Source organism: Sturnira hondurensis, unplaced genomic scaffold, assembly GCF_014824575.4.
Source record: "Sturnira hondurensis isolate 20B ecotype Veracruz unplaced genomic scaffold, ASM1482457v3 Scaffold0016462, whole genome shotgun sequence".
In the NCBI taxonomy this organism is placed as follows: Eukaryota; Metazoa; Chordata; class Mammalia; order Chiroptera; family Phyllostomidae; genus Sturnira; species Sturnira hondurensis.
The window spans coordinates 11,562,452-11,706,630 of record NW_028089093.1 but is presented as its reverse complement, the minus strand read 5'-3'; the positions used below and the strand labels follow the sequence as shown (position 1 = coordinate 11,706,630).

Below are 144,179 nucleotides of genomic sequence, written 5' to 3'. Positions count from 1 at the left end.
ACATAAATTTGAGAAAACAAGTCATTTTGTATATAAGCTTCAGCCAACAACATAATCCTTACTACAGAATAGTCTTTACCCTAACTGGTAAACAGGGCTCTCTATAAATAACACTTAAAAGCTAACTCTTTTTTCTCTCTCCTATGTCTAAAGGGAAACATATTTATTCACTTGCCCTTGTTAATAGATAATTTTCAAAAAGGATAAAATCATGACTCATACAAATATAAAAATGAACAGATGTTAAGGATATTATTTAACTTGTAATCAGTGAAAGAACCAAGCAGATGTTATAGCTCATTCAGATGAGAATTTCAAGCTTAGACACATTTATAGATCAGAAATATTGAAATAGATATGCAGGTGGTTGCGAAACTGGTTTTTCAACAAGGAGAGAAAAAGAGAGTGGAGTCAATTGAACTTCTACCCAGACAGAAAAAACGTGTACATCTACGGACAACAATTATTTTGCAAGCCCTGACTGGTGTGGCTCAGTGGATTGAGCACCAGCCTGCGAACTAAAAGAATTAGTTTGCATCGTTATCAGTTCTATATAAGTTGCACAGTTGCAATATAGCTTCTATGGAATCAGAATGAAATATACCAAAGAGGTATTTTCTAGGATCTAGACCAGCTATTTTCAACCTCTTTCATTTCATGGTACACACAAACTAATTACCACAAGTCTGTGGCACACCAAAAAAACATATTATATTTTTTGCCGATATAACAAAAAATAGATACAATTTTAATTCATTCACATTGGATAGTTATCATTGTGTTTTTTAATTTGACAATCTAAGAGAAAAGAGGTCAGTTGCCTCTGACTAAATAGTCAGGTATTGCATATTTTAAAAATTATTGTAGCACATCAAGTTTTCCACTAAAATATACATTTTTATTTACATAGAAAAATGTAAACTTAGCCTGGTTCCTACAGCTGATGATGAACAGAAAAATTGGCATTTAAATATGCTTGGGTTATATTAGCACATACCAACCAAAAATCTCATAGCACTACAGAGGAACCCCTCATCCAAGGTATCACCCCTCCATCTTGGCCAGAGGCAAGCAGCAACTCAAGGACCCAGATTACGTCTCAAAAAAATAATAATAAAGTGCAAATGCTTATCCTGTGAGGCTGGACTCAGAGGACAAGGCAAGGGTAGTTGATTAGAGCTGGTCAAGAGAAAGCAAGAGAAGGAAGATATTCATGTTTTCTCTCACTTCCCTATTCCTCATTAACCAACTCAGTATTTAAAATAAATATAGGCTCCATTATTTAGCACAATCATATTAATATAAGAATCTGTTACTTCTATACCTAGTAATCCATTTTTTAAACTGTATTAATATGCATAAAATAAAATTTTCCAATCCAACCTTTCCTGAGAATCCAATTCAGTAGCATTAAGCTCATTAACATTAGTCTGCAACCACTAACCAGCCATCCATTTTTATCCTGGATGTTGTGGACGAAAGAGAGGCCACATGTACTCCTGACAAGTTCAGGGAAGGCCTGCATAGTGGCCTTACAACGCAGACACCAAAGTAACCCCACAGGATGGTCTGAAATTAAAACTTCTTAACGAAAGGTGAGTCATGACAGGTAGTTATGTCCTGGGCCCATATCTCCCTTGCCAAAGGCCAATCTTTACCTCAACTGAGCTTGTCTTTTTGTTTTATGATCATATATTTTTGGAATGCCATAGTATGGCAAAAAGTCCCTTTTGCCATATTCTTCAAGGCATAATCTCCCACCAGAGCACGGGACCACAAACCCCTCATTGTTACCTTGTTCTCCTACATCCATTTCTATGTGCTATAAATGTTCGTTGTTAACTAGCCTGCAACCACCAATGTGGATAAAGTGTCTATTCTATTTTACTTTTCATCTAATCTCAGAAGAGTTCCCCACTTTGCTTTGTCCTGCCTCCCTAATCTACCACCAGTGGATTTTATGTAACCCCCTTATATCTTCCTCTTTAACCCTGATGTATAAAATAAGTGGTAAAAGTGCTATTTTCTGGAGCATTTTTTCAGTTGAGATTTTGCTTCCTGGCAACTGTTGTCAGTTTGGCTCAAATAAACTCATAAAAATTCTCTACAGGTTTGAAGGTATGGTACATTTCTAGGAAGAAACTGGATTGAGGTAGAAAAAAGAAGGAAGTTACATTTGACATAGAGAAATCTTGTCGACATGTGTTTTTAAAAGCATCTATCACAAATATATTATCATCAATGAAATTTCACATGTACACTAAAATTGGCCAGAAAAATAATTAGTCTGAAAGCTGAAAAATTATGATGACCTGGGATTGGAGGCTTATTTGCACGTAAATTTTTTTCTACAAGTTCACTTTTAAAAGATTCCCCAACATGTCTTTTGTCTACTAATATAAAAAGGTGAGCTTATTATTATAAAATAATAAAAAATAGTTAAGGCTGCATAACAAAAAGCAAGTATGTAAATATTATTGGGCACAATGATGTTTCCAACGAACTTCAGTGGAGTCTCATTCACTGAGGGCCTACCGTTTTGTCTGTAGGGTGTCCTGCCTATAGTTTCTTCAGTATGAGTAAGTTATTTTGCATATTTCCTCAATGCTTTTCCCAGCCTGATTATCTGCTGCCTGAATAGAGCCCACTACTTACAAATGTATCTCTAATCAGATTCATAACATTTATTTAAAACAACGATAGTGATAACAATAAGTCTCATACAACAACTTATCAAGCAGGTGGTATTGTATTGAAAATGTATAGATAACCCCCTGGCTGGTGTAGCTCAGTGGATTGAGCATGGGCCTGCAAACCACACGATCTCGGTTCCATTTCCAGTCAGGGCACATACCTGGGTTGCAGGCCAGTTCCCAGGAGGGGACGCATGAGAGGCAACCATACATTGATATTTCTCCCCCTCTCTCCTTCCCTTCCCCTCTAAAGATAAATAAATAAAAATCTTTAAGAAAAAGAAAATGTACAGATAACAAAATCAAGCCTTTGACTTGTTAAATAGTTAACCCTTGTTGTAAAGCTATTAAGTGGTTGGATTTTAACTAGTGAAGAAGTCATTCATTTCTTTGCTCAGGCTTTTATAAAATATTTCAGCTAGGTACCGACTAGGTGCTAGAACATAAATATAATAATATAAGAATTCAGGCTTTACATAGCTCACTTTTGTGTAGAGTCAAACATGATTTATCAGTTATTTAATAGATCTGGCCTGGAAAAATTGTGATTTGTAGAATTTATAAGCAGTTTTGCCCTTTAGAATACATATTAAAATATCTTGAGGAAAATTCTTTACTAGTTTCTTTAAAATGACCTTTGATGCTCTCTGTAGACAAGGAAGGATTGATTGGTCTAAAACTGTAATAGGATAGATATGCAGGAGAGATCTTTTCTATCCAATAGCAGAGTAAATATTGCAACAAGGAATTGGACCAGATTTGGAGAAGATCTAGTGGGAGTGAATGGATTTTGTCCTAAGAATAGTTTAGTGGTTGTGTGTGTGTTGGTCAATTCACAATGGAGAGAATACACTACCCAGAAGGAACAGCCCAGGTAAAATGTGGAAATGTCTCTGCTTCACACTGGTAGACACTGATCCTCGCTTTGTCGGTAGGGACTCTGCATAGCTTTTGTCCCATGGATTCTAAGAAACACCACTCACTGCAGCAGGCTGCTCATTCCAGGTGATGTACTCAGGCTATTCCTAAGCCTACTATAAAAAGGTGACATTTCAGAGCCTAGTTTAAGTTGTACTACGGTGAATAAGCAACATCACCACTTCCAGGAATACATACCTGCAGAGATCTCCATCAAACTTTAGCTGTCCCTACGGAGAGATCAACTAATGCATTTTTCATGTTTCTTTCATTTGTGTATTTCATGACAATTATTTATTACTTTATATTTGTGTGTTTAATTCTTTACTGTCTCCTCCTGGCCAGACTATAAGACTGTAAGCTCCTTGAAAGTAGGGACCATTTGAGTCTGGTTTGCCTAGCATAGTGATTGGCACAAGGGAGATGCCCTCCACGATTCCTTGAGTGAGTGGAGCAGTGTTATTTCCGGAAGAGTCTGGAGGAAGATGACAGAAAATCAGCGAGAGGAAAAGACATTTCAACTTAAAATCAAGTTTGCTAAATTTTGGAATTAAAATGAGAAAATGACAACAGGATTTTAATTATGAAACAAACAGAAGTCACATCGTAGTTCCACACAACTTTGCATCCATGTGCAAGGGAGGCCTGGTGCTACTGAATAAGTTTAAAGGGGCGGTGAGAGTCCAGATAACAAAGTTGCTTTGTGATTTCATTGCAGGAAGTAGGGATAATTCACTGTGTTTGTGTTAAATACACATATATTCGTAGCTAAAAATAAATCTTAGTCCTCATATTTGATACTTATTTTTAAATCATGGGTTATTTTAATCATTATAATTAGTAAATAGCATGAACTAGGTGCTTTAAAAGAATACAGCTGATCATTGAACAACGCAGATTAGGGGTGTCAATCTACCCCTCTGCGTGTTGTCAAGAAAAAAAGGAGGAGGATTGGAAAAGTAAAAGGAATCAGGGAAATTTTAAATCGTCACAATATTTACAACCCAGTGAAGAGCCAGACTTCATTAACAAAAATGTATTATTTGAGGCCAATGCAAAGGTACTTCACATACCAGCAAGTTGTTCCCAACTCTAAAACTATAATTATAAACTCTAATGTGATTGCTTAGCCATTACAATTACTAACTAAAATATATATGTTAATCTAAGGTGAAGGCTTTTGCTTTGTTACTGTACTTCTTTCACAATCTACTATTTTGAATATTATCATTTTGAATTTAGTTGTCAGTGTCTGAAAAGCAGCAGAGAGAAATTCATTCTAGAGTTACAAAAACATGAATATAAAAATTAGTTACAAAAAATGAATATAAAACTTCTTATCCATCCTATCTCCAAGGAGTTTCTGAGGGAAAGATAACTGTAAAGTAATTAATACTAAAGACACTGTTTCCTGAGTCTAATTCACTTTCATTGCTGGAGGCTGCCTTGCAAACTAAATGAAATGCATAGGTTCCTGCTTCTTCAAATTCTGGCATGTGGTGCTTTTCTGAAAGTAACACCTTTATTATCTTCATTTTACCTGTCTTTTCTTTTGTTTCTTTTTCTTGTGTCTGTTTGTTATCTCCCCAGTAATTGATAATACCGTCCACGCTGTATAAGCTGAATCAAGAAAAAGAATTTGGTAGATTATACAAATGCATTGTTTTGTAAGAGACAGAAGTAGACATTTGCCACCCCACCCTCAATAGATTTTTCTTTCCGGAAAATTCATCCCCAGAAAAGCATTTCTTTTCTGGGCTTAATTTTCTGAAGTGTACCATTGACATTCTCAATAATTACCATATTCTAGTTCGCTTGTTTGGTTACCTTTTGTCCTCTGAGAAAGAACAATACAGCCTGTCTTCTCTCAATGTTTTCCAAAAGCAATTTTGTATCTTCAGAAGAGACTTCCAAATACCTGCTTGAACATAAAGAGCTCTATTTTTCCATTCAATGTGAAAGAATTGTACAAATAACCACACCACTAGATTGTGAAGAATAAATAGCACCCATAAAATATCAAACACATCATTTAAAATTATAGCAATCATTTAAAATCTATTGCCACACTTCAAAAATTTGAATTGAAAAATTTAAGCATTAACATTGTAAAATATTAATAAAATACCCAGTATGAATAACTTCCCACCTTATAAATTTTAATTTTGAAGTCCACGTATTTTCAGAAAACTTTACTTTTTTCTGAAAGTTTTTGTTATGGATGAATTTATACTTTTAAAATTAAGCTTGACAATGGAAGATTCAACAGAACCTGATCTCATTTGTTAATTCATAATGCTCTTCCAAAAAAGAAATGAATTGGACCTTAAAAAGGTGTTTAGTAAGACATAATTCTGTACATTTCTAAAGCTCCTTCCTAGATCAACAATATATTGATGACATTATTACACATTATGTATTTATATTCCATATTTTCTATTTCTGTCAATATGTAATCCAGTATTTATATTTATAAGACACCAAATAAGATAAAAATATTTTTATATTTAACTGCTCAATGAGCCTTCCTAGGTTTTATTTGTGTTAGTAGAAAGCATATGTTTGAATTATACAGCAAATACTAGACTAAATAATGATTGTGTTTGGTTTTTAATTATAAGGAGTCATTTATAACCATTCAAGGTTGTTGAATTTTTCTTATTATTTTATTTGTGACTGTTCAAAAGTTTATTTTAAAAAAGCATTTTTGTCTATTTATGTATGTGCTGAAAGCCCAATAGAATTTGCTGACTGAACTTCACTTGTTATTTCTTTTGAAAATGTAGGACGGAACTGACTTTTACAAATAAGAGATGTCCAAAAAGAGTGTCTGCTCAGAGGGAAAGCCGTGCAACACCTGTGGTCCACACTCTTCCAGGTGATCAGACTCCAACCCTGTTCACTGCCTCCCAGCTGTGTTGCAATTCTTATAAATTGCACATTCTGTCTCCTTCAGAGGTGATTTAATTGATTTCCTCCACCCTGTGGAAAAGCTAGTTTTGTCTCCACTTGCAGTTCATATTGACAAGTCTTTATTCCACATTAAGTTGTGCTGTTTGGACTCTTACTTTGAATCAGTTGCAGCCCCTGCCCCACCATGGCTAAAATCTGTTCTTTACCATGTGTTTACCATTATTTCTATCAGTCATGATTTTACCATTTTGCCTCTGTCAGCCTATTGTTTAACCCTTTAAGGAATCCTGCATTGGCCACTGACCTCCTCCTGCCTCAATCGCTGGATGCAGGCTGTGCTGAGGAAGGCGTCTGCGGAGGGGCTCTCTACCACCGGGGCAGACCCTGCATGGATCCTTCTTCTTCTTCCACACACACAGACTTGACCAAAAGGCACTGGCATAACAACGTGTACCTTCTGATACGCACTTCTGGGGTATTTCACAAGGTTGGGTGAGCCTGCACAGGAAGAAGCTGGAAGCTCTTTTCTACACAGAACTGCTTGGAAAGGACTGCGAAGCTCATAAATATAGCCTACTAATTCCAGGCTTAACATATCTCCTTAGCCAGATCCTAGAAATTGAGTGAAAAGAGATGTGATTTATCCAGTTGCAGTTTTCCAAAAATCTAATATTTGCCAATATCACAAAAACATATAAGCACATAAATATATGAGAGGGTCCTCCCTATGGCTTGGAAAGGGCTCGTCTTGAAATTTGAGCATCATTCTCTTCAGTCAATCTGTTTTTTTTTCTTTCTTTTTTTAAAGGCTGTTTTTTTTAACATTTATTTATCTATTTGTTTATAGAGAGAGGAGGAAGAGAGGGAGAGAAACATCAATGTGTGGTTGCCTCTCACACACCCCCTATCAGAGACCTGGCCTGCAACCCAGGCAAGTGTCAATCTGTTTGTAAGTATATGTATGACTGCAGTGTCATAAGGGAGCACAGAAGACAGAGTGACTCATCCTGCCGAAGGAATAAGGGAAAAACTCTACCAGGGAGATATCTGATCTTGCAAGCAAAAAAGAGGCAGCAGGTAGAGTGAAAACACTGGTCCTAAAAAAACAACAAGAAACACTTACAATGGGTAGATTTAATCGCTTTAAATACAGAGTCCAGCAGAAGTAATAGCTGCTTGAGTGTGGTTGGTAGGGTCATAATATGGGTGTAATATTTATAGTTTCAATTTGCACATTTCACCTAAAATGTCATCTTGTATGATTCAGTGTGATGTTGTTATGTTACAGAATTACATGCTTATGATTTTGTAATAAAAGATTCTGTAATAAAAAGGGACATTATTTGTGCTGTACCCTGTATTTGGTATGGATAAATATTCTGAATTTAAATGTTTATGTCAACTCTAGCTGTTTTCTGAAAAACAACCACATTTAGTGAATATGAATGTAAATATTCTGAGAATAGACTCTTGTTAGATTATTACTGCCTCTATGAAATTTTGCCTGAAGAATACTTGTCTTGCTTTACAGTAAAGATGGGCCTAAGTATTTAGGCTAGATTTTTTTAAAAGAAGATATGAGTTATCAGTGTCATTTATAATATAAATCAAAGAATTAGTGTATCTTTAATTTCCTGCTCAGGCTCTTATTGCTTTACTGTTCTTGTGACTTTACTTTCTGTCCTCCATCTATTTCCTTCCTTTTCAATACTCCATTTGTTAATGGACTGGATGCCTGTATCCTCCCCAAAATTCATACATACGTGGAAATTGTATCCCCGGTGTGACTGTGCTTAGAGGTAAGGCCTTGAGAGGTAATTAGGTCGTGAGGGTGGCACCCTCAGAAATGAAATTAGTGCCCTGGCAAGAAGAGACCCCAGAAGTAGCTCCAAAACTCTTCCCCAGGTGAAGTCACAGTGAGAAGTCAGCAGTTTGCAACCCAAAAGATGTCTCTCACTAGAACCTGACTATGCTGTCACTCTGATCTTGGGCTTCCAGCCTCTAGAACTGTGAGAAATCAATATCTGCTGTTTATAAGCCACTCACTCTGTGGTGCTTGTTATAGCAGCCCAAACTAAGACATCTTTAAGAATTCCCCTTCTCTTCCTTCCCAACCCTTTCTAATATGTCCTCCAGAAAACCTCCTCCGAAAATGAAACTTCTTTGTATCGTTCTGCCATCGTTTTACCCTGACATCCCATTCTTTTTTCTGTTGAGGGAGGTCACTGTTTTAGCTACTAAATGTAGGATAGCCATACAGTTTACTGCCCTAACTGAAACAATTCAGAGAGAGGGGGAAAAAGGGGCAGGGATGGGGAGGACTGGGGCTTTGTTTATTACAACAGCATAATGGACATAAACTTTAACTGTCTGGGTGGTCAAGAACATATGCCACTCTGCCTCAACCTCAAATGACATGGGACTAGAGCCCTATAAGGACAAATTGTAGCTCTTAAATTTCCATTGTCACTTCCAAAATATTTTTTCACTGTTCATTAACAATTTATCATCCAGGGAATGGCATTTCCAGTCTAGAACTGCAGTCGACAACTATAATTATCAGGTGAAATCCAGCCTACTGCCTGATTCTGTAAATAAATTTGTATCAGAACACAGCCAAGTTCTTCATTTATGTACTGTTTGGTTGATTTCAGCTACAATAACAAAATTGAGTACTTGCAACAGACAGAGTGGCTTGTATATTGTAAAATATTTACTGTCTAACTACTATGGAAAAGTTTTGCTGATCCCTTTACTTCATGAGCTTCATGAGGGCTGGGGATGCCCTACCTATACTCCTCATACACCATGATTATTTAAACAACAGATTGAGCACATAGTAGATGCTTAATATTTGGTTTATAAATAAATGTTGGCATGCAAAATTAAACAAAACCACAGTAATGAGTAGAGTGTGATCTTGTACATGAAAAGACACATCATAGATTAATCAAATGATTTCTGTTTCCAGAATAGACAATGCAGAATCTCTGTAAGATTTGTCAGTATTTAGTATATAGAAATAGAGTTTATAAAAAAGGAAAAAAGATGTATTATTAAACAGATGTATTATTAAATAGAAAAAAGTATACTTTTGAAAAATTGTATATTTACATTAAACCTTTTATGTGCAAAAGAACTTTTTTTCTAGTTAGAGAGGAACCCCAACTTGACAACTGTCTGCCACTGAACGATGCCCCGCCCCTCAACTGCAGAAGTGACCCTTTTTCCACACACTGAGGGGTTTCACTCCATCTATTTTTACTTTTCCCTCTAGGACTTTTCTGACTTTTTGTCAAGAGGAAGTTGTTAGGTATGAAGGTTTGAATCCTGGCTTGCTTTCTAGCTAGTTAATTCAAGCAAGTGTCTTAAACTTTCTGTATTTTCCTTAGCTTCTCTTAAAAAATAAGCACAGCGTGGCAGTTAGTAGCCAGTGAGGCAGCGACGCAGTTTCCCATTGAGGGCCTTGCTTGGAAGCTGGACCCCGAGGAGATGAAAGGAAAGATGCAGGAGGATGTGATTTCCTCCACAACTTTCTCATTTATGTGGCCCTGCTGCGAGTCATTCCTTTTATCTTAAAGAAATTGGACAGCATATAAGGATTGGGCATCACATGTGAATGCACGATACGAACAACCCCGTGACAGTTTCTACTCTGCAAAAGAATCTGCAAATTAAAGGCCCAGAGAGATGTAAGAAACCCTTTCATTGAATGGATATAAAACTTCTGCTTGTTAAGAGTAAGTTTGGTTGTGGTAACTGACCTTCATAGCTAAAATAGAAAACTCTCTGGGAAGTATGAAAAGACATTTCTTATGCTTGTGATATTCAGCCTCCATGAAAGTGGCTGTAATTGTAAATAATGTCAAATTCCATTTTCTAGGAAGTGTTATGTAAGAGAATTATGTCTGCAGTAGCGCTGTCTTGTCAGTCATTTCTGTTGGCCTTTTTTCTTCTGTCTGGAATGTATTCATTGAAGAGCTCCTTATGACTAGTTATGTTTTATGGAAGCCCGCACACAACTACAACAACATTTAAGCATAGGTCCAATTTTAGTTTTCTGAGAAAATTCCATACTGTTTTCCATAATGGTTATACCAGTCTGGAATCCCACCAACAGTGGACCAGAGTCCCCTTTTTCCCCACACCCTCTCCAACATTTGTTGTTCATTGCTTTGTTTATGATAGCCATTCTCACCAGTATAAAGTGTATCTCATTGTAGTTTTAATTTGCATCTCTCTGATAGCTAGCGATATTGAGCATCTCTTCACGTGTCTCTGGATCCTCTGTATATCCTCCTCTGTTGAAGTCCTTTCCCCATTTGCTAATTGGGTTGGTTGTCTTCTTAGAGTGATATCCTGTGAGTTCTTTGTATATTTTGGAGATTAAACCTTTGTCTGAGGTATCATTGGCAAATATGTTTTCCCATACAGTTGGTTGTCTTTTTATTTTAATACTGTTTTCTTTAGCCACGCAGAAGCCTTGCCTTTTAACCCAGCAATTCCACTGCTGGGATTGTATCCTAAGAACCCTAAAACACCAATCCCAAAGAACATATGCACCCCAATGTTCACAGCAGCACAATTTACAATAGCCAAGAGTTGGAAGCAACCTAGGTACCCATCAGTAAATTAATGGATAAAAAAACTATGGTACATATACACAATGGAATTCTATGCAGCAGAAAGAAAGAAGGAGCTCCTACCTTTTGCAACAGCATGGAACAGGAGAGCATTATGCTGAGTGAAATAAGCCAAGTGTTGAAGGACAAATACCATAGGATCTCACCTTTAACAGGAAGCTAAACAACAAAACAAACAAACAAGCAAATTATGACCAAAGACACTGAAATAGAGAACAGGCTGACAGTGACCAGAGGGGAGAGGGGAGGGAATTTCAGGGGAAATGGGGAGGGATTTAGAGGAACAAATATAAAGGATACGTGGAAAACAACTAAGAAGGGTGGAAATGGGAGGGAGGGGGGAGCATGGGAGGGTAGGGTGTGATGGTAGTAATAGACAGAAAACTGTACTTGAAAAATAATTAAATAAATTTAAAGAAAAAGAGTTAAAGGAAAAAACATTTAAGCACAGGGACCATTAGTCTATATTTTTAATAAATGTACCAATTAAGAAAAAAATAAAACTAAGAATAGTCATCTCCTAGATGCTTCATAAGTTTAAAGTGCTAGCACATTGTCTGATTAGTAGTAAGCCCTTGATAAAAGTTAACTGTAAGTAAAGTAATATGTAAGTTCCCTATCTGAATATTAATGTATGAAATGTCCCATGTCTCTATATTTACTTCTGTATGACTTTCCCTTTATAATCAATCTTCCCCCCCCAGAGATAATTACTACTAATTTGGGAGTCTACATTTTCATTCTATGTATTTAAATGGGATAAGTCTCTGCATGCTGATTTGTAACCTTTTTACGCTTGTTAATATTTTATGAATGTTTGAATGTCTAAATATTTTTGAGCATTCTACATAATATATAATGTAAAGAACACTTTAATGGCTGCATATTGTTTTATCTCATGGATATACCATAAATTATTTAATCAAATTGTTAAACGTTAAAGGTTGTTCCTGTTGTTAAGATTGGTACAATGAATCACCCATGACTCAAATTTTAACAATTATCCACTGATGGTCAGTCTTACTTCATCTGTACACTCACCCATTTCTGAATCTACCTTTAAAATATAGGCACCTTTTTAACATAGCCACAATACTATTATCACACCTCAAAAATTAAAAATAATTATTTCTGATCATCAAATATCAAATATCTAAGGAGCACTTAAAAGTCTTATGCCTTCTCCCTCTCTTTCCCTTTTTCCCTCTCTTTTTCTCCGAATTGTTCAATTCAACATCCATATAAGATCCATACAAGCAAATGGTCAAAAAGTTTTCAATCAATAGGTTCTTCTTCATCTCTTTTCTATACCCTTGCAAGTTATTTTTTGGAAAAACAAAATGAATAAATAAGTCAATGAATCTATAGAATTTCTCATGTTCTGTATTTTGCTGATTGCATTATCATGGGTGCCATTTAACATGTTCTTTTATCAGCTGTGTTTCCTAGAAATAGGTTTCTAGAGCTCGAATTTTGTTCAGGTTCAGGTCCCATGTTTTGGCCACAATATTTCATAGGTGGTATGGTTGTGCTGGTGTAAGGTACTACAACATATTGGATTGTCTGATTTTTCTGATGGTAGCAGCCATTGATGATCAATGTCTAGATCCATTCATGTATTAGCACTATAAAATCAGCATTAGTTTATCAGCATTAATAATTAATGGTCTTAGCATATAAAAGTCATATTCTAATTATAATAGTTTTGCTAATATAAATAGCATACAATCGCTAAAATTTCATAGCTAAATATTTGTTAACAACTATGTACACATGTTTATATTTTTTAAAAATTTGTAAAAGTTAAATGTCTGGATCAATGTAAATTTACGTTTGGAAATTTACATTACCATACATATTGCCCAACTTCTCTTCAGAAAAGTTATACAAACTAGCACACCAATGTTGAGTTATTTTTGTTTGCCAACAATGAGAAACTTACAGACTACTTGCAATATTTTTCTTGCTAATAAGATTAAGCATGATTTCCTTACATTTCAATTTGCATTTCTTCTTTTATGAATTGTCTCCTGCTCTTTTACCATTTTTCTGTTGGGTATCTATCCATTTTTTCCTGTTTTTTTTTTAACATATGTAGTTAATTATTATGGAAATGTCATCTCTGAAGTGTGGTCCTGCTATGACGTACAAAGACACCACATATCTACCATATTTTTCAGACTATAAGACACATTTGCCACAAATTTGGGAGGAATCATGGTTGTTAACGCTACTGTTGAGGTCTGTTTACATTTACATTGGTGAAATATTATGTTATTTATGTTATTAAATCTTTTACCGCATTTTTTGCTTCAAATTTTTTTCCTATTTTCCTCTAAAACCTAGGTGCATCTTATGGTCTCAATATGATATATATCATCCAATTGTTCTTTGAGCTGTGCTTATTCTCTTTGAAAGAGTAGTACTACTAAATTACAATACTCCTTTTTGCCTCTACCGTTCCAATGAGCTGCTCCTCACCAGGGCCTCTATGACCTAATTTCCAATGCAAAGGAAAGTGTAACAATCTTAACAGTTTTTGAACATAGTGCTTCCTTTTCCCCTGCCAACTACTAAATCCTCCTGAAACTCTATGATCTATCACTAATTGTGAAAATCATTTATCTTGTCCTTCTGCCTATTTAATTAGTCTTGATCTCCTTTATGGGTCATTTTGCCTCTGTCAGCAATCTTCCAAATTTCTCCAAGTGTCATTCTCCAAATTTCTGTCTAGGTCTTTTTCTCTTATCGTTTCATTCCCCAGTGAAACCCAAAATGAATGACTCTTACTATAGATCTACATGTAGAGTATGTATCTTTTGATACTTGGAGTGACACATACTAGTACATATCTAATTAGATAAGTCACAGATACCCCAATATTGTTGTATGCAAAACTGCATACATCATTTCTTACCTCCACCCAGCATTGCATACTTTAATTAATGGTCTTACCATTTATCTCACTGGCCAAACCAGAAATCTTATAGTCCTGCTATTACTCCTGTAATATTGGAGGAATTACAATATGGAAAAGCATGTGTTTTGAATCCAAACCTACCAAGCATTAACTCTAGCTCATCCACTATTTAAATGGTTATCTTTGGTATAGAAAAAAGTATTTTTTGATCTCCAAGTCTCTCTTCTGTCAAAATGGGGTAGCACTAAGTTCTCAGATTTGTGGAAGTAAATATTAATGTATATAAAAGTACCTACTATGAAATATACAGTAGACTTTCAAAACATAGTAATTTGCCCTGCCTCTCTCTTCATTGATCACACATCCAGCTAACCAAGACCTTAATCTCCTTCCTACGTGTTTTCAAATCCATTTCTTCTTTTTCATCTCTTTTACTATTAGTCCTTCATTATTGCTTGCTTGGACTGGCAATTTCTTCAACTAGCCCTCCAATCACCAGTCATTCTCCAACTCATTCTTTAGGACTAGAATATACTTTTAAAAATTTATGCCTGACTATATCATGCCATTGCTTTAAAATTATCAATAATTTCTGATACCTTAAGAAAATAAATATAAACCTTCTTGCTAAGACAATTTAAGTCATTATATTTAGTTTCTGCCTATTTCTCCCATCTTACCTCTTGCCATAGCTCCCTCCCAATCCGTGTACTGCCCTCATCTTTTCCTATTTTTCCCAAACCATACCCCCAAATGCAATTCTCCAATTCTAACTAAAACTCCTTATCCTACAATGAAGTACTCTAACAGGGTGAGACAAAACTGTCTCCAGAAGAGACTAATCATCTGAGAGATGGAAGCTTTTCCAATGATTTATGCCCCTCCCCATTTGGATAACCTGAATCATTGCCTACAGGATGACACAACCATCCCACATACACTTTCCTGAGAACCGTTGTAATAAAAAGCTAATGCCATACGAAGAGAACATGATGCATCCTTCAGAGGAGTTGGAGCAGAAAATAGTGTGATAACCATTGTTATAGATTTACATAAAGCATCTCATACTGAGTTACCACTCTTATTTCTCTGCCCTCATAGACTCTTGTACATTTCTCCATTGTATCATAGGGGAAATTATATTGTCTTTTAAAGTAGAATCTCTCTTATCAGACTGTGAGTTCCTTGAGTATATCCCAGATTGTGGTCCAGTGACTAGTATACAATGTGTACTAATACCAATCTCACAAGTGAAAATTGAATCCATATTTATTAAAGGTTCATTCAAAACTCATTGAAATTGTAATAAATCCTATTCTAATAAATTCTATAAGATAATCTAAATTTTCACTACATCATAATTTCATTGTAGTACACTGTCCTATAACCACAATGAAGATCTCCAAGGAATGAGAACAAAAGAAAGCTGCTGGCCAACGTTCTAGGCTTTTGCATATGAAAACAATAACTGCATGAAACAGAGAAAAGGGAAAGCTTGTTAATCCATAAAACAAACAAGTTTCTGGCTCTTTGGTGAGGGTTGTGTCCTTTGCATGGGCCAGTGCAAAGGACAAAGCAAGAACTAGCCTGTGTGCTTGAAGGAAGACCTCTCCTCTGTAGTTTGCAATTGACAGTGGTCGAAGGATGGTGGATGCCCTGTGCCTAAAGCAGGACTGCTTCAATGCCAGACTGGAGGCCTTCTTCTGCACAAGTCAGAAGGGATATGTTGTACTTGGAGCAAGACTCGAATCTGCAGAAATCCATGCTGCCATGGCAGAGGAAAAGTGGGATCCCAGAACTAGTCATATTACCCATAAGATCTCCCTCCTATCCCATTCCTCCTACTCACAGTCTGGCCACCATTCTCAGCCTTAATATTAAGACCAAACTCATTAATCCTCTTATACCTGTTGATATCAACCATCTGGAGAAACCATCTCAAATGATGGCTAATTTCTTTTCCATTCTCTTCTTCAAATAGGCCTAGAGAAGAGGTAGGTTTGTTCCTTGCTCTTCTTTGTCACTTTCACCCCATTTTCCTTTTTCTGAAAGCACTCTGCTTTCAGATCTGAGACCTAAGTTTATGTCTTTTGTGCAGTTACCTATAGCCCCCAATATCAGGTCATCCCCCCCCCCTCAATTAGAATGAGAATCATTCACTTTTTTCATCACTGTCAGGCTCTCCATCATCACTCCTGTCAAACTTTTTGTTGGCTGCAATATCTATGTAAATGGTCCTTTCATTTCCCTGGCCTTTTAATTTCTGGGACATATGGTAGTTCTATTTTTTAATTTTTTGAGGAAACACACTGTTTTCCACAGTGGCTGCACCAATTTAAATTCCCACCAATAGCCTAAAAGGATTTCCTTTTATCCACATCCTCACAGACACTTGTTATTTGTTTACTTTTTTGATAGTAGCCAATTTGATAGGTGTGAGGTGATATCTCATTGTTGTTTTGATTTGCATTTCTTTGATGATTAGCAATGTTGAGCATCTTTTTATATGACTTTTTAATATGTAATCATAAAGTAATAATAATTTTTTCTCATAGTTTTCACTTTGAACTCCTGAAGTAAGGATTCTCTTCATTTTGGTTTCTACTATTTTTGGTACCAAATGAACAGAAGAATAGTTTTATGTAAATGAGTTTTAACACCTACACAGATTTACAAATAAAATATCACTGTTAGAAACATATTAGGCTGCATACATTCTTTCAAATCAGTATTTTGGGTTTCTTGGGATAAATTTCCAAAAGTGAAATGTATGCACCCCTTTGTTCATTGCCACATTATTTACAATAGCCAAAATTCGGAAGCAGCCCAAGTGTCCATCAGTAGATGAGTGGATAAAATAGCTATGGTACATTTACACAATAGAACACTACTCAGCTACACAAAAAAAATTTACCCTTTGTGATAGCCTGGATGAGCCCGGAGAACATTATACTGATTTAAATAAGCCAGTCAGAGAAAAACAAGTACCAAGTGATTTCATTCATATATGGACTTTAATGAACAAACTGAACTAACATGCAAAATAGAGACAGACTCACATATAGCTGAATGACAGCTCTAAGGCAGAGTTGGCCAGTGGAGGGATCAAGCAAAAAAATTAAAAAAAAATTATGGAAGATGGAGATGTAGATAAACATGGCTTGCCTCTTTGCACAACCTCAGCAAAAAATTACAATTAAACTACAAAATAACTATCACCCAGAATAATCAGAAAATTGAACTGTATGGAAGTCCCACAGCCAAGAAATTTAAAAAATCACTTTTATACAGAAGGGTAGGAGGGGCAGAGATGTGGAACAGGCAGTCCCACACCCACATGTGATAGATAAAAATTGGGAAGGATACCTAGGGAGTGAGGGATCTCAGTCCCACACCAGACCACCCAGCCTAGGGTTCCACTGCAAGGAAGATAAGTCCCCATAACTTCTGGCTGTGAAAACCATTGGGGGTTGGGTGGGTGGAAGAAACTGTGGGGTTCTCAGAAGTGTCCTCTTAAAGAGCCTGAAACAGACTTAGGACTAATGCAGACTCACTCCTTCTGAGCTCCAACACTCAGGTAGCAGCTGGAAGGGCACCAGTGGCATGTGGGGAGAAAATGAAATGTTTGGCATCAGGGTGACAGCTTCCTCCCAGTCAAAATTTCAGAGGTCAAGCAGTGGCATTGTCCCCATTTTAAGCCCTCCCCCACACTGTCACAGAGCAGCTGCATCATATCAGAGACTCCATCAATCTGGTTCACATGAGTTGGCTCACTCTGGTGATTAGTTAAGGTTCCACCCCATCTAGCTTACTGGTGTGCTTTTCTACAATAGGCCAAGCTACGAAGACAAGGAGTTGAGGCAGCTCTACCTAATATATAGAAACAAACACAGGGAGACTGCCAAAATGAGGAGATAAAAAAATATAGCCCAAATAAAGGAATAGAACAAAACTCCAGAAAAAGAACTAAACAAAATGAAGATAAACAATCTGCTAGATGCAGAATTCAAAACACTGGTTATTAGAATGCTCAAGGAACTCATTGGATATTTCAACAGCACAAAGACATACTCAGGCAGAAATGAAGTTTACAGTAAATGAAATAAAGAAAAATTTATAGGGAATAAACAGTGGAATGAATGAAGCCAAGAATCAAGTCAATGATTTGGAACATGAGGAAGAAAAAGCACATCCAATCAAAAGAGCAAGAAGAAAAAAAGAAAAGAATTAAAAAATAAGGATAGGTAAGGAACCTCTGGGACAACTTCAAACATACCAACATGTGACTCATAGGGGTGTCAGAATAAGAGAAAGAGCAAGAAGTTGAAAGCTGATTTGAAAAAAAATAATGAAAGAAAACTTCTCTAATTTGGTAAAAGAAATAGATATACAAGTCCAGGAGGCACAGAGAGTCCCAAACAAGATGGACATGAAGAGGACCACACCAAGACACATTATAATTAAAATGCCAAAGTTTAAAGATAAAGAGAAAATCTTAAAAGTAGCAAGAGAAAAGCAGCTACCTACAAAGAAGTTCCCATAAGACTGTCAGCTGATTTCTCAAAAGAAACTTTGTAGGCAAGAAGGGGCTAGAAAGAAGTATTCAAGTGATAAAAAGCAAGGACCTACAACCTAGATTACTTTATCTGCCAAAGCTATTATTTAGTATTGAAGAGCAGATAAAGTGCTTCCCACACAAGGTAAAGCTAAAGGAGTTCATCATCACCAAGTCATTACTATAGGAAATGTTAAAGGGACTTATTTAATAAAAAGAAGAAAATCAAAACTATGAACATTAAAATGGCAATAAATTCATAGCTACCAACAGTTGAATCTAAAAAATAAACTGAGCAGACCAGTAGAACAGAAACAGAATCATAGATATGGAGATCTTTGGGAGGGCTATCAGTTGAGAGGAGGAAAGGGGAGAATGGGGGAAAAGTTTCAGGAATTAAGAAGTACAAATTGTTTAGCTTCCTGCTGAAGGTGAGATCATATGGTATTTAAACAACAAAACAAACAAGCAAGCAAAATATAACCAAAGACACTGAAATAGAGAACAGGCTGACCGTGACCGGAGGGGAGAGGGGAGGGAATTTCAGGGGAAATAGGGGAGGGATTTAGAGGAACATATATAAAGGATACATGGACAACAACTGAGAAGGGTGGAAATGGGAGGGACGGGGGGAGCACAAGGGGTGGGATGGGATGGGAGTAATAGACAGAAAACTGTACTTGAAAAATAATTAAATAAATTTTAAAAAAAGAAGTTCAAATTGGTAGGTTCAGAATAAACAGGGGGATATTGAGGACAGTATAGGAAATAGAGCAGCCAAAGAACTTCTCTATGCATGACCCATGGACATGAACTAAAGAGGGGGGATTGCCAGAGGAATTAAGGGGTACTGGATGAAGGGTGGCAAAGGGGAAAAAATTGGGACAACTCTAATAGCATAGTTGATAAAATATATTTTAAAAGAGGAACTTATGGACACAGACAACAGTGTGGTGATTGTGAGGGTAGGGAGAAGAAGAGGGTGGGTGGAGGTAAAAGAGAGTATAAGGGAGATAAATGGTGGTGGGAAAAATACAACGCAATATAAACTATAAAAAAGAAAAAAATCAGCAAAAAACTTATTTTGACATTTAATTTTATCGTAGTTACTACTGAATGGTAATGTTACTTACCTTAAAGTAACTTCAAGAATAAATGCACTTACCTAACTAAGTCAAAACCTCAAACTTTGGTTACAAGCTGGTGTTAACTGAGTACTGTAATTTTAAATTCTAGGGATGGATTAATGTTAAATGACCTACAAATTACTTTCCATATAAATAACTGAGTTATTACCTATAAGGAAAGTATAAAAATAAATAATATATATGTTTAACTTATACTGATAGAGAAAATTTGATATTAATTTTTCAATGAGATTGCAATAATTCTTTTAATTAAAAATATTTTATTAGGCTTGCAAGTTTTAAATAATGCTTATAATGTCAAGATAACTAAGCCACAGGGATGTAATGCACAGCATGGGAATTGTAGTTAATAACATCATAATAACTTTGTACAATGCCAGTTACTAGACTTATTATGGTGACCACCTCATAAAGTATATAAATGTGGAATCACTGTGTTATACACCTGAAACTTGTATACTATTTTATTACAGCTATACTGTACTTTACTAATAAATATATAAGTAAAATTTTAAAAATTCGAATTAGTTTTGCTTCCCTTAGTTTTTTAATATCAATCTTATCTATTTATAATATGAATGTTATTATCATAGGCATATACAAACCATAAGTATAGATCTCAACTAACTTATACCAAGTGTAACCTACCTTCATATCAAGAAAGAATACTAGTGAGTATCTCCTTTTTTTGTACAGTAATGTGGACCTAGATGTGAATATAAGTTTGTTTAAATTAATAATTGCTATCAACATGTGTCTGACTTTACTTCCAGTCAAAATTATCTAAAATTATTTCCTGAGTTAGAGCCCAGTGATAGTGAAATTATCTATGTGCTAAACTAGATAAACTATGCGACAGTTTCAATGTAAAGTTAATACGAATAAACAACATATTCTCAAACAAAAATGAAATTCTTGTATTTGAAAGCAGTTTCACATTGTATTTTGTTGGCTATATCATACAGACAAATATGCATGTATAAAAAGTATCACATTGATAGAAACCCATTTGATTAATTTATTTATATATAAAAGAAGTATTTTATTTGCCTTTCCTAGACCAAGTTGGTGAAGTAAAAGATATTGTCAGCTTCTTTCTTCTAATGAGCAGTAAGTATTTTAGAAAGTTCAATACACAGATATGTTGATGTTGTGGTCAGATTTACACACTACTAGGCAATAGATAAAAGAACATGCATATACTATTAGTACAAATTAGAAATAAAACACCTTTCATTATACTTCCCTGCTTGAGAAATAAAAAAATTATTACTATAATAATAGTAATAATTATTACTATTACACTTTTGGTGTATCTCTTTTTATAGATACACCTTTGGTGTATCTCTTTTTATGGCCCTTTGTTCTAAGGTAGTCTTTTGTTTAATTCTTCAAAAGTAATTTATCTATTTTAATAGCAGTACCTTATCAGCACCATCTACATATGAAGATCTATGTGAGAATAACTTCTTTAGTAACAAGAACAGCACTGTGCACATCATGCTGAGTACACAACTGCTAAATAAAAGATCAATGTAATATTGCAAAAGTTCGAATCTGTATAGCAGCAGACCTAGTAAACCAAACTAACAACTAAATCAGCTGTAGGCAACTAATTTCAGATTCAAACTAAGAGCAGATAGCTTAGAAATAGCTAAGAGGAGAATTAGCATAGACCACTAGGTGCCACTGTTTTGTGAAAAAGTTCATTAAATGATATAGTTGATCTGTATATTTCTTTCTTTTCTTTAAAAAAAAGTGTCATATTGAATTGGGGTATGGTATTGACATATTATAGTTCTACAATAAGCACATTTTTTGCCTGTGATTAGTCAAACCCTCGACAAAATCAAAGCAATATAATATTTGAAAGAAGTAATAAAAATACTATTATCAATACAAATCTTTGGTTATAAGAGCTAAATCATCATTGTGCAATTATCTAGGGATTAGTGAAGTGAAAACTCAAGTGATTGCAATGTACATAATAAGTTGGCTGCATAAGTATCTTTATACTCTGGCAAATCGGTTGGTTCCAAAATATTTTCTTTTCCTACATGATTGCTTAGAGAAAGTTAGAAATGAAATCACATATAAGTTAATGTAAGAAAATCTTTTTATTTATTTTATTTTATTTTAAATTGTTATTCAAGTATAGTTTTCTGTCTTTTACTCCTACCCCAGCCCACCCCCCTAGCCAGAAAATTTCTTTAAAGCAACTGCTTTAATCCATCAATTGGCATTGACCCAAAATTGGCTATAAATGGACCAGCACCAAAACTAAGGAGGATAAGATTATCTTCAGAAGTAACCAACCAGCCCACTGATGGCCAAACACAGAAGACTCTTTTCTTATTTATATACTGAGTTTTAAGGGCTATTTGCTCCCAAGGTTTATAACATGGTATTTTAATACCTATGAAAATTTGGTGGAAAGTTGTAAATAGATGAGTTTTTGAATTTTCCAAATAACCCTGAAATCCAAGATATTTTTAGAGTATCCCTTTAAATAGACTAAGGGTTTTTTTCTACCTAACAAGGTAATTACAGCTATTAATGTTATGAATAAGATATAAATTATTAAACAACTGTCTAATAAGCTGTCATCTATTTAATTTTTAAATATTCAAGATAATATTGTCAATGCACTTTTTTAGTTATCTATTGCTAATGACATATTACCCCAGAGTCAACAAATTGAAAATAACAAAAGTTGATTGTTATCTCAGTTTCTGAGGAATCCAGTAGTTGAGCTGGGTGGTTCTGGTACAGGTTCTCTCACAGGAGTTAGAGTTCACCTGTCAGCCAGGGCTGCGGTCAAACAGGACTCAACTGGGGATGAAAGGTCCACTTGCAGGTTCATTTACATGCTGTTTCCAAGCCCCAGTTTCTCTCAGCCTTTTGGCCAGACTCCAGTTTCTCACTATGTGGGCCTCTCCTGAGTATTGCTCATAATATTGTAGCTTGCTTTCCTGAGAATGAGTAATAGATAGGAAAGAGATTCAGCACCCAAGAAAGAAGCCACAGTCTATTTATAATCAAGTCCCAGAAGTGACATACCATTCTTTCTTTCATATCTTAATTATTAGATGTGTGTCATTAAGTCCAACCCACGGACAAGGGGACGCAGTTGCACAATGGCACAAATATCAGGAGTCAGAGATCAGCACCTTGCAAGCTGCCTACCACATCAACCAACACCCCAATCTAAGATACCTATCAAGTATCTCTTAAAGTGACTAAAAGGTTTTCCAGAACTGATACTGACTATTAAGCTCGCATAACTAATTTAATGTTCTATATATTCAATATTGTTATAGAACAAAGATACTAATTTCATGGAGTCTATAAAAGAGAAACAGTGAGTTGATTCTGTCCCTGGCTCTTCATACCACCTACACAGTTCCCTTGACAAACAGAAGTAAATAACTAATTAGGATATAATAGTTTGATGGCGTTGTTTCCCGAAATTACTGAATACTCTTCACCATAACTCTATATATCATGTACATACACAAGCAATATAATCTTGGCAGAGTGATGGTTTATTGCAATGCTGTCTAAATATTTATCTATTTTTATGAAGAACATGAAAATTCCTGATGAGTCCTCTTTTAAATGATTGTTAAACAGCTTTATTTCTTAATAATCTAGAATGTGAGGGAGATCTGGCTTTGTTATCTCTTGTCCCATAATTAATTCCACCGATTGGCTTGTTTCTCACCCTTCCGGGGTTACTTAACTCTCCAAGCTGTGGCCTGGGTTGAAGAAAACATCTTCAGAAAGGGAAATTGAAAACTTTTACATTTTATTTTATTTATCTTTGGTGATTCATATGAAATAATTTCCCAAGATCCTAGTAATCTCTGAATAACTTGTACAATTATGACTTTGTTGTAGAATAGATACACAGTAACTCCGTGGAATGACTAACCTTGCAAACCTGAGAACTGATTGGACCATGCATACATACCCTTACTTCCCCTTCTTTTAAAGGAACTTTAGCACTCTTTTAAAAACATCCTCTTCTATGACTTTTATTTGTTTGATAATTGCTGTACTTTTAATACTTTAAAATATTTTTATTTCTTTTCTTTTCTTTCTTTTTTTTTTAGAGAGAGGGGAAGGGAAGGAGAAAGAGAGAGACACATCAATGTGTAGTTGCCTCTCACATGCCCCCTACTGGAGACTCAGTACAAAACCCAGGCATGTGCCCTTAGTGGAAATCGAACTGCAACCCTTTGGTTCACAGCCCTCCTTCAATCCACTGAGCTGCACCAGCCAGGACTGCTGTAGTTTTAGAGTGTATCTTATGATAAACACCTGGTTATCCCAGCAGCTCCTCCACCAGTTAGAATGAACTTGGAGGATTTTAGAGAACAGGCTGATAGCTGTCAGAGTGGAGGGAGTTGGGGGCTTGGTGAGAAGGGTGAAGGGATTAAGCAAAGAAAAAAAAGAAAGACAGATGATGTGTCATAGAACTGTATACCTGAAATCTATACAATTTTATTAACCAATGCCACCACAATAAATACAAAATTTAACGGTAAACAAAAAATATCAGCTTCAAAAAAATAAGAAGCCACAGAAGAACCTAATATCATTATTTCTTGAAATCGTTTAAAACAATCACACCTAGCAATAGCAAGGGCTATTCCTGAAAACACACACATACACAAAATTTACAGTCATATCATGTCCCTTTAGAATCTGTGAATGGCCTTATTTGGAAACACAGCCTTTTTGATGTGATCAATTTAAAATGAGGTCATTATTGCATTAGGGTGGGCTCTAAATCCAATATGGCTGGTGTCCATATGAGAAGAAATTTTCTTTCAGGGACAAACACAAAGAAAGAAGGGATGTACAGACAAAAGCAAAAACTGGAGCATTGCATGCAGGAGCCAGGGACCACCAAGGATGGCTGGCAACCACCAGGCTATATAAGAGGTGAGGCAGGATTCTTCCCGAGAGCCTTCAGAGGGGGCATGACCCTGCTGACCGCTGGATTTAAACTTCTAGCCTCCAGAACTGTGAAAGAGTAAATGTATTCTTATAACTTCCCAATTTGTGGCAATTTCTTACAGCGGCCCCAGGGAATCAATAGATCTTTCTCCACTAAAATGAGTGAGAATTTAGCAGAAGAAAGTTGAAGTTATATTTTAAAGACTTGTTTCAGATTAGTATCATTTAAACCTTCTTTTTAGAGAAACAGAAACCCCATACAGTGCAGAATCTAATACCTACTGCCTAAAATCACGCACTACTAGAGAAGGCAGTGTTGTCCCTTTCTCCTTATTGTCCCAGAGATAATAAGTGCAGAGAACAGAATATGCTGGTAACTGAATTGCAATCACAGTTTTAGGCATTTAGCTAATTAAAACTCTAGAGAATATCTCCTTTTCAGATATGATTTTAGGGTCTGGGCAATTTGATGCCTTTTTCTATATAATCAGATTGGCATTCATTTTTCTCTTATACCTAATAATTTCTTCAGCTATGCATGTAATTTTGTTTAAATATTTTTGGGTCAAGACTAGGGAAGATAAAAGGAAATGTAGAAACAAAAAAGATAAGTTAAGGAAGGAAGGTCTTCAACAAAAGAAGAGTCAACTCCATCAAATGCCACAGACTCCAAGTAAAATACTGGCAGGGAGCTGTTTCTTTTAATTAATTAATTAATTTATTTATTTATTTATTTATTTATTTTTATTTAATTCTTATTCAAATACAGTTTTCTGTTTTATATTCCCTGCCCTGCCCCCCCAGTGCTCCCCACCTTCCTCCCATTTCCACCCCCAACCTTAATTATTGTCCATGTGTCCTTTATATTTATTCATGTGAGTCCCTCCCCTTTTCCCCTATGATTCTCTCCCCTCTCCTCTCTGGACCCTGTCAGTCTGTTCCGTATTTGAGTGTCATTGGTCATATTTTGCTTGCTTGTTTGTTTTGTTGTTTAGATTCCTGTTAAAGGTGAGATCATATGGTATTTGTCTTTCCCCACCTGGCTTATTTCGCTCAGCATAATGCTTTCCAGCTCCATCCATGATGTTGCAAAGAGTAGGAGCTCCTTCTTCCTTTCTGCAGCATAGAATTCCATTGTGTAAATGTACCATAGCTTTTCGATCCAGTCATTTACTGATGGGCATCTAGGTTGCCTCCAACTCTTAGCTATCGTGAATTGTGCTGCTATGAACATCGGGGTGCATAGGTTCTTTTGGATTGGTGTTTCAGGGTTCTTAGGATATATTCCTAAGAGTGGAATTGCTGGGTCAAAAGGCACGTTCAAGCTGTTTCTTGACATCGTTGGTGCCTGAATAAGTTCTTTGGGCAGAAACCGAACTGTGGCAGGTTCATGACTGAATGAGAGGTGAGCAAATAAAGTGGGGAGTACTCTGCTCTACCAAGTTTGGTTTTGAAAGGCAGGAAAGACAGGGGGCAGTTATGAGATGCTATTTTTAGATCAAGGGACTAGGAGTATTTGATTCAAAAAGGAGAGTCTGCAAGGAAAGAGGGGGTAAGACAGAGGTAGGGATAGTCAAAGAAAAGCAGAGAGATAGGTAGGTAGGTGATAGGTAGATGATAGATTAGATGATAGAGAGATAGATAGAAATAAAATAACTAATGAAGATATTTTCTTGAGCAGGAGGGAGCACTAATATCCAGAAAACAATATAAATTAGCAGTAGCTATGAATGTAAACACTGCCCTTAGACAAAAAAAAAAAAAAAATGACATGAATGCAGCTTTGTTTTCTGGAAGGTAAGTGGAAGGGACAGGAAATTGAGAACTCTTGATTTCCTTTGAAGTTACAAAGCAAAATCTTGTGCTGAGTGTACTTATAGAAATAAACTAAATGTAATATGCTAAAATTATTTTGCTTCAAAGTCAAGATAAGGGGGAAAAAGTCTAAATAAACAAATTCTCTAAAACAACGTGGAGAAACAATCATTGAATAATGTCAAGTGTCCTAAACAGGGGCTTCTTAGTGATCCATTAACAGAAATTATGGACTTCACACAGTCCATCAATCTTTTATTTTTAGTTCTTTACAAAACAATAAATGACAGGTACAGACTGTGGTTTCAAATGCTGAGACTGGTAAGTTCTGCTATTTTATCTCTGAAGGCTCTAAGTATCCTGTTTCGATTTAAAATATAGAAAGTGCTTCCTCTAAAAGACATCCACTGAGGATGTGGCTTTGTGAGGCACACTTTTACTTTAGTTGCCTAAATGCTTGTTTTTCAGGGTGTAAGAAAAAGCCACATGGAAATTGTATTTGATTTCATCTGGTAACACTGCCTTAGTTTAGGAGGGGAAACCACTGGTGAATATAACTATGTAGCCAGTGTATACACACTAAAAGTTTCTCACACAAATTTTAAAATCAGTTCAATATAGATAAGTAACTTAATGAAGCACTTTATGTCAATCATAAAATGGAAAAAAATGACATGAATGCAGCTTTGTTTTCTGGAAGGTAAGTGGAAGGTAAAAGAAAGTGCTCTTTACATGGAAAAGAAAGTGCTCTTTCCTCAGCTAAATATATAATTTGTTCAATCCTCTCAATTAAACTGACATATTCATAATCAAACATGACACAAATGTTTGCTAGAATGTTAAGAGACACAGAATAAACTCCTGTTTGAAAAAAAATAACAGATATTGTGAAGTACACAAATTCAAGGGAAAATTTTAAATGTATGTTAGCATTGTTAATATTTGCAACATTTCTCTTTGCTTTTATCATTATGTTTAAAGGAGTATTCTAGTCAAACAGGGAGAGTGATGGCACAGGTACAATTGCCACAGTCAGCTCAGGTTCATAGATACTGTAGCTGGATCCACTTCCAGTGAAATCACACAGTACTCAGTATGAGCCAATCTAAACGTGGATGCAAATGACGTCTATTTCTAGCAAATTAATCAATCCTGCCCTTATGGTGAACTACTTTGTGAGGCTTTTCTCCCTGCCCATTGAGTTAATGATGAAAGAGCAAGCAGCATTAAATGTGGTGCCTTTTTGGCTTTTACATTTTTTACCAAGGATTTTCATTTTTGAATGGATTTTCATTTTGCAAATTATAGCACGACGTCAGGTTCAAGAAGACTAAAGAAGATAAAAAATATAGGATAATGGAAATACTTCTAACAGTACTTAAAAATATTTATTATGTTCATGTAAATAAGATTTCTGTAACTCAAAGCTCAGATAGAAATTGAGGTTTCTGATTACCATAGAAATAGAATAACTGCTTTTCTTAAATGCCCCTTTTCTTAGTACAACGTAGCAATAACAAGGCATTTCCAGGTTTACTGAGAGTTAGAAAAAGAAGTATGTGGTATGAGAGACCTTATATACTTCACTCAACATAATTAATTGATAATAAAACATTATATTCATGATATTTTATATTTTGTACTTTATTAGATTTATTTCTCATTAAAAAGAGGAAACATTTTAAAACATTTATGTTGAACAATAGAAATTTTCTTTTAAATATATATTAGTTAAACCAAGCAGAAAAGTAACAAGTATTAATAGTAATGTGTCACGTCATTTGTAACAGAACAAGAGCACACACAAAAGAGATTAATAATACTATTGTTCTAGAATTTTGATTATTTTCCATGCTTAAGAAAATTTTCACAAGCATGGTAGACAAACTGAGTTTTGTGTTTGCAGCTAAGAAACCTAGATAAGCTATAAATTTATCACACTGATTAACATAGTTGTACATATCTAATTTCTGATAACAGATAGCATGATTGACATACCAGTTTGCAGTAATTTAGGTAAACTCTCAGTTTTCAAAACAAAAAAATTATTTCTGTGGTCTGCCTCCTGGGCAATGTTTGGCCCAATGCTTAGACCCTAAGAACCCATCAGTATATATTACCAAGATTATTTATCATGATTTGCATATGCTTTTATTTGTAAGAATTCTCTTTATAAAACATCACAAGTTATTAGTATCTTGGTTTGTCTTCTAGAGTCTTATTACTCAAATGTGATCCTTGGGTCAGCAGTGTTCATGTCTCCAGGAAGTTTGTCAGAAGTGGAGAATCTCAGACTCCACCCCAGACTTGCAGAATCATAATTTCATTTAACAAAATCATCAGGTAATTTGCATGCACATAGAATTTGAGCTGAACTATTCAGGGATTAAAAATCTAGTATACTGGAAGCTTTAAAAACCCTAGATGGTATGGAAAGAACCATAGATCAATTACACTCAACTTTACTTTTTCATATCTTGGGTTTTCTTTTAGAATCAGTATTTTACAAATGGCAATTCAATGAGTCAGTTTAGGCATAGTCCAGGATTGGGTAGAAATAAAAGATTTTATTTGCATAATATTCTAGGTTGGAAAGTAAAAGAAAATAGAAAATATATCATGTGATTATCAGTGATATATTTTTTCTGATTAATTTCATTATCATTTTTAAATCATAATTTCAATGATTTCAATATGTCGCTGAACCAAATGTAAAAATCTTTAAGTATTCAAGTGATTGAGCAAGCTATTCACTTTCATTGCATGACTCAAAAAGATTTCAAAATTTAAAGAGTTCATAATAGAGTGAAAAGTACACAGGACTTGGTTCTATTTCAGTATGACTAACTGTATTACTAAGTTTCCTCCCTTCATGTAATGAGCCCTCTACAAAGATTTGTTGAATAAATGAATTGGTGTTAAATTAGAGACAAAGACTACCCTTCCTAGAATAGACTATAACAAAAATATATAGAGAAATACACAAAAGGAAGATACGTTCAAAATGTTTTTGTTTGACAGTTCGTAGAACCAGAAAAGCAATTTGTTATTTCAAAATAAGAATTACATTATCAAAAAAAAGGATTCTCATGTTTGCTGATCAGCACATTCTCTTCCAGGGGCAAATATGTGTGGGAAGCAATACTGTAATCAGAAAGTTATTGTGAGCTACAGACATTAGGTGGATGATTATAATGGCTGCTGCTATGAAGCCTGAAAACTAATGCATAGCTCTCTACCATAAGAACATAGTAAACCCACATAATAGATGTGTGATTTTCTGGGTTCAGAGAAAATTTTTATCTGATCAGTACAAGGGAAATTTTATTTCTATTTGTCTTTCTGATTCTTCCTTTTCTTCTCTCTTTCTTTTGGAGAAATGCTTGGAATGAAAGGAAGAGTGGGTGGAAGGAGGTTCAGTTCAATTAGGAGCCAATTGCTCCAAAATGTGTCTGTGTGTGTGTGTGTGTGTACGTGTCCCAGTTTGGTTAGAAAAGGTCTCATTTATTTCTCCTTAGCATTTGCCTAAATTTTTCATTTTTATTAAAGTACTAATATTTAAATTAAAATAATCAGGGATGTATTTGTAACATCTGCTCTTTATATTTCTAGCTTCTGTCATCATCTAATGGTGGGAAAGTAGCAACAAGTTAATACGCAAGAAAGAAAAATACTATTGTTACATATTAATTTTATGTGAGACTTAGGCAAATCAATTAAGATTCCAGTGAAACAATATATAGGTAATTCCACAATTTTATTTACCCAGTAAACATAGGCATAATTCAACTAAACAATAAACCCATTGAAATTTGGTATACTAAGAAAATTAAAAATTATTATATTTGTACTCTATTGATTTGTTTTATTACATACTCATGAAAAAATAACTGTTCTGTTGTCTACAAACACATACACATACATATACTGAAATCATAGCCCATGTAATATCCCAGTTGAAAATGTACAAATACAGCCCTGGTTGGTGTGGTTCAGTGGACTGAACACCAGCCTGCAAACCACAGGGTTGCCAGTTGGATTCCCAGTCAGGACGCATGCCTAGGTTGCAGGCCAGGTTCCCCAGTAGGGGATGCTTGAGAGGCAACATTGATGTTTCTCTTGCTCTCTTCCCCTCTCAAAAAAGAAATAAATAAAATTTTTTTAAAAAATTAAAAAAAGAAAATGTACAAATACAACATATAAAGCAAGGACAATCTGACATTTTAAAGTGTTAAAAAAGACTTTTATATTTTAACCTGGTTTATTTTATTCATTGCACATGTTTAGTAAGACACTAGATACTGTGTTAGCACATACTAGGTTCTTTATGTAATCTTATTATGGTTCCTAAAATCTCTTTTTGTGATTTCTATCCTTTAAGATCTTGAATTATTCTATAGTTTAATTTATCTTATGCATCTGAATATTTGTAAATAAATTTTTACATGTGTGCCTGTGTAGATTTTGGAAAATCCTATGGAAAATATGATGTAGAAATTTTCAACAATATAATGTCTGATTTCATAGGAGAGTACATGGTAATTCTAATACTCCTCAACATATGTGAGGGACTGTATTTAAACATTATTATTTATTGAAGATAGATATTTAGTCTGGATAGGTGTCAGTAACTGTAAATAATCAAGTGCTTCCCAGATCACTAAAAATGAACTAAATGGAAACAAAGTCAGCTAACTTTTGAATTATTTTTCAAAAGTTAATTCTAAAATTTACATGGGACTTTATTTTCCCAAACCTTTAAAAGTGACTACAGTTGGGAATTCCCTCGCATTCCCAGCAGCGAATTTGTTCATTTTCTCTGCACTCCTGCTTATACAAAGGAACTACCTGTCCCATCGAATCTATTTTGCATGCACTGTGTGCATCCCCTCTTGCTTTTTCAAGGACTTCACTCCCTCGGTCCTGCCTCCTCTCTCCTACCTCCTCAGTGTCTTCTTCTCTTCATTATCAGACTCTTCCCTTCTGCTGGAATAATTCCATCAACATAAAGATTTCTCTACTAGAGTATTTCCATTTTTAAATCCCTCCCCTAACCTGTCATCTCCTCTAGCTACTGCTACCGCCTTACTTTCCTGCTCCTCTTTCTAGCAAATGTTCATTTTTAATTTTTTTTATTGATTTTTGAGACAAACACACAGATAGACATTGATTTGTTGTTCCACTTCTGTATTCATTGCTTGATTCTTCTTTGTGCCCTGACTACGGATCAAACCTGCAACTTTGGTGTATGCAGACAACACTCTAACCAACTGAGCATCTGGCCAGGATGCAAACATTCTTTTGTTTACTTGCTTTACTTACTCTCTCCAACATCTTTTCTCCAATTCATCCATCGGACTACACCTATTTGACTTTATCTCGCTTTCCACTACCTCTGTCCTTTTCAAGTTCATCAACCACTTCAGAGTTGCCAATTCCAAAAGGAGTTTTTCTGTTTAAACTGCTTGGCCTCTTGACAGTATTCAACACATTGACAATGCTGATCTGAAAACCTTCCCTCCTAGATTCTTTGGCTTAATAGTTTTGAACTTTCGATCCTACCTGTCTCCTCTAACTTATCTTTAATTTAGTTCCTCTTGCTACTTCTGCCCAAAGGTTTGTTTGCCTCCTCTTCTTTAATATCCACATCTTCCTAGGTTATCTTTTCTTTCTGATAGCTTTAGATAGCATTCCTTTGCACTTAACACTCAAAATCTGTTTCTCTGTGTCAGCCCTTTTTCCTAGGCCTGAATTTTAGCTCATGAATTCTAACTCTTTTTTAAAATATTTTTATTTATTTATCTTTAGAGGGGAAGGGAGGGAGAGAAGGAGAGAAGCATCAATGTATGGTTGCCTCTCCTGTGTCCCCTGCTGGGAACCGGCCTGCAACCCAGGCATGTGCCCTGACTGGGAATCGAACCGCGATCGTGTGATTTGCGGGCCCGGGCTCAATCCACTGAGCCATGCCAGCCAGGGCATGAATTCTAACTCTTATATTCACCTGACTATCTGAGCAGAAATGTTCAAAAGGTAGCTGATTATTCTTTCCACTAACCTAATTCTCTCCCTCTTTTCCTGTCTTAAGCAATGACTCTACCTGTTTCTCAAGGAAAAAAAAGACTAAAAACCACACTTTATTCCTCTGTGTTCCACACTATCATTCCTGACATCCAATTGATTATCAAGTCTTGGTCTAATTTAAAAAATATTTCTTGAATTTATCTAAAAGATGTTGATTCTAATTTTGAACTGCATCTGCTCTGTTCTAAATTATTTTTCTGTTTTCTAAAATATTGCGAGAACTTTTAAATTATGATCCCTGCTCTCATGAACAGTTCTCCCATTCTGCAAATTGTGTGGCAAGGGATCTTTTAAAATATCACATCACTCCTCTGTTTATTCTCCTCTAATTTTTCCCCCTTTGTGTCTTTCCACGATCAAACTCCTATTTACCCTGGTACATGCGGGTCCTCCACATCACATGCAGCAGCAACCTGATTTTCATTCTGCTCTTCCAATATCTGTTACCTTTTTTGCTTAAAACTATCTTCCTTCCACTCCTACCCTTCACCTGGCACATGCTCATCATTTATAGTTCAGTTCAAAGGTCTCCTTTTTGAAGAAATCTCCTCTTCATCGTATCATTTAAAGTGGTCTCTGCTTACTACTCTTTATCATTTCACACTGTCTCCACCTGAATTATCCTGTTCAGTTTCCTGTTCTCGGTCTATTCATTTGAATGTCCATTTGAATGAAGATCCTGGAGAATATGGACATTGTGTCTGCAAATCAGTTTTGATTTTTTTCTAGGCCTAGGCTTGTATGTGCTCTGTATAGCGCTTAGTTAAAAGGTAATTGTTGAATAAATGTATGACTAAATGAATATAATATTTACAAAGCATATTTTTATATGAAAAAGGTCAAGGGTTATGGAATTGGATAGCATTGCAATCTAACCAAGCTAAGTGATCCAATCCCCTTAACTGTCTAAAAAACTCAGAAAATACGGCTGACCTTTGAACAATGCAGGGGTGGGGAGTGCTGACGTCCCACTCAGTTGAAAGTTCACATATAACTTTTAACTCTCCCAACATTAATCACCTGCTGTTGACCAGAAGCCTTACTGACAACAGCTGATCAGCACATATTTTGTATGTTATATGTACTATATACTGTATTCTTACAACAAAGTAAGATTAAAACAAAATGCTAAGAGAAGCATAAGGAGAAGAAAATACATTTACAGTATTTGTTGAAAACAAAGTCTGCTTATTAGTGGACCCATGCAATTCATACCCACATTGTTCAAAGTCAGCCGTGTAAACATTCCACTCAGACATGGAACAGCAACACAGCCGAGAGAATAATAATAAAACAAGTAAGTTACAGGGGCACTTTTTCCTTTTTATAAAAGTTACAACAAAAGTGTATATAATTGCATAAATCTTAGCAAATACATATAAAAATAATCTAAGACTACCTGCTATCCAATCAACTGAATAAACCTCAATTAATATTTTGTCACACAATTTTCGATTTTTTTCCAGTGAGATTACATATGGTTATGGAGCTTGTGACTAGTACAAATAAGGAATTGAATTTTTAGTTACTTATTTACTTACCAATTTTTAATAAAGTTAAAACTAAAGTGGTATAAAATATATTTTTTTCAGTCCTGCCTGGAGTAGCTCAGTGGATTGAGCACAGGCCTGTGAACCAAAGGGTCGTCAGTTCATTTCCCAGTCAGGGCACATGCCTGAACAGGGGACGCACAAGAGGCAACCACACATTGGTGTTTCTCTCCTGATCTTTCTCTCTTCATCCCCCTTGCTCTAAAAATAAATAAATAAAATCTTAAAAAGAAAACACTATTTTTTAAACAATACTTTATTGTTTTGTATGACCATATTTTGCTTTACTGAAAATACAATGTCTGAATTGAGATGTGCTATAAATGTAAAATATACACTAGATTTTAAAGACATAGTACAAAATGTGAAAGCCAGTAATAACTTTTTTATGCATGACATGTTGAAATGATAATATTTTGGATGTAATGGATTAAGTAAAATATATTTTAAATTTTAATCTATTTTTAAATTTTTTAAAGTGGCTATCAGAAAATTTAAATCACATAAGTGGCTTATATTATATTTCTATTTCTATTTTTGTTGAAATATCTCTATATTAAAAATACAATAAAATATTTTTAATATTTCCATTTCTATACTTATACATACATACATACTTACATATATATTATACATACATGTACATACTCATAATCTTATAAATCATAATATTTTATAAACTACTTCCTGAATTAGTAATATGATACAAACATCCTTTGAATTTAGTAATTACAGATCTATATGTAGCATTTTTCATTATTTATGCTGTTATAGTTGTCCCAATTTCTCTCCCTTCACCTCCCTCGACCCAGTGTGTCCCCCACTTCCATAGTCAATCCCCACCCCATTGTCCACGTCCATGGGTCCTTCATCCATGTTTCCTGGCTAATCTCTTCACCCTCTTCTAAAGAGTCCCCATCCCCCTCCTCCCCTCTTACAGCTGTGAGACTATTCCATGATTCTGTGCTTCTGGTTTTATTTTATTCATTAGTGTATTTTGTTCCATAGATTCCTCTTATAAGTGGGGTCATATGGTATCTGTCTTTCACCTACTGGCTTATTTCACTTAGCATAATAGTCTCCAGTTCTAGCCTTGCTGTTTCAAAAGGTAAGCATTCTTCCTGTTGTATAATATTCCATTGTGTAAACGTACCACAGTTTTTTAATCCACTCATTTACTGATGGGCACTTGGGCTGTTTCCAACACTTGGCTGTTATAAATAGTGCTACTATTAATAGCACTATTTATAGCACTATTTAGCAATATTGGGGTGCATAAGTACTTTTGAATATGTGTTTCAGGATTCTCAGGGTATATTCTGAGCCTTAGAATTGCTGGGTCAAAAGGCAGTAACATTTTTATTTTTTTGAGGAAATTCCATACTGTTTTCCACAGTGGATGCACCAGTCTGCATTTCCACCTACAGTGCACTAGGGTTTCCTTTCCTCCTCATCCTCACCAGCACTGGATGTTTGTTGATTTATTAATAATAGCCATTTTGGTATAGTCAGCATTTTTGAATGATTGTTCAAAGGCTCACTGTGAAGAACATTCATATACTGTATTATTTACTACTGAACATTTAGATGGTCTCTAAAATTTCACTTTTGTATGAAATGCTAGGGGGAACACATTAAGGTATATGTTTTGTGTAAGGGATGGTTATAAAGGCTGATTGTAAGCTAAATTTTAAAATTAAAGAAGGACTAAGAAAATGTTTATAAAATCATTAAAGTAATAAGAATAATGAAAAGCAAAACAATAACGGATTGTTGTGTGTAAAGGTAACAGAACTGGATGGAGAATCAGTCACAGCAGGGCTCTAAGGGGGCACAGCAGGGGATCGAGAGTTTTCGGTGAGGAACAGAAGACAAGAGTGGCTCAAATCAGGGACGTCAGAGCTGTCTACAGACATTTGGTCCAAATGATCCAAACCAACTCCTGCACATATTGTTGTAAAAGAAGGATGTTTCGCCCTGGTGTAGCTCAGTGGACGGAGCACAGGCCTGTGAAGCAAAGGGTCACTGGTTGGATTCCCAGTCAGGGCACATGCTGGGTTGCAGGCCGATGTCCAGTAGGGGGCACATGAGAGGCAACTACACACTGATGTTTCTCTCCCTCTCTTTCTCCTTCCCTTCCCCTCTCTCTAAAAATAAATACATAAAATATTTTTTAAAAAAGGAATTCTCCTTCTATTAAAAAAGAAGGATGTTTTTAGAATAATACACAAGATATCCAATGTGTTTATACCTTCTTTTATTAAGAAAGTAAAGAACATATAAAGATTTCTATCAACAACTAAATTTTTTAAAATTATATTTAAGTTAGTTCTAATTTTCTGGAAAAAATATGTTATACGATGATTTTACTTTTCTGAGAGTAATTTATAATTTAAAAAAGAAATGCTTCTATTTATCAATATAGAATACAAGGTCATGGGTATAAGGGCTGAAAGCTCTGGCCCATGTCTCTGAGAAGATACCCTGAGTACAGACAGCCTTTGAAGACAAAGAGCCTATGCAGATAGGTAGCCAGGACCAGCCCTCCTGAGAAAGTGGGTGTTATCTCTGTTCTGAGGTTCACCCATCTAGGCCAGCTGCAGGGGTTTGCAAAGAAATGCAAAATGGAATTATTCTTAGAACAGTTCATGGAGGCCTTTATCTTCTGTGCTGTACCCTGTTAGCACCACTCCAGGTGTTCAGAATCTATAATAATGTTGTCTCCAGAGAATTTACAGTCCTCCAGATTAGGGTGAATGAACACAGCAGGACTCTTGCTTTTCCAAGCATTTTGAGTACAGTGTGTGCTCAGTGTTTCAGCATTGTGTGAATTACATATTCCAGTGTTCTCAGGCCACTGTAGGTTCCTAGACAGCAACAACTTCAAATTCAATATAGAGAAAATTATAAGTACAGAAGAGGAAATATTTTATGGTATTATATGGACAAAAAAGATAAATACCATTAGAATTTCTAGGGGAGAAAAAGCCTTTGAAAATTTATACCAGTTGTGCTACTTCCCAAATAAAATCATATAACTTTCTTAGTTGAGCACAGTACAGTTGGGTCTTTTTCCTTTGTTCATTTCCTCAACAAAGGTTTTGCCTTCTATGTTCCACATTAAAATTTTACAGTTTCAGGCCTTGATGGTGTAGTTCAGTGGATTGAGCGTGGGCCTGCGAACCACACGATCGCGGTTCGATTCCCAGTCAGGCCACATGCCTGGGTTGCAGGCCAGTTCCCAGCAGGGGACACAGGAGAGGCAACCATATGTTGATAGTTCTCTCCTTCTCTCCTTCCCTTCCTCTCTAAAGAAAAATAAATAAAATATTTAAATTTTTTTCAATTTCAAACAATTTAAGTGGATAGTAAGTGGATCTAAGCATTGTTAAATTTCTAACAGTTACATTATTTATATAAACAGTTTGGAAATTCACTCCTCTCTACATTGTTTCTGTAGCATCATAGACTCAGCACTTAGATGCTCTGTCCTCTCTGGCTCTTCCAGTTATTAAATATTTACCAAGGCTACATTAATTAATCTCTCTGAAAGTCAACTTTCTCACATATAATACAGGGATGATAAATCTTACAATACCTACGTCACAGGGCTGTCATGAGAATCAAATTAGCTAAACCATAAATACATTTTGAAAACAAAAATGATATTTCTAAAAAGTTTAGAAAACTTTTAATAGTAATAACAATAACAAGCCCTCATTTTGTAAATATTTCTTTTATTAGGAATCCTATTATTGCAAGCAATAGAAATTAACTCAAAGTAGCTTGAAGGGACAAAATGTGAGAAAGAATTGCATTATAAGAATATAAAAGTACCTCCTGGGACCAGAAGCACATCAAGGGCTCAGGAAAGGCTGGAACCAGTGGCTTTTCCTTTCCTTTCTCTTATACTTGTTCTTTCTTTGTCTGAAGCATTTAAAAATATATATCTGAAAATCAGTGAATGAAATCTCCTAGATTTGCATCTCCTAGAAGGAAAATGTGGCTACCCCATGAATCCAGAGAACATATTTTACAGATCCAGCCACATAAAGCTATTGATATCTCTTTCATTTCCAACGGCCAATTCACAAGGAATCGGGTTATGCCTAAATTATGTGCTTACCCATAGTCCTGTATTGTGATGAATTATCAGGGGCAGGATAAACAAAAAGGCTCTCTGGTGAATACTGCTATTCTCAGTAGTTTGGAAAAAGAGACCATTGTTTTTCTCACTAGATAAGGGATTGTTGAGTATAAAATTCCTTAAGTATCCACTACTCTCCTTAATTTACAAAGCACTTTCACATGTGAATAATTAAAAAAAAATAAAGTATTAACAGATACAAAGAATTTCTCTGAATGATAAAACTATTGTAATTGAGGGGGGAAACACCTCGACAAGCTCTTTTATAAAAATTTTATTTATTTATTTTTAGAGAGAAGGGGGGGGAGGAGAAAGAGAAGGAGAGAAACATCAATGTGTGATTGCCTCTCAGGTGCCCCCAACTGGGGACCTGGCCTGCAACCCAGGCATGTGCCCTGACTAGGAATCAAACCAGTGACCCTTTGTTTCACAGGCCGGTGCTCAATCCACTGAACCACATCAGCCAGGAAGCTTTTTTAAAGAGAAGTAAGATCTTGAGGATGTGAGTGCCACAGACAAAAGAGTGCTTAAGGGTACTCTGCTTGAAAAAATAAAAGGGATTTCATTTTTGCTGCTAAGAAGATCGGATGGGGGGGAAAAAAGCAAGGAGACTGGGAGGCAGAGCCCAAGAAATGCTGGCCAACAGAGCTGCATGAAGTAAAGAACTTGTAAAACGGGGGCCTTCTTTACCCCATTCTGCAAAAAGAAAAAAAAATCTTTAAGAAGAAAATAACTAATGTGTGATTTTCAGTTATTTCTTAGTAATTTGGGTTATATGTCCACTCTGTGGACATTATGTGAATGAGATGCAACAGAGAGAAAGAGAGAGAATGGAATTTGTCTGGATTGATTCAGTACAGAACAAAGGAAAACTGTATGAAAGCAGTAGTAGAGGCAGAGTAGAGATTCACCCCCCCCCCCCAGGGTCTCAAGGGCAGGGGGCAGTAGCTGACTCAGTTATAAATGCATTATTGCCTATGATCCACACCACAACATGTCATGTAAGCAAAACAGATTTCATTACCGTTAGACAGGTGAAGAAAGTAAAGACAATCACTTACCCAGGGTCTTACAGAAAATTAGTTTCAGAATGGAACTAACGTCTATATGTCTCCTCACTCCTGGGCTCATATTACTGCATTGAATTTATTTTCTTCAACTGTTATGACAATAATAGAATGGTAGTAGCATACCTTGTGGCAAGAATTGAGACATTTCTTTTAATGAAATGCATTTACTGAAACCACTAAGATTATCTTTTATTCATTCATCCATTCATTTAACATATACAGGTATGAGCAAAAGTAGGTTTACAGTAGTGCGTATGAAAGATAATAAATAACACAAGAATAAACTGTGTTTTGTGTACTCACAACTGTATACTTACTTTTGTCTACCCCTGTATTTGTTAAATTCCTACTCTTCGACCAACAGTATGAAAGTCGGTAGTGCTTTGCTTATGAGTAAGAATAGTGTGATCAAAGTAACTCTTAAAATTGTGAGAGAAAAACACTAAATTATAATGAAGGACCGTGCAGTTCACAGTGTTCTTGATTTTTTTTTTGTACTCTTTGAAGTTGCAGTGTCACACAAAGTCTGATCTGGTTTCAGCTGTAAGACTGAATAGTTAAGAATCTAGAACAGACCGCATCTACCTTCATACACTGGGTGGGAAGGTAATGGTACAGCCTCTTTTGAAAACAGCTTGGCAGTACCTAAAAAAGAGTTACATGTAGGTTTACCACATGCCCCAGCAATTCCACTCCTAAGTATATGCCCACCCAAGATAAATGAAAACAGGTATTCAGACAAATACTTGCACATGAATGTTCATATCGGCACTATTTACAATCACCCCAAAGTGGAAACAACACAGATGTCCACCAACTATCGAATGGGAAGATGAAATTTGGCATACCCATAAAATGAAATAATATTATTCAGCAATTAAAAAAGCACCGATACAGGCTACAACATGAATGAAATGTGAAAACATAATGCTAAATTACAGAAACCAGACACAAAGGCCATATATTGGATTATTCCATCTATATGAAATGTCTAAAATGGGCACGTCCATAAAGACAGTAGATTAGTAGTTGCCAAAGGCTGGGATGAATGGAGAATTTGGCTGCTGAAGTAAATGGGATTTCTTTTTCTGGAGTGAAAAAATGTCTTGGAATTAGTGGTAATGGGTATACAATCTTGTGAATATATTAAAAACCATTGAATTATACATTTTAATAAAATTCAAACATGAATTACATCCCAATTTATAAAAACATAACACATTACATTTATGCTTGTGTATAAATTCTGGACAATAAAATCACTATCAAAATGAACATTAACCATACCACAATCACAGTACCTCCATTGCTACATTTTCCTTTTTAGTGTTTTCCTGTGTTATCCAAAATGTCCTTCAGTTAGCCACTTATGTTACAAAAGAGTCTCAAGAATTTTTTAGGAGCCTCAATAATCTTACAGAAGCTGACTGTTCAGCTACTTTTCTTAGAATGAAGTTATTGTTTTTGGAAAGCAGTTGCTACTTGTTCAACTTAGTATAGATCAATTGTCCATCTCTGCTTTGAGAAATGTTAGAGGAGAAGGGTAAAGCTTTGGTAATTGTTTTACATTTTACTTTATAGGACCAAGAAATGCTTGGAAATTGCCCTGACCATCGAGCACTCCTTCTCAACCAGGAGTTCCCAAAGACCTGTTTGGAAAAGGGACAGGAGGACCTTGGGAATCGAGGCACCACTCTGTCAGTAGCTGTGCATCCTGACATCTGAAGTAGAGCTTCACAAAGGAATGAGGATGCACTTGGGGCTGAAGCATCAGGGTTAAGCAGCACCTCTCAGGGAATACATATTAAAATTTTGTGGGCCAACGTGCTCAGGCTTACTGGTGAAAACAGTGTGCCCTAGGTGGGACTTGCATTTACCCAACTTGGTGCATCAAATGGTAGAGAGAAACTCCGTAGAGGTCCTGCCCGCATTTGCCTACCCCATGAAGATTAGACTCAGGGTATGGGAGGAGCACATGGACTCCAGGAACATGCCTTAAAGAGGTAATCAATGTGCCAGAACCCATGCCTGTTCATGCCTCTGGACTACTGAATTAGTATGGGGAGAGGACCAATAAACTTGGAATAAGGGGCAAGGATGAGCCAGGCACAAGGAAAGGTGACCAGAGATTTCCTGCCGTGCATACATTTTACTCTAGTCACTTTTCTCACAGGAGATTTAGGATCTGATCTTCAGCATTTGACTGATTCCTCCATACTGCATGCTGCTCTGGTCCAGTATATTGAAAACTCAAATAATTTCATATCTCCTCATATGTTATTTTCCCCCATTTGATGATGTTGAACTCTTACAGAGGGTTCTTAAGAAATTAATAAAAAACACACATTGCCCCTTTTAGCCCTTAATCCATATCGCTTAATAAAGTCTTGATAGTCAGTACTTGCTGAACTCATTACTACTACTGTTATTTAGAATAATATTGTCAACAACTGCAACTAACATAGGGAAGCATTCAGTGCTTCCCTGAATCCCTCTGGCCTGGCTCCTACCCCAGTGCTGGATCAATCGATCCTGCTGGTGCAGTTCCTGCTGAGCTGAGCAAGTGACACAAATGTCAGTTTCTCAGCTTAAACAGAGGGCTACAGGGAGAGACAAACAGCTGAGCCAGCAGGAAGCGCAAACTGAGGGGGGAGGTGTCCATGGAGCTGTCTTTTAATCCCATGTACTAAAACAACACACAGACTTTCATAAAAGCCAGGTAGCTGTGTCCTTGAGAAGCTGGCCTACGCTTCAGGCTTGGGCCAAAGCTTGCTTGATCCTTTATCAGAACAGCATTCTTTAGTCTATTCTCAAAACGAAAAATAGGAAGCTTGAGAATCATTAAAAAAAGGCAGATAGAAGTCACAAAAGTGTATTGTGAGCACATGATATGCCAGGAACTGTGTTATGCATAATGTTATCTAGTTATCACAGCATATCTACTGACTGATCCAGTTTTTAGGGAGCAAAGGAGCTTACAAATTCCAGTTCTGACCACCGTAGCATGGTGTGCACAGCTCTATGGGAGCTGGCCCCTACCAGCCTTGCAGCCCTCAGGTCCTACTTCTCTCTCATCCTCACTCTTAGGCTTCAGTCAAAATGAACTTTGGGTTCCCTGATTAGGCCAGCCTCAGTTCTATCCTAGGGACTTTGCTCTTGCACTTTGCCAGTGCGAGAGATAGGAATCCTCTTCCCCCAAATCTGGCTTTTTCTTATCTTCCAGTTCTCAGCTCAAAAGCTTCTCCTCCACAAAATGATCTCCTTGAACACTCAGTTGAAAGTCCCTAATTCTTTCCTCAGAGAAACTCCTTGTTGTGGCAAGGTATAAGATGCAGATTGAGGCTATGAAGAATAGTTGGCCAATTGCCTCCAACTGTCCCACCTTTATATCCACTGAGTGTTCACACATAGTCCTGAGGCCTTACTCTTCCAAGGCTGCTCAGCCTGTAGCTGAGCAAGGGGTGGGGGTGGAAGTGGGGTAGGGACTTTAGACCCAGGCCATTTCTGCCCAAGGTGGGAGTCCTCTACTGGGCAAATTCCTAACGGCCAGGTCCCTATCTGCCTGGCCAAGATTTTCTTAGAGTTGCATCACAGTCTGAGGCTCTTTGAACCCAATTTTTCCTCTTCCTTTCTCTCCTCCCCCAGGTGTCTGAGCTGCATCCAATTTGAAGGTTTTCCCCATCTTCTCCCACTCCCCTCTCTCCTTTATCATTCACAAGCACTTCCCCCAATAAATCTCTTGCACGTCTAATTATGTCTTGGTACCTATCGGCTTTTCAGAAGCCCTGACCTACTGCCCTTCCTTGCAATAGTGTTCCATTATCTTCAGGACACTTACAACTATTTTCAAATGTATCCTATTTAATTTATCCACTTACCTTTTTATTTAACATCTCTCTCCTGCCACTGCTCACACCCCTAACCCAATGAAATAGATCTTATTCCCGGTTGTCTCATGACAGGCCTTTGGTTACAGAAAACTAGATTTATACTCTAAATCCAGCTCCTCTCCTTTGTTCATTGATTATGGGTATTTACTGTTGTAGTGATTGGAGATAGAGCAGTAAATAAAAGAGGCACAGCCTCTGCTATTTTGAATTTATATTCAAGTGAGGGAAGACAGGTAAAACAACAACAAAAATATGTATTGTGTCAAGAGCTATAAAGAAATGGTAGTGCGTAGTAAGGGAATGAACAGTGACAAGCATGGGTGTAGGGAATAAAATCTTCCCTTATAAGGTAGTATTTAAACAGAGATTTGAGATAAATAAGTGAGGGAAGCAAGAAGGTATCTGGTGGAAGGGTGTCCCAGGTAGGGAGAACATAAGTGCGAAGGCCCAGTGACAGAGTGAGTTTGGCAGGTCAGTGAGGCCGAACAACAGAGAGTGAGACAGATGGTAGGAAATAATAGAAGAGATGAAAGATGTGGACTTGGTAAATCAGTTAAGTCCTTGTGTGTCATCGTAAGAACTTTAGATGGAAATTTTCTCTGGGTAAAATAGAAAGTGAATGGACAGTTCTGAGTAGAGGGGTGACAATATCTGATTCACATTTTAAAATGATGACTCGGGTGCCTAGGAAGAAAATAGAAAGGGTAAATGATAGAAGCAGAGGGACTGGAAAGCAAGCTATTGTGATCTAGGGCATATCAGTGGATGGTGATATTTGTTCAAATTCTGGATATATTTGAAGGCAGTGTTAACAGGATTTCTTGACAAATTGGATATGTAGGGTTTGAGGGAAGGGGTGGAATCAAAAATGACCCTAGGTTTTTGGCCTGAGCAAATGGAAGGATAGAGTTGCTAGTTACTGGGTTTCCCTCCAGTCAAGTTTCTTGTACATGTTCAGGCACAGATAGGCCAAGAGCTGATTTAACCAAATTTAAGATTTTTTTCCTGTCAAATACAATCATGGTCGTGTTTTGATGGTATAAGCAAGGGAATGATTATCTTGGTGGAAGACAGAACATTAGTTGCAGAAGATGAGAAATTAGCAAATGACAGGGAAAAGACATATAGTCAGTGGATGGAAGGCCTTTGTGGGATTGAAGAATTAATGCTGATGAGGTATCAGAGGGCAGGAGGTGGGAAAATCAGAGATGGAGGTTAGAAAGTGGGGCAGCCCTGCTCTTCCCTTTGTCTCATAATGATTTCCTGTTTTACCCCTGCATAATGCTTAAGAAGAAGAGCCACAGCAAAAAGGAAACTATAAAACAGTCCCAAACTCACCTCTCCATCCACCAGCTCATACAGCTACCATTCTCCATGGTCATAATTCTTGAAAGTTTCCTCCTTAAGCTCTGCATTCTGAGCATTTATGTGGCATGATTTCCATTCACAGCAGTACGTCAAAGTGCTTTGGTGTACTTGCCACCCATTTCTCATTGAAATGATAGTCTCACAGGAATTCAGAATTATTGGTATGTGGCAGGTGATGTACTGCAACACACTCACTTCTATAGATAAAGATATTACAGTATAGAGACATTAAAGAACTTTCGACGACAAATATGCAGATGAAAACAGAGTTTTGAATTGCTCTAAGGTTATCTGATTACCAGAATTTATTTATAAAAATTTGTGTATTTATTCTTACATATTTAAACTCCAGTCACCTTTAAAGTACTCTCCATTTGATGAAATACACTTATAGAGACATTTTTTCCACTGTTCAAACCCATTTTTGAACTTGCCAATTTTGATGCCTTTTAGTGCTTCTGCCATATTTTATTTCACCTCTTCCACATGGGCAAAAAGTTTCCCTTTAAGGACTTTTTTCATCCACAGAAACAAAAAAGAGTTGATTTGGGTGAGATTGAGTGAATGGGGGATAGGCCATGGGGGTCATGCTGTTTTTGGTCGAAAACTGCTGACCACTCAGCACACTGTGGGCAGGTGCACTTGCCAATCACCCATCATGAAATAAACGAATACATTAGAAGAACCTTTAAAAAATCATTGAAGCGGAACACATCCTCTCACAACACCGCCAGCTGGTGCACTGATACAGATGGGTTCCTAGAACACTCACCTAGTAGGGGAAGCCTGTACTACAAGGGACCCCCCCTGGAGAAGATAATTCTGTTTTGTCTCCCTCATACACTACTGCCAATTCTTTTTTATTGCACTTGTACCAAGGGATATTTTTGATGCACTTTAAATCACATATTATCCTTTTTTTCTTATACCTCTCTTTCCTTTACTCACATATTATTATATTCTTCATTGTCCTCCAGCCTCATCAACAATAACTTCAAGAACTATCTGCCTTGGCAGGAAATTAAGCCTCTTAAAAATGTTCGTCAAATACTTCTGACAGTCCACCAATGTGGCATCAAATTCACATGTGTTCACAAACCAGTCTGTTAGTTGAAGTCACTGCCTAATATTGTTCATGTTTTTCTTCTTTTCCAGTTGCCTTTTAGTCATGGTCACTGTCTGTGAAGCTACTGGAAGAACACTGAATAGTGTCAAGAGTTCGATGCCCATCAGGACGAGGCAAGTGTCCACTACTGAAGTTCTGTCTCTAGATGCTTTCGGTCCACCAGTGTGCTGGTGCCTGCGTAGTAGTATGTTTCATGTAGAGATCATGGCCTCTACATTATCTCTGTCCCACTAAAAGAGTGTCGCTTGTCTTATAAAGTCTCTCAGTAATAATTCAATGGATTTTCATTTTTCAAACTTCTCCTAGAATTTCACAAAATAGTTTTGGTTGAGGCCCTTAGATCTATTAACTACAGAATGTACAGATGCTATGCTAGGCCCTCTATTCTCCTACTCCTAGCCTCTCCCCAATCCAAACTTTCTCCTTCTTTAGAAAGCAAAAACCTCAGCGTAGACAATGGAGAGGTGTCCACAGGCCTGCCCTATTTGCTCCCAACTGAGCCAGCCAAAAATACACACTACCCTTAAGATATCAGGCTCTGTCTGTGTGTGTACACAACAGGCTGTTCTGATTCTATCTTCTGCTATAGTTCTTCCTTATTACCACACTAACTATCTACACATTAGGCTAACACATCTCAGATACACTCTCCTTTCCCACCTGTGCTTATTTGTCTGATGGAAGGATGAACAGGGATATATTTGAAAGCCAGAAAGAATTTCCAAATTTCGATTCTGAGACTAACTCATTGACTTCTGAATAATATGGAATCTCGAGGTTGGAAGGAATTCTAAAAGTTCATCTAGCTCTAGATTTTTCCCCACTATGCAGTCATCCAGTCCATATTTTTATATCTTAGTCAAGAATAAATGCATTTTTGAGATTTCTTATTTCCTTTGAGAGGATTTGTACACCATTTTTCCTCACAGCAAGGTAAAATTTATTTGCTATAGATTTCTTCCAATACTTCTAAATCTACTGCCTTGAATCCAGACAGAAAATTTCTATTCCCTCTGATTTGTGATATCTCTTCAGTCATTTGGAAATAGCTACCATGTCACTTTCTGTCTTTTTATTCCTATATTAAATGTCCCCAGGTTGTTGATATTCCTGATGACGCAGTTTGGAGTTGCTTTACAGCCTGGGTAATCTCAGCTGAATGTGTCCCAATTTGTCTTTTAACGCATGTCCCTAACTCTCTAACATATGATTCTCAGTATTACTCAGCATAAACATATGAAGTATTAATATATACAATGACATGGATGAACCTTGAAAACATTATGCTAAGTGAAAGAAGTTAGTCACACAAGACCACATTTATATATTTCCTTTCATATTAAATGTACAGAATGGGCAAAGCTAGACAGACACAAAGTATATTAGTGGTTGCCTAGGACTCAGGGATGAGGAGGTAGAAAGGCTGGGGAATAATGGCTGTAAGATACAGGATTTTGGGGGGGGATGAAAATGTTCTAGAATTGATTGTCATCATGGTTGCACAACTCTGTAAATATACTAACAGTCATTGAATTGTACACTTTACATCAATAAATTATATGGTATGTGAATTATATCTCAATATAGTTGTTTAAAAATATGATGTCCAGAAGTGAATTATTGGTAAACAGTAATCTGAAGTAGATTGTTTTAACTTCTGAATTTCAATTTCACTATCTATAAATCAGACGAGTGCTCCGCCTTCTTGATAGGGCTGTTGAATCACATTTTATGACATCATAATTATGTAAATTATTAAATTGAGTGACTTACCAACTCACATCTGAGTTGCTAACACAATCCACTTGCTGGTAACTCATTTGTTTTGTTGGGTAAGATTTATTTTTTTTCAAATAGCCATTACTCTACTCAAGAGAAAGCAAGAATCACTTAGTACCCATTGTATAAAGCCCCAACTTCATCCTATAATTTCTATCATTCTTCACAGACAAACTACATTTCAATTATCAAACAATTGCTTTCTTCAACATGTACTTTGTATACGAACCCCTGTAGCTGTTTTTTTCTCTCAGACAAAATATACCCTGTTACAGACTGAATGTTTGTGTCCCCTACCAAATTCATATGTTGAAGCCCTAACCCTAATATGACAGTATTTGGGGGTGTGACTTTGGGAGGTAATTAGGTTCAGATGAAGTCATGAAGGTCAGTCCCCCATCATGAGATTGGTGTCCTTGTAATAAAAGGATGAGAGACTAGACAGAGCTGTTTCTCTCCATGTGTGAAGGTACAGCAAGAAGGTGGCCATCTGTAAGCCAGGTGGAGAGTCCTCACCTGGGAACTGAATGGGCCAGTACTTTGACCTAGGACTTCCCAGCCTCTAGAACTGTGAGAAATAAATTCCTGTTGTTTAAGCCAACCAATCTGTGGTATTTTTGTTATGTCAGTGAGAGGTGACCAGTACATACCCCTCGAAACTCCCCACCTAACCCCAGTCATGACTTTCTTCAAAAGTATTTTTGAACCTTTCTTCTGTTGGAATTTCCCACCATACTGATCACTCCATAACTCTGCATCCTCTCAGAAGTTTAGCTTCATATAGCTAAATTTAGCTTTATAGCTAATTTTTATTTCTTATTTATCCATGTATTATACTTTCACTCCTCATCTACTTGACAAGCTTTTCAAATGAAAGAAGGGTAGTGTGTTATACTTCTTTCCCTCCAAAACTCACGCCTTGTAGACATTTCCATCAGTACTCAGTCACAACTGCTTGCTTCCTCATTTCCTGCAATTGTTGGTCCCACACTCTGCATAGCCTGAAGCTCATAGGAAAAACTTACAAAAAACAGATAATCCAAAAGGGTTAATACACAAACACTATGTTGACAGTTCATTCTATTAGTTTTAATTCAGAGCTTCTGATGAGCACCAACGTTTAGAATCCCTAGAAATACAAAGAGAGTAGAAGGTGGTTGCGTACTATTTAAAGCTTGTTTCTTTCTGTGGTTATAATGCAGAAGGGCACAGGTGTGGTTTAAATGACCCATTGCCTGTAGCATCAACTCGGACTTCATGGAAAAACCTCAAACCCAGTTCTTAGAGTTTTTAGAAAATAAGACGTCCAGATGTAAACCAAAGGGTAATTTTCTAATTTTTAATACATCAAATAAAATGTTTTTCTTTACTACCAGCTCCACCTTCTCCACCATTGCAATCATTCCGACGATGATTTTAAGGGAAAGGGGTAGCGCAACAGGCAGAAACCAGACCTTACACTCAGGCTTATTCATTTGCTGTTGGGTGAAATGCCTCTGCAGCCCCTGAGCTTATCTTCCCCAGATCAGTTAGGACTAGAAGGTTGGAGGACAGCGTGGTAAACTCACGCTCATTTTATGGGCACAGAAGCTAAGGCCAGCAAAAAGGAATGACATGCTCAGTGGCTTATGATTTACCAACATGGTCATAAATATTGTATCAAAACTTGGCTTGGAAGCTTACGTGCTGCCCCGGAGGAGGACGGTTATGGTGTGGAGTATATTTTTTTTGTGGGTGTTTATTCCTCACGTTATTTTAAAATACACTCTTTGATCCTTTGTCTCGCATTTTCTTAGGTTCTGAGAAAATCCCTCAACATGTTATCTAATTATGAAAAGAAATGTGAGGATGGAAGGAGGGTAGGATACAAGGAAGGAGAGAAAAACGGAAGGAAGGAAAGAAAAACGGAAGGAAGCAAAGAAGAAAGGAAGGAAAGTGGGTATTTGACCTCCTACTCCCTCTCCCGAGTTTTCTGATTCCCACTATCCCTCTCCTTGCTTTCCTCACGGTTCCATTCCCTTCTCAGCTCCCTCTATATCCCACAGTCCTAAAGGCCAGCGGACAGGGCTTCTACATTGCGAAAACCTTTGTGTGGCTGCCGCAGCCGGGCATGCTCAAACGCCCAGGTCTGGCTCTTTTCAGCTCCCAACTTTGGCAACTCTCCCACCCGCACCTCGAAAGGGCAGGCAGGTCCACACAGATCCCTTAGGTGTGAGTACAAGGAAGGAAATTGTCCTACCCTCTCCGAGGAAGTCAGGAGAGGGAGCTGTTTGGACAGTTCGGTGCTTAAGGGGCGCGCCGCCAAGGGGCGCGCAGGGCTGGCGAGCCCTCCAGGGAGGGCCGGTCCCCGCAGGCTGCGCGGGTCCTTGGCAGCGCGGGCGCGCGCTCCCGGCCGAGGGGGAGATGTCCGAGAGCACGAGCGCGGGAGCGCGCTCTGGGAGTGGTCCCGCGGCGGAGGGAGGGGCAGGCAGAGGCGGGGCCGCGGCGGCGCGCGGACGCCGAGCTCCGCCGGAATTCTGGAGGCTGCTGGGCGGCCACGGGTGGGAGGGCGGCAGCCGCTGTACGCAGAGCCTCAAAACCTAGGACTTCTGGGAGCTAAGGAACCCCGGGAGCGGAGCCCGGCCGTGTGGGAGAAACGCGCGGTGCTGCCTGTCCTTTTGCTTTCCTCACTCCGTTTAGGAAGTGGGTGGGGGCGGTGTGGCCGGCGTCCCGAGGTAGTCGAACGCCCGTGTCCGGGAGAAAATTCACCTGTTTCGAGACAGCGCCTCAGACTTGGAGGGAGCGGCGGCTAGCTCTCGCTCCTGGCACAATGGGCTGTACGCTGAGCGCCGAGGACAAGGCGGCGGTGGAGCGGAGTAAGATGATAGACCGGAACCTCCGCGAGGATGGAGAGAAGGCGGCGCGGGAGGTCAAGCTGCTACTGCTGGGTAAGGGGCCGGGCTGGACACTGGAGCGGGCGGGGGCCGCTGTGCTGGGCGCAGTGGTCGTGGCGGGCCCCTCGGTGTTGGAAACCCGAAGGGGACTTGCAAAGCGTCCGAGGGCGCGCCTGGTAGCGCCCCGGATGGTTTCAGAGCGAGAGCTTGTCTTTTGCTATGTCGAGACGAGGCGGGTGCCCCTCTCCCCGTCCTCTCCCTCCCTCCCTCCTTCCTCCAGGCGGGTGGAACTCGCGGGCCATGGGGCGGGAGCTTCACTCGCGTGCCTAGGTGTGGACTCTGTGGGGAGCCGAGCAGCGGATCACGAGTAGCCCCTTTTCTTTGAAGTTAGCTCAGCTTTGTAAAGATGAAAGGAAATTCGTGACAAGAAAATAAAAGCCCCGCCCCCCACCCCGAAACCCTTCCTACAAGGTGTCTGTGTCGCGTTTGTGGTTTTCCCGTTCTAAGAGTGCCACGTTTTGTTAAATTTGTGCACCATTTTGGGGGCCTCCGTGGGATTGAAATGTGTCTTTCCTGGAAACTTCCTTTGGCGACTCAGTAAAAGTTTTAAAGGAGCACTGGTTATATTTACCTGATTATATTTTCTTAAGGACTTAGGCTACGCTGAGTGCTTGATTTTTATTACTGTGGGTACGTGGACACCTCCCAAGTTGGGCGTAACATTTGCTCCAGTAAGATACATGATTGGTGAAAACCCGATGTGGAGGTACGAAAGGGTCTCGCTGGGCAACTGGATTCTCTCCTTTGCCAAGGTTTCTGATGAATGAGAATTGCTAGGTACAACGCTGAAGGCTCTTTCTTATTTGTTCTTGGTATTGTTCCCTTGCTGAAACGTTGTGTGGAGGTTTTTTTCGGTTATTTTAAGGGAGAATAAAAAAAGTAAGTTAGGGTTTGCCTGAGGGATACGTTAGGAAAATGTGCACTGCATGAGATTTGTAGATATCTGAGTTAGGGTTTTCTTTTGTTCGCCTGTCCGCCGCCTCCCCCCCCCCCCAACCCAGTAGGTATTTAGGAGGATGAAAGATTTCCCAGAATCATTTGCACTCCCAGAGATTGCTTTTATTTTTATAAGTTATAATAAAGAAACAGTGCACAACCCTGTTTTCAGAAAGCGTTATTTCATTGGTTTGATGGCTGCAGGAAAAATGGTGGGGTTTTTTTCCGTCCATTACTTGTAGTCTTGGAAGCAGCAAACTTGGCATGACTAAAAGTAATAATGATTCATTTAGCAAGCAAGCTGTGAAATAACTTTGCATTTTAAAGACCTGAGTGTCTGTCTTTAACCTTGCCCCCAACATAAATCCTTCTCAGTTAATACTGTTTACTAAAGCTTTTTATTAATGAGAAATATTATATTTTGCCAAGGTCAGTGTATTTTTAGTGGATTGGGCATAGAAAAGAAACACCTTGATATGGAACCATTTAGGTGCTCGTTTTATGAATTGAATGTGCCTGAGTCAAAAATGAAATAAAAGAATTTGAAAAGTTCTGTTCCTGCATTTCTGCACTCCTGCTTTGCTAATACTGTTTCAGTGTATTGTAGTGTGACTCCTAGTTGAGCCAGCCATCCACCATGTTTAAAGCGGTTGAAAAATGAGTCCTTTGGTGTGGTTTTATACTTTAATTGAATGCCTGTTAGAGACAGATGACTAGGATATAGGTCCAAGGAGTTAGTTTTTGCTTGCATTCAGAAGAGATCAGTGTTTCTTAACCTTAGCACTATGGGAATTTTGCACAGGATAATTATTTGTTTTGTGGGCTGTCTTGTGCTTTGTAGTTTGTTTAGCAGCATCTTTGGCCTCCACCCCGTTAGATCCCAACATCAGCCCACTCAGCCTGTGACCCTTGACAGTGTCTCCAACTATCCCCAAAATGTACCCTTGTAGGCAAGAAATAACCATCCGCAGAGAACCGCTATTCTGGATTAACAGTTAAAATATAGTTGAATGTGTAGTATAAAATAAAAAGTTGCATCTCTACAGCTATCTACAGTGAGAATTATGAGAAAGGTGTGGCAGAGTCATGATTTTAAAAGAAATTATGGGATTTTTGTTTCTTCATAGTAGTAATATTAGAAAGATAAACAAATGATTTTTAAAAATCTTTAGTAACTGAATTTCATCACCTGGCTTTTCTAGCTTTACTGTTTTGCTTTTCCCTACATCTCTTCTCTCAGTAGAAATCGTCTTGTTGGCCCAGTGCTCCCTCTCCCTCTCTCTCTCCCTCCCTCCCTCCCTCCCTTCCTTCCTTCCTTCCTTCATCTTACTCCCACTCTACTCTACCTTTTTTTGCCCAGATTCCAGCACACTGATTCCTATAAATAGAATGATGGCTTATTTTATAAATCTTAATTATAGATTATCTTAATTTTCAAACATTCTTGCAATGTTTGAAAACGTCTCCCCCCTAATTTGACTTTAGCAGTGAAGTGTTGACCTTTGATTCTTTTATGGATGTTTAAAGTGTATAAGCAGCTAAATGAAATCATTCCCTATAAAGCACAGCAATGGAATTAACTAGAAATATAAAATGGTTTCTAGGTAACCTATAACCAATGTTAATTCCATTTACATTAGGTCTTCAGTTATTTTGTTTTTCTCATGAAATGATTTTTAAAAAAATTTAAGGGAGAAATCTTCCAAAGTACATTTAAAACTGTATTAAATAGTTTGTTATACTGAATATTTTCTTAATTTTATATTGTGTTTTTAGCTATCTGGGTTGAGAGATTCAGGCATGAGATGCACAATATTAGTAAGAAGATTTTGGTACTTTTTATTACAATTTTAAAAAATCAGAGGTATTTCACTATTCTTATTAGGAGCAATGAATTAGGCCTTAAAAGAGAGAAGACCTAAGGTAATCATTGACTTAGAGAAATTAGGTCAGGGTTTGGCTCTTTCAAATCTTCAGGTTTAGTTTTCAGACTTTAGTATTAGAACAACACTCCTAAATAGATAAACTTAGTTTAATAAGGACAGTTTTATTTCCATTATACATGGCTAATTTTCTCAGGGAAAACTTTTTAAATATCTTTGAGGATGTTAACCATTTGTCATGCTTCTAAGGGCAGTATCATTAGGCCTAGACTTATGTCAGCGAGGCAGTATTGTACATATGGATCCTTATTAAATCATTTTTAAAGATATAAGGGATTAGATTATATGACTAAAATTTTCATGCATTAATTTTTCACCAATCATTTCATTCTAAAGCTTTGAGTTTTTGTTCTGTTTCACTGCACCACTCACACAAACCCCATCCCCCCAAAGCAAACAAAAACATCCCAAGTAAAAATTCATACCCATATCTCCTTCTCTAGCTTAGTTTAAGTATTGCAGGTGGAGCAAAAACATGAGGGATTAGATTTATTTCTTCTGCTTGGTGAATAATTTTCCATTGCTACCATTAGCCAGCTGTTTGAGAAGCTACATCATTAATCCTTTTTGCTCCCTTTAAACTTGCCCTATGCCTTCCTTAGTTGAGAAATTCTGGTATTGCAGAACTTTTGGATTTTGCATTACTTTAGCTATTTCTTTAGAACTGGCTCAGAGCTTAGATGTTAGAAAGCTTGTTTCCTTGAATAAATGGACCTGGTATTTCAACCTGGGTTATGGGCTTCTTGCTCACTTACCTGCTTTATGTTAGCAAATAGCAATTACTTTAACAGAGGCTACAAGTGATTTTAAAGTGTTTTAAAAGGATTGATTTTTCTGTAGGCTTTCCTACTTCTGCTCTTTTCTTATAGCTCTTCCTACCTAGGTACAATGTGAATTCTTTGCTTAGAAATCTTTGTTGACTTCTGTAGAATAAAAACTCTTCTATATCTGGTTTCCCTCTGTCCTTGTACTTTTTCCTCAGTGCAGTCTCCCCCTCCAGGCAGGAATGATTGGCCTATGATAAAACTTATTTTCACTCTGGTTTCTAGTGTTGGTTAGCCTTATGCCCTGCCCGATTCCCCTGCTAATGTGAGCACTTTAGGAACAGAATCTTAGTAATAAGTCATCCTGTGTTCCTCACAACCCATTTACTTTATCATATGCATAATTACTTCTTAATTGTTTTAAGTTCATATCTTATGTGGGGTTAGGATTTACCTAGAATATACTCTTTATACTCTTTACTGTTCCATTTTCAGTGACCATGGGAGTAAAAAACTACCCAGACAAGCAATGTAAACAAAAGAGGAGTAGTAATGATTTCAAATGAACAAAATAAGCATATGGTTTCTAAAAGCAAATTGTTTGGTTTACGAAATTCTATCCATATTTATAAGATCTTTAACAGTCATTACATCATTTAATAAATTAGATAAAATGACAATAGGGTTTTTTTTTTAGGATGGTTTACTTTGTTGTAGTTGGAATGTTATTCCTTAAAAACATTTTTTTGTGTGCCCTGGCTGGTGTAGTTCAGTGGATTTAGCACGGGCCTGCGAACCAAAGGATCACGGTTCCATTCCCAGTCAGGGCACATGCTTGGGTTGCAGGCCAGTTCCCAGTAGGGGACACACAAGAGGCAACCATACATTGACATTTCTCTCCCTCTCTCCTTCCCTTCCCATCTAAAGATAAATAAATAAAATCATTAAAATTTTTTTAAAAAGCATTTTTGTTATGGTAAATCTCACTTTTTAGTTTTTATTTTTTGGCTTCTTTTAAACATAAGGAGCATGAGTCTTGTGGAATTTATTAGTGATAGGAAATATAATGCCTATGTCATAGATTTTAGTGAAAGATACTAGGAATATGATGCTTATTTTACAGTATTTAGTGGGAGATATTATTTAAACCTGTGAAAGATTGCTGTAATTTTTTAAAGAAAAATTGAATATCCAATCACAGTCTTAATTTTTAGTTTGTCATACATCTCTCTGCTTTGGAAAATTCTAGAGACCACAGATTAACATAGGAGGATCTGAATGTATTTGTCACATTCAGATTAGATTCATTTCTAGGTCACATATTTCCTGATCACATGTTCTAGAATGTAGTTACCCAATGTGTGGCTTCCCAGAATGTGACACTGGTGAAGCTCAGATCCCAGGTGGCATTTGAGCCATATGAAGTAAGGTAAATTGTACCTAATCTGGTAGTGCTTAGGCTGCTTTCTGTCATATGTGTTAAATACCAATTAAAAACGCTAAGAAAAATAGGGCAAAACTAATTTTAAATAAATATTCATTACCATAAACTTGGTGGCTTAAAACAATGTCATATTTATTAGTTTTATATTTCTGAGGGCCAGAAGTTCAAAGTGGGTTTCCCAGGGTTAAAATCAGGATGCCAGCAGGGTTTATTTTCTTCTGGAGGTCCTAGAGGAGAATCCATCCCTTCGCCTTTTCCAGCCTCTTAACTAGAGGCTTTACTAGCTTTCTCGGCTCATGGGACCTTTCTCCATCTTCAAAGTCAACAAAGGCTGATGGGGTCTTTCTCCTGTAGCATCACTCTTCTGCCTTCCTCATTCACTTATAAGGAACCTGTGATTACATTGGGTGCACCCAGATAATCCAGGATAACAGTCTTATCTGAAGATCCTTATCTCTAATCACCTCTGCAAAGTCTTTTTTGCCTTATGGGGCAATAGGTTTCAGAGATTGATACCTGACATTTGGGGGGACTGTTATTCTGCCTACCACAGTCTGCCCTCCTGGCTCCCAAAGATTCACGTCTGTCCTGCATGTAAAATGCATTTGCTCTGTCTCAACATCACCATAAATCTCAACCCATTACAGCATGATGTTAATGTCCAAAATCTCATCCAAATCTCATGTTCTTACTCAGGTTTGGGTGAGATTCTGGGTATAATCCACACTGGAACAAATTTCCTTTTTATCTGTGACCCTGTGAAACTAGAAAACATGCTATCTGCTTCCAGTATATAATGGTGTGACAGGTAGAGGACATAGGTATAGACATTCTTGTTCAAAAGGCAGGCAGTCTTGTTCAGAAGGAGAAAGTGGAAAGAGAAGGAGTCATCAGTCCCATACACTTTCCAAACTACGTTAAGTTTCAAGGCCTAGGATAATAATCCTCAGTGACTCCGCTTCACTTTCTGGGCACTGGACCCTGCCCTGTTAGTCCTTCTTTCTTTTCAGTGAAAGGTAGCACTTGTTTGCCCCTGAGTCATTTCATAGCCTGTTTTTTGCCAGTAGGATTATGGTGAGCTTGACAGCATTTTTTCATTTGTTCTCTCTTAATTAATCTTTTTGTCTCTCCCATTTTACTATAACCTGCAAGAAAAAAAATGGGTTGCACCCTCTACAATTGGTCTGGAAATCTCCTCATTTAGATATTCAAGTTCATAGCTTAGAAGTTCTGCTCCACATAACTACAGGACAAAATTCACTTAAGATTGCTTTCACTGTATATAATTGTTATCTTTCCTTTAGTTTCTAATCACATGTTCCTCTTTTCCATCCAAATCCTCACCAGTAGCACAATTCAGCTTCATATACCTATCTACTGTCTGTCTGTTCATGACAATTCAGTTGCTTTCTAAGATCAAATATGTTTTCTCTAGCATGTTCCGCACTTCCTTCTGAGCTCTCACCAGGACAGATGTTAACATCTGTATCTCTAAGAGTATGTCAAGGCACTCACTCTAGGCTTTTTCTGTCGTGCTGCTCAGCATTCTTTCAGCCTCTGCCCATTGCCTAACTCCAACGCCATTTTCACATTTTTAATGTTTGCTGCGGCGGCAGTACTGCACTTCCAGATACCTTTATTGATATATCATGTATAACTTCAGAGAATGGATAATGACTGTAATTTTATATTCTTCAATCTCTGTAATTTGTGTGATGGTCATAGTAAGAGTTTACCAGTTTCTGGTGCTTTGTATTGAAGCCATGATATTTCACTTGAGACATAGTGTGAAAGAATGAGACTTGTCCTTGTTTGGTTCCTCTTCGATGAAGTTTTTCCTGACCGTCCAGTCTAAATTAATCTTCCCTTACTCTCCCTTCGTAATTACACCATTTTGAAATCATCTTGTGCATGTGTATTTTTATTGTCTCTTGCATCTATGGAGTTGGCTCCGTAACAGCATAAATCTGTCCAACTTGTTTATCACCTAATGGAATGGTACATAGTAGACCTTTCATAAATGATTGGATATTAATTTTTACTGGTAGTTCTCTAAAGGGAAAGCCCTTGTGCTTTGTATAATTTTAGGAGATTTTGGTCTAATGTATTCCCATTTAGTTCTTTTATATCTCACTGGTTAGAGTAATTAAAGCCTACAAGATTATTCCTAATGCAGTTCTAATAAATGAAATTAATTTGGGGGACCAAATTCTTATTGCATGGTCAGAAAAATACTGTGACTTTTGGTTAATTAAGTAGTAGAATGAAAATATGATTTTTTATATTTGAATATTGTGGACACTTTGCTTTCAACAGGATTGTTGCTATTTCACCTGTTGTTTGCTTTCTTAAATGCATACAATGAGGCATTAAATATATTCTCACAATTATATACGTCACATGGGATGATGTGAGTAACTTTGTCTTTTGGGAGCCAGCAGGGTGCTCCGAAGCTTACTTACCACAGTCTGTTCTTTATGTCTTGCTTGTCTCTGTGTTGTAAGAATTACCATCGCTGGCATTTGTAAAGGGTGTTCTGTAACCTTGGTGTCAGGTTATGCCTTAGTTTACCAGATCATTAAGAGAATTTACATTCTACTTAAGGAAATAAAATATATACATGAAACTAATTTCTCATAATGGCAAATAGGAAAAATGTTATTATAATAGATACTAGGGAGGTGAGCTCTAAGATTGAGTTCTTCATTGTTGATTTTGTGGAATGAAGGTGGTGGAGGTTTCAGGTCTCAGAAATTATTGTGATTCTAAATTTGTCATTTCCTTCATATATTTCTGAGCTTACTTTTTGATCCTGATTGGCCATAAGCTCTGCACTGCACTTTCTTACATTCTCTGCGTATAAGGAGTTTTATTCCTCCAAGATTTGTTTAGCTCTGTAAGGAGACTCTCCGATTAGGGAATGGCCAGAGTTTTGACCCAAAACTCTGGCAGCAAATTGTTTTCCTTGAGACGTTAGACAAGTTATCCCAGTTCTTTAAGCTTCAGTTTTCTTTTCTATAAATGTCAGATAATGAATGTGCCTACTTCATAGGGCTGGGGACAAAGTAAGCTAGTTCATCTAATGTACTGAGAAACAGGACATGGCACATAAGTTCTTACTAAGTACAAGCTGTTATTATAAGTGCTTTAGAGACTGTTCAGGGTCAGCTTTTCCTCTGTCTCATTGCAGTTTGATCCATTTATGGTCATAGACATCCTTTTGTTGGCTCTTCTTAGCAAACAGTGTTACACAGCAAAGGCTTAAATAAATAAAAGTCAATCTTAATTACTAGTTTCTGATCCCACCATAATTTCCTTGTGGGACTTGGATTTCTGTTAGCAGTGTCCTCACTGGGATCAGATGAGGTAAATATCTGTGCCATGTTACCAGTTCAATTGAGAGTGAATTTTAAGTAACTGCAGAACTTTACAGATGATGTAAAAGTGATTCTCTATTTTATTATCCATTTTAAAGATATGCAATAATTTTATGCAAATTCTTCTTTTTTCTTTCTTGAAAATAAAACAAAGCTGTTAGTGTAAATTCTGACACATTATTTGAATTAATTCAAATAAATGAGCCATTTCTTAGGGGAATTTATGATTACTTTCTTCAAATTTTAAAACTTTTTTGAAATTCCTTGTACTGATGACACAAAGAGATTCCTAACAAAACTCCAAAACTACCATGAATTTACTTTTAAGAGAGAAGCAACATCTCTTGAAAAGTGGTACTAACCTTTACAGGTAACAAAGGACTGAATCTGTGATAGTATGAATGACTTTTAATAACTTTCTAAAGGAGTCCTTAAGACTTAACCTTGAATTGTCTAGACTTCTTTCTGTTTACCTTGCTTTTCAAAGAAACAATTCAGAATTTTTTTCAGTAATTTACTTATATAAGTTTTTTTTCTTGGTTAGACACATGTCTTTTGACAGTCTTTCACGGTATTTAAGAGGTATGGAACCTGTAAGTAAACCACACTTAAGATCAGCATAATATAACAGGAGTTAGAAGAAAACTGCCTTCTACTCAGTAGTTCTACAGTGATCTAATTCCAAGAATTACATTTATTTGTATCCATTGATCCATTGGATCAATGATTAAAATTGGTCCATTGAGTTTTTACAAACTGAGCACATCAGTGTCATCAGCAGCCAGATCAGGAAATGTGTGCAAGAGATGTGTTGGGATTGTAAAAAGTCTTAATGCTGGTCAGTAGAGTTGTCAGAACTGAAAAGATGGTTCTCCCCCTCATTCAAGGTCAACATTTCTGTACTTGCTCCACTGGTTCATCTTCTCTTGCCTCTAGGACCTTTCCATCCACCCTCAGTTTCTCTGCCGTCTTGACACTTCTTTAAGAGTCTCCTGTGTCTTGGTTCATAAACGTTCTCACATCATGCTTGGCATTAAAAATAATAAAATCCAAGCAAAACTGTTTATGCCCTCTTTAAGTAAGGTCTGTGCTTAGGATGAGAGGTAAGTGAGAGGTATAGGTGGGTGGATGGTGGGGCGGTTCCTCAGCACTGTTCTGCACACTGTCCTTGACTTCCATCGTGCCCTTGTTCCTGTGGCCTGCTTGTTTCTTGTCGGCTGACATCCATTGCTTAAGTGTAAATATCCTTTTTGGTCCATTGTGTCTCATTTTGGTTGCAGTCAGAACCATCTCTTTTATTGCTTGACCCTCCTTTGTCTGTCATGGATGCTGTTCACCTCTCAATCTCTCTCTTTCCCATGCAGCCCTTTGCCGCAGAGCCAGTACGTGCAGCCAAGCTCTTAGCTGTCTTGAGTGCTCTGCCTTTTCCATTCACTTCAAGCATGTGGAAAATTAAATGTTGCATCTTTACTGCAGTGGTGCCAAGGTGCTGGGGAGAGATGGGCTCAGTGTTTCCTCTTCTCCACACTTCACCAGGCTGCTTAGATGTGTTGCTGCTAGGTAACTTTTTTCTCCTGGGATCCCAAATAGGCCTCTCTGCCTTTAGTGATCTCTTCATCCTCTGTGACATACCATTCACCTTCGAAAATTGTCACAAAGGGGAGAGGAGAGTGGTGAATCCTGCCTCCCTTACTCATATGTGCCTTCTGCAGTTTCCAGTAGGTGAGTGGTTATCCTGTGGCTGCCAGGTTGCTGATCTCTACGGTGGGATCTCTACCTGGATCTCTACCTGGAGAGCAAGCCACTTGTTTCACTCATCCATTTCTATCTTGGTGGCACTAATGCACTGTGTCTGCCTCTTCTCCCATTATTCATGTCAGTTCAACAGATAAAAACACATTAACTTTCAAACTATTCCTTGTATTACATTTCTGTTGTCTTTACATTCCTGCTCTGAAATTAGTTTTTTTTTTTCACAATTATCCTCAGTGTATGTTTTTAATGTTCCATGTGTGCTCATCTTAGTTCCCTTAAGCAGCTCTTCCTAAACTTTAGCATGCATAGAAATAATTGGAATCTTTTCAGATGGAGATTCTCATTTAGTAGGTCTTTGTGTCTCATTCTGCATGTCTCACAGCTCTCAGGGGATATCTTTGCTGATGATCCACAGTCCAGTCTGTACTTTGAGAAGCCAAGTCCTGGACTCCTAAAGGTCTTCCTGCATCTTTTCCGTTTATCCATTTCACGAGCATTTTTCAAGACTTATCCAGCTTTGTTACATTCGTGGCGCCGCTTCTAACCTTGTCAATAAAGTATTTAAAACAGTGCCTTGCACAAAGTAAGCACTCATTATGTTTTATACATTCAGATTTATGTACACACAAATATAATACCCATCACATTTATTATTAAATATTTAAACTTCTGTGTTAATCTGAAGCCTTGTTTTACAGTGCATTTTGAGAAAAGCTATTTAATGTTATCTTGCATGGAAACATGTGCTTCCTGGAGAGTGATCAAAAACTGTAATTAGTAATAATGAATTTTCTATTTAGCAAGAATTTTTAAAGTGTATTTCTCTCTTTTGATGACATGATTATTCAGGTTATGTTGAATATGACGTTATAATAATGTTTTTATGAACATTTTTATCTGGTAATGGCCATGATGAAATTCCTTTGTTTCAAGTAACTAAAAGTGATTGGAAACTCTGAGAAAGTTTATAGTCACTGGACTTGAAATAACCATGCTGTTTTTATAGAATCTCGTTTCTAATCTGTATGCACATACAACAGAATTTCCGTTACCTTTAAAGCAATTTCTAATCTTGGAAAACTGTTCTTCATGTTAATTTTTACAGCCAAGTGCCTTATTTTGTGATTAAATGTAGCATAAGTGTTCTACAACCTCTGCTTCTACCATAGTATCATTTGCTGCTTGGGCTTAAAGTTAGTTATGACATCTGGTTCTTATGACACTTGTTTAAATTCATTCAACAAATATTTGTATAATGCCAGTCTTATGGTCTGCATTATCTAGATATCTGGGAATGAATTGAACAGTCTTTGGGAAGCTGATATTAATTAAAGTAGAAAAATGTTCTTTAAGTATATAACCATTCAATAAAAACAATATGGTTATTTTGGCTTGTTTAGTTATAAGTTTAAGTATAAAAAATGGGTTCTGGGTTTCTTCTCTCTCCCATTTGTCTTAGAATGGCTTTGTAGTAGATCATTTTAAATGTGTTTTGAATGATTTCATTTTATATGTCAGGTATGATTTTACCGCTTTTTGCCAAAAGCTGTTTAAAACCTTCCAAAGCAAAGAAAAAGTAATGAGCTGCACAGTAATTTATACTGTGCACATGGTGATGCTTAGCATTTCAGAACTAATATCCTGAGAACTTATCAACCAAGAATGTGGTCTGTTGTAGTTTTAGCAGTCACATCTGAAATAACTTAAGCTCTGATATAGAAATAGCTAGTATAAAAACAGTGATTCTGAAAAATATCTTAACAGACTCTTAATAGTGGCTACTTTGCAGAGTTAATCAGTAAGACTTATGCTTATAATTCATAGACTTGTGTAGATTTAAGATTATATATTTATATTTATATATTTATATATAGGTGTATGTGTGTGTGTTTGTTCATCAGGGAGTAAATGTTATTTTAAAAAACCCAAAAATATAACATTAGAAAATTCAGGCATTACAATGAATCTGTCAGATGAACAAGTTATTTTTTTCTGAATAAAGGTAGGAAATGCCATAAGGAATTTTTACAGTGGATCCATGTACATGGGGGGTCAAGTTGAGAGTTGGACTTTAATATTTTTAGAATCATGTAGTAGCATAGAATATATTTGTCATAATGGTATGTCTGGATTTCTGGAAGTTAAGATAAGGTATTTAGATTTGATAGTTTTAATCAATAAATAATATATGGATAAATTTACAACCATGATTGCCAGCTTATTTGATAGAACATTTTAAGTAAAAAGAGAGGTGTGACTTACCTGTCATTTTCCCCCCATATATGTAGTCTGAGATTGAGGAAAGGTTGGTTTTTAATAATGTACATATCATTTACATGTGCTGCATTTTCAGGGTTTAGTTTACTATAATTAGCAAAAAACTCGGTATGTTTGCACCCTAAATTGAAGCATTCAGTCCAGAGCATTTGTTGTTATAGTAATCTAAATACATTTCTTCTACTAACAATCATTATGTAACATAGATCCAAGATTGTTTCATACTTTAATGCAACCTACTCTACTGTTACAATTTAAGAATAGAAACTTTATAAATGATGTATTTTGCAGCTTTCTTGGGCATAAAATATTCACAGACTGTTTTTCTTCCAGTTACCTATCTCTGTTTCTCTAATTTTTATTTACTTTTAATATATTATTCTCTTATAAAAATAAATTGCTGTCTGTGCTGATAGATACAGTAAATAATGCTACATGTGTGAAGACACTTGTGTTTTCAGGGAGATCTCTTCCCCTACTAGGAAGCGGTACTCCCCCAGCGAGGTCTAGCCAAGGGGCATTATTACAGAGAGGGCTCAGAGGAAACCCGAGGCAGACACTCTGAAGCTGGCAGGTTGGGAACCCAGACTTGGAGCTGCATGGTGTTGCTGCAGTGATTACATCCAGCCTTCTGGTTTTCTCACTTCGTGAGATTGAAGCTCAGTTCACACTGCTCACTGCCTCAAATGCTTAATTAGTTTTCCAAAATCAGACAAATTTGATCTGCCCATCTCAGTTTTTGCCCCAGGCTCTGGACTCCTAGGCCTTCAGCAGAAGGCTGGGCTGTCAGGAGATTGGGCTACCTTTTGATCAAGTGATCCTGTCTGGTTCAGGCAGCTGTGATTGGAGAGTAGTGCAGGGTAACTGTTCTGGCTCCTTAGAAAAGCCAGGGAAAGGACCGTGAGACTGTTAAAACAAAACAAAACAAACAAGCATATAATATGTATTTTTTTGCTGCATCCAGATTCTTTATATATTTGGTTTCAGAAAATAATTTATTGCCTTTTAAACAACAAAGAAACAGCTTTGTATTTAACTGCTACATCAATGATGATATATTATGTTCATTGTCTTGTGTTTTGGGTTGTTCAGTCTTGAAACTGGTACATGGGAAGTTACTAATATCTCAGTGTGACTTGAATATCTTTATATGCAGCATTATTTTATTATAGGAATAAATATAGAATTTACTCCCCTTTGCTCTAGTATTTAATTATTTTTCAAATATTGATTCTCTGGTTATAAATGATATGTATTATTTCAACATTTGGAAAAATAAATTTTTGAGTAATTTTTTCTCTGGGTTTTGAATAGTTGACATGATACTGTCTGTGTATGTAATTGTACTTTTTTGGCTTAAATGTTTACCTGTCATTAAACATTTTCTGTAAATTTCAAATTTAGTGGCTACATAATAATCCATTTTGTAGATTTGCCATAATGTAATCACACTGATGTTGAAAATCGAGATTTTTCCAGTTTTACAATCTGGTGTAATGCTCTGATGATCATATTATATGCATATATGACTGCCTGTATTCCATTGTTTCCTTAAATTACTGGGTTGAAAGGTTTGAAATGTTTTAAGGTTTAGGATGTGTACAGGTAGATTGCTTTCCCCAAATGTTCATTTTCCACCTGGACAGGTGGTATGTGAGGCTACTGTTTCACCTCATTCTCATTAGCATTGAATGTTGTTATAATTCAGTTATCTGTACTAAGTTTTGGGGTGAAAATGACTTCTCATTGTTATTCTTTTTTTTTAAGATTTTATTTTTGAAGAGGGAAAGAGAGGAAGAGAAACATCAGTGTGTGGTTGCCTCTTGCATGCCCCCTATTGGGCACCTGACCTGCAACCAGGCACGTACTATAGACTGGGAATAGAACCAGCAACCCTTTGGTTCCCAGGCCAGCGCTCAAGCTCCTGACCTCCACCAGCCAGGGCTTCACATTGTTATTCTACTCTACAAGCTTAGATTTGCTAAGGGGTAATATAAAGACTTTCTCATCTAAAAAATTTTATCTGGTCCATTTTGAGATTCATCAGACCCAGTACTTTGCCTACTCGTGATTTTTGATCTTGTTACTTTTTGGCATACATCACTTGTTTCACTTCAAGTTAAATAAGAATATTTACAATTGTTTAAATTGTTGACCCCCCATAACTGTCTTTAGTGATGTTAACAAATGATATTTTTATATTCACTTAATTGTGTATGCTTTTAGGATATACAACCTAAATTTTTTCATCACAAGTACAAAAGACTTTCTTAAGCTAGAAAACAAATGCAAACTATAATAGAAAAGTTTGATTAAGTCAGTCATGTTAATATGATGACATATGCACCATAACTAGTGGGGCAAAAAGCATACCACGTACTACCTATTACCATGGAAGTGCACATTAAAATGGGATATCATTTCCCACATATCGGAATTAGTCTGAATTTTGACTTGCACAATTTTAATACAATATTGGTGGGAGCATCAGTTGGTAGAACTATTTATATAATATTTTGTTCATATGTAGTAAAGATGTATACATCCCTTGGACCCCGTAATCCCACTCAGAGGTGCCAGCTCTAGAGAAAGTGTTGCACTTATACCAAGACAAATGTTTCCTGCAATATTGCAAGTAATAGCAAAATTTGGAAATACCCAAATCACTAATCATCAGGAGTTAATAAATAAATGAGCAAGAATGAATAAATAAATGGGAGTATATACTAAAAATGCAATACTCTATACAACTATGCTAAAGAAATATACATGCAAAAGAAGTATATGCAGAAGAGAAGGTGAACACCTGCTAAATCTCAGTGACAATGTTGAGTTAAATATGCAGTTTGCAGACTGATGTGCTCTGTGACACATGCATATAAAATTATAAAAATCTTCAAAACTATACCAGATATTTATAGGTACAAAGGTACATAGCAAAAGTATGTTGAAATGAAAGAAATGCATGGGTAGGGTAAACATCAAATTGAATATGCTGGTTCTTTCTGAGAAGGGAGACAGAAGTGGATGAGGGAGGGAGATATCAGGAGGTTAATGTTTTAATTTTTAACCAAGGTGCACAGATGTTTATTCTCTTACTTTCTAGATATTTTTGTATGACTAAAATAATTCATAAGTAAACAGAAGTTTTGTTGTTACAGGCTAATTCATGTCAGTTTGGAATCTTTTGCTGTGCTTTAACATCTGGTTATTTCCTTAGCCTTGTTTACTCCCATTTCCCTTGCCTGGTCCATTGTCCCCTTTCTCCAGTTTTCACATAGTCAGTCGATTGCAGTGCCCTCCTACCTGGTTTTCCTACCTACTCGCTTTCTGCTTCTCATTCTAAATTAATCCTTTGAATGACAGCTCTGATCTTATCAGTAACTGCTTGGAAATCTTAAGTAGTTCCCATTATTTACAGGGCATTGCCCTGTTAGTTAGTGTGATATTCAAGAGCCTCTGTGGTTTGGCTTTCACCCTGCCTTTCTGCAGTTCCCATGATACCCTTGCTCATGTCTTTCCTCTTTCCAGGAATACCTTGCCATTCTCATCTATTTTCAGTCCTGCCCATGTAAGTTCATGAGCAGAGTTTGGACAGTTTCTATCATAATCGAATAATATACCTGGATCCTTAATAAAGAGGACACAGTTTTCTATAGATCCCTGGTATTGATTTAAGTAAATATATTGCAGCACCGCTTAAATATATCCAATTATGTAAACACATAATTAGGTGTAAAAATCACATTTCTTACTCTCAGATATTTCTTACTTCCCAGAAAGCCAGAAGTTACAAACTATACAGTTCTCACTAGCATCACTTATCCTGTGGTGTTTGTAACATGAGTCAGGTATAGACAGCTTCTATATTTGGCATGGCTATACTGTACTACCAAATGCCATAGATGTCTCAAGTCTCTCCTCCCTTTGCTCTAATTGAATTATTGCAAAACCCTCATTCCTGTGGTTTCTGCCTTCATTGGAAGAAATGTGTCATCATTGAGGCATCATTTGTGATATGATGAATTATAAGGCTCAATAATGTTCCTACCAAGTAGCCTAATTTTACAGGTGGAAATAACATCTCTGGATCTAAGATATCATTCAGTGCATTATTAAATTAGCTACTGTATTCTATGGGCTGTGTCAAGTGTATGGGTCCAATATGCATCAAACATGCATCCTGCTCTCCAGAAGTTTAGTGGCAAAATAAAGCAAAAGGAATCATCGTTTATGGGAAAGATAAATACTCAGGGTGGAATTTAAACTTACATAGAAAGGCAGTTTCAAGTTTAGAGCTGTTAACTAGTCCACCCTTTGGCTACTTATGAGCACAAGCAAGAATATTAGGTCGGTCTGTGTAATTTGAGTTGATTTCTCTACTTTTATATTTATGTTCTTCTTTCTCCTTTCTTTTCATCTTCCATTTCTTTTTGTGGGTCCTCTTTCCTTACATTTTCTAGAACCTAAGGTAGGCAATATCAATCTCGTGTTACAAAGTAGGAAATACTACATAATTTGCCCAAGGATAGGATATACAACCAGTAAGTGGCCAGGCTAGATCTTTTAATATCTTCTCATCTAATTCCAGGTTCTTACCTTCATGGTATACCGCCTGTCAGTACTTAGCTTGGATCTAAAGTAAGCATCTATCCTTATGTTATTTCCTGTAGCTTTTGTATTTGTGAAATTAAAGGGTATTTTTCCTTGTTGGGAGAACATATATATCACCAGTTCCTGAAATAAGGTCTAACAATTTAACTAAGCTAACTTACTCTCAAAACCGAATCATTATTCCCTGAGCCATGGGCCTAGTTGGTTAGGCGTCTTCCCTCAAAGCAAAGGGTCAACAGTTCGATTCCTGGTCAGGGTACATGCCTAGCTTGCAAGTTGGATTCCTGGTTGGCCTGCATATGAGAGGCAACTGATTGATGTTTCTCTCGCTCTCTTTCTCCCTCCCTTCCCCTCTCTCTAAAAATAAATAAACAAAATCTTTAAAAAAAGCACCTGTGAGTCTGTCAGTGAAGTAATGGAACAATGAAATATGGAACAATGTAATAATTTAGCCTGTGGATTTAAAACTTTTATTTAAAGTATCAAAAGGAGGCATGAAGAAGACCAAAGTTTTGCATTTGGCATGTTGATTTTAAGCTGGTTGCTAAGAAACTAAAACAGAGAGAACCTATGGTTGTCTCCTATTTCTTTTTAAGAGATACAGTTGGGAAAATTTGGTTTAGGAAGAGAAATTCAATATGATTACCTTAGCTGTAGAAATTAAGAGTATGTTGATCCTCTTAGTTTATCCACCATGTCCTAGTGTTGTTGAGGTTGCTTAACAAATTGACTTGCCCTGTGTGCTTTACTACACATCACCCACTTCATCTCTAAAATTGAAGCCTCTGGTAAACAGTAGACGTTCAGTAAATATTGGTTGAATAAATTAATGAAGAATTATATCTTATAATAAAAATATTAATAACTATAACATAAAACACCAGTCTTAACTGATATACATAATCAGGTTAACTGGATTTTTTAAGAGGACACAAAAAGCATACATATACATCAAAATAGTGTTAGTATTTTGTTTTTTTTTTAAATGAGTAAGAGAAATCAACTTCAGGATATATAATCTGGGGTTATTATAGATTCATTCTCATCTCATATCTTCTATATGTAGGGCTGAAGTATTTCAAATGAAAAATATTTATTAAAAAATCTTGATGTAATTAAATACCCTGGACCTTTGAAGAAGGAGTTAATTATACTTAACTAAACCATGTTTACCAAAGAAAAAATGTGGACAGTTATATTTTGGGAAGACTTTTTTCTACATCAATGACTTTCTCATTAGTAAAGGTAACTAAATAATAACTTTTCAATAATGTACCACAGTGTAAAAATAGCCTTGTCATTGGCAAGCTGGCTGGCTCTGCTTGATGATGACCAGCTGGCCCTACATGATAAAGAGGGCAGATTAATCAGGCTGGTCATGTCTCGTGTAATCTTTAAGAAGAGTAAAAGTATTCACTTTAACTTTGACTTTAATTTTTTTTTTGATATAGGCATAAGGCACTGTTTTTGCAGCCATGGTTTAAGGTTTTGGTTATAAAATGCATATCTTGAAAATTGGTAAGTTGTAGTTTATGCTTGTATTTTTCTAATAACTTTATAAATATATTGGACATTGATGTCTTAATTATTGAATTGGAATTGATACCCTTTCCATTTCTCCAGGTTAATTAAGAATATGTTGGGGATTATTTTGCTTCAATACTGTATAAGAAAAACAGTGAGGTGATTACAAACCAAACCAAGGATACTTGTTCCACTTAAAATGCTGAAATATTGTGAACATACAAGGAAGTGTTTCTGGCCAGTTTATTTTGAAGGATCATATTAGTTAATGTTCTTAACATTCTGAAATAGGGCCATAGATACTTCACTCCAGAAACCATCAAAAGGAGATACATCCTTTGTGCCATGGCCAGAAGAAGAGGAAATGAATTTTAGTGAGCTGAAAGTAATACATTTCTTTCTTGCATTTCATTTAGAAGACGGTCTAAAGTCCTTGATCTTTTGTGACTTCTCTTTTGTTTCCTTTAATATAATTTGTAGAAATATTTCAGGTAGTCACTTTATATAAGTCTATGAAAATCAGGTTTATATACTTACTAGACTGATGTTTTTAGGAAAGAAGTAAAGGGGCACACCTTTATTTTAATTGTTATTTTTATAGTTACAATGTCTTGTGTTTGAGTTCTGGATTGTGAATATTTTATTAAGGTGTATTTTTAAGCTTCTGTGGAATTATGGTGAATTTTGTATATGGTACAGTAAGCTGGCATTGAACTTGGTGCACAGGGACTTTGAAATACAGCCCTAATCGTCCCCTAACCTTTGAGAGTTTGCCCTGGAAAGAGTGATAGGGATAAGGTGACAGAATGTGGTTCTGTGAACTCTTGTGTATGCATTAATTCCACACTGGAGTTATTTTAGTCTTTTGTTTTTTATTTGGATTTCTGGATAGACAAGCATCTACCATAATTTATGTTCTTTACTGGAGTGACTTTATTTAGGTTCATGGTCGACAAATAATACAGCTCAGTTTTCAAATCACTTTTAGGTTTGCTTTCTTTGTTTATAGGTAAAGCAAATGATGGCTACATTTACATTTAAGGTAAAACTATAAATATCTCTTGAAAATGGTATTTGCTCCAAGTTGTAAGGACTTAGATTTCGATGATTGTAACTAGAGCTTTTGGCCTCAGCAATAGCTTTCTGTGCTGTGCTATGTAATCGTGTGGGAGGGTCTAATTATGACAGACTTCAGTTTATAATTTACTAGGTTACAGATAAAAATTTTTGAATAGGTTATTTTAAAATAAAATACAGTTTTATGTTTAATGAAAAATACCACTGTAGCAAAAATTTCTTTTACATGTTATGGAAACAATAAAATAATAGGTTAGTTATACTTTACTCAATTTTTACCTTATTTACTTTTAAGTGGATTGCTTATAAATGTTATATTTCTAACTAAAGTGTGGAGAATTTTCAGAATTATTGACTCTAAGTGGGATGATGCAACTTTTGAATTACTGAACTTTTCTTGAATAAGGACAGGCCATTTAGAGTTAATGTTAATCAAACAAATGAATTCTTTTGTGTTTTGGATATTTTAATTATAATTGAATGTTTTAAAAGGAAGCAAACTTTTCTTTGATAGCATTATCAATTTCAGATAATTTCTAATTCTGTATTTCTATTAGACAATACATGTATAAAACATAAAAATGATTTTTTTTTGGTGTGTGCGAGGTCTCTGGGGCTTTACTGATTTCAGACTTGGTTATAGGGTGTTATTTTTATTCTGAAATCAAGTGATTTCATCATGCTTAAACAAAAACTCCTATGTGCTTACCTTCTTTAAATATATTTTACATAGTCTGGTTTTCAAGACTTTGCTCTCTTAGTCATTAAGGTGTCAAAGTCAGTGAGTAGGCTGATGTCTTTATTATTAAAGATCAGTGATATAGTTGAGGTTTTGAAATTTTAAGTAGCACTGGCATTCCAGAAAGAATGATAACAGAGCTATTCAGGTAGATGTTTAAGAAAAAAATTCAGTGTGTCACCGAACAGACTATTAGAAAGCTACGGTACACATGAGCAGTCAGGTCTGCCTGTTTCCTGGTGACGTGAAAAAGAAAGGGCTGTTGGGGCAGCCTTTGCCGCGGAGCATCAGGCCGTGTCCACCTGCATGATTCCGCCAAACACTTGCCCCTGGTCTTGTTGACTAAGTAGTTGTATTCAATGAGTGCTTACTGTGTGCTCATCATGTACTATGCATCCTGTTGGAAGAAGTGAAAGAAAACAAGAGATGGTTCCTGTACCCCGGATACAATGGTGAGTGACAGATTTAAGGTATCCTTCTGTAAGGGAAAACAAACCCCCAAGTATATAAAAGTACACTTATTCTGAAGGAGGGCTTTTGAGTACTGAAATGAAATCGTGTTTTTTTCTTTTTCTAAAACTCTTAGTGAGGTATTTGCATGCATAATCAGTATGCTAATTTTTGAAAATGTTTCTAGATTTTTTAATTATATTTTTCTTTACCAAAGAATGTGACCTTTAAATGAAGTCACAGTGCAAATGGCGAAACACCATTTTCTCAGGATGCATGAAGCTACTCTTGCCAGCCTCAGGAAATCTCTTTCAAATTCCTCCCAGTTCGTCCTGGGGTTTTTGTCAGAGAGAATGTCTCAGCTGTCTTTGCTCACAGCTTCCACATGGAGTCCATCATTCCCTCCCTCCACCCTTGCTGTGGTTACAGTGGTGATGCCTTCCAAAGCTGTTGAGGGCAGAAGTGGCCGGACTTCTGCCACCACTCACTGCCCACTCCAGGTATGTTGGGATGGCTGGTGCGAAGCTTGAGTTTGCTGTGTCTGTCTCATGGCCTAACCAAGTCTCCTGTGCCTTGTGTCTCGCATTCCCATAAAGACTTTTGTGAAACAGTTCTTTTTAAGTTTTATTTGCTTGTTTATTGCAGTGCCCTTGTGCCCTATTTTGGCACAAGTCCAGATAGGTTTGGCTGACTGACACCATACTAAGTAAGAACCATAGCTCTGATGCTTGTCCTTTGTTTTTGAGCCAGACTATGTGGATTAACTACTTCTCCCCCTCCATTATTTCTTTTGAAATAATGTCTTCTAATGTCTAGAAAAGCCTAACTTCTAGATGATCACAGCTCAGGTTCACCACTCAGTGGATGGTCATAGCAGACACTTGAGTCATTTCTGTTTACTGTCTTCTTTTTTCAGCTGTTAACATTTTGAAAATGTTTTGTTTCCTATTTGGATAGCCAAGAGTCTTTAATTGTGGTTATCTCTGAGTAGATTTTCTCTGTTTCACTTTTCTATGCTAAAAGATTTTGGTCTTCAGCAGGCAGAATTTAGTTTGATTTCACTTCAGCACTTTAACTGACAGGAAGACCATTTAGAAATGGAAGGCCATTTCTAAATTCCTGGGGAACTGATTCTTCTTACCTGTGAAATTGGCAGAAAACATGTGTGTCATAAGGATTGCTGTGAGGATTAGATAGGTGTCAAGTGCTGGGCACATACTAGATGCTCATTACATGATAGCTAATGTTGACCTCCCTGGGTTGGTTGGATCACCCATTAACCATCAGTAAGTAAATGAATCTCTTCTATTACTTTACAGATCTGTGCTTAGAGGCAGCTCTGTTGCAGATCATTTTCTTGCAGCCTTCCTGGAAGATGATTGCTTCTCTTTTAAATGATCACACCAGCACCTCACAAGTGACTTTCACAGATTATAGGCAGCTCTCTTTTAGATTAACTTCAGACAATTTTTTAAAATGTTGGGGGGAACAGTAGAACTGTTTGCACATGATGTGAGCATGTGACAGTCAGCAGGGCATAAATTAAAAACACAACTGTGCGCAGAGCCCAACCTCTCTGTGGGTCTCCTGACCTCAGTTTGATTATTAAGAAAAATGAGAGGAATGAACTAGGTAATGTTCTAAGAATTTTTAGGTTAAAAAAGTGTTATTCTATAAGACAAGATCTGTGCTCAACTTTGTATTTTAGACATGTGGTTTTCATACAAGTAGGATTTATTCGCTATCTCTATCATGGAATAGTAAGTGTCCAGGAGAAACTCAGTGCAGTCAGAGTTCAGAAACTGATCAGACAGCCCTTCGGTTGTGGGCGTCAAAGATTTTCATGACAGTTTAAAAATAAATACTTGTGGTACGCATTTGTAAATCAAGGTTTCTAGTTATTCGTCAATGTATTATCTGGAGTGATTTTACCAGTTAATACTTTTAAGAAGAATAAGGTTACACTGAATTGTTGTAGCACATTATATTTTTGAGAGCAATGTAAAAAATCTGGTAAAGATGATATCTTGGTAAAACAATTTGACTATTTCCTAAGGAATGCAGGATGTATTTTTTATATTCTTTCCATTTAATACTACTTTCAGAAAATACCCGGATAGTTAACATAATAGTTGGTATTGTATAGTATATATATCTTGTGAACATTTTTCCTCCAGAATACTGAGTTTCTGTAAGTTAAGTAAAATATCTCCCCAGTTAATTACAATGAAGAGCGCCAAATTAAAAGTTAACAGATTTTTTTAATGTAGGGCACTTTTGAAACTTAAATATGCTAATGCATATTTTGTAACCTCAAGAAGAAAGTATAATACACACCTCATTCTCTTATGTACTCTGGTATTCAAATTATGCCTGTTTTCATTCTTCATAGTATTAGTGTTCCAAGGATACAGTTTACAAGAACCCCATTCACGTATGTGAGGGTCTTCGCAGTTTATGAAGCATTGCTGCATTAGTACTTCATTTGAGTCTTTAGCCCTTGTTAACATGTTTTACTACTGGTCAGGCATGTGAGTGTTGGCGAGAAACTGTGTCTGCATTATGATATTCACAAGGCACATATCCACCTAGTTTCATTAGTTCATGTTGGGAAGGAAATTAGATCTTTTTTTTATGCTTTATAATCTACTCTGCCAGTCTCTGTCTACTAATTGATGGACATGGGCTATTTGTATTTAATGTAATTATTAATACATTATGACTTAAGCCTGCCATTTCATGTTTTTTTAAATTTAATCTTTATTATATTTTTTGACATTACCTTTTAGTACCCTTACACCCCTCTTCCCCAGCAGTCACCACACTGTTGTCCATGTCCATGAGCCCTTTTTCCTTTTTGCTCAATCCTTCCACCCCCTAACCTCCAGGAAATTACATCTTAACTCAGCAACAGTATGTTTTAAGAAGTATTTGAGAAGTTAATTGAGTACAGCTTTGACGATAAAAAAGAAATCTGTTAGAAGACATTGATTTAGAGAATGAAAGTTTAAGAATGTCAACTATTCACTACTCAGCACGCTAGGGAAATTTTCCACTCTTTAATTATGTTTGTGTCAACAAGAAAGAATTTCTTTAAGTGTCATATTTTTAGGAGTGCATTATCTCTGTGCAGTATAAACTCTGGTTCTTATTAAATTAAATTAAAAACTACAAGTTAATCTATAATGTTACTCTTTGTTAAGGCAGGTATGGTTGTTTCTAAAATGTGAGCTCAGTGATCCAAAATACCCTGAATCATAGACTGAAGAAAGATGAGTCTAAAGAGATTTTCGATGTCTCTTAGTTCATCTTCATTTTCAGAAAGATGAAGTGATCCCTGTGACATTCCCACTGGATCATGGAATTGTTTACCGTAGTTGAAAGTCTGTGGAAAGGAGCTTAATTGTTTTATTTATTAGCAGATACTTATTCAGTGCTTCCCATTTGCCAGGCATTGTCCTAAGGGATCTTTAAGTATCTTGTTTTATTAATAGTTGCCAAGTGTCTGCTATGTGCCAGGTAGTTTGCCTGGCTCTTCAAAGTGTTTTATTAAATTCTATAGCAACTCACTGAGGAAGTTTTTGTATTATTATACTCATTTTGTACGTCGGCAAACAGAGCCTCTTCCTATGAGATGCAAACGAGGGTGTGCTGTATGCTCAGGTTCGTATGGTAGGGAGCAGAGAAAGACCGACATTTTCCAGAGTTGGTGATGCACAAGCAGAATCAGTAGAATTCTCTTCTCTTCAGTTTCAAGTTTCCAAAGAGGTTTTCCTCTTGGAGGTACCATCTTAGTAGCAGTGGGAAAGTCTCTCCACCTAGAAAGAAATTCTTCTTGGGTTGAAGGAATACTTTGAACAGCTCCTAGAGCTTGGGGGAGAAGTGTTTAGGACACCTGGTAGAAATAATAAATGGTCCCTATTCATCTACACCCTAGGATTTAGTGTGGCCGAGAATTTTTGATCGTTTTTGAGTCTCCATGTGGGAGGTAAGTGGAAGAGAGTTGGGGGACATTCGGGGAAGGAAGAATGGATGTGTGGGGCTAATATTATTGGTTTCTGTTTGCATGGTGTGATATAAGACTTACTCCTTGTCTTCCCACAAAACCTTTATTAAACTTAAATAATTTATGAAGCTGCCTTTAAGGATTGTGGACAAGTACTGACTGTAGCTTCAAGGAAGACTCAGAGCTGACTTGCTGAGACTACCCACAGGAGACTGAGGTAGTCTGAGGTCTGTACTTGTCTCTGTGGTCCTTGTATTCATCTCCCTTTGGGTGTGTATGTGTCAGGTCTCTTCTATAGGGCATCTGAAAGGGTTTTAGGTATTTGAAGTTCAGAATGGTCCTTACCCTAGAATTCTTCCCTCTTTTAAGCTAAATAATGTCAGTTCTGTAATCCCCCAGATACCTTAGCATCTAGTGACCCTTTTGTGGGTGGGCCGATACCTATTTGCAAAACCCAGATATGTTTGCACAGTGCCCAGTGGCTTGAAGTTTACATGTCCTCAGTATTAGGATCTGTTTAGGGTAGATCCTGCATCACTGTTGTGAGTTTTTTAATTCTATTGCACTGAAATTCATTATGTAACTACTTAGTGCAGACCAGTAACACATAATTGAGAAACTGGACATTGCAAGTGTAAGCTCTGTATCTTAACATCTATATTAACATATGAAGATAGTTTGTTCTAGTCCATTATTACTGAGTTTTGAGACATTTAGAGAGAATGGTTTTTTTTGTCATTTTGCCTACTTCCTGATTAAAGTATGCATTTTGTAGCACATTATTCACACACTGATAGTAATTCTTTAATAGATACCAGATATAAATCCACCTAAGTGAACTGGAGTCTAGCATTTCATTCTTGTATTGAGCACAAGAATGTTATGAAATATATTGTGAAAGCCTTGCTGAAATTAAGCTACCTCAGGTCTCAGGGATAGTCACCCCTTTTCCTTTAACAATGTTATCAAAACCCGAGCCACCTTTTTTTAGTGAACCTGGGCTGCTTCCTCATGCCAGTGATTTCTTTTCTGAGTGCTCTCGATTTACCTTTTAATGAATTGTCTTCAACATTGCATAAATTGATTTTTTTGCTTACCTAATTTTTCTGCCCTTTCTTGCTCATCTCTCCTTTAACATTCTCCATGATCTCTCAGCTTTCATTGGATGACTTTACAAAGATACCAGCAATTGGAAAAGCAAAAATGAAGACTTAATAATAGCTAGTTGACATTTCAGAGCATTAGAGTACGCCTACTTCTTCACTTGGACTTACAAGAATAATGGAGAGGCATCAGAGAAAAGGATTTATAACAGGTTAGAAAATAAAGCTTATGAGAAAAGCCAAAGATGCATTTATTCCCCAAAAGGAGAAAGCTGAAGACTTTATAAAGTATGTGAGGATGTATTGTGATAGTCAACTGTTCGCATATTCCACAAAGACCAAGCAAGAGGAAATGGATTTAAAGTGGACTATTTGAGGATTTGTGTGTAGTATAAATAGGAATATTATAATTCTAAATATTGTTATCTCTGGAATGACTTTGTAGAGGAAGTTGGATTTTCTTCCTCCCCCCTAAAATCTAAAAATAACAGGTTTTCATCTCTCAGTAATGGCTTCCATGGTCTTGCAGTGCTCCCAAAGGCTAACAGGGCTACTAGATGACCTTTAGAAGTCCTTTCCTGCTGAGTAGTTCTGTCTTTTCACAAACCTCACCTCACATCTACAGATCTGTTGTGTTAAGAGTTACTCTTATTCTTTCTCTGTCATTTTAAAGTGCTGTTAACATTCCATCATGAATCTGCTCATGGAAAAGTGACTGTGCAGTTTATTTAGTGTGCTGTTCTGCACGAAAATAAAACTATATGTTTATATAAAACAAATTCTTTATATAACATTTCAGTAGTTTTAATGATAGGGGATAACTTGAAAAATAATTTTTAAAGCTAATCGTTTTCTAGTTTAGTAGTTTAGGCAGTGACGTTTGTTCGTTCTTTTCATGTCTGTTGTGAAATTGAATATGCTATGCATTTACTTTCTCCTTCAAATATTTTACTACTCATAGTTCTTTTAGCTAAATTATTCTATAGCAGGTAGTTTTCACTATAGTACTTTTTAAAAACTAGAATATAATTAAGCAAATCATATTTATTATTTATCCCAAAGAACAAACGCCATTAAGGAAACCTCATTTTTTCCTGATTTGAAAATAAATCATTGATATAATTAAAATATTAAATATGTCGAATATCTCGGTAACAGTTACTGCACCATTTGAACAGTTTCATTCCCTTTGACCTTTATCACTTTATAATTTACTGAGAATTAAAGATAGGATGTAAATTAATGTAAAACCTTTGACTTCTGTATCCCTAATTACAAATGGTGTGGCCTTGGGCAATTTCTTTAATGTTTGTCAAGCCCTGTTTTACCGTTTATTATATAACATAGTAATGGCATAATGCTTATTAAAATTGTTGGAGAAATGATTTGCATAGTGCTTGTCATGTAGTAAAATCTATTAAAAGTAACTATTTTATGCATTAGCAAAAGCAGCTACAGTGCTTACTGCTGTTCACGAGGTGTTATACTGGGTACTGAGCAGGTATGAATGAAAATACCTCTTGCTCCTGAAGGAACCCTCATGCGTATGTGAGAGTAAACATTAGATAGAAGCAAGTACTTGAGATCATAGAAATGCGAGTCTTTCAGTAAGTTGAGTTGGATAGTAATTTGCTCATTGGGAAAAGCACAACTTCCAAATTATTTAAAGGTGGGTGCTATGCTATTTAGATCATTTTTCATAAATGAATCGATACATCCTTGTAATCATAGTGTGAGTAATAGAAATACACTTTACATTTGCTTGACTCTAAAGGTTATGTGTAGAGCACTGTTGAAGGAAGTGAAGTGTCTCGCGTATAATCCCATTGTGAATATTTGCATATTGATATTAATTTAGTATTCTAGGTTGACTTTATGATTATTCATATTGAGTTCTCATTCTGATTTTGTTTCTATAACTTTACATATTATAATTTAATTTTAGTACTTTTAAACTACAGAGTTTTGATATATATTTATGTGTATATATAAATATATTTAAAAGTTTATGAAGTTGTTTTCAGTTTCATTTCCCACCCCTCACTATACCTAATGTCAGTGGTTGTGGATGGAGACAGATGTTTTTCTACAGATAATGCTTTATAAATAAGTAAGTATACATACATACGTGTGTGTGTGTGGTTCTTAAAAGTGGTATGCTATAGTTTCTCAAGCAGGTTGCAGGAGCTTTTTTCTTTTTAGTCTTCAGATTTATAAGTTGATGAGGTCTGTAAAGCTTGTCACAGCAGGTTTATTGTCATCATTGGGTGTGCCACCTGGGGCATCATATTGCCTGTGAGAGCTGATGAGGTGGTGGCATCCTTATGAACAGCTGGTGAGAGTGAGTGGGTTAATGGATTGTGGTTTACTTGGTTGTTTCAAAATCTAAAGTCACATGAGAGAACCATTGGTAGTTTCACAGACTTTTTGGAGTTGGAAAGAAACTTGGAGTTGAGCCTTGTCTGCCCTTTAAGCTAATGGAAGGGTGACCTTTGTCATTCTGTATCTGTGACCGGTAGGCATCCAGCCTCTGAGCATTGCACATGGATGGAAGGAAGAAAGAGAAGTAAGTTCTTTTTTTGCAGAGTTTGACATTCTGTGGGAAATGTCCATAAGGTACAGCAAGAAGCATATGGAGTTATCTTCTCTTTTTCTGTACTTGAGATGAAGGTCTGGGTTTTCTGAATTGAAGATGGAGTCAGGTATCTGGCAAAGGAGAAGATGCCCATATTTTAAAAGCCCTAGAACGAAGTTTTCCATCCTTATCAGACCCAGTACCCCTTTTGTAGCAAATAATTTTAATGTGCTCCATAATATCCTGACACAAAATTTGTGAATAATAACCTACTTTTGTGTATTTAGTAAAAGCAATCCTGTACACTCAAAACTAATACAAAATAATATTTAATGTAAAAATATATAGAATTCTGATTAAAATAAAAAACAACCAGTATAACAACCAATATAATGTATTAAAAATATAAGAAAGTACTTATAATATGCTTTTCAGTATGTAAAATTGCAGCTACAAGTCATTATGAAAATCAGATACTTGTTTCAATATATAGAATAATTTGTAGTTTGTTGCACAGGCCAACTACTTGTCCTACTGAGAATGTGATCATCAGAAATGAAGCTCATCTTTTCTGAAATTTCTAAACGATCAAGGTACATTCTTCTCTCCATATATGCATTCCTGGAAAAAAAATCAGTATATATTAAAACCATGGGAAAAGGTCTTTGTATTAATGAGATTCTAGACTCAGACTGTGAATAGGGATGTCCAGAGGGTGTTTAGAAAATTGTGCAAAACACAGGACAATGCTTCATTGATAGGATTGATAGGATTGTTTTGTGTGTTGCAGCAATACACCCAGCTACTCCAACAACCAAATATGCTCTCATCAATTTCTGGCATCGTCCTTTTTGAGAGTCATTGTCCTTGTGCCAACTCCAGTGGGACTTTACCAGCAACTGGAAGCACTAGGAAGTAGCCTAGATAAAAAAAACCTTATGAGAACGTGTGCATGCGGAAAGTGCTCTAGACATGTGTTTAATCCCCTTTCACTAATTGACTAGATTTTATTTTAAGATTACTGTGATATTCATTAGAAACAAGCACCCATGCATACAAACACCAGATACACTTCATTTCTTTTTTATTGTGGTAAAACATACATAATAAAGAATTTACCGTTTTAACCATTTAAAGTCTACAGTTCAATGGCATTAAGTATCTTCACATTGTTTTCGATCATCACTACTATCTATTATTGAAACTTTCACATCCTTTCACACTGAAACTCTGTGCAATAATCAGTAACTCCCCATTGCCTGGCAACCACCACTCTACTTTCTCTCTCTGTAAATGTGTCTACTCTGTGTACTTCATACAGTGTTCGTCTGTTATACCTGGCTTATTGTGCTTCGCCTGCTGTCTTCAGGGTTCATTCATATTGTTGCTTGTATCAGACTTTTCTTTTCAAGGCTGAATAATATTCCATTGCATGTATATGTACCACAGTTTATCCATTCATCCATTGATGCACTTTTCAGTTGTTTTCATCTTTTGTTTATTGTTACTAAGGCTGCTGTGAACATTGGTATATAAATATCTCTTAGAGACTTTGCTTTAGACTTTTTGGATCATACGGTAATTCTTTTTTCTCTTTTTTAAATTTAATTATTGTTCAAATATAGTTTTCCATCCCCCACTCCCATCCCAGCCCTCCCCATGCTCCCCACCTCCCTTCCATTTCCACCCCCCCTTAGTTGTTCTCCATGTGTCCTTTTTACTAGTTTCTGTGAATACGGTAATTCTATTTTTAATTTTAATTTTTAGAATTAAAAATGCTATTTTTTAATTTTAAAGTGTTGTGCTGTTCTTCCATAGTAGCTGCACCATTTCACATTCCTATCAACAGTGCACATGGGTTTCAATTTCTCTACATCCTTTCCAACATCTACTATTTATGGGGGGTTTTGTGTATGAAAAGTGGTAACTCAAGGTAGTTTTTATTTGCATTTTCCTAATGATATTGATGTTGAACATGTCTTTGTGTACTTATTGATCATTTGTATATCTCTTGAAACTTGTCTATTCAAGGTCTTTGTTCAATTTTTAATTGGGATATTTGCTTTATGTTGTCTTAGAGGTCTATATGTATTTTGTATGTTAATTTCTATAAGATCCATAATTTGAAAGTACTTTTTTCATTCTTTGGATTGCCTTTTATTTCCTTTTTTGTGTCTTTTGATACACAGGTTTAAAATTTTGATGAAGTCCAGTTAAGTTTTTTGTTGTAGCTCTTGCTTGTATTTTTGGTGTCATATCCAAGAAATTATTGCAAAATTCAATGCCATGAAGCTTTTCTCCTGTGTTTTCCTAGAAGGGTTTCATACTTTGATCCCTTGTGTTTAATGCAGAGCCATTACAAGTTTAATGCTTATCTACAGTATATTCATATGGCTATATCATAGTTTGTTGTTGTACTGTTCAAATGCATAAATGGTATAGGACAAATCTCTTTAAAACTCATAGTTTTTGGATTTAGGATATTGTTCAAGGCTTTTGAAATGTATTGTCTGTTGCCCTCTAAAAGGTTGTAACATTTCTACCCTTGGTAACAGCACATCAGTGTACTCACACTCACTCCCACACCATGCTCACAATTCACAATGCTGATTTGGCTAAAGATATTTTTATTACCTTTTTTTGATGATTAGTGAGATTGACTATCTTTTTTTATGTTTATAGGCTTGCGTATTGCCTTTGTTGCAGTTCTTGTGCTTTATTTTTGTTTATTGTTTTTTTCTATCCTTATTCTGTATTAGTTTATTGGTTTCAGCTTATCTATTTTAAATATTTTAAATAATAGTTTTCTCATTATCCTCTTTTCATAGTTCTTTACCTCCTTTTTTGTCTTATTTTCATTATTTGTCAGAATGTAAAATAATTTTTCTCTTTAAAAATATTCCTGGATTTATCCCTGGCTGGTGTAGCTCAGTGGATTGAGCGCAGGCCTGAGAACCAGAGTATTGAGGTTCAATTCCCAGTCAGGGCACATGCCTGGGTTGCAGGCCAGTTTCCAGCAGGGGACACACGAGAGGCAACCATACATTGATATTTCTCTCCCTCTCTCCTTCCCTTCCCCTCTAAAGATAAATAAATAAAATCTTAAAAAAAAACATTAAAAATATTCCTGGATTTAAAATAGGGAGCAAGAATCATGACTTGAGAGATGACAATGTTGGAAAGATCCCATGTCCTGGCACTTGGGTTAGCTTTTTCCATCCTCTTGCCAAAACAGTAACCCTCTTGGCTCTCTTTAATGAAGCCTGAAATGACTGTGTGAACAGCTGAGAGGCTTCTAACTTTTGCAACCAAAGACCTGTACAGGCTAGAATGAAATTCCTGAGGGAATATTTGAGGGTATAGAATCCCACTAAAGTAGTAGAAATATATTATTTTCTCATAGCACTGTCAGCTAGATACAAACTCTTTGGACTTCTGTTTCAAATAAAAATCTGTAGTTTTCAGCAAACTGTGCAATCAGAAGTTCTACACAATAGATGGGGAGATAGAACGAAAGTTCCCTTAGAACGGTTTGGTCTTGTCTGAGCAAGGAACCAAGTGTGAGGGTTTCAGGATGATTTCATGGGAAGGAGGTAAATGCAGAGTCTAATCAGGCTTCTAAAATCTCATAGTTAAATTATTTTTTAAATTAACATTATTGATTACCAAATTTTAATTTACTTTTTAAGGTATTTTTCTTGAGATATAATTCACCAGCCATACAATTTGCCCATTTAAAATGTACATTTCAGTGTTTTTTTAGTATATTCACACTGTAGTGCAGCCATTACCAGTAATCAATTGTAGAGCATTTTAATTACCCCCCCCAAAACCCTTTATCCCCAATATGTGAGATTCGGATTCTAGCCCTCCTAATAGGTGTGAAGTATAGTATCTTATTGTTGTTTTGATTTGCATTTCCCAATGACTGTAGATGTTGAGTTGCTTTTCGTGCTTTTTAAGTCTTCTTAACTCTTTCTTTCCCTCTCCTCTCCCACACCTCTCTTTCCCTTCCTTTCTTCCTTCCTTTTTTATTGAATTTATTGGGATAACATTGGTTAATAAAATTATATAGGTTTTAGGGGTATAATTCTATAATGCATTATCTTTATATTGTATTGTGTGTTCATCACCCCAAGTCAAGTTTTCTTCCATCACCATTTATCCCCCCTTTATCCTTTTCTACCTCCTCCCACGCCCCTTTCCCTCCGGCGGTCACCATTCTGTTGTTTGTATGTATACGGTTTTTTTCTTTGTTTCATCTTTTGGTTGGGGTACTGGATAGAAGACCCTCCTTCACCTTTTTGACCCAGTTCCCCAAACCCACTCCCCTCTGACCGCTGTCTGTTCTCTGTATCTATGAGTCTATTTGTATTTTGTTTGTTAGTTTATTTTATTCATTAGATTCCACATATGAGTGAGATTATATGGTATTTCTCTTTTTCTAACTGGCTTATTTCACTTAGCATAATGCGCTACAGAATCATTTATGCTGTTGCAAAGAATATCTTTTTTATAACCAAGTAGTATTCCATCGTGTAAATACTATATCTTTTTATCCACTCATCTACTGATGCTTGCAGATCTTGACTATTGTAAATAGTGCTGCAGTGAACATAAGGGTGCATGTATTCCTTTGATTAGGTTCTTGGGTAGAAATGCAAATTAGAACCAGAGTGAGATACCACCTCACTCACATCTGTCAGACTGGCTACCATAAAAAAAAAAAAAGCAAGTGCTGGCTAGGATGTGGAGAAGGGTGAGCCCTGGGGCACTGTTGGTAGGAATGCAGATTGACATAGCCACTGTGGAAGGAACTTTGTAATTGCCTTAAAAAATTAAAACTGGAACTGCCATGTAACCCAGGGATCCCCCTTCTGGGAATATATGTAAAGAAACCCCAAAGTCTTCTTAACTTTTAAAACTTGAGTATATGATATTAAATCCCTAATGGAAGTCCTGCCCTGGCATTTAGATCCATTAGTAAGGATGAATCAAGGGGAGACATATTTCATAAATTCTAAGATAGATATATTTAACATCACTGAAATTGGCACATCTTATAGTAAGTATAATAGGACTTCAAGAAAGACAGTTTGAAAAAAGAAAATCCAGGTGGCATTTAAGAAATTTACTGTTTCTTGTTCCACAGTCCTAGAGCAAATAGTTTTACTAGCAACTAAGGTTTTCTCAAATTAAGACCAAATAATTCCTCTTCTTTTTAAATAACTCGTGATATAAAGACTCTTTGCTTAACATAATTTTTTTCTGATTAGTGTGCCAATTACTTGCCAACCTATTTTATTATGTCCTAGCCAGTCATGTGGGATTTGATGCATCATTTCATCCCCATTTTTAGTAAATAATTCCCTATTGTGAAAAATTTATTTACTTGATATTTGTTCAATATTTTCCCCCTACTTTCTTATTTATAAACTTCATGTCTCTGTGTGAATTTTGCATGAACAGTGCAGGATTTAGTTAAAGGTGCCCCATTATTTATTATGTTTGGACTCACTCTTGTTTGATGAAGAGAGCTAAAGATAAAAACAGTGAAGGCCTGTTTTTGTATTGATCTTCATGGGATCACTTTGACCTTGTACAGAAACTGCCTGTTGTCAGAATATATAAATTCATTACAATTTTTTTTATTTATTATTATTTTATTGTTGTTGTTTATTATTGAAATTTACTTTTCACACAATTGCATGGATCAGGATAGTACAGATAAGTTTAATGATTTTTAGTAGCATAATCCAGAGTTCTGTATTTGCCCAGTTTCCTCCCTTCCTCACTGTTCCTTCCCCCCTCCCCTCGCCCTCTCCTTCCCTCCCTTTTCCCCTTCCCTCCCTCACCCCTCCCCTTTATTAGGGTAAGGGCACCTAGTATCAGATCTTCCCTTAACAAAATGTCAGTTGTGTGGTAACATATGTTAACTGTTGGAAACAGAGTTGCTGCTCCATTGCTTTTTAACTTGTTGACGAAAAATGACATTTATTGAAACTATATATAGATATAGTGAAAATACATACACACACACATGCTGTTACTGTAGAGGACTGGGGGAATAACAATCCTATGGACAGATGATGATTTATAGATTCTGGCATCAGATTATTAGTAGATTTTTCCTTTTATTTTCCTCAAATTTGGTGAGCCAAATTTGGTTCTTTGTAATTTGTTACTGCTCGTAATTCAGCCTTGAGTGTCACACAGTATAACCTCTCTTCCCATGTGAGGACACTTCAAGTATTTATTAGAAGTTCTTTTTTTCTCCTTGTCTTTTTCTTTCATTAACATTCCTCCCTCACTTAGCCTTTCTTCAGATGATACAGGGTAGTTCATAGTCCTCTGTGCCACCTTTCTAGACATAATCCCACTTCTCAGTGTCCTTCCTAGAAGAGTAAAGAGGGTACGTTAGTGGACCAATTGAAAGTATAAGAGGTCTGTAGTTCTTGAACACTGGAGTTATGTTACTTGTACACTTTTGTGACTATTAACTTTTCTGTAATAGTTCACTGTCACTTTCTCCTTTTCATCAGATACAGTACTTTTTAAAGATACATTAGTAGCAAACAGGTGTTGATGCTTTAAAGTAAACTGTCTGCATGTTTTATTTTCTCACCACACAATCAGACGTGTTTCCTGCCACCTGTCCCTCCCCCTCCTTACACCAAGGGCAATAACTCTCACTCCCACGTGCTCTGCCCTCAGTGTGTAGTGTTGTAGTGGCCACTTCATACGTATTTTTTGAATGAAAGAAAAAAATGGTGCAGTTGTTTATTTCCTTGACTGTCTTTTTATATTTTGGGGTACTGCTTCGTAGAATCAGGACCCATGTCTTACTTAACTTTGGCTTGATTGCGTAACATTGTTGTTGATATAAAAATGCTAGAATTGTGTCTGCATGGATTAGATCAGTGATTTTCAATTGGTGTGCAACAAGAATTTTTAAAACATGTGATACCTGACTATTCAGGGGCACTGACCTCTTTTCCCTTGAATGTCAAATTGAAAAAAAAAGAAAGAAAAAAAGACTACAGCCAATACAACAATTGCTGGCAATTGTGAATGAGTCAAAATTAAACCTATTTTTATCATATCAGAAAAAATATACTTTTTGGTATGCTGCAGAATTTTAGAAATGAGCTTATGTGTGCAAGAGATGAAACGGTTGAAAATCGTTGGGTTAGGTAGACAATCTGCAGACTTACCTAGCTAGAGAATGACTGCAGGTATATAAAGGAGAGATGAGATGAACAGCATTCAGGTCCACATCCTAGAACCTTTGGGATGCCATGCTAAAATTTTGCAATAAAGAGTTGATACTCATTTAAACATTTTGGAAAAATAGTTTTGGGAGGAGTATAAAAGTTGAGAGGTTGAATATGTTTTAAATATGCTGACATGCATGGGTGAGTTTCCTCTGACTGATGGGATCAGAATTTATCTGTCAAAAACTACCTGTGTTAATGGAGAAATCCTAAAAGAAATATTGCAAACATACCTTGAATATTTTCTTTTAGTTGAACATATATAAGTATACTTTCATGTAGCAATTTTTGATGTAGGATCATGGCTTTTTTTTTTTTAGTGTTGATTAGTGGTTCAGAGTTGTCTTTTTGGTGTAATGGACGCCTAATTTCCAGTTTCTCTTTCTTTCAAGTGAAAATTTAAAGATACCTGGAAATGATTATGAATGAAGAATTCTTACAAATTTTAAAAAATTTTCTCTTGTCTGTTTAACAATGTCTCACACTTGAATAGCCTTTTTAGCAGCTTGCTTTTTGAGTCTTTCCAAGGCATCCAACTTTGCTTTGGGGAGAAAGACAAATAACAAAACAAAATACAAACCCAACTCTTTATTTTGTATATGTTGACTGGCATAATATTACATTTTTTAAGGTTTTTAGCTTAAAGCTAGAATAGATAGCAAGGGAAAGAAATGACTAGTGTTACAGAGTACAGCACAATCAGTCAATGATTTGTGAGATTTCCTGAACGGAAATGTTTGAAGTAGTGAGAGAATAACATCAACTCACATCAGTTCAGAAACACAAGGCCATCCAAGTCTGACTTGATTAATTCCTCGGAATAGGAGATGGAGATAGTATGTAAAATTTGGGGTGCTTGCTAGGGAAAGTATAATATTCATGATTCTTTCTAAGATGCTTAGAAATCATTGCTTAGGTATTAACATGGTTACAAGAGTTAATTCCACTCTTTTTATTTTAATGTAGCCTTAAATTAACCTGCCTCCTGCTGGGCCTCTACTTGCTGTTTAGTAGGGAGAATTACAAAATGTTCTAAATGATGAAATATTGCTAAAGCCTTAGTCCAGTCTGATCATTTAAACAGTCCTTTTATGTAGTGTTCCAATAAAAATGTTTCATCATTTGCCATTCTTTCCTACTGCTGTTCTTCCTAATTGGTACAGGGGACTGTGGGCAGGAGGAACCGAGGGAAGAATGACTTAGTACTTGAAATCCTTGTGGCAGTGACAGACTCTAGCCCCTCTAGATGTAATGTGCTCTGCCTCCTGTCATCTTGGAGGTGATGGCTCTCACCTGGGTGCCGCTGCCATTACAGTTGACATCTGGGGTGTTTTATCTCATGGCTTACTTAGAGCCATCCTTCTTGAGCTACCTCTAAGGGCAGATCTGGGATCTCTTACTACCTAAGTGTCTGTAGAGTAGTGGTCTAGGTGCTTGTCCCACCTGCTGTATTGGGCCAAGTAGCAGGCCCAGTGTTTGTCAGATTAGTTTCCAAGTTCCCTGAAAATTGAAATGGCCTTGGTTGAAAAAGTTGAACCCCAGGAGTTCTCCTGCCTAAGTGTGGCGTGGTCCTTTTTTCTTAGTGCCCATGTTAATAGGGGGCTCTACTTGGGAGGAAGTAAAGGGGGAGGAATGAGGCAGGAATGATCTTGAAACTTTTAGGAGTAAAAGTAGTTTGCTATGATTAGCGTGTGATTAAATGAGTAATGAGATGGGAGCATGGGTTGAAGCAAATGAAGTTAAAGATTTCATTTAACTTTTTTTTTAAACATTTTATTTATTTATCTTTAGAGGGGAAGGGAAGGAGAGAGGAAGGAAACATCAATGTATGGTTGCTTCTTGTGCATCCCCTGCAGGGAACTGGCCCCTGCTGGGAACTGGCCTGCAACCCAGGCATGTGCCCTGACTGGGAATCGAACCGCGATCGTCTGGTTCTCAGGCCTGCACTCAATCCACTGAGCTACACCAGCCAGGCTCATTTAACTTTAATCATGGGGGAGATAAGACCAAAGTTTTCTAAATAAATTGTACAATTTTACATAAAACTTATGTAGGATGAAAAAATTGGAAATTACAGAAATGCTTGAGGAATAAATTATATTACTCAGGTATAAACACTATTTTCAGTATATTTCATATTTAGTTTTTTGCATGAATATATGTATATAGGCAGTCCTTTGTATTTGTAGGTTTCACATTTGTGAAGTCAACTATTGGGGATCAAATATTTGAAAAATAAAAAATTTTCCAGAAAGTTCCAGAGAGCAGAACTTGAATTTGCCATGTGCTGAGCACTGTGCTGAATCCATGTGAATGAAGTGCTATGTAGGTGCTCCTGCTGTAGTCTGTATGCAAATGCAGATCATGTGGAAACACTGTGCCATTTTCTATAGGGGACTTGAGCACCCTCAGATTTTGGTGTCCAAGGGGGACCCTGGAACTAATCCTCCGTAGATACTGAGCAACAACTGTGTGTGTGTGTGTATAGTTTAAAACACTATATATGTTTGTTTTTCTCTATAAATTGTGTTTTTTGTGTCTTTTACCACTTAGAATATTAATATTTTTATTGTCAATTAGTGTTAATTCTTTATGAATTAAACAAACACTTTGGTATTCATTAATAACTAATATTTTTTACTTTTCTGTAATTTGCCTTTCCACTTTATTTATGGTGACTTTTAAAAACATTTGTGATAATGGTGGAAAGAAGGGGAAGGGACTAGAGAAAGAACATGTATGAATGACCCCAGACATGAACAGCAGTGTGGGGGTTGACTGTGGGACTGGGGGCGGGTGGGGAGTAGGCAGAGAAGCACAGAGGGGAAAATTGGGACAACTGTAATAAAATAACAATAAAATGATTGAATAAAGAATGAAAAAAGAGTTTGTAGGTTGAGGCACTCTTTAGTTTGTTTTGTTTATGTACACAATATTTTTTAAAATGTCAGAGTAAATGCCAAGTTCTGTGTCAAAGAAACCTAACCTGACTGGCCTAAAGAAGATAACTTTATTTCTCCCGTGTAACAAATCTGAAATTAAATAGTGCTGGGCTGCTCTGCCTCACATGGGCGTTCAGGGACCCAAGTTCTTGCCTTCTCATGGTCCCACTGTCCCCCAGGCATCATTGGAATAAAGCCATAGTCACACCTCTTTTGCAGTTGATACGAAGCATCAGGAGAGAGATAATGCAAGGCTGCATTTTCTTTTTACGCATACATGGCATTGATGAGGAATGAGGTGATGTGGCTTACACCTAGCAGCAAGGGAGGGTGAGAAATACTGTCTCTGGGTGCCGTGTCCCAGCCACCACTCTTACTGTAGTAGAGGGAGGAGAGAACCTGTTTTATGGGCTATTGGCGGTTACAAGCTTTTACGGCACCTTTTCTTTATTTCTCATGGTCTTCTAACAGAATTCTCCTTCTTCCATAGTTCATATAAATTTTCACATACGTTTTTCTTAACCATTCTTCATGGTTCTCGCTCTCCCTTCCTGTTATCCTGCTAGTGAAAGTATGCTGGTTATCATGACGGAAAGAACTTATGTCACTGAGTTGTGGATTGAACTAGTTGCTGTTTTTCTGGAATGCCATATTTACTTGAAAGAATGACTGGTAGATAAATTACAGTTTATTGAACTTGAGAATTTGGCATAGAGGCTGTTGCTTCGAGGAAAACAGCTAACCATATTTGTTGTTAATATTGAAATGTGAGCTGTTGCACCAACAGTGAATAAATAAATCGAGGTTTTAAGAACTTGTCTCTATCACTGGGAGCTTTACGTCCTCCCAAGACCTAAAGCCTCTTCTGATGAAATTATAGATAATATTAAAAGTTAAAAGGTGGTTTTTATATATTGAAATCCTATCAACATTCAATTCTGTATAACTAAGTCAACTAATTTCCATATCAAATGTGGTCCAAAGATTCATTCTAGATACAAGACACTTTAATGGATATTAAAGTGTCAATGTATGAAAAGTTTATAGAAATGCATTATAACTTTATGGTATTCTTTTCAGATTTTGTTGTAGAATCATAGAACACTATCCAGAATTATCTGTAAGTGCTATGGAAATGATCTCCCTTGTCCTGACTACATAACTATGTGAAAGTGGATTTTCTTCCTATACTGTAACCAAAGTAATGCATTACACCATATTAAACGCAGAGTAGCTGTGAGAGTCCAGCTGGCTTTTAGTAACCAATTTGCAGAAATGGAGTGTTGCTTGTCTCACTTTTGGGGGGGGAAGAAGGGAAGTGTACTTTTTTGTTAAAGCAATCTGTTGTTTTTTATAGCTAATTGACAACTAAGTGATGATAATTATTCTGATCACTAATCAAGAAAAAAGAGGTGACTTTTCTTCTGCCTTAGTGGTTCTCAATCTCGGGCTTGCATCAGAATCCTCGGAGGGATTGTTAAAGCACAGATTGCTGGGTTCCACTCCCAAGTGTTTTTTATTCTGTAAGGTCTGGGTGGGGCCTGGGGATGTACATTTTTAAGTATTGCTGATATTGCTGGTCTTTAGATCATACTTTGAGAACTACTGTTCTTTTTCCTTGGATTTACAGGACAAACCTATTTGAGCTGCCATTTGGGGGAAGAAATTAAAAGTTTGGGAACAGGTATAGAGAGCATGGCTGGAAGTGTCCCTAGTCACCAGAAATTTGGGAGTTGATTATAAGTGGAGCAGAACAGCATGTCAAGAACAATTCTATGTCTGAGGCTTTACCCTATTTACATGCTAACAAGTTAGCCTACAACACTTTCATGATTGCTGTCTGAGGACATGAGATTTCTGGGTCCAAGACAAAAAGGACTTTATTACAACAACTACAGTTTCTAGAGAGTTAGCATTTATTGTGGTGATATACCAAACCTCAATTCTCTGATGGCAATATAGAGTGAGGGAATAGCTATGCAAGCAGTGGATAAAGTTGCAATAGATCCCTGAACTTAGGGATCCCCAATTTTTTCATAATGTTCTGTGAGCCTGCCTGACCTTTGTCCCAGAGGATACATTATCTTTGTTATACTGGACGGTAAACAGACCAGCCCTCTGCTCCAGAGGGAGACATTGTTTCTGTCTTCCAAGACTGTCCTGTGTTGAAACATCCTTGAAAAGGTTGAGAACAGAGGCAGTCATTCAGTGCCTCTGCTCACATGTGTTCAGAAATGTGAGAGACCCACGGAAAATTGGAAGTCAGCACAGGAAAAGTTGCAAAGTTGGTATATATTACTTATTTACGAGTGATAAATCATAAATAGGTGAGCAAAAAACATGAGAACAAAGGGACTTGAGTTTTAGACAAAGTAGCATCTGGTTCTGTAAGGAAGGAGGACATTCTCTGTATGGCTCTAAATTATTTTCATAAGTGCATGTCGCTATCATTGGGAGCAAAATTCTTGTTTATAGGGTTTATGTAAACTATAAAATAAGACAACTTTCTAAATATATAGGGTGAGGTGAAATAATTTACAGTTGTATGTAAGAGTTTATTTTTGTATTAGTATTTAATTATTGTATTATTTTTCATATGAACAACTGTAAACATACTTTTGGCACACCACGTGTATATAAATATATCACTTTAGAAGTAAAATTAATATTAATTTGCTATGTTAAATGATGACATGTTAGCTACAATAAGTTTTACTTGCAATATGATTGTTTTGGATTTAGTATATCTCTTTCACACTGGGCTGTGTGTGACTTAAGTTTTCTCCTTTCTTTTTTCTATCTAAGCTTCTGTAACTTTTGTAAAGCATACAGTGATTGTCATTTGACCATCACTTGGCCCAAATGCATCATTAACCTTCTTTGTTTTTCCCTCATTAGCTCAAGATAATTAAAGTAATAGTGCATGGCACAGGGTTAGTGCAAACTCTTTTTGGATTTATGTCACAGAAAGCAAACTTATAACGGGCTCTCCTCACTTGGAAATCACGGTGTGATTGTCTTCAGTTATGGAGAGAGATGTACTTCTTGCTTTGCCCAGGTCAGTCCTGGTTTTGGCTCATGCCTCCTCTAACTCTCAAAAGGTGTTCCAATTTGGATGGTAAACCGCATTGTTTTCTCTGAGTATAACTTCATCTGAACGTTCAAGTAGTGCCATCAGGCTTCTCTCATCCAGCTTTCTGTCAGTCTCCCAGTGCTGGTTCCTTCTGTTCTGGCTCCTTCCTAAACAGGGTCTTTCGTGATGTGGTCATGGAAAAGGGCTTCTGTGGGGCAGATTTCATATCATCCTTTTAATGCTGTGATTTTTCTTTCCCACAAAAGGTCAGGGAAGGTATGTGGTTGTTGCCTAGATCTCATTCCCTTTTTGGAGGGGTGGGTGGGAATCACTATATCCAAAGTGATTATTTGTAAGTTTTATATGTATTATATGTAAATATGTAAAATGCTTTATTTGTTTATATAAGATCTATAAGCATAAGGAATTTTACTCTCTATGACATACTCTGATTTGCCAGGTAGAAACACATGACCCCTTCTTCGGTGGTGAGGGGTCTAGTGATGGGTACCCAAACAGATACAGTGGTGGATGGATAGGTCCCCAAACAAGGCACAATACTTAGTACTTAAGTGTTTTAGGCATCTAAAAATACAAATTCAGGTATAGACTATGAAAGGCTCTGTTTAGCCATATGATTCACTTAAGTAGTTCAGAATTTCTTAAATTATTTGTCATTGTACAAATAAAAATAGTGAGTTAATAGTTCTTACGTAAAATCTGTAGACCCCCATGAATATGCTTGTGGCCTTCAGTCCTCCATCCTTCCTCACCATCACCTTTTGAATCTGTAGACTGGACATGTAGAAGCATTGATTTCCCTGTTTAGGTAGCTGATGTATGTGGTTTCTTTGGGCTTCCAGGAAAGAGCCCACAATTCTTTGTTTTGTCCAACCAACTTTTCTAGAGTAGCCTGTGCGTGCATCTATTTTTGCTCAGTCTAATAGTATGATATCTTTCTCAGACATAAGTGGCTCAGGTGGTCATTTTTAAAAAAAATTATTTATTTTTAGAGAGGGAGGAAGGGAAGGAGAAAAAGAGGGAGAGAAACATCAGTGTGTGATTGCCTCTCATGTGCCCCCTACTGGACATCGGCCTGCAACCCAGGCATGTGCCCTGACTGGGAATAAAATTAGTGACCCTTTGCTTCACAGGCTCACACTCAATCTACTGAGCTACACCAGTTAGGGTTCAGGTGGTCATTTTTTTAATGGAGGGTTAAGATTGGAGAAAGGCCATTGGAGGATTTGTATTCTGGTGTTTGCTGTCATCACATTATTCTTATGTCCCAGAATGTCAGGTATATTCCATAATTATACATTTGGGGTAGGGCGAATTGGGGTAGGTAGTTCATAGTTGGGAATACACAAAACACAGAGTTTATTCTAGTATTATTATTTATTATTTCATTTTCCATGTTAACAGCTGTAACACTACTGTTGCCCCACCCTGAATATACATTTAATTATAAGTTTAGAGCTTCTCCAAGTTAAATAAAAAAGATTTTTAGATTCTTACCCCTGTTGGGAATTGTAATTAGAAACAAAATCTTCTCCCAACCCAGAAATTCTCTTCACAAAGATAATGGGGAAAAGAAAACACTTTTATTATTGAATAAGCATTGAACTAGAGTGTGGTGTGCATTTCAGATAGTTCACTGAAGGTTTCAGCTACAGAAAGGAATCTCATCCCCTTAGATAGCCAAGGTGATAGAACCTGTTATATACAAGTTTTCAAGATACACAATAACTAATCCTAAGGTAAGAGGCTTCACAACACAGTATGTCACACCTATTGTTCATCCTGACTTTACCTATTAAGAGCGAGACCACCTATGTTAGCTAATTGGCCTGATCCAGAGAACACAAGAACTTCTCTTATCTGTATGAAAGGAGGTTAGTTTTGCAGCTTAGAGCAGGCGCCCACCCAAGTTAGGAATGGGCTGCACCACAGAAATTGGGAGGTGGGGGCCCCATCTTCTCTGTTGATGCTTTCATTTCAAAGAAATGGCTCCCAGGTCCTAGAGAAAGACGTTCTTTGTCATAAATCGGACAGAAAAAAGGTTTATTTTATTTCCAAAAGTATACATGTGTGGATGTGTGTGTGTGTGTGTGTATTGACACACCTAAAAACATTTTAGAGAGCAGTAAGTACTTACAATTTTTCTAAAATAAATGCTCCAAAGGAGAGGAGGAATCTTTTTCTTTAAATAGGGATACTTAAGCTCCTTATTTTTAATTTATATTTGCCCTTACTTTTACTCGTACTGTATTTGCTTCTATCTTAAATATAAGGACATTGATCTTGTTAATCCTATAGTAGCACTATGATAAATGTAAGTGACTTTAATTGCATTTGTAATTTGGTTTTACTTCAATTAAAACTAAATTGTAATTTAATTTTATTGAATGCCAAAATTTTAATCTGGTTATTCTACATAAAAAGTAGGATTTCTTAAAAGTAGGTTGCTGGTGTTAGGAATTCACCATAACATAATGTGACTAAATCTGCATTTTAATAGCTTCTGGACAGCCTGTGATGTTGGGCAACTCACAACCCTGACGCCAGGGAAGAAATGAGATACATATAACCCTAAGCAGAGAGTTGGATAAAGAATCTTCTTGGGAGAAGAAATAGTATTTGTTTTCAGAGACCAGAAGTTAAAAGTTTAAATTTTCTTTATTGTTCCTCAACAAAATCAGGGGCAGGTACAATCTGATCATCATTTTTATAATGGTAAATTGCATAATTCTGTTTAAAGAATTAGGATCTAGCTAAGGGTTACTTATATCTTGATTTGCTTTTATCCACCAGCCCCCTTCCAAACTTTATACATTTCTCTCTCCATGTTTGGCCCCTAACTGCAGGTGAGTTCCCTGTGTGTTACTGTGGGATGCTCCTGTGCCCTTCCACCATCTCTGCGATGCCTTATCAGCAGATGCTGAGCTCCACTTTCTGCACCTACTGTGCTCAATATGTACTCTCAGAGATTTAGTTCTAGAGCAGTCACTTTTTCCATAGAGGCCTGAGGGACCCTTGGTGATTTCTTCTTTGCCATTATAGCTCCTGCCGTACTGTGGCATTGCACACGTTCTTGGCTCCTTGGGAGTTAACTTTCTTCCTTTCTACTCTTTTGGAGTCTCACCCATTTCACAGTGTCTGGCTGCTGACAGTTACTTTATAGGCCACATAGTCATCTTGACCAGCCTGGCCTAGTGACTGCAGTGGTCACACACTTTGATATCCTCCCTGACCAGTATATGTTATATAGCCCTTATTCCTCCTTGAAAGAAGGTTGTTCCCACTATTTCAAATCCACCTCTGAACTTAGGTGAAAAGCAATAGCTGCCTAGCAGATTGTTGTTAGGAAACTTTAGCCTTTTCTCTCTTCTCTGCCTCTTTACTACCTCTAATGGGTTTGGTTTTGTTTTTAGAATATTACTTCCTACCAATCTCTCAAACATCAATGTGCTGACTTGAGAACAACCTTTAATTCTTCCCTGTGCACTATGTGCAAAGAATGCCAGCATTTAGAATGGTGGAACCATAACTCTGCAGTGTTTGTGATTTTCCTGCCAGGACTCTGCATAGAAGTGAGAATTGAAAACCAATTACATAAATCACTAAGCTTTGAAAATTTCTTTTTTTAGCATTTCTGCCTCTAGGATATGTATTCCACAAAGAGAACCTTGTGACTAGCAAGAAATAGGTAGAAATATGATTAATAAGAAAGCTACCATATTTTGTCATGCACAATGCTCACTTTTTGCCCAAATTTTTGACGGGAAAAATAAGGATGCACATTATACATGGGTCTGATGATTACATACCGTGGGTATAATAATCCCACATATAATGCAAACAAGAACATGGTGCACATTATACATGGCAAAATAGAGTATCCCCATGTTTTAGCGTTAAACAGATCTCAGGATTTTTTGAACCACAAGCCTTCAACTAGATGCTCATTGCAAAGTAAGCTAAATGTCTCAGGCCACCAGTTACTTGAAGAGAGATGAAGTGAATTTGAATTTAAAGATAATAATGTCTTACACTAGGAAAATTCTGTTTTTTTTCTTATTATGATTTAAAAAGTCTCATCTGTGTTGTATATAGTTTAACTGGTACTAATCATATTCTTAACTGTTTCTGATCTTTTCCTCTTATGTGGCTCTCAAGCCTTATCAGCTTATGTCCTGTAGGAAGCCTTCTGAGTTGTTTCATTGCTAGAGTGGATCATGGGTGGTTGGCTGTTCATTGGTGTTCACAATGCCTGTGGAATCACCACCATTGTGTGTGGATACTGAGATCTAGAGTGTTCCATTATCACAGCATAGCGGCTGCTGACTCAGTTTATGGTACTCTAGAAACCCACAGAACATTCTTGAAGATGCCCTGCTCGGAACTGCTCAGGTGTTTCCTTGGTGTGTTACTTGGGTGGACCTCTCAAAGGAGAGAAATGTGTGAGCTGTAATGCCTGCAGTTGTGCTTATCACAGAGCTGGCACACTGTGGGTGATTGATACACAACAGTTTTTTATCTTGAAGTTATTTTCATTGGCAGATGCCCTGAAGGATTCAAAGCTGTCTGTGAGTGAGGAATGCCCTCATTGCTTACTCAGCTCCTGCTTTTCTATTTAGTGTGCTGATATCTTGGGGAAAATTTTGAGTACCAAATCAAAAGTAAAATTTAAGCAGTATTTTTCACCCAGAATTTCAAATGGGGCATTTAACTATGACCTGTTCTCAGATTCCTCTGATGATTTGGGTGTGTGTGTCTTTGTGCAGCTGGAGGGGAAAGGGGGTGAAGAGATTGAAACCCAGAAGTTTGGCATCCAGTTGTAGTCATAAATAGCTTTAGTAAATTCAGATACATTTTTGGTTGATCGTGTGTGTAGTAGAAGTTAGCTGCTGAAAATTCAAGTAGAAATATGTGCAGAGAGGCAACAGGGATCACATGAGCCCTGAGTCAGGAGAGGCTGATGGAGATAAGTTTGATGGTTGATAGAGGATCACAAGGGTGGCAAGAGGAAGAAGAGGAAATTAGATTTTGACAATGGAAACTTTGTGAAGATTTGTGGTGTGATCAGTGGTAGGTGTTCTTGGAACTCCAAGTTGTGTTCAGTAATCCTGGGAGCATAAAGCACCATAGGAATGGCTGGGAAAATGGGAATATGGCCCAGATAAAGAAAATCCTGAGCCCTGTCTGTCAAACAGGAGTAAGTATGTCCACATATGTAGTTCTGGCCAAAGACAGTATAAAACTAAACTAAGCCAAAGGTGATTTTCAGTCTTCTTCCTCTCATGGCACACATAAACTAATTACTAAAATTCAAGGGCACACCAAAAATACATACTATATTTTTGTTGATATGACAAAGAATAGGTGTAATTTTTATTCATTCACACTAGACAGATGGCTGTTGTTTTGGGTGTTGTTATTTTTTTTATTTGACAGTCTAATGAAAGAGAGGTCACTGCCCCTCATTAAATAGTCAGGTATTGCATGTTTTAAAAACTTGTGGTGTATCGGTTGAAAATCGCTGAGCTAAACAGTGGACTTGTCATATCTTACTTGTTTTATGTCCTATACACAGATATTCTCAATGTCTGCCAACCAGGATAAGCCTAAAAATAATCTAATTTATGTAAAGATACCAGCAACTGTGACGTGTGAGGGATGAGACGGCTCTACTTTATAAAGGACACTCCATTAGTAATACTTCCATGTTACGATGGCATACTGGTATGAAGTCAAATCGGGCAGAGTCCCTGTACATGTAGAGAGTAGAGGAGAAGTTTGAGAATGAGCTTAAGGAACCCTTGTCGCTTGAGTGACAAAGATAGAAAAACGTAGTGGGAGATATTTCTGTCCTGCATATACTGTTGCCCCTGGTGCAGCAGATCATGTAGGCTGGTTTCAGTTGTTTAACAATGGTGGTTGAACATACATTGCAGGATATGTGGCTATTTTAACATACCATATTTTAAAATTTTTATGTGGCTTCTTGGCATTACTGACATCTACATCACAGGATACAAAAGTTAAAGTGTGATAATTGGCCAAACAGTTTAATATCTTCCAATAGGGAGCTCAGAATCTTGAAAAAAACTAATTTATGGTGCTTCAATTTAAGTTATAGAAGATTGAAAATTTTAATCATTTGGAGAATATACATGGACAACAATGAAAGCATTTTTTTCAGCTGAGTTTTATTTAGTAAATTTAAGTATTAAGAAGTAAAACAAATGGGACTTATTTTTGAGAACTTGTCTATGTGTTTGGAAAACAAAAATAGTTTTGATATAAAATCAAACTGAACTGTAAGAGACAGAAAAAGAGAAATAAAATGTGTGTGTATGTCTGTGTTGGAAGTTGGATGTACATGTGATGAGGTTAAAATTCCCTTATTCTATACTATTTTCCCTTTTTTTTTTAGGTGCTGGTGAATCTGGGAAAAGTACAATTGTGAAGCAAATGAAGTATGTAGATTTTTTAAACATTATATTTGTTTTTTTATGTTTAAATGTTACTTTCCATCAAAAGAAATATTTTCTTTCTCATTTTGCCTCATTAGAATTATCCACGAAGCTGGTTATTCAGAAGAGGAATGTAAGCAGTACAAAGCAGTGGTCTACAGCAACACCATTCAGTCAATTATTGCCATCATCAGGGCCATGGGGAGGTTGAAGATCGACTTTGGTGACTCAGCCCGGGCGGTGAGTTATCAAATCCTTTGGAGTAGGCCTGATAGAGTGAAAAGAACAACTTGCATAATAATACCATTCCACCAGACAGATTTATCAGTTATCCCAGGATCATTTTATAAAAGGAATAATAAGGATAGTGAGTGAAATAAGAAGCTTTAGAAGTGAGTGAAATAAGAATACACAAATTGTATAGTCATCCCTCTGTAGGTAGAATATTTTCTGTGTCTATCAAATGATTTGGGCAACTCTAACCATTGCCTTATTTTCTACATATCATGTGATAATGGGTTCCTCTGTATTGCCATAACAATTTTAGTCGTTATTACTGAGTTTAGTAAACTGCCTGTACTGGCACTCTTCTTTGAAATTTGCTTTTTATTATTTGTAATGCTGAAATGATCTAATTACTTGTATTTGTGCCCAGACTAGAAAGCCATCTAATCTCAAATTAAAACAGAAAGGTTTGCATGTCTTTAAAATAGGAAAATATTGGTTGTTAGGAAATACATATCAGAACATCAACGCTAAGGACAAGGACCTTAGGAGACATGCTAGTTATCTGTAAAGACACTGGAACCCAGGAGATGACGTGATAGAGAGAGTGCTGCAGGTTGGTGGTGGCCTGGCCTAGGCCTATGCCTCCTCGCTGGGCCCAGCAGAGAAGCAGCCCTGGCCTCCTTTTCTTCTTTTCACCCACCCTGTTTGCTTGCTTAATCTGCTTATTTCAAGTTTTATTTCTTCAGTGTAGTATTTTCTTCACTGATTTTTTTTTTTAAATAACTGGTGTAAAACTTGACCTCCTCAGAAAACTTTAACTGAATCTCTGGCTTAATTTTTAACTTTTTGTACAAAATAGATGTATTATTATTGTTGCCACAACTGCTTTTTTTATAGTTCCCTTGTAATTTTATGTATTTAATATATGTGTGTGCCACCTCCCTACTAACACTGTGGAGATATTTTGTCAGAGGCTGTAACTTTTCCTTTTTGTCTTCTTAATGTCTGCTTGACTTTTTTTAACAGGCTCAATTACTTCTTTTTTTAAAAAGATTTTATTTATTTATCTTTAGAGGGGAAGGGAAGGAGAGAGGGAGAGAAATATCAATGTGTGGTTGCCTCTCATGGGTCCCCTGCCGGGAACTGGCCTGCAACCCAGGCATGTGCCCTGACTGGGAATCGAACTGGGATTCTTTGGTTCTCAGGCCCACACTCAATCAATCCACTGTACTACACCAGCCAGGGCTCAATTACTTCCCTTTTTTAAAAGATTTTATTTATTTATCTTTAGAGAGGAAGGCAAAGAGAGAAGGAGAGAAATATTAATGTATGGTTGCCTCTTGTGAGTCCCCTGCTGGGAACTGGCCTGCAACCCAGGCATGTGCTCTGATTGGGAATCGAACCGTGATGGTGTGGTTCGCAGGCCCGCACTCAATCCACTGGGCTACACCAGCCAGGTCAATTACTTCTTAATAGGGAAAAAAATGAATGAAGACAACATTAGAAAATATACATCGATCTATAAAATAAACATAGTTTAGCTTTTATAAGTTAACCTAGTATTTCTTTATAGGTTACTGAGCCATATTGATTTTCTAGGCTTTTCCTTCTAAACAGATTTAAAAGCTTAGTATAATGAAGTAAAATTTTCAAGTAGATTTCAATAGTAATAATTCATAACATTCTTCTAAATTATCAGTTATGAAATAAGATTTGATCATATCCACCTTGCCTTATCTATCCATTCAGTGTGTAACTTTTATCGTATATTCATTCAACAAATGCTTTTTGTGCTCTTAACCTTACATAAAATGCAACTACCCTTAGATAAAAGTCAAAGAATTTGTATAAATTGTAAAATACACAAATTCCAATTATGATAGTTTAAATCTTTTGTCAACTTCACATATATAGTATTCCCCTTCATATCCTACATGCACTTAGAGAGGAAGGTTTTGTAGCCTCAAGGAGGTAATGAAAGGTCTATACAAGCAATCTTTTATGAAGTCTTATTTTTTTATTTTTCTCTCAAAGACTTGCCGTTTTCTGCTTTTTAACTCTTTTCTGCTTTCATAACTCTTTCTGGGCTGTAGCTGTACCCTAGTAACTGTTTACCTTCAGCCTATTCTGTGTACTGTAGCCATTGTTATTAATGTCTTCATGCAAATGTATTTGTGCTCCCACTTTGGGTTTGAACAGTCTCCTCTTTGTTTTGTTGACTCGCCTCTGCTCAGTATCCTTTCAAATACTGTGAGGCTTTTGAAATTGCGCTAACAAACATAGAGAGGAGTAAAACATGTCTAGGGCATGAAGAAAGGACATTGAAGCTTGGTAATGAAACATATGTGAAAATATTCTAGATAAAAACAGGGAAAAATGAAATAAGAGACAATATATTCAAAGGGTGAATATGTTTCCATTTTTATAAGTGTTAATTCCTGGAGTACTATGCCTGAGTTGAAGTAAAACCTGGTATTTTATTTTGATAGGCACCACGGATTTGCTTTCAGAAGAAAAGCAATGTTAATAGTTAATAGGGGAGAATTAGGTATGGGTGTATTAATGTGCCCAAGGCACTGCATTGCTTAAAAGTGTTGCTTAAAGTATGGGCCATGGCCCAGTTTCTGTCCTTAAGCACAAGATGAGTACAGAAAAGTAAGCATTTAGACAGATTTCTAGCACTGACAGTAATTCATACATTAACTCGGATAGTTTAAGTGGATTTATACTGTCATTTTCATTTTATTATTCTAATAGTAATAGTTCTGAAATAGTTTGGAAACAAAAGAAAATAAATAAAAATACAAGACCTGTCCTTAATCATAGGTAGTTTCACAAGTACTTACTTGGAATTACTTAGGCTACACGGAGCAGAAGAACCTTGGCCTTGAGTTGACATAGCTCAACAGCAGATTCTCCCCAGTGCCTCAGCATGTTCCTGTATCATGGCCGTTTTTCTGGTCCTCTGATTTTGGCCTTTAATTCTTTACTTAGTTTATGTCTGTCTGCAGGTTTTCCAGATTGCTTTGGAGAAACATTGTAGCAATTTACCTTCCTAGCAGCAGTTTAAGGCAGAGACTTTTCTTAGCACTCTAAGTAGTCAGATGGCGTAGTCAGATGGCGTAGGAGTGTTGCATTTAAAAAACACTGGGCAATTTGTTAGTAATTTTATTTCAATTTAACTTAAATTTTTAATTTTTAGTACAGTTTTCTAGTTTTTCATATTTTTATTGACTATGATTTTGTTCCTTTATGTTAGTGCTCTATTTTATTGCTTATTCATTTACCTATTAGAGCCTTGGTGCTTCTATTATCTATTTGCTTGTTTGGAAGTACATGTGTATAAGCCTTTTCCCCACTAATTTATATGTTCTTTTTTGCATTTTGCTTGCCTTTAATCTGTTTTTTTTAATTTTTTAAACCATCCCCTATTATTTCTAGAATTATGTTTAAATTTAGAAACTCTCCGAACCAAAGATTTACAAGATGTTCATGCTGTTTAAAAGTATTTTAGTGGAGTCAATTTTAACATTTCTTGCATTTGTTCTTTAATCCCTCTGAAATTTACTTAGGTATATATATAGAATAAGGGTCTACATCAGGGTGTCAAACTCATTTTCACCGAGGGCCATGTCAGCCTTGTGCTTGCCTGCAAAGGGCCAAAATAATTTTAGGACTGTATAAATGTAACTACTCCTTAACTGTGTTAAGGAGTTGAAATTACATTCGGCCCTTTGAGGGCAACCATGAGGCTGATGTGGCCCCCAGTGAAAATGAGCTTGACACCTCTGTTCTACATTATTCTTTTCTTCAAATGACTAATTATTTATTCATGTTTTGAATGTCATATTCTTCTTTACTACTTTACCTTTCCACCTTTATCATACAGTAAGTTTAGATTTATGATTTTTTCCTTGTTGATCTGCATTAATACCAGACTGTTTGTGGGCTTTTAATATTAATAATTTTAGCTCTCCTTCTTTGGTAGGCTTTTTCAAAATATTTCTAGTTATTTCTACTTACTATTCTTCCAAGTGAGTGTTTGATTTTGTGTTCTGGTTTACATTTAAGAACTAAGATGACATAGGATTTTATTTGTTTTGATTCTCAGAAATATTGATTAATGTATGTGGCAAAGTGATACTTTCATTTGAAATGTAACATGTGCCTCTAGCACAGTATTTTTTTTAAGTTTGTTTTTTAAATATTTATTTATTTTTAGAGAGAGGGGAAGGGAAGGAGAAAGAGTGGGAGAGAAACATCAATGTGTGGTTGCCTCTCATGTATCCCCTACTGGGAACCTGGCCTGCAACCCAGACTTGTGCCCTGACTGGGAATCGAACTGGTGACCCTTTGCTTCATAGGCCCATGCTCAATCCACTGAGCTACACCAGCCAGGGCAAAAGTGATAATCTTTAGTGTAGAGCAGACCATCAGTGAATGTGTGGTTAATAACTGTAAGGATGTCATGCTTCCAGCTCCCTAGTGCCTTGATAACTAGCACAAAACCACAGAATGGGCTCTTGTGATTTAAGATTATGCTCTTTTGGATGAGCGAACATTTTAAGGTGGCGTGTTAGAGGGGGAAAAAATTATTCTTGCCTTTGTTAGGTGGTTCAGTTGGTGAGAGCATCATCCTGATATACCAAAATTGCGTACTCATCCCTGGTCAGAGCACATATGAGAATCAACCAATAAATGCATAAATAAGTGGAACTACAAATTGATGTTTCTCTCTCCTTCCTTTCCGCTCTATAATCAATAAATAAAAATGTTAAAAAAGGAAATCCACTTTATTGTTATCTATTAATGCTCATTTTGTATTTTTTATCTGTAAAGTATCTTTTTTAACTTCTCTTTTTGAATGGTCCTTGAATGTTCAGGACGATGCCCGTCAACTCTTTGTGCTTGCTGGAGCTGCCGAAGAAGGTTTTATGACTGCAGAACTTGCCGGGGTTATAAAGAGATTGTGGAAAGACACTGGTGTACAAGCCTGTTTCAACAGATCCCGGGAGTACCAGCTTAATGATTCTGCAGCATAGTAAGTAATCATAATTTCAGAACTAAACTATCATGAATAATTACTTGCAAGTCAAATATACCTCCAAGTCAATTTTATTGCAGAATTGGCTGACACGTTCTTACACTGTTCAGAATATTCAGAGTGACAGTGTTTTAAAACTTTCTTTTCTGTATTTTTGCAGATAGCAATGTTGTTATTTCTTTTGTACAAAAGTGTCTCAAGAGACTCATGCTTTGTGTAACTCTAACTGAAACATGTAAAATGGGACTGTTTCCAGTATACTTCCAAGAAAGTAATTGGAACTTCCCGTAGTTCAGTCTGAATGTGGGTGTATCTCTACTTTGCCTGGGACTAGCCAAAGGGGAGGGTAACTGATTTGGGTTATTTTTGTGTTACTAATGGTGCCTGAGAAGAGTTATTGTCCAGTAACAGGCACCTTGAATAACATGCACTCCCTTTAAAGGGACACATGGTATTCCAAGATATTTTCTCACTGAGTAAAATAGCTCTACACTTGAAAATTATGAATTGTATGTGCCCTTTTGCATTAGATGTTGCTTAAAGATACCTAAGTAGTTTTCTGGATGAAAAGTCTGCCCTGATTTTCCAGATGGTGGCCCAGAAAGTTTGTAAAGCAAGTTGAGATAGAACCTAGTTGGGTAGCATTCTGTTTGGTGGTCTACATAGAATAAAAAGTCATTGGTTTACATAATTGGCACACATACTCAAAAATGTTGGGTATAATATGAGTAGCATTAATTGGCCTTAAAACGTCTATGGCCATACCACCCTGAACATGCCTGATCTTGTCTAGTTGGCCTTAAAATATGTGCTGTGCATTCACTTTACCCTCCCAAGTTTGTTCCATTTTCTTGACAAAGCAATTGGCTCCTAGGAACACAGGTGGGCATTAGATTGACAGTAACAAGCATTAAAGGGTCTGTGTAAGTATACATTTTTTGCCACAGTGAAAAACATGGCTATGCTTATTATGTAGTATGTCGTTTATTGCACATCAGAGTACCCAGTGTGTGTTACATGAATGATTTAGCGTGAATGGTAACATTTCTTACGGAATGAATATGTAGTTTTTCCAACTAGTGTTACTTCCACTAAGAAATAGTCCTTGACTCATTGAGTAGCTCCTTGCCTCCTTGTTTTATGTACTCATAACATGATATGTTTTCTTTTATAACACTCACAGATTTACATTTATTTTGAATTCATCTAATTTTTACTTATATTAAGACTATTTGATTATTGTCAATCTCTACCACTATATTGTAAATTCATTAAAATCTGTTTTTGTCCAGTGTTCTATCTCTATTGCCTGACTCATAGCCATCACTCACTGTGCCCTTGCTTAGTAATGAATGAGTTAATAAACCAAACTTTACAGAGCTAGAAGAGAAATTGAAGGAAAATTACTTAAAGCAAGAACACAACTCTTAGACCTATTGCTTTGGCACCACAGGTACCTGCAGGACAATATAAATGAGAATCACTGTTAAGGCAAGAAGGTTGCTCTGAGCTGAGGCCAGCAAGAGGAGCTAGTTCAGTAATTTAGGGGACAATACATTGAAATACGTTGCCCCATCTGGGGTGGTCTTCCTGGATTCCTCATTCCTCAGTCTGTTCACCAAGACCCTCTCTTGCATACAATGCTTAGACATGAAGGAGAAAAATACAGGGTCTGGCAGAAGTAATGCCTGCGTGAGCATCTTTGGTAGGGTAATACTATGGTGTAATAATTTAGAGTTTTAATTTAAACATTTCACCTAAAATGTCATATGGTATGCTTGAGTGTGATATTGTTATGCTACAGAGTTATATGCTTATGATTTTGTAATAAAAAGGGAGCATTATTTGTTCTGGACCTTGTATATTGCTTTGGCTCTCCAGTATTTCATTACTAGTGGTTCTGACCTTAGGTAATGCAGTCATTTTTCAAGAATGAAGAGAGTCATAGGAATCTTTTTCTTCGTAGTGAATACAGGGCATTTGTATTTCCCTGTTTTTGACTGGAGATGGGGGAGGCTGCAAAGTTGCCCATTAAGACTAACCACCAATTTACACTTTAAGTTTCTGAACATATAAAACAATTGGAATTTTTCACAGTGCCTATTTTTGTCTTGTTGAAATATAAATGAGCATTATGTTTAGACTATTACAGTTATAGCAGTTTTAAGCAAAGAAATGTACTTAGGAACAATCAGGAAAAGTTTAAATAAAGTAGCTTCATATTTCATAGAGACAGTAAAATCGTGTCATAGACTGTTTAGTTTGTTTATTCAGATTTCTCTACAATAAGGTACAATGTTATATATATATATATATATGGAATTTTAAAAAAAATCTTGCTTTTGAAAAATACTTATTGAATATAAACAAATGTTTTACACATTAAATATGAAGAAATATTCATTACTGATTACAAGTAAGGCTGTAATACTGAATTTAAAATATAGATAAAGTACTGAGGTATTATCACCAATGCAATAAAAGATAATAAGATTCTTTTAAATTAAGTGCAATACAGATAATTCAAGCTATTATCTCTCTGTGTATTCTTGTATGTCAACACCAGATACATGTACTTAGCTGTCTAAAACATTTTTGTTACTAGTTCAGTGTTGGGGTGGTTTTCCAGATCTATCCCCAATGAATCAAGTATTGTTTAAGCTCTTTTTGTTTGAAAGACCCCATTCTGAATGGCTAAGGAACAGTTCCAGAGGGTAACACTATTAAAGTTGCAGTAGGTGGTGCCTCTCTGTACCTGCACTTATTTTCTAAATTGTCTTTCACGTTCTGCCCCAGTTGCTGCAAAGCACTGCAGGGATACTCTCCACATTCAGCTGCCCTTAGGATTAATTCCAGATTTCTCATTTTAGGTCGTACCTAGCTTGTTAGTGGCCTTACTTTCTGAGAAACAAGATGTGACTACTCCTGCCCCCATACCGGTTTACTGCTTGTCTCGATGTGAACGATGTTCCTTTTTTTCTGTCCCATCATTCAGATTTCTATTTATACCCCTCACTGTCCACAAATCCTTCTTTAACTACTCAGGTTCACATTAATCTCTGCATATGTGGACTTTCTACAACATGGATTGTACTACATAATTTGATGCAAATTATACAAAATAGTTGCATGGTATTTCACCACCCTATTTTTATATTAATATATTTGGCATTTTTGGCAGAGTATTGAATGAGTTATTAAAATCAGTAAGAAGTAAAATTTGAATATTGATTTAGAAAGCCAGTAAAATTCAGAGTAAAGGGTTACATGTAGTGTTTTCTATATGTAACTGAAGGCTGGTTGAAAGAGAACAACATTGAATTTAGCTTTTGGCCAGAGGTTTCCTCACTGTCTGCTCAAAAACTAACTTTTTAAATCCTCAACAAAAGAGTAATGTCTGGAACGCTGCATCCAAAAAAAGAAAGAAAGAAAGAATTTTTAAAAAGAAACACATGGTGTGCAGTTTATTTAGATATTTTTAAAGAAGTTACTATTGGTCTGTTTTCTTTGCCAACCAGGAGAATTACTAATTACTGTCCTCTAGGAACAAAGTACATAATATTTAAAAAAATGTTCTAAGAGTTTTGTGGCAAGAGAAGTATAAGCACGTTCATGTCAGTCAGTGGGGAATCATGTAAGAACCAAACTTAAAATTGCTTGTATTACATCATTACATAGAATATAAAAACTCTCAGTACTTGGAATATTGCATGCATCAAAATATCTTACTCTGATTTAGATTATCTTTATTGACTATATTAATACTAGCATATTGTTTTATTGTTTATATTTTTAGCTATTTGAACGACTTGGACAGAATAGCTCAGCCAAATTACATCCCAACTCAACAAGATGTTCTCAGAACTCGAGTGAAAACTACAGGAATTGTTGAAACCCATTTTACTTTCAAAGATCTTCACTTTAAGTGAGTAACTTCAAAGAGTATGATTTATAAGTAAGTTGTAAAACACATTGTTTAGGAAAGGGGTATAATTATAAAAGTTTTAAAAATTTTGAGTTGGAAATTATAAAATTTTTTTTCTCAGATGATTGCACAAAAGGATTTTGGGATGAAATAGGGCAAGAAACATTCTTAGGAATATTTATGTTTATTTGACAACAAATAGCTTTGCCAATTTCTTTTGCCTGTATTTTTCATAGTGATTTAAATAAAAGTGGTTGGTGGCTTTTATTTCTAAATGGCAAATACTGATACTGTATATTTTGGGAAATCTCTGCCATCAATTTTTAGGTAGAAAGATGGGGTTTTACTGGTAGAATATATGTTTTATTTAGGGAAATACTAAAATGAAGAGCATCCTTTAAAGGTTTTTCTTGAAAATTTTTATTAATGCAAACTGATGTGATGAAAAATGCTTATTTATTTAGAGTGTACTGACTATTAACTTACTGAGGTCTGAGCAGGGAGGCACTGCACGGTATTGGCCTTCAGAAATGGAGGGATGCTGGAGTTGATTTTGTCCAGTTTGCTCATGTTATAATGAACCAGGCTCCGGGGAGTTTAGGTAAACATTACATTCAAATTTACAGAGCTATGTTTTTCTTTTTCCAATAGTAATTTTCAAAGTATGTCCAATACTGCTGGACTTTGCTTCATTTAACTCTAATGGTCTGAAAAGTAATGATGATAAAGCAGAATTTCTGAAAGCATCTTATAAAAAGGCTCCAAATCAGAGATAAATAAAACAACAATCATCAGCTCATGGCTTAAAGAAGCTGGCAATTACAAGTTGTGGGAAGCATATAGTTAAATATATGCAACTATTCCTTTGATTCGCTCCCATATTTTATTTTATTTTTTAAAATATTTTATTTATTTATCTTTAGAGAGGAAGGGAAGGAAAGAAGGAGAGAAATATCAATGTATGGTTGCCTCTCATGTGTCCCCAGTTGGGAACTGGCCTTCAACCCAGGCATGTGCCCTGACTGGGAATCGAACCGCGATCGTGTGGTTCGCAGGCCCGCACTCAATCCACTGAGCTACACCAGCCAGGGCTCATATTTTAAATAGATTTGTTATTATCATTTGTCATTAATTTATATCACATTCAGTAGTTCATGTAATTGAGTTTTCCGGAAAATGAAAATTTAATTTCAACTTCCCATGGCAGCTTCCCTTCAAAAAACAAACTTTGCCCTGCTTCTTAAACAGAGGTACAGATCGCAATTACACTATCTGACCTTGTAAACTTTTTGCTTTAACACATGGTACAGTTTTGTATGTGCTTTTATTTTCTGTTTTCCTGTATTACAAGCTGTCAGTGGACATTTTTTAATTGGTTATCATTGTCTTTTATTGAATCATTTACCTTTTTTTTAGTTTGTTTACTACTTCTAGAATATTAAGTGACCAAACTCAGGAATATTAAAGTATCATTTAAAAATTTGAGATGCTTTATCTGAGAACTATTGTCACCTATCTTAAAATTATGAAATCATGTTAATTATAAGGAAGTTCACTTTTAGAATGAGGTTTAAGGTTTGTTTCTTTAAAACCTAGTGCATATTATATTTTGGCCTTTTTGCTTTTTATTTATTTATCTCAATGTAAAGACCATGCTCTGTAGCAAACTTAAATTATGTTCAAATAATGGTTTTAATCTAACCATGTAGCTCAAAGAGAAAAATGCATGGGTTTTGAGTTACCAAGTTAAGGATTTTAGACCTAGGCTCCTATTAGGTAAGCAGGCAAGCTTGGTTAAGATTTTTTTAAGATTTTATTTATTTAATTTTAGGGAGGGAAGGGAGGGAGAAAGAGAGGAAGAGAAATATCAGTGTGTTTTTGCCTCTCATGTGTCCTTCACTGGGGACCTGGCCCACAACCCACGCATGTGCCTTGATTGGGAATCAAACCAGTGACCATTTGGGTCACAGGCCGGTACTCAATCCACTGAGTCACACCAGCCAGGGCTAGTTGAAATTCATATCAGAGAGTGTTACCATCGTGCCTATTGTCAGATGTTTAAATATAAAATGAGTTGTTTACTGTGAAGGAGATGTTGTAAAAGTCAGAGCTCCATATGTGGTAAGAAATGGTGATGGTAAATGCTAAGTCAGTCATTTGGTACTTGAGGCAATCTTAACTGTAAATTCACTTTCAGTCTGGTTAGATTCACCTTAAATATTCACTTCAGACCACACTCTTCTCTGCTAGCCTGAGTTTCTCAGTTGTCATTTCAGTATTGGGCAGGTGCTGGGACCAGTTGTTTCTCACCACGATCCCTCCAGAAGTCCACTTACTTCATTCTGTTTAGTCTCTTCAGGTGAGGTAGAATGGCACAGGGTGTATTTAGTTACTGTTTTCACTTGTTGGCTTAAACATAGGTTTGTCAAGAACTTCAGATAAACTTAGGTCTTATTTTGGATTTGAAAATTCTTTTAAATTACTATCATTGCTAACATATGGTTCCAGATTTGCTTTTTAAATGTTGAATAAGCCTCAGAAGAATGAGGAACAGAATAGTTCTACTGGGAACTCTTGGATGTGGTTATCATGTGTGTGTTTTGTGTTGTAATTCATTGTCTAATTTTAACTGCTCATATAAAATCTAAATTTCACTTCTTTTGTGGGATGACTGGAATTAAATTCAAAATGAAGCAATAAGACATTATTCTTTAAGAATTTATCTTATCACTTCTGTGACTAGGCAGGCATACATGGATTGTTTTGCTTTAAAGAACTAACAGCTTTAGACCTGGCTGGTGTAGCTCAGTGGATTGAGCTCGGGCCTGCGAACCACACGATCGTGGTTCGATTCACAGTCAGGGCACATGCCTGGGTTGCAGGCCAGTTCCCAGTTCCTGGCAGGGGACGCACAAGAGGCAACCATACATTGATATTTCTCTCCTTCTCTACTTCCCTTCCTCTCTAAAGATAAATAAATAAAATTAAAAAAAGAATTATCAGCTTTATGTTACTATGAAATTTTTGCCAAATATAGAATTAAAGCATCCCTTCTACTATAAAATGATTATAAGACAAATATCTGTTTATTTTCTATAGTGCTGTAAATGTGTGGTAGGTTTTGCAGTGCGGCGTCATAGTTACAGGGTTGATATCCTTATATGGTCCACCAGCTCTGTACCAATCAGGTGTGGTCATAATGAGTGGTGTCAGATGGCAGTCCCAGGATCAGCCAGCAAGCACATCTCAAATCCCCAGTATTTCCTTCCATCTCCCACCACTCCTCCAAAAAGAGAAACCTGAGAAAACTCAAATTCGGTCTCTGTTGGAAGCTAATCAGAAGTCTCATATTTTCATATGAAGAACATATTATAATTTTGTTCTGGTTTTGATTAATTTTTTTTTAAAAAATAGAAGTTTGGCATTTGAAGGTAATTGTAATGTATGGGTGAAACAATGAACAGTGCTGTGTGAACAACCCTGTCATTCGTAGTATCAGTTCTTAGTCGTTTTTGCTCCTTGCTGAGGAATCAGACCAGTGACTCAGAGGGCAATGCCCGGAGTAGCAGCACCCATTCTGCTGTGCTCTGAAGCAGGCGGGACAAGCACCCACCTAGATGACAGGTTCTTTCTTTATGACCAGTGTATGAATGATCATCATTTATATAAATTGAAGAGATTTCTTCCGTTGTCAGAGGACCTAATTTTTCAAGTGAAAGCTTTTATATTTAATATTCTAGTAGCATAACTGGAAGACCTGGATCTTTAACATGGTAAAGCTAGTCTATTATTATTTGAAAGTTTTAAAATATTCTGTAGACACAGTTCATTTACTTACTCAACAAATATTTATGAAGTACACGTGTGCTCCCAGTGTAGGTGATATAAAATGACCGAAATAAACAAACTTTTTGTCTTTATGTTGTTAAGCAGGGTGGGTTAAATAAATCTTTAATATTCGGGAGATGATATCCACTATAGTGAAAAAGAAAGCGAAGTGAGGGGATGCGTTAGTTTCCTAAGGCTGCTGTAACCAACACCACCAGGTCGGCAGCATAAAGCAGCAGCAGTGTATTCTTCCACAGTTGTGGAGGGCTGGACATTGGCAGGCAGTGTCAGCAGGGCTCTGCTCCTTCCTGAGGCTCTAGGAAAGAAACCTCCCTTGCCTCTTCCAAGCTGGTGGTTGGTAGTCCTTGGTGTTCCTTGGCTTGCAGCCATATTACTCCAATTTTTGCCCTTTGTCACATGGCCTTCTTTGTGTGTGTGTCTGGTTCCTCTTTGCTTAATAGTTTATTCTTTGGTTTCTCTCTTTCCTTTTGCATTTTGCCATAGCAGCAAGGAGAAACAAGGCTGGAGCTTAAACACTTGGCTTGGAAATTTCCTTAGTGAAATATCCAAGCTCATGTCTTACCAATTCTACCTTACACCCACAACTAGAAAGCAGTTAAGCAAGTTTTTTTTTAACCACTTTAAAAAAATAAAAGAATTATCTCCTGTCCAGTGTCTAATTACATGTCTCATTTCCTTCAGAGAATCCTCACAAATATCTCCAACATTCATCTCTCCCCCAACATTGTGTTCGTGATGATATATAAATTCTCTTAAGATGGAAGTTTTTCTACCACCCTTTTCAGTTCCATCTAAGTCTTATCAAAATCACCTTTAATGTCCATGTTTCCAACCATCATCTTTTCAAGGCAGTCTGGGCTTTTTCTGTCAAGTAACTCGATTCTTCCAGCCTCTACCTATTATTAAATTCCAAAGCTGCTTCGACTTTTTTGTGGTGTTTAGAGCTCTGCCAAAAAGTATCCAGCCATGTAGTATGAAAAATAGAGACTTTTTTAAAGAAGATGCAAGAGACGTTAATGCTCTGTCCTCTTCAAAGTAGGCACCTTGGGACATCTCACAGTTCTCCCATTTGCCATCAGCTGTCCCATCATATTTTCCTGAATCTCATCGATGATCTGAAATCTCTTCCCTTTCAAAGGCGATTTTAGTTTTGGGAAGAGCCAGAAGTCACAGGGTGCCAAACCTGGGTCATAGGGGAACTGAGTCACATAGATATTTTGAAGTTTTATCAAAAAACTCTGCATGAGATGTGGTGCATGACCAGGTGCATTGTCATGATAAAGCTGCCAGGCACCAGTTGCCCATAGCTGTGGCTTTCTGAATCATCTGAGTAGTTTCTGTGGAGGAATGTTCAAGCTTCGTGCAAAAATTTTTAAGATTTTTTATTTATTTATGTTTAGAGGGGAAGGGAAGGAGAGAGGGAGAGAAATATCAGTGTATGGTTGGTTGCCTTTCGTGCGTCCCCTGCTGGGAACTGGCCTCGACTGGGAATCGAACCGAGATCCTCAGGTTCGCAGACCCACACTCAATCCATTCAACTACACCAGCCAGGGCAGTTGCATGCAAAGTTTGATGCACATTCATTGCTGCACTCACTCAGTCATTTTGGATGCGCCGACCACACAGTACACAGGCTCACTCAACAGCATCTACCACCCCCACTGACTAGTACAGTGAATCATCATTGTTGTCATATGTGCATTCCAGTCCACTCTCCTTGGCTGTCAGGTAACATCAATGCCATGCAAACTATTCTCATATTTAACAATGGCTGGACTTTTCTGGACAGACCTTGTATAGCAGCACCCCACTCGGGGTATTAAAATTGTTTCAGTCGAGGTTCTCCACAGAAACAGAACTAGTAGACTGTGTTCATTTCAAGGACTTGGCTCACATGACTGTGGGGCTGACAAGTCCAAAACTTGCAGGATAAGACAGCAGGCTCTGAGGGAAATGGATGCTACAGTCTTGAGTCAGAACTCCTTTTCCTTCTGGGAAACCTCGGTTTTTCCTCTTAAGCAAAAACTTAAACCTCCCTTTCAAGGGATTGAACTAGGTCTGCCAACATTGTCAAGCGTAATCTCCTTTACTCAAAGTCAATTGATTATAGATGTTAACTACAACTATAAAATACCTTCACAGCAGCACCTAGATTCATGTTTGATTAAATAACTAGTGTGATAGCTTAGCCAAATGGACACATAAAACTCTCCATCACAGAGTGAAAATATGGGATGGTGTCATTTGGTTGTCATTTTATACTGAGTGGTAAGGAAGTATGTGATGTCTGATCAGAGAAGTTATCTCAAATACATTATCTTTTTGGCAAAGTTCTTTCAGATTGTGTTCCTTCACAATTGAAAAATGTATAATCATTTTAATTAATTTTATTTCTTGTTTGATCTTTATTACCAGCTATCCTTTTTGTATCTTACACATTTTATTTATCATGTGATAGAATCATTTTTATATAGCATTCTTAAACCTAACAAACAATTTAGTAGCTAAACCAGCAGAATGCAGGCCACTTAAACGGTGATAAAATTAACAATACTAGTTTATAGGCCAGTACTGCTCTGCAGAGAAAATTCTTTTTGCTGTGTGAGATTTCAATAGGGACTATTTTAATTAGTGCACCATTTAGATAAATGGAGCCTTTAAAAATGTACCAGTGTGCATAGTGTCTCCATTATGTAAGTGATTATTGCTAGATTGCATAACATACCCTATGTACATTTCAACTTTTGCTTGACTTAAACTTTTACCAGAAAAAGGGTAAATAATCATTGTCTTTATACTGTTTATGTTGCTACCCTGTACACTAACCAACAATGGTCTACTATTATATAGGGTGTAAAAATTGATTTTTTTACTCTGAATTTTAAGACTATTCATTAGGACTACCCATTTATCTCATATTTCTTCTCATTTTCTTTTATACCCTGGTTTTACTTTTTAATTTAGGGAATCTCTTGGCCCCTCCCTCTAAATATGACTTGCTTGTTCAGCTTTTTCTTACCTGGAAGGGTTTCTCCTTCATATTGCCTCAGGGAGAAAACACCATTTTCTAGTGGAAAGAGGGGACCATGTCCTGCTTTTGTTGTGTGACATTGGCAGATGGATGCGCTTTGTTCTCTCTGTTTCCTAGTTGCTTCATGTGACTTCCTAGTGTTTACACCTAGTGCAGTTCATTCATATGCAGTCGTCTGTTCTGAGTATTCTTAGGCATTAATATGTTTTTTAGGTTTTTTGGTTTTGTTTTTAGATGCTCTCTCTTTGATAAAAAAAAATTTTTAATCAGCAGACTTTCTATTTGTAAAAGCCAATTTCTGAAATTGTTTTCCTCCCATAAAGTCCTTTTATCCTTTCTTCCCATCCCACATTCTCTCTGCAATTTTTGTTGAAATTGTAGAAGTCAGAGCTCTTGGACATTCAATGTAATGTCCAACTCATTATGTTTCCTCGTACAGAATGTTTGATGTGGGAGGCCAGAGGTCTGAGCGGAAGAAGTGGATTCACTGCTTCGAAGGAGTGACTGCCATCATTTTCTGTGTGGCACTGAGTGACTATGACCTGGTTCTAGCCGAAGATGAAGAAATGGCAAGTACAACTGCTTTTAAAGATTGAGCATGAAACATGAGAAGCTGAAGATATTGCCAGGGGGTTTTCTGAGAAAAAGTTCTTGAGAAATTCTTGCTGAATGTTTGAATTATTTAAAAGTTTTGGCTCTTTTCTCTAACTTCTCTGTTTCCATACTGGATAGGAATTATACTAAAGAAGCACAGGTGGATCCTGAGAAAAAGAAAAGAGTTTTAATCTTATCTCAAACCTATATGCTTAACTGCATTTTCTATATCTAGTAGTATCTACATGCTGAATGAAAATTAAGTTTTTTTTCTTATTACTTCTGCCAGCCCCAGCTCAGTAATCTTTGATCCATGTTATGCATTGCACTTCCAGGTAGTTTTCAGAAGTATTTCAGTATATCATGAATCTGGGGAATATTTTTAAGTAGAAATTTAAAGCTCTGTTGTTTTAAATCTAGTACAAACTGGGAAAATGATAGAAATGTCAGTTTTCTGCTTTTTTAAATCATTTGTATGTAGTCACAGTGTAGCAGGTGCAGTGCATCATACATCCACTGCTCTCGTTTCGACACTATGAAATACATCAGTGCCCTTTTTGAAACCACAGATACTAGAAGGAGGAAACAGGAATGGAAGTTTCCTTCCCTAGCATACTTTTATATTTAGGGTGCTGAGCTAACTAAACCTCAGCTTATTCAGTTTAATGTATTAACCTTTAAAAACCTCCAGTTATCAATTAGTGGAAGCTTCATTAAACTCATTAATATTGAGATATTTTCAAATATTTACATTTGGCATGCCTAGATTGCAAGGTCCTGCAGCAGGAGAGGCCCAGGCACAGTGACAGGGGTGGGCACTTGGCAAACACTGGCTGGAGGCCCAAAGTAACGAGTGATGTAGATGCCATCTCCCCCAAAATCACAGTGTGCTTGTTCTTTAATGCCGGAAATGGGTTTTTCTGGTGTGTTATCTATTTTTAGTTAAGCTCTGTTTTGTTACGTTTGTTATTTTTTAAGTAGTAATTCTCAAAATCCTTGTCATTATGACCAGCTGATTGTATCTTTTCTACTATAGAATCGAATGCATGAAAGCATGAAGTTGTTCGACAGCATATGTAACAACAAATGGTTCACAGAAACATCTATTATACTTTTCCTGAACAAGAAGGATCTCTTCGAAGAAAAAATCAAAAAGAGCCCTCTCACTATATGCTATCCAGAATATGCAGGTATTTTACTTTCTGTAAATAACTCATCAAGTCAATAATTTTCAAGTGGAAGTTTCCATAAGATTTCAGTTGTTGATTTGAATGCCCCAGCTTAATAATTCTTACCTTTAAGAGAAATTACTTATCAGACTACATTCAAGCACAAGTAATTACTTGAGGTGTAGATTAGGTTATTGAAAATAACATTTTATGGAAAAGCTGTTAAGTAATTTTCTATGATGACTTCATGTCTTCATAAATTTACAATATTGATTTCTTTATCTAGTTAACAGTGACAGATCTTGTGTTAAGTATTGTGTGATGCGCAAGAAATAAGACATGTCTTGCCGTCCAGTCTCAAAGACTAGTGTACTCATAAACAAAGAAACAATAGCAGTGCAACATGTTGCTACAAAGTAACATGAACAGTAAAGGGGGGCGTGGCAAAGAATTTGTGAATTAGCTAACAACCGAGGAGTAGGGGAATGTTTCACAGGAAATCCATGGTACTTTATTAATTAATGGTACTTTGATTTCACAACTATGGAAAATGGTCTGCAGTGAAAAAAAGAGACCTGAGATACAGTCTTGGCTTTGCCATGATTAGCTCTTTGATTTTGAACAAGGCAGTTAATTTACCTGGGTCTCACTACCCCATCTTTAGAATCAGAAGAGGGCTAAAGTATTATTATGGTTTAGTTTAGTTTTTGGACATTTCCTGGAGTGTTGTTATTGAAAGTGGGTACAAGGAATGGAGCTACATGTCTGCTCCCCACACACTCACACAGCTTCTCTCTCGTTAGAACAGAGTAACTTAGCTTTCATCTGAGTAGGATTTGATTTTAATGGAGAGAACTGTGCCTTAAAAAAAGTTTGACTACCACTGGTTTATAATATGTTTAAATCTAAATATTTTGAAGAGTTTGGTTAATGTAGCTAGTTTATACAAGTTGTCTCCATCCTTCTTGTTTTAAAATAAGTCTCAAGAATTTGATTAAAAACAAAAATTTTGTCTTGTATCGAGTAAATTGTACAATAAGTATTTACTGCTCTTTCATAGGTGATATTAAAACAACTCTGTGACTTAAGAGAAGACCTAAGTCTGTCAAATCATTAACCACCAGTCTAACTTTATTAAATTCTCATTGGAACTGGGGGGTGGGAGGTAGTTCTTCAATAAATATAAGCACATTAATTATTATAGCCCTGCTTTGTATATTTCATAGGTATACTTCAAATACTTCCCTTGTTTCTTAGTTTAAAACTTTTATTTTTGAAAGTCATAGTATTCTAAGTCACCTTGTTCAGAAGCATTTTAGAGCTTATTAGGAATAAAATTATTTATAGTATTAATTCCAAGATTGAAATTATCCAGAATCAAGGTGGCTTAGTTTTTGCCCTTACTTTCATCTTTCAGTTTATTTTTGTCATTTTCTATTATGAAGTGGCCATTTTGTGCTAATATTACCAGAGTACCCAGATGAATCCATAAATATCACATACCTACAGGGATTTCAGAGCAACAAGGAATAAACTTGTTAGCTCTTTCTTTACCACCTGGTAAAGAAAATTTATATGCGAGAATTTTCCTTATGTTGTGAAGTTAATAGGAATCACTAACCTCGGAAGTTTTGAACAAAGAGATATCACGTAATTCCCTCACATTCCCAGTGTTGGTATAATAGTTTAATCTTCACTGCATGCCCTAATTATTATGACTCAGTTGCCTCTTGCTTCAGCCTCAACTCTTAATTCCTATGACTATTGTTTTTAGTAGATGAACCTGATGTCACCTTCAACTACTCAGCTTATTTCCTTTCTGCATCTCTCTCCTCTTCTGTTTATCTGTGTGTTGGCAGTTCACCACATTCCAGCTGCAGATCTGTAATCTTTTACACTCTCTTCTTCCATGGTCATATTCATTCTCACTATGTTAAACTCTGTTGTCAACTCCAGTTTCTCTCTAGAGCATCAGGCTTACATTTCCAACTACTTTGTTCAGCATGTACATGTTTTTTATCACCTGAAACTAACACTAAGCCCAGTGTATTTTGTTTTTCTTAATTCTTTAACTCCCTTTGAATTATATCATCAACCTCCCATACTCCATTCTTGAACCATATTATCATCTGTACTTAGCTTTATTTAGGACAGTTCTATCACATGTTAGAAAATACTTATCACATTCTCCCCCAACTCTCATCCTTAAGACTTAAAATCAGACTGAGGAATGTGCTTATTAGTTCATTCATGAATCTTGTTGCTCTTCGGACACACCCAGAGAGCAACAGTCCAGAAAAAGTCCAGGTCGTTGTTAATATAATGAGAACAGTTTGCACGACATCAATATAACCCTGCAAGCCAAGGAGAGTGGATTGGAATGCACATGCCTGAACAATGTGACTTCACTGTACTAGTCAGTGGGGGCGGTAGACACCATTGAGTGAGCATGTGGACTGTGTGGCCATCACATTCAAAATGACTGAGTAGAGCAACAAGTTTGCATCAAATTTTGTGTTAAGTTAAACATTCCTGCACAGAAACTACTGGTGTGATTTGAAAGGCTTTCAGAGACTGTGTAGTGAGTGCAGTGCAAATAAAAGTGTAGCACGAATGTTTCAAAGATGGTTGAGAATCTGTTGAAAGTGATCCATGTTCTGGAATGCCTGCAACGAGGAGAACACCTGAGAATGTTGAACATGTATGGGCTGCAATCAGCAAAGATCAGTGACTGACAGTGTGAGAACTGGAAGCTGATCTGGGGATTCCAGAACTACTGTGCCCAAGATTTTGATGAACGATCTTGGCATGAAACATGTCCTGGCAAAATTCAGTCCACCACTTCTGCTACGAGAGCAGAAGGAACATGGTGCTACAGTTGCTAATATCCTAATTCAAACTGCTACAGGTGAACCAGATTTCCTCAAGAAGGTCATAAGCAGAGACAAATTGTGGTCTATGGCTATTATCCAGAAATAAAGGCCCAGTCATCCCAACGGAAGTTGCCTGGTTCTTCACAGCCGAAGAAGGTGTGGCAGTCACAGCAAGATCAAGACTATGTTCACTGTTTTTTGTTTGGGGAGGTGTTGTTCATCATGAGTATACCCCCCAAACATTAAGGGGTACTACCTTAATGTTTTTCATCAGTTGAGAGATGCACTATGACAAAAACAAGCTATGGGCAACTGGTGACGGGCAGCTTCCTCATGACACCGAGCTCATTTATGCATCATTTCTGGTGCAGAGTTTTTAAGGAGAACATCAAATCATCCAAGTGCCTCAGCCCCACTACAGCCCAGATTTGGTGCTCTTGACTTCTGGCTTTTCCCAAAACTAAAATCAACTTTCAGAAGAGATTTCAGACCATCGATGAGATTCAGGAAAATACCATGGGGCAACTGATGGCAATTCCATCAAAGGATTTTGCAGTGTTTTGAACAGTAGACGAGACACTGGGAGCACTGTGTGAGGTCCTGTGCTGCCTACTTTGAAGGGGACTGAGGTGTCCTTATCCTATGTACAATTTTTCTTGTATCTTGTATCTTCTTCAATAAATGTCTCGTTCTTAATATTACATGGCTGTGTACTTTGCACAGGCCTTGTATGTGTACATGATATTGGCATGAAACATGTCCTGGCAAAATTCAGGCATGGAATAAAAGCTGCTTTCCAGACACATAACAGAGTGTGGCAAAGTAGATTTACAGTTATGATTACACAGAACATAAAGTTTATTTTTGTATTATTATTTATTATTATATTATTTTCCATATGAACAACTGTAAACTTACTGTTACCCGTCCCTGTATTTTTGATATGGTGGTTGCATTACCTTCTGTTTGAACAAAACACTAGTGCTTTTTAGAGTTTTAGAATACCAACTCTAATACGATTTAATAAAATAATCTAGAATTTTATTTGTAAAAATATATGGTCTGCTAGCAATTTTAAAAGAATTAAAATGTATTTTGACATCCTAGGTGAATTCCTAAATATGTACAGCCTCCGAAGACTGAATCATGAAGAAATAGAAAATCTAGACAGATGTATTACCAGTGAAAAAGATTGAATCTGTAATTAGAAACCTTTCAACAAATAAAAGTCCATGACCAGATTGCCTCACTGGTGAACTCTACCAAATATTTAAAGAAGAATTGATACCATTTCTTCTTAAGCTTTTCCAAAGTAAAAGAGGGTGGAGTATTTCCAAACTCATTTTACAAGAGCACCTGACACCCAGATCAGACTAGGACAATACAAGAAAAAATTACAAGTCAATATCCCTGATAAACACAAATGCAAAAATTCTTAATAAAATATTAGCAAATCAAATTCAATAGTACAATAAAAGGACCACAGGCCATAGTCAAATAGAATTTATTCCAGGGGTGCAAAGATGGTTCTACATCTTCAAATCAGTCAATGTGATATACTACCTTTACAAAAAGTATAAAAATTAGATGCAGAAAAATGTCTGACAAAATCCATCAGTTTATGATAAAAACTTTCAACAAAGTGGATGTAGGGGGAGTATGTACTGCCATATAATATAGGCCACAAAATGGCAGGCCCACAACTAACATTATATTCAGTGCCGAAGAGCTAAAAGATTTCCCTTCCTCTAAGATCAGGAACATGACAGGGAGTTCAACTCTTGCTACTTTTAGTCAATATTGTAATGGAAATCCTAGGAAGAAGAATTAGGCAAGAAAAAAAAGTAGAAGGCATCCAAATTGGAAAGGAAGAAGAAAAGCTATCATTATTTGCAGATGACATGATGTTATAAATGGAAAATCCTAATAAATAATTCAGAAAAGTTCCAGGATACAAAATTAATATACAAATATTTGTAGCATTTCTGTACTAGTAATGAATTGTCAAAGAAATCAAAAGCCCCATTTATAATTGCATCAAACAGAAAAAAACACCTAGGAATAAATTTAACCAAGTTGCTAAAAGAGTTATACAGTGAAAACTGTAAAATAATAATGAAAGAAATTGAAGACACAGATAAATGGAAAGATATCATGCTCATGGATTGGAAGAATATTGTCAAAAAATGTTCATCCTACCCAAAGCAATCTACAAATTCAATGCAATTCTATCAAAATTCCAATGAAATTTTTCACAGAGGATAAAAAACATGTATTAGAAATCAAGAGTCTTTGAATACCTAAAGCAGTCTTGAGAAAGAACACAGCTGGAGGCATAATGCTTCCTAATATCAGACTGTATTACAAAATTATAGTAATCAAAACTATGTGGTTTTGGCATGAAAATAGACACATAAATCAGTGGAGCAGAATAGTGAGCCTAGAAACAAACCAGCACATATATATATATATATATATATATATGTATGTATATGTGTGTGTGTGTGTGTGTGTGTATATATATATATATATGTATAACCAGTCGATTAGTTTGTGACAAAGGAGCCAAGAATATGCACTAGGGAAAAAACAGTTTCTTTTCCAGTTTCTGGAAAAACTGGACAGCCACATGCAAAAGAAAACTGGTACATTATCTTATATTATACACAAAAATTAAATCAAAGTGATGAAAGATGTGAACATAAGACCTGAAATTATAAAACTCCTAGAAGAAAACAGGTAGTAAGCACCTTGACATCAGCCTTGGTTAAGATTTTTCAGATTGACACCAAAAGCAAAAAGTAGGACTACATCAAACCAAAAGGCGAAGGAAAGCATTAACAAAATGAAAAAGCAGCCTACGGAATGAGAAAATATTTTCAAAGTATCTGTCTGCCAAGGTTTTAACATCCAAAATATATAAAGAACCCAATACAACTAAATAGTATAAATAAATAAGTTAATAAATAAATTTTAAAAAGCAATAAAAAATGGGCAGAGAAACTGAATAGATATTTTCCAAAAGAGACATACATCTGGCCAACAGGTCCATGAAAAGATGCTCAACATCACTAATCAAAAGGGAAATGCAAACCAGAACCACAGTGAACTATCAATTTATACCCGTGCCATTCATTAAAAAGACAAGAAATAACAAGGGTCGGCAGGGATATGGAGAAAAGGAAATCCTCGTACACTATTACGTTGGTGGGAATGTAAATTCGTGCTTCCGCTATGGAAAAAATTACAAATGTTCTTAAAAACATTAAGTAGTATATAATTCACCAAGCCCACCTTTAAGGTATTCATCTGAAGAAAACAGAACATCAATTCAAAGAGCTATCTGCATGTGTGTGTCTATTACAGCACATTTACTGTAGCTAAGATATGCAGACAACTAGGGAACTACCAGGAGGAAAGGGCTGCAGTCACAGAAGTGGCAGTTTGAATATTGGGTCTTCGTGGCATGAGGTGAGCCTGGGATGTGGAAGAGAGGGTCTCAGAGTGCAGGTCCTTTGAGCAGGCTGGGTAGTAGAGACCTTGAAAGCCAGACCAGTAATGTTGTGTTATTATTGCAAAAGAGAGATTTAACAATTTTGTTTCAAATGAAGTAATAGATATGTTAATGTATAATAACATAAAAACATAGATACATAAACACTCAACACTAATGTGAACCTCATTGAATTTTTAGAAGTAAATGCACTGATGTATTCACCATTCAGGTCATTTTGAGGTTCCCAAAAGTCCCATCATGCCCCTCCCACCACATACACACAGTAACCATTATGATGACTTATCTTCACTGATTAATTTTGATGGTTATCAGACTTCTTTATTTTCTAATCATCACTTGAGTCATACAGTGTATAGTCTTTTTGTACCTGGTGTTACTCGATTAACAGTATGTTAATGAGGCTCATCCATGTTATTGTGTGTAGCAATAGTGCTTTCATTCTTATTTCTCATTATTGTACAGCAGCTCATTTTATGAATATACTGGAATTTATTCTCTCGATTATTGCCTAAACTGGAAGTTCTGCTATTAAAAGTCTTTATATGTTACATATCAAGGGCAGATCTCCAAATTGAATTGCTGGGTCACAGAGCATGTGTGCGATTACCTTTACATACTGCCAGAGAATTTCCAGAGTGTGTGTACTCAGAAGTCTTTACTCAGTTACCTGAAAGCAGGAACATATCATTCACTTTTTGTAACCTTGTAGCCATAAACTACACTGTAGACTCTTGTACAATTTTTAAAAATACTTTTTATTTATTTAGAGAGGGGGGAAAGGAAGGAGAAAAAGGGAGAGAGACATCAGTGTGTGGTTGCCTCTGGCACACTCTCAACTGGGGACCTGGCCTGCATCCCAGGCATGTGCGTGCCCTGACTGGGAATCGAACTGTCAACGCTTTGGTTCACAGGCCTATACTCAATCTACTGAGCTACACCAGCCAGGGCCCTTGTACAGTTTTTAATAAGGAAAAAGGAGTGAGAAATGCTCATTAATGTGTGTATAGAAAAGGGAGTAGAAATACTGATCAGCACCCAGCCAGCTTTTTTTGATCGGCGACTAGACTATAATCGAAATAGTATGGCACTGTCAGGGAATTGAGTGGTTGGGATACAAAGTACAAGGAATATGAAAAAGGAGGGGATCTGGCATTTGGAGATTGAGGCAGGAAAGAAGATTTAGGTTTTTTTTAAGGGTAACTTACATAGTCAGTTAAAGGTAGTTCACATTGGGTATTTTTAATTTAGAAGAAGTAGTTTCTCTTATTCTACAAGGAAAAATACAATTATAGAGTCCAAATATTTTAAATATATGGAAACTGAGTTAATATTTAAGGTCCATTTTTCTTAGCAGTATACTAATTTTAACTTGTTTTTTTCCTTTTCTCATCTTAGGCTCAAACACATACGAAGAGGCAGCTGCATATATTCAATGTCAGTTTGAAGACCTCAATAAAAGAAAGGACACAAAAGAAATATACACCCACTTCACATGTGCCACAGATACTAAGAATGTGCAGTTTGTTTTTGATGCTGTAACAGATGTCATCATAAAAAATAATCTAAAAGATTGTGGTCTCTTCTAAGTTTTGCAGTGAATGGGTAAATGTATTTTCAAACCAAATGAGTACTTACATGTGGATCTCTTTAGACTAGAGTCTTGCAGCAACACAGAATGTAGTTAGTGTACAGCAAACACACCTGGACCCGACCGAATTTGTTCTGTTACGTTTTTTTAACTGAAAGTTAAAAAAGAAAAAGACCCTTCTTAAGTGTGAAAGGTGGTCCTGCAGTGTGAAACTAAGGGCAGTGTTAAAGCTGGGCTCTAGTGTATTGAGGATTTCTGCGTAAGTGTAAATATGCAAATGTATGTATACATGTATTTATAACTTTGGTTTTCCACATTATGGGTTTCCACATTGCTTTTAGGTTTTAAAGAGCAGCAACTTACAATTCTAGTGTGATTGCTTTGGAAATAACAGAAATACAAGTACTTTGTAGTAAGTGACAGACTATTACTGTGTTTTCCAGTTTTAAACAGTTTTATTTATGTTCATGCCCTGTAAGTTTTTAAATACAGTAATTAATATTAGGGAGCATTGAAGCCCTATCTTGATAATCTTGTAATCATAAAAATGTTATTTGTACAAACACTGCACAGACTATTTTAATAACATGATTTGTTCCTTAAATTTAATGCTTTATTGAAATGTTCTTAAAGAGGATGAATATATCTGCTTTTGGATTATTTAAACATTGTATGCATTTTATTTTTTCTTTTAAGATTGCATGCTAATCTGGTTCTATGTTAGATTTGGTTTGAAAAACTAAAATTTTATATTTTGAGGATATACTATCTTAGACTTATAAAAAGCTAATTTTTATTCAGTTGGTTTGTTTTCACTTTGAATTTTAATATTTGGATGGTATTCAGGCATTGCCTTAAAGGTGGTGCCAGATTAATTTTTATACACTTTAAATAATTGCCTTTTTATTTATAACTAAGTTTAGCTGGACAATGAGAGCATTTTGGGGTAAAAAATATGTCAGCATAATGAATTTTGAGACATTCATTTGTGTATTTCCTTTGGGAAATCCCTTGTACCTAGCATATATGATAGCTCTTTGTTTGGAAGATAATAAGAAAGATCTTTAAATGTTCTGCTGCTGATATAATGCAAACTTTTAATTCATATGTAACTAGTTTCAAATTTAATCATCACACTATATTAAAATTACTTTTTTCCCCTTCAATTATTCAAATTTCCTCCTTGCTTGAGTTGATATTATTTCTTTTTAAATTTTGCTGTTATTTCTGAGAATGAAACAGGCAATTACACTTAGAAGATGAGTAACAGTATTTAATAAAGTCCGTGATTATATGTATGCTTAAATAAGTGTTACCATCAGCTAGCTGTTGAACTTCAGTAGTCATGTTTTCTTTTGATTATTCATGATGTCCTGTGACCTCGTTTCTGAAAATGAACATTATTCCCCACCCTACTTGCCTTTTTTCACTCATCTTGAAAAAGCCTGTCAGTGAGCTCCGTGGATAAGTAGTTTCCGAGTTCAGTTGTGTGCTGCCATTTTGTTGAAGTGTATTTGTTGAACTACAAGTATATGTGTGTGGGTGAGTGACCACAAAGTACATTTATATGTTTCATCTTGGAATTTGTTTTTCTTCTCTCTAATGTAAAGAAATTCAGAGTTATCAAAGTTCCTTAAGTGTGTTAGTTTAGATTCTTTATGTGCCTTTCATTAAAGATATGTTTTTATTAATTTTACCAATGGGAGAACTGTAATATCCATATTGTGAAGCTATGTATGAAATTCAACTATACTGAATAAATTTGACTCATGAGGAATACAGTTTAAAAAGCCACAAAGAAGCACATACTGGTGATCATAATTGATGAATTCCTAAACTTTATTCTGTGTAATTGTGTTACTAATAAATCCTAATAAATTTAAATTTTTAAAATTTTATAAACCTGTTGGCTAAACACACATTTTTGCATTAGGATTTAAGTATCAGCCTGTAATATGTTCATTTGTTTATCATCTGCTTTTTGCAATTTCATCTAATTCTAGAAGATTAATTTTTGCTGCCCCAACTTTTCTGATGATACACGATGTCACATTTGGAATTGCCTGCCAGAATTCTCCTTCTCAGCCCCCTGACTTTGCCATTTTACCTACTCGTACCATCTATCATTCATTTATTCTCTCACTGTGGAGCTTTTAAACTGTTGGGGACGCTTCTTAGCCCTCATCTCTCTCTCTAATTAGCCACCATTGCTCACAGTTCTCTCCCACTGCCTGACGTCTGGTTGACTAGTTGGTTTATTTTTTTCTTCCTATCCCCATGACCACCTACTGAGTTCAGGTTCTTGCCTAACTTTGACTTGAATGGCTTCTTAAGGAAATCCCCCACCTCCCATTTCTCCCTTCACTAATCCAGGTTAGTTATTCTAATACAGAACTGTGCCAGTGTATCTTCTGTGTGTTAACTTGCATAGGCTCTGACTTGTCAAAATCAAATCTAACTTAGTCTCCCATTTAAGGCCCTTCATCATCTGGGCCTGTAATACCCACTCCTATACTACATCCACATAGTGCTTTGTGCATGGCTGTGGGGGGCTTCGCCCACAGAGCTCCCCTGGCCTCCGTGGATGAGAATAAGTCTACCGAGACTTTTTGATCTGCTTGGGGCGGAAAAGCTGACCAGTCTCTCAGAGGAGAAAGGTGTCAAGCCTCTCTCTCAATGGGCTTTTACTGAGTTTAGCTTGCTTAGGGATCCATATCAAAGAAAGGTATGGTTTACAGGTAACATTTCTGGGACCACGGGGGTCCTTTTGAGTCAGTGTCTTGTAGATGGTGAGGCCAATCAGCTATAAAGCTTTGGGAAACATTTATTTTGTGCTGGGACCCTTAACATTTAAACTGAGTACATTCTTAGCAAAGCGGATTTCACGGGGCTTTATGCATTCCTTCTCAGGCCTGATCACCCTTCCCTGCCGGGAACCACCCATTCCACCACGGGGCTGCACCCGCTTTGGCATTGTTTCAGGCCTGAATCAGGCAGGGGAAACAAAGCAGCCAAGAGATTGAGTTTTTATAGATAGAACTCAGGCTATGACAAAGCCCAGGGGTGAGGGTCCTTTGTCCCTCCTCCACAGTCCTGTAAGTCCTTCCCTGGTGGCCCCTTCGTGACTGTGCCTGTCTTAGGTTGTTTCTTCCTTGAGGAATGTTACCCATCATTGACTATCCAGCCACCCTCCAGGGGCCAAGCAGGGTGAAGTAAAGAGGGCAGAGGCTGTACCCCTCCCAGGAGAATAAGTTTTATACCCTTAGTGGCTTATGGTCCTGAAGTCCCCTAGCTGTGGGACCTTTTTATCTGTTGGCGAGTTTGCAGCTCCTGAAACCAGGCAGGATGGTTCCCAACACATAGCTTGGGCTTTCTTCCAAGCATTATACTATATACTACCTGATACACTGAAATAATGCCTGGAACGTGGGGAATATGCATTTGTTTATTAATATTTTTTGTATTATATCTTTTGTTTGTTATGTCTTTTTTAGGTTCAAATGGTATCTGTCTTTTAGTCTGCCCTTTTGGGAACTGCACAGTTCTGGTTGCCTATCAGTTCTCACTTTCCTGTCCACAGGCTCAGTCCTTACACTCCTGCACTTTTGTCACTGGGCAAGTGACCCCCACAGAAACAATCATAGTCCCCATTCTCATTCCTAAGGTTCATAAAGCCATTCTGGTTTCTAAAATTGCCTTAATTTTAGTACTGGTTTAAAAAACTCCTTGAGTTAAAAAAAAAAAAAAAAAACCTCAATGCTTGAGTTCATTGGCTAGGTCCATCTCTTACTGAAAAGTCCTGGCTAAAATGCATGTATTCTTACTGAAAACCAGTAGTAACTGTGAGATAGTTCAAAAAAGGCTCCAAGGCTCCCACATAATTTGCTGGAACAGGATCAGATCAAGGTTTTAAACCTATGGCTTGTGACTGTGTGCCTGTTGGAAAACTCCAAAGAATGTTACCTTAATCCCAGAAAATGTCTAAAATAACCATTTAACTACCCCAGCTCCCAGCTTCACAGTTTATCTGAACCATAATACTTTCTTTAGAGTACAGTTAACCTTCGAACAATGTGGGTTTGAACTGCAGGTCTTTACTAATACATGGATTTTTTTCTCAATAAATACTATTGTGTATTTTCTTAATGACTTCCTTACTAGTTTCCTTAGCATACTTTCTTGTAAGAATGTAGTATAATATACATGAAATACAAAATATGGGTTGATTGCCTATTTATATGACCATTAAGACTTCTGGTCAAAAGTAGGAATTTAGTAGTTAAGTTTTGGGGGAGTAAAAATGTATATGTGGACATTTGACTGCTCAGGGGGTGGTGGGGGCCAGTAACTGGAAGTCCCACATTATGTTATTCAGTGTCAACTATAAAAATACGATAGAACAAAGCTGGAGGCATCAAGCTCCCTGATTTCAAACTATACTGCAAGTCTACAGTAATCAAAACAGTACAGTATTGGTATAAATTCAGACATATACATTAATGGAACAGAATAGAGAACCCAGAAATAAACCTACACATATATGGAAATTAGTTTATGACAAAGGAGTCAACAACATAAAATGGGGAAAGGAATGCCTCTTCAATAAATGCTATTGGGAAAATTGGACCATTATCTTGTACACAAAAATTAAAAGATTAAAAATTAATCCAAATCAATTAAAGACTAGAACAGAGACCTAAAACCATAAAACTCTTAGAAGAAACTATAGGTGATAAGCACCTTGACAGATTTGGTGATGGCTCTTTTTAGAATGACACTTAAAGCAAAAGCAATAAAAGCAGAAATAAACAGTAGGACTACATTAAACTAACAGAATTTTGCACATTATGGGAAATCTTCAACAAAATTTAAAGGCAAAATACAAAATAGACAATAGTTGGGAACCGTGTATCTGCTAAGGGGTTAATATCCAAAATATGAAAAGAATCCATAAAACTCATAGCAAAGATTTTTAAATGGGCAGTGAGAGGATCTGAGTAGACATTTTTCAAAGACTTAAAAGTCCAGCTTTGGCTGGTGTGGCTCAGTGGATTGAGTGCTGGCCTTCAAACCAAAGGGTCACTGGTTCAATTCCCAGTCAGAGCACATGCCTGGGTTGTGGGCGAGGTCCCCAGTGGGGGACGTGCAAGAAACAACCCCACATTGGTGTTTCTCTTTCTCTCTTCCTCCCTTCCCCGCTCCCTAAAAATAAATAAAATCTTCTTTTAAAAAATATTTAAAAGTCCAACAGGTTCATGAGATGCTCAACATCACTAATCATTAGGAGAATGTAAATGAAAACCACAATGAACTATCCCCTTATACTTGTTACAATGGCTACTATCAAAAAACAAATAAGTGCAAGTATATTGGGAATGTACATTGGTCAACTGATTACAGAAAACAATATGGAGACTCCTCAAAAAAATTTAAATTGAAGTACCATATGATCCAGTAATTCTATTTCTGGTAATACATCCAAAGAAAACAAAAACTGTATGTAGAGAAAATATTTGCATCCCCATTCATTGCAGCATTATTTATAACCAAGGCACGTAAACAACCTAAGTGACCATTAACAGGTGAATTGACACAGACCATGTGATACGAGGCCTGTCCGGGTGTCCAGCCATGCAACATGAAAGATAGAGACATTTATTGAAGAAGATAGAAGCTACAGGAAACATTGTACATAGGACAGTGATGCCTCAGCCCCCTTACAAGAGCACCTTGGGACCTCACACAGTTCTCCCAATTATCAGCAGCTGCTGCCTCATTTTTTCCTGAATCTCATTTATGGTCTGAAATTTCTTCCCTTTCAAAGATGATTTTAGTTTCGGGAAAAGCCATAAGTCTCAGGGCACCAAATCTGAGCTGTAGAGGGGCTGAGTCACCTGGGTGATTTGATGTTTCACCAAAAAACTGCACAAGATGTGATATGTGAGCAGGCACATTGTTGTGATGAAGCTGCCAGTCACCAGTTGCCCATAGCTACAGCCTTCTGAATCAAGTGAAGTTTCCATGGGGGAATGTTCAAGTTTAATGCAAAATTTGATACAGATTCATTGCTCTATCTTTTTTAAAAATATTTTATTGATTTATTTCTAGAGAGATGGGAAGAGAGGGAGCAAAACATTGATGTGTGAGAGAAACATCAACCGGTTGCCTCTCACAAGTCTGCAACCAGGGATCTGGCCGACAACCAGGCATGTGTCCTGACTGGGAATTGAACTGGCAACTCTTTGGTTTGCAGGCTGGTGCTCAATATGCTGAGCCACACCAGCCAGGGTTCTACTCGGTCATTTTGACTGCAAGGGCCACACAAGGACATCTACCACCCTGACCGACTAGTACAGTGAAGTCATCATTGTTTGCACATGCTCATTCCAGTCCACTCTCCTTGGGTGCCAGGTAACATCTACATCATGCAAACCATTCTTGACGTCAAGGAGCATGTGTGAAGGACCCATGAACAAAGCCAAAGGCAGGTAGGATTGAGGGTCGGAGGTGGAGGTGGTAGGGCGGGGGGATAAGGGATGGGGGAAATTGGAGACAACAGTACTTGTAAAACAATAAAAAATAATAATTTTTTAAAAATGGCTGGACTTTTTCCAGACAGAATATGTGTGTGTGTGTGTGTATAATTTAGCCTAAAAAAAGGAAACCTTAAGGACATTTTTCTAAGTGAAATAAGGCAGAAAACTAAGTACAATATGATCCTACTTATATGTGGAATCTAAAAAAAAAATATCCCACTGAGAATAGATTGGTGGTTGCTGGGGTGGAGTTGGGAGATGGGCAAAGTAGGTAAATGTAGTCAGAAGGTACAATATCCAACTATAAAACAAGTCATAGGGATGTCATGTACAGCACAGTGGCCACGGTCAACAATACTGTATTGCACATTTGAAGATCTCTGGGAGTAGATTTTAAAAGTTCTCATCATCAGAGAAAAACATTTGTAGTCATGTATGGTGACATACGTTAACTAGACTTGCTGCTAGTTAACAGCAAGTTGTGGGCATCACTTCAAAATATCTGATATTGGGTCATTGTGTTGTACACCCAAAACTAATATAATATTATATGTCAATCATATCTCAATTAGAAAATAAATAAAAATATACAAAATCTTTAAAAAGACATACAATACCTATTATGCCTCAACCCTATTAATGTTGCTTTAATGCCCATTAGATTTGAAGCTGCTTAAGGAACAAACTATCACAAACATTTTTACACAATCTGTTTTGTGTAGAACCACCTGTGGTGCCTTGTGTGAATGAGTTTAATGGCCACTGTAATTGATATTACAGATGTTTGCATTGTCATTGTGAGCGTGTTCAGACAGAAGTATAAAGTAGTGGTGGCTTAGGCTCTGCATCCAATCTGGGTTCAAATTCTGACTCTCATGTCTTATCAATTGAGTAACCTCAGGCAAGTTATTTAATCTTGCCCTGCCTCCTTTTTTTATCATCTCAAAAACTAGGAAATAACCAGACCATTAACCTTAATGGCTTTTGTCAGTATTTAGTAAGTTCATGATGCATGTCAAGCACTTAGAAGTGACCCTGGCATGTGGTAAACAATAACTTTTACTGTTATTTGATTGTGAAGACTATTTAGTTTGGGGGGTGCTTAACCATAAGCAGCCTTAAACAACTGTTGATATGAGTTTTAGATGGAATGCCTCAAAAACAAAATATCTGTCATAACTTGCGGTTAAATATTCTGAGTGTCTCAGACTGATACTAATGCAGGAAAATGTGAAGGAGGAAAAAATGTATCATTTAATCAAGACACTTGTCAGTTATTTAAATACAACCAAAATATGGAAAATTTATGCCATTTTAAAGTTAGTTTGGGAAATTTTCTTTTTCAGTTTCTTTTTAAAGTCTATCTTTCTATTTAAAAATGCCTTTTTATCAAGAGTTTTATGTTTCACAACTCCATTGGCCTATTTCCCAGGCATTTTTCTCTTAACCAGTGACTGCTTGCTTTGGTGTCTGTTGTGACTGCTATTATTTGCTTTGACTCTTTCAGTCACTTTCACAGTTACGAAACACATTTCATCAAAGTCCAGAAACACCCCAATAGGCACAAGTATGAATTTGCTGCAATCATGCAGACCAGGGCGGAGGAAGCCTGGCCTGGGGCAGTCCTATCGTGCGGTACATGTCCTCGGGCACCATACGTAAGTCCAAATCTTCCCAGTTTCTTTGATGCACCGGCCATCGTCCTGGGTCTCCGCACCAACAAAGTGAATGGGAACACTGCCATTGCAAAGTGGTTCTTTAAACAAAGAGAGCATTTTAATTGGTTTAAAATGTGAGGAGCCAAGCACGCTTAGAAGATCCACTAAGGCAGATTTCAGCTACTATTATTAAAGCAGGTGATAGAGTGCCACTCCTAGTAGGAGAAAGTTCTGCTCTCTCCTGAATTGCATGCCGCTGTTTCACTGAAAGGAAGTGCCTGAGGCAGGACTCTTCAGAGCCTAAGAAACAAAAACCAAAGAAATTCCTTTGCCACTGCAGTATTTATGAAAGCGTTTTTAAAATTATTTTTATTCCTGCACAAACTCTAAACATACACTCTATCTTACCAAGATTTAAAAATTTAATTTAAATCTACAATAGTCAATTTTTACTAAATTGACAGATATCTGTGCAATTGTAGTATAAATCTAGTCTTGAAAAATAAGCCAGTGTGAAGTTGGCTATTACCTAGAATTTTCTGTTATGCACTCTTGAATTTTAATTCTTTTCTGTGAAAACTTTAATGAAAATGAAGGGCCTTCTGATTTTATTAAAATTACCTTTAAATTGTCTCTCTAGAAATCATCTGTGTCCGTACACCTCAGAAAGACTTAGCCTTTCTCCTGGAAAATCATTTAGCAATCCCCGAAGCAGCAGGAGACAGTAGCCAGGGCCTGACTGATAGTCCCAAGGTCTGGATCTCTGGCAGGCTAAGGATAACATCTCGACCTGAGTTATGGTTAAGTTCCTGAGCCCCAAAGAAAAGCCCCTGGCTACTCTCCCATGAAACCAGAGAGGGACCTAGAAATGACTTGTAAACGGTCCTCAAGACCTGAAGAAATGATTCATTACCCTTCTCTCACCTCCCACCAATTGGCTCCCAGCAAAACCGGAACTCACCGTGTCCTGGGATTTTGCCTTCATAATCTGTAACCTACAGGCCATCAGGGAGTTTGGGTTTTGGAACACTAACTTTCCATTCTCCTGGGTGGCACCATTCATGACAAAATAGTCAATAGTTCTCCAGTGCAGTTCTCAGTGTCTAGTGCTTGGCTCTGTGAGTGCCAGGAAAATGAACTCTTTCTGTTCTGTAAAAGTAATTTTAGCTGTGCCCCTTTTCTTACTTTTGAAAATCAAAAAGGAGTGAAGTCAAAGTTACTTCCAGACAACTTTAGCTTTAATTTTTTATTGAATAAAGTAGTACTGGATTCTGGTTCAAGATGGCAATGTAGGAGGATGCTGACCTCAGTTCCTCCCATGGACACCATTTACAGCTACATATGGAACAATTTCCTTTGCAGGGGGGAAGAACTAGCTAAGAGCCTTGTACACATGAAGTGAATGAGGGAAAAACCCACATAGAGGTGGGTGGGAGACACTGAAACACGATCTCACCATAACACATCCCCAGCCCAGTGATCCACAATCCTGAAAGAACTCAAAACCTTGAACTTCTCCTGAGGAACAAAGGGTGTGAACCCCACATCAGACACTCCAAATTTTAAGACTTCCATCTGAGAGATGATACCCTCAAACATCTAGCACTGAAATCCAGAAGGGGTTGCCTCCATGAGACCCTCAAGAAACACTTTAGGCTCAAGTGCACTGACTCACTCACCCCAGGGCCCAGTACAGAAGCAGATGCGTGAAAAGCCCCTGGACTTTCAGTGTAAGAAGCTTAATTGCTTATGTTAAAGCATCAACCTGATGGGTAAACATCGAATTTCACACACGTATGAAGTACTCTCCATGGATGGAGGGAGGCCAGCGGGTGCTCTGCCTCTGCCTTGCTCAGACTGCCTGGTATCTCCAGGAAAGGAGCTTATACATTGTCTGGAGCCCTGATTTTTCTGGTTGCCACCAAGTGGACACCTGTAGAACACCTGGCAGCGGTGGCCAGTGGGGTTTGTACTCATGGCTTCCATAAAACTGTAACAAACAGAGAAAGAGATCTTATCCTGCTACCCTGCCCAGAGCACAGCAAGAGGAATAAACTGAGGTGCCCTGTCTTTCAGTGAAAGCGGCATATTAACTCATCTTCATTGCCGTATCCTTGGGGACAGCTTTCTAATGAAACACATATCTAAGGGGTAATTGTAAGCCTCTCCAGACCTTGGAAGGCATGCTCTTTCTCTGCACTCTCCATTTCCTGAACTCTTGAGTCACAGTATCTCCTGGATGGAAGCTTGTATAAGCATCTCCTATCCCAGTTTTTGTGGTTGCCATTCAGTGAACACCTGTTGGATCATCTGTCTCTTGTGGCCAGCAGGGCTTGCATGGGACTGTAACAAATGGGAGAGATAGCTCTTGGCTGGTTACCACTGAGGCAGGAGACAGCATAGGGAGAACTCTGAGATGGAGCTGCTATTGCTGGCCAGCATCTAGTGTCCTGGTTGCCAGGAAATGCCTTTTATCACTGAGATAAGATGAATAGTAAAGCAAGGCAAGGAGGAGGAAAGTCCTTGAAATTCTACACATTGTTTTCACTATGTGGGAAAGAAAGCCCTTGAAGCTTTGTATTCACACCAAGGCCTGGAAGAAGGAAGAGGAGGAGGTCCACGGTGCCTAAAGAAGCCCATAAAACAACTTTGGTTAATTGCATGCCTCTGGTCACTATCTGTTTTACGATTTTCCTGATGCTTACAGGAAGAACCCATAAATAACTTTGGGTAACTGCCCTAACTTTAATTAACTGCCTCCTGTCCCATAGCGTTGTACAACAAGATGAATAAATAGAGTCTGGAGCAAGATAAGAATCTGGGCAAATAGACCCCAATACATACCTAAATTTGTGTAGTTGTGTCCCCCCCACCCCAGGAATGCTGGTACCACCTTTACCCATCAATCAATATGTAACTTTTTAACCCCCATCCCGCCAACTGTATAAGTCTTCAGAACAAAGGACCTGATGTTCTTGCCAGCCCTGCTCATGCTGCCCTTACTATACCCTGAACCTACCTATGCCTTCCACCCGACCTCAGCAAGGCCCATGTTCTTCCATGAGAATGTAACACTAATGAACCCTGCTTACACACTAATAGGTTTGCTGATCTGTAATTCCTTACTGTGTTGTCAAGAAGACCCAGGTTTCTCCTGTTAGCACTACTTCCAACAACAGAGAAAGCAAACAAAACATACCCCAGTCTTTCTGTAGAAAAGGTCTCTTTGCCTCTCCTGGAACTTCAACCTAAGGGGCCTGTTCCTTATTCGACAAACATCCAGGGGCCGACTGAGGTATTCTGTAGGAAGGGAGACTGGTAGATACCATATTTGTGCTCACCCCCTCCCTCACAACAAGTTCCAACTACCTCCCAGAAACCTGTTCCAACTAGGGTTTAAAAACCCTAGGAAACACCTTTAAATTACCTGGCTCTGGTAGCCAGTGAGACTTAAGCATGCAGCCAGCCCCACAGAATAGTATATGTTTTTATATTTTAAATGTTATTGCCTATTAGAACTAATAAACAAATTCAGTAAATTTGCAGTATAAAAAATAAATATTTAAAAAATTGTTGCATTTCTATACACTAATCACAAACTATCTGAGAAACTAAGAAAACAATCTTATTAACTCACAATAGCACCGAAAAGAATACAATACTGAGGAATGAATTTAACCAAGGAGGTGAAAGATCTGTACAATGAAAACTCTAAGACACTAATGAAAGAAATTGAAGAATACACAAACAAATGGAAAGCTATTTTATGCTCATGTATTGGAAAAATTAATAGTGTTAAAACATTCATGCCCAGGCCAGGTCACTCAGTTGGTGGGAGCATTGTCCCATATACCAGAGGTCGCAGGTCTGATCCTGGTCAGGCCATATAACTAGGTTGTGGGTTCCATTCCCAGTCAGGGAGCATGTGGGAGGCAACTGATCAATGTTTGTCACTCACATTGATGTCTCTCCCTCCCTCAAAAAATCAGTAAACATATCCTTGGGTAAGGATATGACTGAAAGCAATCTACTGATTCAATACAAGTCTTATCAAAATTCCAATGAAATTTTTCACAGAAATAGAACAATCTTAAAATTTGTATGAAACCATGAAAGACCCAGAATAACCAAAGAAATCTTAAGAAAGAAGAACAAAGCTGGAGGCATCGTGCTTCCTGATTTCGAACTGTGTTACAAAGCTATAGCAATCAAAACAGCATGGTACTGGCATAAAAACAGACACAGATCAATGGAAGAGAATAAAAAGCCTAGAAATAAACCAATGCATATAAGGTCAACTAATTCATGACAAATGAACCAAGAACATACAATGATGAAAAGACTGTCTCTGCAGTAAGTGCTATTGAAAAAACTTAACAGCCACATGCAAAAGTATGAAACTGAATTACTGTCTTACATGGTACACAAAAATTAGTTCAAATTATATTAAAAATTTAAACACAAAACCTGAAACCTTATAACTCCTAGAAGAAAATGTAAGTGGTAAGCTCCTTGACAGCAGTCTTTGTGATAATTTTTTTGGAATGACACCAAAATCAAAGACAATAAAAGTGAAAATAAAGAAGTAGGATTACATCACACTTAAAGGCTTCTGCACAACAAAGAAACAATCAACAAAATGAAAAAGTAACCTATGGAATGGGCCAAAATATTTTCAAACTACATGTTTGCTAAGGGGTTAATATCCAAAATATATTTAAAAACTCGCACAACTCAATAACGAAAAGAACAACAAAACAAACACACACAGTGTGATTTAAAAATGGGCAGAGGCTCTGAATAGACATTTTTCCAAAGATGTATAAATGGCCAACAGATTCATAAAAGGGGCTCAGCCTCACTAATCATCAGGGAAATGCAAATCAAAAGCACAAGAGCTATCACCTCACACCTGTTGAAATGGCAATTATATCAAAAAAGACAAATAACGAGTGTTGGGGAGGATGTGGAGAAAAGAAAACTCAGTGCACTGTTGGTGGGAATGTAAATTTGTGCAGCTACCATGAAAAACAATGTGGCCGTTCCTCCAAAAGTTTAAAATTGAACTACCATGGGGTCCAGTAATTCCACTTGCAAATATTGTATCTGCAGGAAACAGAACACTGTGTGGAAAACCACCTATATCCTCATGTTCATTGCAGCATTATTTACATTATCGCAGCCAACGCTTGAAAGTAAGCTAACTGTCCATCAGTGGATGAATGGGAAAAGAAAATGTGATATATGTATATGTCTAAGTTCATAACAATATCATTCAACCATGTAAAAGAAGGAAATCCTTTCATTTACAAGAACACAGACCTTGAGGGCATTTTACTAAGTGAAGCAAGTTAGACAGAAAAAGACAAATACCATATGATCTCACTTGAATATGGAATCTTAAAAATTAACAAAATAATGAGCTCATAAAGAGAACAAAATATGGTTTCCAGAGGCAGAGGATGGGGACTGGGCAAAATGGGTGAAGGTATTCAAAAGGCACAAACTTCCAGTTATAAAATAAATGTCTTAGGAATGTAACTCGCTTGTGGCGACTATGCTTAATAATACTGTACAGCATATTTGAAAGTTGCTGAGAGTAAATCTTAATAGATCTCATCATGAAAATAAATAAATATTTTTGGAACTATGTATGCTGATTGATGTTAAATAGACTTTTCCTGGTAATCATTTTTTAATACACATAAATCTCAAATATTTATGTTGCACAGCTAAAACTAATATGATGTATGCAAATTTATCTCAATAAAATAAAAATGGAAGAAGGATTTATGTCTGAGGTCCTTTCAGCTTTAAAATTCTATTTTTTATAAATAAATATGTTTTCATTTAAGAAATAAATAAATAGTTCTGAATTGCCAATTCTGTAAAATGTGGCCCTTTCCAGGAATATCTTGTTTATACAGAATTCACTTTGCAGCTCTCCACTGTAGTAATAATATATGTTTCCCTTTAAAAAAAAAAGAAGCACCTAAGTACCTTTCAATATAAGGGACGATTTCTCATACCAACCTACTTCATAAGGCAATTAACCTCTAGTAAATAGAACTTTTTCAGGCTTAGGTATACAATTCATTGCATTCTTAAATTTCATATTGTAGTAGGTTACAAATTAATTTTAACTGGGTATTTTTTCTTAAACAGGCAGCTCATCTAAAGTCTAATAATTAAAGCGTTTCTCTGACTGCAGGTAGAAAGGAAAGCGTAGAGCTGGTATAAAGTGCCCATTCTTCCTTTCTTCTTTCTGAGGACCCCCGACCCCTGATCTCCTGCTCCTGTGTGCACATATAAAACAGCATAGTTCTCACTTGGGTCCCCTGAAAAATTTTACTGAATGTTTTTTCAAGACCATGAACTCACATATAGTTTCAAACATATTACAGACACTGTGTCCCTTCTAATATCATACCTATATAGGGAAAGTGCATACGAAATCCATTCCCTAAGTGCCTGCGTGTGCCAGGTTCTTCTCATGGTATTTTACTTAACACCCTCATTTAGGCATCAAAGTTTCATTTTTCAGATGAGCAGGCAAATTAAGAAATGCTCAGTATGTGATACAATATTTACTAGCTAGCTGGTGGTAGAGATGGAAGTAAAATCCAGTGCTACAAGTTATTTGTTAGCTATGTTTTCAAAATCCAGTGGCTTAAAGAAGTTATACCTAAGAGTGCCACGTGGAGTAGCTCAGCAGGTCCCAAATGGTGTTGCCTAAACAGATGTTAATAAGCACGCCTGGTGTATATCAGCATGGCAATGGCTATGAAAAGTCCTTCAGTAGAGAAGCGTGTGTGTGCATGAATCCACTGTCTTACCAATTAGAGCTGCACTAACACAGCAGCCACTACCTATGTGTGGTTATAGAATACCTGAAATGTTACTAACTAGTCCAAATAGAGGCATGCTGCTAGTGCAAGATGCACACAGAGATACAAAGGCTTATAGAAAAAAGGAATATTAGACTGCTATTTTTTATTTATTGGGTTAAACTAAATATATATTTTTAATTTCTCCTGTGTCTTCTTACATTTCGCCTACTGGGATATGTAAGATACTCAAGCATCTTGCATTATATTTCTATTTGAAAGCAAAATATTTTTTTCCTCTATGACTCTATTAAACTTGGAAAAGTCTCCAAGTTTTAGAGAAGGTAATATCATGAATAAAAAGCTATTATATGACGACTGCTCCAGTTAGTTCTAAATGCTTAGGCTTCAGTTTGATATCACTTAGTCTTTACTGGGAGGGAGGGGGGCATGGGGCTGTTTCATTCTCACTTCAAGTCTGTCAGCTGTCATAAGAGAGGGCAATATACTTTTAAAAATAAATTCTCTAAAACTGGGGTTTTAAATTAGCTGCATCTTTATTTTTAGTTCTACTCTACACAAAGTTAGAGTAGACCCATCAGTGTACTAGAAAATTACTAACCCATCTCTTTTAGTGGTCTTTAGCCAAATCACATTAGTTGTTGTTTCTTTAATGTTGTTATTGTATTGTATTTTGTTTTCTAACATGTTTCGACTCCCCCAGCCAAATTCCTTTCTTCCTCCATACCTCCCACAGGACTGACCGAGCAGTCATGCATTAAAAAAGATTCCAAACTTTTTCCAGGAAGAGTAGATCACTGGAGCTGAGGAGGAGGATGGGAATTTTGTATTTTGCAGAATTAAAGTCAGGACAGGGTACAAATATTCCAAGGCCTTAGATTCATCTCCTGGTTTTTGATAAAGACAGAAGACTACAATATAATCACATCTGTTCTTTAAGGTTTAATAGAATCACATGTTTATCTGTAAAATTTGAGCTTTCTAGAGTCTTAAACCTCCCTCAGGATTTGAGTTCATTAGTTTAATATTACCATCTGAGAAGGCTTATTATATATGTGCATATTTTTGCCGTACTTCTTCTGAGAGCATACATATATAAAATTTTCAATGAGAAATATGAAAATGTTCTACTTGGCACAATGTGCACCAAATAAAAGTTAACTATTGAGTATAGTGAACTATGTTGATAATTTCATTTGTAATTAGATGAAATTATTAAAACACATTTTAGAAATGTGCCTAATTTCCTCTTTAAGCTTGGAAGAGCCTAAATTATTAGATGCTCTGACAATTATGAAGAAAAAGACTAGGTTTTATATCAACTTATCATTTGATTAAATGATTGTGTGCAGAAAAGGCATTTAGAGTCACATAAATTTATATTCATGTTTTTATATCAAAAAATCTAATTTTGAAGGGATCAATTTATTAAAATTAAATCATCATGCTTATACTAATACAAGCCCTATCTTCATTGTGGTGATTCTATCTGTTTCTAACCTTCATATCACTAGATCAGTACAATACACTAACTTTACTTATATGTCACGGCTGACATTGGAGTAGTACTTTTCCATGAAGAAGAAGCAGCATCAGTCTTGCTACCTAATTTTTTAAACTCCAACTTTATCCTTTAGGCTTGTGATTTCTCTTGGTAGAAGTGTGCTGATAATCAAAATCCATAGTCACTCTGCTTACTGAGCAGCAGGAGACTTCACATACTCAGCTGGCAGCCCCAGCCCAGGGCTCCTTCTCCACGAGTTGTCTCAGGTTTGGCAAGAGTTTACTTAACAAGGTACATAAGTGTACCTATTCTCTAATTAACTGTTATTTCTCCTTTTCTTAAAACTTTGACAAAAATGCCCTTTCTGTTTAGTTATTGTAAAAGACAGTTGACAAGCATTTAAACTCTTAAGAAAAATAGAGCTCCCAGCTCCACTTATAGACAATGTGGTTAATCTCTAATGAAAAAGAATTTTTTAAAGTGCAGGATTGATGTCACCAAGATGGCAACATAGGTCATACCCAATTACGCTCTCCCTCACAAGAAGAACAACCAACAACTATTCATGGAAAAGGCACCAATGAGAAGGTCCAAGAACATCAGGATGATGCTGCAGCAACCCACTGCACCACAGATACCAAGGTGGACTGGGTTAGAAAGGTAAGAGGAGAGACTACAAGCTGACTCCACTGCCCTGCCCCCAGGCCAGCACAGCACCATGCTCAGGTCTCCCAAGAGCATACAGTTCCTCTGGTGAAAAACAAACATCCAGGGTAGACGTTCTGTTCCCTTAGATTGTCAATCACTTCTTGGAAGCTCCCATTCCAATTTTTCCCTCGGGAAAAATTGAGGAAACTACGGGGCTTGACCACTAGAATCTGATTGTAATAGAGAAGGGGGAGGGGCTTACAGCAATAAGCACTTGGATCTTGGCAGACCAAGGTCCTACTTCCTGTGCCCAAGTAGAAGTCCCAGCTGGCAGCTTTGCTCATCTGCAGAGCCAGAATGGTGCTGCAATCTGATCATGGAACTTGACAGGGTGTGGGTCTGTCTGTTGCAGGTCCTTCAAATAAAGACCTGAAGTCTGGGGCCCCACCCAGACAGGGCAACTGAGTCATAACTCAGCCTATTGCTAAGTAGAGCTCCCAGCCCTTCCTGACCAGAAGGCCTGACTGAAAGTCCTGGAAAGCTGTATAGCCCAGCAACATTCAAGCAGAGATTCTGCCAAACAAAGCTGTTTGTCCATAGAGGAAAGCCAGGAGCCCCGTTTAGCTGGGCAACTTGGGGCATGGGTCAGCTTGAGTCAAAACCACGAGGAGCCTTTCCGGGATTGAAGCTAGTTCTTCCACTTAGGCCAGAGAGGGAAACTAGTTTGTAGAACGGTCTATTGGTGAATACAGCCCAAGGCCCTCCTGGCCAGGGAACCTAAATAGAGCACACAGGAAGCTGTAGAGTTCATCTACCATTCCTGCTTACAGTGGTACTTGAAAAGAGCACAGCTCCGGCTTTCCCTATTTGCAAAGAAAAACTGGTGACCTCATCTGGTCAAGGACTTCACTGTACAGCCTTGCTTGATTCAGGTTCAAACAATGAGCCATTAAAGCCCTTCAGCCTGTTCTGCTATCCCTCCATAGCTGGGAGCCCAGCTACTACTGAGTATAGTATCCAGGCCCAATCATCTCATAAATCTGACAAAGAAGCTGAGTAACTGTAGAACACATCCTTTGGCCTCACTGGGTGGGGAACAAAGAGTGCAGTCCTATCCAACTGTTCTCAGTCAGCAGCACCCACTTCCCCATCCTTGCACTGATCTCAGAGCTCAGGCAATGGCTTCTCCCCAAAGTAACTGTAAGCCTTACCTGCCCAAGAATGTTACAAATAGACACACCCAGAAGGACAAACTGAGCTCAGTGTTGAAGAACTGTCTCTAGCAAAGTGAACCTGTAAAGTGTGGAAGAGAAGGCAGCTAACTCAAATGCACAGATATCAATGTTAGAAATCAAAGATCACAAAAAAACAGGTAAACATAACACCAACAAAATAAACAAATAAAGCTCCAGTAACTCTCATTAGAGAAATAGAGATCTATGAGCTGTCAGAGAATTCAGAATGATGCTCTTAAAGTTTAGTAAACTACAAAAACACAAAAGTAAGCAAAATTAGGAAAATATGTATGTCAAGAGTAGAAGCTTAACAAAAAAAATAGAAACTATCAACAAACCAACAAACATACAAACAAGCAAAGAAAAATCCTGGAGTTGAAAAATACAATGACTGAACTGAATTGTTCACTTGAACTTCAAAAACAGACTTGATACGTAGAAAAAGGAATCAGTGACCTCAAAGGCAGAACATTGGAAATTACCCAGTTAGAGGGGCAAAAAGGAAAAATAATGAAAAAGCATGAAGAAAGTTCATGGGACTTGTGAGACACAGTTTAAAAAAAATACATGTCTACAGTGTGGGAATTTTATTTTTTTTTTAAAGATTTTATTTATTTATTTATTTTTAGAGGGGAAGGAGAGAGGGAGAGAAACATCAATGTATGGTTGCCTTTTGTGCATCCCCTGCTGGTAGTTAGCCTGCAAGGAACCGGTTTGCAACCCAGGCATGTGCCCTGGCTGGGAATCGAACCGCGATCATCTCGTTCGCACGCCCGCGCTCAATCCACTGAGCTACACCAGCCAGGGCGGAATTTTAAAATAAGAAGAGACAGAGAAAGTGGTAGAAGATATAATTAAAGCAATAATGCTTAACGAATAGCATCCCAAACCTGGGGAAAGAAAAGGACATCCAGACCCACAAGGCCCAAAAGGACCCTGATAGGCTGAACCTAAATAAGATTACAGAAAGGCACAGTATAATTAAGTTGTCAAAAGTCAAGAAGAAAGAATTGAGAAAGCAGAAAAGAGAGAAGTTATTCATAGGCAAACCCCCATGAGAATATAG

The 144,179-nt window shown here is 36.8% G+C and overlaps 1 protein-coding gene across 1 annotated transcript; it reads left to right on the top strand.

Moving 5' to 3' along the window:
• The first annotated feature begins 50,058 nt into the window (after nucleotides 1–50,058).
• GNAI1 (G protein subunit alpha i1) lies at nucleotides 50,059–126,111 on the top strand. Its single transcript, XM_037066168.1, has 8 exons — nucleotides 50,059–50,508; nucleotides 98,827–98,869; nucleotides 98,965–99,106; nucleotides 103,978–104,135; nucleotides 107,935–108,063; nucleotides 115,383–115,512; nucleotides 116,574–116,727; nucleotides 124,492–126,111. Exons 1-8 carry the CDS (start codon nucleotides 50,391–50,393, stop codon nucleotides 124,680–124,682), a joined length of 1,065 nt encoding a protein of 354 aa, XP_036922063.1. The 5' UTR covers nucleotides 50,059–50,390; the 3' UTR covers nucleotides 124,683–126,111.
• Nucleotides 126,112–144,179: the final 18,068 nt, after the last annotated feature.

What these genes read in the sequence shown, in the direction of transcription:
- GNAI1 (XM_037066168.1), top strand. Translation starts at nt 50,391, where the DNA reads ATGGGCTGTACGCTGAGCGCCGAGGACAAGGCGGCGGTGGAGCGGAGT. An exon ending in CTTAATGATTCTGCAGCATA is followed by an intron (nt 104,136 to 107,934) that starts GTAAGTAATCAT and finishes TTATATTTTTAG; the next exon opens with CTATTTGAACGACTTGGACA. An exon ending in TAGCCGAAGATGAAGAAATG is followed by an intron (nt 115,513 to 116,573) that starts GCAAGTACAACT and finishes TTTCTACTATAG; the next exon opens with AATCGAATGCATGAAAGCAT.